This window comes from Hirundo rustica, chromosome 8 (genome assembly GCF_015227805.2).
Source record: "Hirundo rustica isolate bHirRus1 chromosome 8, bHirRus1.pri.v3, whole genome shotgun sequence".
Classification (NCBI taxonomy): Eukaryota; Metazoa; Chordata; class Aves; order Passeriformes; family Hirundinidae; genus Hirundo; species Hirundo rustica.
The window spans coordinates 32,526,012-32,667,994 of record NC_053457.1 but is presented as its reverse complement, the minus strand read 5'-3'; the positions used below and the strand labels follow the sequence as shown (position 1 = coordinate 32,667,994).

At 49.5% G+C, this 141,983-nt stretch overlaps 4 protein-coding genes across 12 annotated transcripts in view; 3 read left to right on the top strand and 1 right to left on the bottom strand.

Moving 5' to 3' along the window:
- Positions 1–49,494, top strand: part of FAM53B (family with sequence similarity 53 member B) — a 52,313-nt gene extending 2,819 nt beyond the window's left edge. Inside the window, exons 2-6 of one of the 3 annotated variants that reach the window (XM_040071053.2) lie at positions 15,861–15,971; positions 21,365–21,575; positions 24,594–24,645; positions 31,295–31,992; positions 45,612–49,494. In XM_040071053.2, coding sequence (XP_039926987.1) covers positions 21,507–21,575; positions 24,594–24,645; positions 31,295–31,992; positions 45,612–45,941 — 1,149 coding nt within the window. In that variant the 5' untranslated portion in view covers positions 15,861–15,971; positions 21,365–21,506 and the 3' untranslated portion in view covers positions 45,942–49,494. Of the gene's footprint in view, positions 1–4,755; positions 4,835–15,860; positions 15,972–21,364; positions 21,576–24,593; positions 24,646–31,294; positions 31,993–45,611 lie in introns of those variants that run through there. The other 2 variants (XM_040071054.2, XM_040071055.2) reach the window with 2 other exon arrangements.
- Positions 49,495–51,808: 2,314 nt separating this feature from the next.
- On the bottom strand, positions 51,809–123,419 carry LHPP (phospholysine phosphohistidine inorganic pyrophosphate phosphatase). Of its 7 annotated transcripts, none has more exons than XM_040071475.2 (7): positions 123,293–123,419; positions 111,489–111,676; positions 111,096–111,249; positions 108,726–108,789; positions 107,748–107,840; positions 101,816–101,907; positions 51,809–52,467 (listed from the first exon to the last, which is right to left on the bottom strand). In XM_040071475.2, exons 1-7 carry the CDS (start codon positions 123,412–123,414, stop codon positions 52,377–52,379), a joined length of 804 nt encoding a protein of 267 aa, XP_039927409.1. In that variant the 5' UTR covers positions 123,415–123,419; the 3' UTR covers positions 51,809–52,376. The 7 variants fall into 7 exon arrangements, with proteins under 7 accessions (XP_039927409.1, XP_039927414.1, XP_039927408.1 ...); XM_040071474.2 differs by lacking the exon at positions 51,809–52,467 and adding an exon at positions 83,960–84,663; XM_040071476.2 differs by lacking the exon at positions 51,809–52,467 and adding an exon at positions 96,257–96,341.
- A 3,875-nt stretch (positions 123,420–127,294) lies between these two features.
- Positions 127,295–127,765, top strand: NKX1-2 (NK1 homeobox 2; the record flags this gene model as incomplete). The annotated part of the gene is made up of 1 exon (XM_040071435.2): positions 127,295–127,765. A coding segment is annotated over one exon (471 nt), but the record flags the coding sequence as incomplete, so codon positions are not given.
- A 12,375-nt stretch (positions 127,766–140,140) lies between these two features.
- OAT (ornithine aminotransferase) overlaps positions 140,141–141,983 on the top strand; it is a 12,369-nt gene continuing 10,526 nt past the window's right edge. The window contains exon 1 of the mRNA XM_040071207.2: positions 140,141–140,273. The gene's annotated coding sequence lies outside the window, so the exon portion shown is untranslated. The remainder of the gene's footprint in view (positions 140,274–141,983) is intronic.

The window sequence follows — 141,983 nt, the reverse complement described above, 5'->3', positions numbered from 1 at the left end:
TTTCCAACCAACGTTAAAAAGGAACTTCCAGATATTTGGGTTTCTAAACCTGCTGTTTACAGCAGAGCTCATTATGGTTTGAGGGAGAAGCGCATGTCCCATCACACGGATCTCAGGTGTGATTCTCTGGAGAGCAAACAATGTTCTCTCATACAATTTGTATCAAAATCATTTCAGTTCTGCACTGGCTGTGAAATCTGTGAGCCCAAAGAGTCAAATGAATGGGCAAACGAGGGGATGGACCGAAATTCCTCACTTAGAACCACGGGGTTTGTCCCCAGGAGCGCAGGGTGAGGCCAGGTGTGCAGGGCACGGCAACCAGATTTACCTGCAAAGCTACAAGGCTGAGCTGACACAGCCTCTTTGGAGTTATTTTTATGTGAGGATGAGCTCTTGAATGGCTTTTCTGGTGCATTAGGCACAGCATGCTGCTCTTCATCGCTGACAGTGGCTTCCATGTATTTCTACATCCCAGGAATGCACTGGCAGCGCTGTAGCCATTGTGAGGGAAATCTGCCTGTGCATCTACGCTGCTGTGGTAAAGGACTGCCAAATTTGATGTTCTTTCATACCAGACAAAATCTTTAAGTGTGGTATTTAGCAACATACAGCAAAATTTTCAGCGTTTTGGCACTAGGATTGCTTCCCTGATCTTGGCATGCCGAGAGGTGGAGAGCGCGGCTTGCTGCAACAATAACCGCTTTATTTTATAGGCCCTCCAAGCATTTTAACGTACGGAATCGTCTCCTGTAAAATACGTGGAGAGCACAAAGGAAATAATTGGGCCAGGGCTTTGCAAAGCCGTCAGGAGATCTGCCTTTGAATTCCTGGTGCTTGCTGCCTTTTCTGGGATTAGAGGAGGGGGAGGCTGCCCTGCACGGCGTTACCTGCTCCGGCTGAACGGGTGGTGCGCGGCTCTATCCCGTCGTAGGCTGAGCGTGACCTAACCCTCGTGCTAGCAGCTAAATTGAGGAGCAATTAATGGCTACCAAGGGCTTTCAGTGAAAGGGGATGAGGTGTTATAGCCTCCAGACAAAGGAGGAGAAGGAGGCTGGCGCGTTTTGTTGAACACAAGTAAGGGGAAAGCCAACCTGTGGCTTGATTTCCATTTGTTAGGTAGAGCCTGAAATGAGCCCATTTCTGTATTACTGGAAATTAAGCTGAGTGCTGTCAGGCAAACCAGCTGCTGCCAGGTAACACATAAATTCTGGGTAATCACAAGTGCTGGAGAACCGGAGCTAAGAGAGCCCAGTGAGGGAACAGACACAAACCTCAGCACAGGCACTGCGGCAGCCGGGTACGCACGGACAGTGTCATGTGTCAAGTAGAGGTGAGGGGAGTGTGCATATATCAAGAAATTTTAGCCATTGATAGGGCTGAGAACCGAAATTCCAGCAGAAGGGTCTTTCACCCCAATTTTCAGTAGTAATTAGCCTCACTGGCTCAGGGCTCCTCAGCTCCATGGGTGCTGCACTGCTGCTTATGCAAGGTAGGGTGATGCTTTGGGGCATGCCTGCAGCTGCCTCAGGCTTTGTGGATGATGGACAAATAACTCTGGGCTTATCTTAAACCAGTTCAGACCCAAATGTGGCTGACAAAGTGATAAGCACGTTCAGGCTCACGGGGAAAGGCTCACACATGTATTTCGTGGCCTATTTATTTTCTCCATCAATGTTTCCATTGCTCCCAGGCTGGGGCACCCAGATCAGGTGTCACTCCCTCTGCCAAGGCAGAGGGGGAGGCAGCAAACACAAAGCTGTTGCATGTGTGCTGCAAATGGCCTGTGACATAAAAAAGGGATTTTTAAGTTTGGTGGAAATCCCATCATACGCCAAACTTAGTCAGAACTGCACTCCTCAACTCTCTGCCCAGCAATTCTTCACCTGTTTAGGGTGTCTGTGGTTCAGGTACTTTCTGACACAGAGCACGCTGATCATATTACAGAGATCTGCTCATTCCCTGGGCATGAAATATTTGTTAAAGACATGTCTGCTTGCTGTTTATTAGAATTTTGCGAATTTGAGGATTTCTCCTGAAACTGGAGGGTGGCTCTGAAGCTGGTCTCCATTTTGTGCTCCTGGAGACCTTTGGTGCAGCCAACTTGTCCCTGTGAGTACGTGGTACCCAGCACAGCTTGGGTGACTGGGACATCAGCCTGTGGCTGGGACACTGGCCCTGGGCAACCCCAGAAGGAATAGACTCATAAATAACTGGGCTGGCACAGGTGCTCAGGACAATGGTGCAGAGTCCTTGTAAAAGGAACAAACTTCTGAAATTATTGGTAACCTCGGTGCATGTGACTTGAATAGCAACACACTGGAGCAGACAGCGAAGCGTTGGAAAGGCTACATGGAAAGAAGGCTGTAACTGCAGCCAGATCCTGTGTACTGGAAGTGAAGGAAATGCTGTCTATCCACAGGGCTTAGCACTGCTTCACTGACATGTGTTAATGACTTGGACCCCAGAACCGTGGGGATCATTAGATTTTTTCCTATCCATGGTTTCCATCCCCATCAGGAAGGCTCCCAGTCAGTGGGTAGAAAAGGCACTGACATCTGAGACAAAAACGCTAATGAAATCAGCTCACAAATGAACTGAATGAATTTTCTGTCCATGAAGACTAAACCCTCTTGGCCAGTTCTTTAAAACTTGAAAGTTATTTCTTTTTTTCCACCCCCTTCTGACAAAGGGAAGAGGCACTGTCCAGAGCAAGGGCGTATGGGCGGCCAGTTATGTGAACAACATCACTGAAAATACTGTCTGTGGAAAACAGGTTTGTGCTTCGGCAACAGGCTTTCACACGTGCTGGGAATTCTCCACAGCCAGCTCATCTGTTGGGAAGTACAGAGGATGAGAGGCAGAAAATGCTGGGTTTGGAGCGAGCTGCAGAAGCAGACAGAAAACAACTTTCTGCTTGAGTCTTGGAGCCCAAGGCTGCCACGGGAATGGATTCAATTACGCTCTGAGCTTTATTGCTGAAATATTCCACTGGGAAACCATAAAAAAAAACATTTTCAGACTTGATTCCCGAAGTTCTGGAAAAGGAGTTAGCAAGTGTTTTATTGCTACCAGTCTCAACACGTGATAAGAAAAGCAAATACTGAGTGGGCTGGAGGAACATGATGCAAAAGCCCCTTCACATCATCAAACCCTTCTCCCTGTTTGTCACCCACTCAGACTGGCCACTCCCGCTTCATTTTATGTGTGCTGAGCCCGGAGCCACTTTTGTTGAGATCATGCCCTCACTGTGCTGCTGGGAGCTGCTCCCTCGTTAAGAATCTGCCCGCTGCTTCTGCTTGCTTCCCTCTTACTTCTTCACTGCATTAAATACTACCTGATAAGTCTTCCTCGACAGTAATTTGTTGTCCCGGGCTGTGCAGCAGCAGGGCAGGACACCAGGAGCACTGCTGAGTTCGCAGCCACAGCTTCTCCTGCCATTCATGCCCTTACTTGTCCCCTGCCCGTCCCTTACTTGTCCCTACACGCCATCCCCAGCGCCGTGCCCGGCCATCCAGCCGGGTGGATGAAATTCAGCCCCGGATTCATTCCTGATGACATCTGTGCTGTCTGCTCGCATATGTTTAAGATTAACGTTTGGGCTCTGTTTTGTAATGAGCCCTAAATCTTCCTTTTAGCTGTCATGTCGTTTCCTTGTTCGCTCGTTACGCTCGCTCTCGGAAGGAGCCTGCGTGCGGTGCAGCCTGCGTGGATGGGAAATGTCACTGGAGCTCGGTGCTGCTAAAGGCCTTTCCCAGGGGAAGCCAAGCAGATGTACCTCTCAGCCCTGCAGAGAACTCAGCCTCTTCCTAAACGGGCTTCCAGGGAACCGAACTGGGGCTTGGAGCAAGGGACTGGGCTGACAGGATGAGGGGGAATAGCTTCAAACTGACAGAGGGCAGGGATGGATGGGATATTGGGCAGGAATTGTTCCCAAGGAGGGTGGGCAGGCCTTGGCACACGGTGCCCAGGAAAGATGTGGCTGCTCCTGGATCCCTGGAAGTGTCCAAGGCCAAGTTGAATGGGGCTTGGAGCAGCCTGGGATAGTGGAAGGTGTCCCCGCCCATGGCAATGGTGTGGAACTACATGATCTTTAAAGGTCCTTTCCAACCCAAACCAGTCAATGATTCTACTAAAAACTGAGGAAAAATTAAGGAGCGTAATTTTTATTCATTGGTGGGTGCAGGGGCGAGTGGTGTCCATCCGTGATGTGCCAAAACTTCAGCGCTGCTTCTTGCGGGGAGCCCAGTTCTCCTGCTCCTCCTCTCCCGGGCCGGCCGTGCCACCAGGAGTCACTCTCGGCCTCCGAACGGGCCGCGGAGCCCCACGCGAGCCGCACCCGCAGCATCCCGGGCTGCGGGGCCGTGTGCGGGGCTGATGCCGCGGCAGCGCCGCCTGCGCCAGCCCGCGGCTCCCGGCGGGGCAGCGCCTCACCGCTGCCCGAACCCCGATTTTTTATTATTTTTGGACTTCCCCCCCGACACACACAGGCTGTTTCTGGCGATGTTTAACCCCGGGGATGCCCACTGGGGGCGGCAGCCCCGGGTCTCCCCCGCCTGCCCTGGCAGCGAGCGCTCCGCTGCGCGGGTCCCCGGGGCGGGCGCTCCGCAGGTGCGGGCCGGGCTCCGCCGGCGCTGGCTCCGCTCAGGAAGTGACAAGCACATTTCCTCCTCCTCCTCCTCCTCCTCCTCCTTCTCCTCCTCCTCCTCCTCCTCGCTCCCTCCCTCCGCCCGCCCCGCCCGCAGCACGGCGGCGGCGGCGGCAGCGGAGCGCGGTCGGAGCGGCGCCCACAGCCGGCCCGGCCGGGCCGCTCCGCCGCCACCGCCAGAAGCGCTCGGTAAGCGATGCCCGGAGCGCAGCGGGGCCCTGCCGGCCCGGAGGGTGCCGGAGGGGAGCGGACAAAGGGCGGCGGTGCGCCCTGCCCGGGGACGGAGCGGCTCGGAGGCGATGGGGCAGGAGGGGGGTACCCCCCGCCCGGGGATGGGGGATGTCCGCCTTTGTGCCGTCGGGTCTCAGCCCGCCCCGGGGTGAGCGGGGGGCACCGCGGAGGAGCCGCCCCGGCGGAGCGTGGAGCGGTGGGATGCGTGTCCGGAGCGGCGGGGGCAGGGGGGGGCGATGCGGGATGCTGAGCCCGACGTGCGGGCACGGGCGGCTCTCCGGAGTTTGGCGAGAGGGCAGCCAGCGCTCCGAGCCCGCTCCGAGCCCTCTGCCTTCGCCACTGGAATTATTTCCTGCCGAAGGATCAACACGTGCATTCCTTTCTCCGGGCCCAGGGGGCCGAAGCTCGGGTGCCGCCGGGCTCGGTACAAAACTCCCCGAGGCTCGGGGTCCCACGGCGGCTGCAGCCCGGGGGAGCCGTGCCCCAGCATCCCCGCAGAGATGCTCTGCGGCTCAGCCAGGGCCAGCGCACGCTTCCCAGCGTGCCGTGCCTCGGGTTTCACTCCTGGCACGCGTGGGGGGGCTCAGGGCAGCAGGAGATGGGGACAGGTCTGTCCCGGGTGGGTCTCCAGCACCCCACGCTGCTGCGACGGGTCACGGCAGCGCCTTGCTGGGTGAAGTGCCCTGGCGCTGGGGCTGTCCTAGAAAGCCTGTAAGTCTCGTTTCTCCCTTCAGTGACGTCAGGTCGATCGGGTGCTGAGGTACGTGGAGGTTTCACCTACAGCTGTAGGCAGGGATTTCACGGCTAAGGGGCTTTTCCTCAATAATTTTAATTTACTGGACGCAGAAAGAGTTTGCAGCAGCGCTGTCGCTGAGTTGTGCTGCTGCCTCTCGGTGCCGTGCGGTCTCCACAGACGCTGGTGTACCTTGGCAGCTCATCCCCTCCTTAGGAAATCCTCTGGAGTGAAAAGTAAGCGTAATTTGTTATGAAATAGGCTGATAGACGAAACTTCAGTTGGCGATTGAAACCAGATGTGCATATTTTCCTTTCGAATCCTCAAGCAATACTAAAAGTCGGTTTTGACAGGTTCAGAACTACTTGCAAATTGCAGAGGTAGCAGTGTTTTGTGATAGTCCAGTAAAAACACGGAGGGCTGTGAGCATCTCTGCCCAGTGTCGGGTATCTCCGAACACAGGAGATGCTGCTGCCATCACTAAGCCCAGATTCCCTTGGCCTGCCTCTGTCGTGGGCAGAAATATTTACCAGGGCTTGTCTGAGGGCTGGAAAAAGAAATAAAGAAACCCCAAAACTGCGTAGATAATGTTTCTAGAGAAAATATTTGGGGTGGGTCATGAAACAGATTAATTAGAGTGATAGTAACAAACCTGAATTTCAGAGCGGTTTGCTCTGTCCTTACCTCTCGTGGCTCGGCACGGGTTTGAAGTGAGCTTCTGATTTATTTTTTTCGTTTTTGAAAGTCCTGTGGAGCCTGAGGATGCTTGTGGTGGTGGGTGTGTCGCACCCAGCTCTGGCACGGCCCTGCTCAGGGGGGCAGGATTAGGGCTGGAGGCACTTTATTGGGAGAAGCACTCAGCCTCCCTGCTTCCAAAAGTGGGGGGGTGAAAAACCCAGCCAAAACAACCTGCCGTGGAATTGTTTCCTTCTCTCCACTTGAGAGGAGGGAGGGACGCGCTGCCAAGCGCAGCCACGTGGAGCACGGCCACGCGTGCCGGAGGTTTTGCTGCTGAATCCCTGCCTCCAGACTTTCTCACTTCCAGCTTCAGCCCAGAGGAGGGAGGGAAACTTCTGCGACTCCCAGCTCTGCACAGGGCCAGAGGTGTCCAGGAACCACAGTGGTTATAGAAAGCAGATGGCCTTTTGCTGGAAATGCAAAACTTTGCATAGAAAATCTGTGCAAATCACTTCAGTGGGTAATTGATTTGTGCGAGTGAGATCCAGATTTTTGTGTATGGAGATCAGGCAGACTGTGGGACAGAGCCAGCACCAGTGTAGGTTAATTTTCAGCTATGGATACCTGCATAAATGAGTACATATGTATAAATATGCACACATGCAAATAGGCACACATATACCCATATGAATCCCCAAATCTGCATTGGTTAATTATATGATTTTTTTTTTTTTTTCTTTGTAGTAGTAGTAGTAGTAGTAGTAGTAGTAGTAGTAGTAGTAGCAAAGGCTTGCTTCACTTTCAGCAAAAGTATAGGCTGAACAAGATACACAACTTCTTTGCCCAAACACCTGTATCTGTGTGCAGAACTGACACCACGGGCTGTGTCCCGATGGCTGGGGACGAGAATGAGCTTTATCCCACTTGTCTGTTTATTATTGCTGGTTGATTTCTGGTTTCTCAAATGGCAGCTGTGTGCTTTGAGACTCTTCTTCCCTTTTCCTTTCTTTCTTATAAAGCTGCATAGAACTTTTATTTGTCAGCGTGGAGGTGGTTTGCACTTGCCTTGCAAAAGCTCAGGTGGAGAAGAGGACACCCCGAGCCAAAAGGGTGATTTTGGTTTTGTCCCCTTCCCCCTCCCCTGTCACATGGTTTGCCAAATGACGTTGCTGGGAAATAGTCCCGATGAACATAAATCTGTGGCAGGGCAGACTTTGGACCAACGGGCTGGGACGGGGCGAGGTGCCAGAGATGCTCGTAGCTGTTTGGAGAGCTCAGCCTGGCGGGGTCGAGCCTCCTTCCTGCATCCCAGGGGAGGGAAAGGGCACCAGAGCCTTCGTGTCAGATTTGCACTCACCAAAACTCTCTCCTAAAGTGAAAATACCTTCAGAAACACAAGTTTTACTCCCGTGGCACGGGGGACCAGGGCAGCAGAGGAGCTGGGATGTTGCTCCTCTGCAGCTCCTCAAGCAAGCTAAGCTCTCTTCTTGGCTGACGTTTTCTGCTCCTTTCTCTCCCAAAACGGGAGGAGGAGGAAGAGGAAGCAAGCCTGCTGACTCGGAGAAACAGAACTAAAAAAACAAAGCAGGTCTGCCGAGCAGCAGAGGGCTGTGACTGCCGTGGGTGCCACGTGTGGCGGGAGCCACGGTTCCCATTGCGGGGGTCTCTGCAGGGCCGGGCAAAAAAATATTACCAAAACAACGGTCTGCTCCTCAGAGAGCTAAATATAAACTAACGGGGTGTAGAGGAGGGAATTTTCCACCCTGCTACTCCTCTGTGCCTGCCAGCCTGCCCTGTCATGGAGCCTATGGGCTGCTCCCCCTGCTCCCCTCGTGTCCCCGATCCCCAGCACGTCATGGGATGAGTGCCACCACCCTCTTCAGGGATAAGACCTTCTGTAAATTCCTTGGAATAGTCCAGGACACTGGCAGACCCGAGCCCTGGAGCTCTGGTTCTGCCCACAAGTCTCCCTACGAGCAGTGGCCGTGTTGTAGCTGTGGAAAAGGACTTCTCCAAGGTCACACTCCTTGCCAGCCTGGCTGCCAGTGACCCGGCCATTTCTGTAGAGCAGCAATGCAGAACGTGGCTCTGCTGCAGGGAACCGGAGAGAGCAGATCCACGTGTTTTTCCAAACTTTTCTGAGCTGGCTGCTTTTAGAGAGACAAAAATTCCCAAGCAAGAGCCCGTTTCTGAAACCTCGCAGGGATGGTGCACCTCAGTCCAGGCTGTGGATGCGTGGGTCTTCGGTCATCAACAGGTGGGGATTGAAAACTGAGAAGTGTGGTGGTGCAGTTAATTTCCAGCTAGAATTTCTCCTGGCTTCAGGTGGTTTATCCGTGAGTTTTGTGGCCTGTGGCGTTGGATGTGTGTGATATTGCATCTCATGCATCTGACATACGCTGTGTAGGATAAATAAGATTTGGTATGTTGGAAGTTTCTTTGAAATGCAGGGAGGAGTAAACTGCTTTAGACTGACCTGGAGGTGCAGCACCAAACCTTGTGTGAGGTGTGGCTGCTCCCAACACTGCATGCTGTGGATCCCTGCATGGATGGGTGGGAAGTACCAGGCGAGTTTGGCTCAGTAATCACTCCATTTGAGGAATATTTTAAGAACTGTTTGAGTGAGTGCAAAAAATCTGTTCTGGTGCATTGAGTTTCTGCACCTCCCCCCCTAAAAGTGTACCCAAGGGAGACTTGGTCATGGTTTTTGCTTTTAGAGGATTAAATATAGCAGCATCATTGGTGTCACTCCTCTGTAGTCCGTTTGAAGCATCCCTTGGGCTACATCATTCCCTGTATTTGTGGCTCCTGGCCATAGCTTTTGCTTTCAGCAGCCAGGGCTCAGGGCTGGCTGTGCGGTAGGTATGGGACCGTGGTGAAAGAGGAGTTTGACTTCGCGGCCGTTTCGTGCTTACAACTCCTCACGTCTCCTAAGGTTTGTAAAAAATGGGATCTGGCAAGCTTTGATCCAGCAGCTGGAAAACCTGCTCTCCCTCTCTCTGCTCCAAGCCAGCCCCCGAAAGGAAGGACCAGGAGTGCTTTGGATGGCTGAGGAGAAGCAGGGCTTGGGGAGGTGATGCAGAAGGATGTGGCTGCCGAGGTGCATCAGTGACTGGCTTTGGTCTCAGCAACTGGTCTGGACCCTCATCCTGCTCCTAAAGCCGAGGGGATGAGTTAAAGCGTGTTACTTATCTGCATTTAAGATGGTTTTTTGTTTTTCTTTACCCTATGACAACTCTTGCACGGGCTGCCTGCATCCTTCATGCTCATCTGCCCCAGTTGGACAAGCACCATCATCGCTATTCTGCTTCTGCACCAATACGAAATGTTAATTATGAGAAAAGGGAATTAATGCAGACAACTTGTCTTCTCTGCTTAGGACAGCCTGGCAGCACAGTTAGGCCAAGTGGAGCTGGACATTTCTCATTTCAAGGGATGTGGGAAAGTCACAATAGCTGTGATTTTTGTTTCTGTGCCTTAACCTTACTGAGAGCAGCCTTCTGGTGTGCTGGGCAATAGCTGTCAATGCCATGAAATTACTTCAAGTGTATATATTATTATCCCTGTTACCAAGTGCTTTGGGTTGTTTTTGTTTTTTTGGGTTTTTTTTGTCCCAGCTGCTACAAATGAATATTGTATAATATTTTTGAAAGGACAAGTTTTAATATTATGAACTAGGTGCCAAAAGCTACAATTGTGTGCCAAAGCCAAAGAGCCATTATAATTGTAAAGATACAGAAAGCATTCGAAATAGCCATTTTTGGGTTTGTGGACTCTGTGTTAACTCAGGAAAAAACAGAAAAAAAAAAAAAAAAAAGAAAAGCCCAGAGAAGCTGTGGCTGCCCCTGGATCTCTGGCCAGGTTGGACCTGGTGTGGTGGAAGGGGGTTAGAATGAGATGTTCTTTAAGGTCTCTTCCAGGCCGTTCTGTGATTATTGGACTATCAGCTGTGTCATAAATGAAACGCAGTGCCATGGATGGCACATCTCAGAGTGAAAGCACGGTGGCTGATGAAGACCTACGCTGCCAAAATGTAAATGATTCATTTAGAAACTCTCACCCACATTTTCGGTTGCGCACGGTTTGTTGTTGTTGGTAGAAATTACTTTTCCCGCGGAGGTTTCAGATGTGCGTATCTGGAACTCAACGTAAAGAAAACGTTCCAGCTGTGCAGTGTGCTGGGTTGTGGTGTCTTTGCGCTCCCCGTGCCTGTCCTGAGAACCCTGTGACACACCATGAGGGTGGCAGCTTCGGGAGGAGCTGGACGAGAGCCAGCCCAGCCTGTGGAGGAGCTGCTCTGCCAGTCCACCCCCCTGACCCCTGCACATCCCACCCTGGGGCATGGGGGCTGCTGGGCACGGGGTGCAACAGCTCGTTGGGGTGTAGGGCAGCGAGCCAGGAGAGCCCTGCTCGGGGACTGCTCTGTGGATCACCATTTTTAGTAATTTTCTGAGTTAATTCTTGCTAGAGCATGGACTCAGTGACCTTAAAAGTCTTTTTCGACCTAATGATTCTATGATTCAGTGTCTTTTAGAAAGGGCCCCCAGTGCAGGGATAAAGCTGAGAGCCCCGTGCAGTCGTTTGTGCTGCTGTAGTTTATTGCAATGGTTATTGTCTGTGTCGTTCAGGAAAAAAAAAGTGCACTTTGCCCTTGCTCTGGATCTGCATAGCTCCAGCTTCCCGCTGTGCTGAGAGGGGTCCCGGTGCTGGTCTGCTCCCTCCAAGGGACCTGCTCCGCTTCTCCTGCCCTCTCTGAGGCAGCCAGCTCATCCTCAGCAGTTGCCACTCCACATTCCCACAGTCTTCTGCTGTAGCTGTGTCTTGAAGCCCCCAGTTACTCCTGGAGACCCCTCCAGACCTTGGTCAGAGGTGGGAGGAGGCTCCAGGTGCCCGCAGAGGGCGTGGAGTGCAGAGCACGGGGGCTGTGCCATCCCTTCTCCTCCTGGACACCCCAAATTTATCCAGCCTGTGGACATACCCCTGCATGCCTGGGTGATCTACTGCACCGTGCAGGAGCCTGGGCACATGCCCCTGCCTTTGAGGTGAGTGGCTTTGAAGCACTTTTAGTTTTTTAGGGTGTATCATCTCTGTAACCAACTGCGCTGGTTGCTTCTTTCTGCATGAGCACGCTGCTCTCTGTATTTAGCACTTTGCTGCTCTCGAGTCACTTACACAGCGCTGGTTTCTCTGTTTCCATAATGACTGCTGCCAGAAATATTGCATGGACAGGGTGGCAGTGTCGTTTCTGTTGCAGCCAGAGTCACCAGGTCTGTTTGAGAAGTGCCAGTGAAGCGTTATCAGTAGCTGTGGTGCGCTTCTGTGCGCTTCAGTGGGGTGCGTTACACCAGCGCTGCCTTTCACCTGCACAAAGACTCCAGGTGAGGGGAGAGCTCTTTCCTTGTGTCGTGATTGTGATTCCTGACTCCCTGACCCTGCACTGAAACCAGAGCCCTGCTGGGCTCGAGGTCTCACCCCCCACATTTACCAGGCTGGCTTGTGCCTGTCCCCAGGGACCGTCCCTGCTGATGGCTCAGAAGACTTTTTGGCGTGATCTTATAAAATTGAAGGTATAAATTTACTTGGTGCTGTTGTTTAAGAAGGGTCTATATTTAGTGCCTGCTGTTTAACATCATCCCAGGTTACTCCTGACGAATGTGACTGTGTTGTTTTCCTTTCTGCCCAGGACAGTCATGTTTATATTGTCTATTTCTTCCTTTTTTTTGCATCCTAATGTTTCCACCATTCTTTCTGTCGTTGTCAGTGCAACTTCTTATCGTCCTTAATATTTATAAAAACCCCTCTATCTTGTTTTCTAACAGAACCTGATGTTTAAACTTGCAGTCCTCATTCATTTAAGGTGCTGGCATTACTTTAGGGACTTCACAATGGTTTACAAATTCCAGGACTCATTAATTCCTTGGCTCATTAGGGTTGCAAGCTGATACACGTTTTTTCCATGTGATGAAGGTGGACGCTTTTGCTGCCCTATTTGTCCTGGGCAATCATTCATGTTTGTGCACTGACAAAATACCTGGCGTGGTTCCCTTCCTTTGCAGCCAGGATGGGATGCAGCATTTAGGTCAGTTCTCCTCGGGATGCTGTTTCAGGAGCGGGCTTTGTGGTTCCCTCTGTCCTTTGGGCTTCCCCTTTCTGTGGCACAGGGGAATCTGATTTCCAGGAAAATCCTGATTTTCACCCATGGCATGAGAGAAAGAAGGATATATGGAGACTATCCAGAGATGGAGACCTATGGGGTGGAAAAGGCAGATTTAAAATTTCTTTTTCCCCTTTATTACTGCTTATTCAGGCTGCCATAAATGAGCTCGAGGGGCGCAGGGCAGGACTGTGTTCCTGCCAGCCCAAATAAAACCAGGGGCTGTTTGCATTTCCACTTAACTTTATTTTTTTTTTTTTTTTTACATTTTCCTCGCCTCCGAGACGGGCTGCGAAATCTGGGCTTTTATGGCTGCAAAGCTACAGCAGCGCTCATCCTGCCTTGCTCCATGGGAATCAGGGGCATCTCCAAGCACAAAACATCCCAATTCTGGGAAAACTGTCCTCTCTGGGCATTCCTTCTCCTGCTGGGCAATCCCCTGGTGGGCAACCTTGCTTTTAGGCAGCGGTACCTCGAGCTTGCTGGAGCTGTTCCCCACGGGAAGCATCTCCCTGCTGGCCCTCAGGGATGCCCTGATGGAGCCAAACCTGCAGAAGGTTTGGGCTCTACGTGCTGCTGACACCTCGCAGGAGCCCGGAGCGCGTTACAGCAACAGATTCCGTATTATTCCAGCCTCGCGAGCGTCTGCCCGCGATATTAAAGACACCAGCTAAAAGCCAAGCGCAAGCTCTCCATGAATGACTCTGTGGAAATGCTGTCGGGCACGTTTCAGTGCTGCCTTGGCTTTGACTGAGGCGGGTAAACACCGTGAGTGGGTGTTTGCTTCGACTTTTCCCTCGTAGAGAAAGACTTCCTTTGAGGGAAGGCGAAGCCTCCAGCGCTGTTCCCCATCACAGCGTCAGCCCAGTGTGCCTGTGGCAGTGCCCTCACTGCACGCCTGGGCCTCGTGGTGCCCAGCAGCAGTGGGAACCCCCCAGTTTGCTCAGGATCAGGGATGCCCCCTGCCCAGGGCTCTGCAGGGCCTGGTTTCTCCGTCTGGATGCGGCACATCCACAATTGGGATGATGCTGCAGGATCCTTGGCTGTTGTAGGCATCTCCTGCTTGTCCCACACTCTCTTTTCCTCTTGAAGCGTCCCAGAGTGACCTCCAGGGTGGCTCTGACATCAGAGATAACCTTTGCCACGGGGTGGATGGTCGCTGGCGGAGGCAGGGTGGGTGCAGCCCGTCCTCTCTTTGCCCTGCTGCACCGAGAAGAGCCCCCCCTCTTCACGTCACACATTCCCCCATCCCCACCAGAGCCATCAGACCCGGCTCCTTGGCAGCCCCTGCACGCAGGAACCGTCTTCTGGTAACAGATTGTTGTGTGTTTAATGAACCCGAGGAAAACAAGAGACGCGGAGGCTGCGGGGCGACGCGAGTTTGTGTTCAGTCTGCCAAATCCACGCGAATTCAGACAACCCACAGATGTTTGGCTGCTCCTTCCTCAAGGAGACTCATGGAAGATGCAGGGCTCGGGAATTCACGGAGACACCGAGGTGGCAGCGTGGGCAAAGGTTTCCTGGCCCCGAGGGCTCCTTCCCTCCCTCCACCGTGCCCTCCCCTTGCTGGTGTCGATGGCAACAGAGGGACAGACAGCAGGGAGAAGCGCCTTCGGGTCGCTAGGAGGGTTAGTAAAGGCTCCAGGTTCGTCTTTCAGGAGCCCAGGAGCTCTTTGAAAGCCATTTCTCAGCAGAGGAATGAACCCCCAGAGCCTCCCCAAGAGCCAGAGTACTTTGGTCTAATGCAAAGAGTGCAGGGTGTGCAGGTGACAGCAGGCACGTGTGTCACCCTGTGTGGGCACAGGCGCTGTCCACTGAAAGCATCTGGAATTCTTTCAATACTGCCTCCCGAGTTCAGGGAGATCATTTCAATTTTTGGAAGGTTCTAAGGGGTCATTCAGCTGGGCTTCACGTGAGGGCTGTGCAGTCTTATTTATCCATGAAGGGGAGGTGTTAAAAGATAATGTGGAGTCCGGCATTTGATCCATACATCCTGCTTTAAATCCAGCCATGTCCATAAGGGCTGTCAGCCTCTCCCTGTTCTCCATCTCAGCCTTGCAGAAGGGAGAAATCTGACTTACAAGCAGCATCCAAATTGGCTCTGACAGCGATGATGGCGTTGTGGGTCTTGGCAAGTGTTCCCCAATTACACAGTGAGATGTCCCAGATCCTGCTCCTGCTTCATCTGGGTGGAGTTTTAGTGGTCACCCATGAGCAGCAGCGTTACAGTCGGTGCTGCAGCGCTGGACTCTCTTTGCACCTCCAGGATTTGCTTCTCACAGGGACACTGAGAGCTCTGGAGCCAGCAAGGAAGCCTGGGCTGGCTGGGAATCCCCCTAACTGAAGGTGGGGAGACCCTGGCACAGGGTACCCAGAGAAGCTGTGGCTGTCCCATCCCTGGAGGTGTCCTAGGCCAGGTTGGACGGGGCTTGAAGCACCCTGGACACATGGAAGGTGTCCCTGCACATGGCAGGGGTTTGGAATGAGATGAGCTTTAAGGTCCTTTCCAACCCAAACCATTCAGTGACTGTAACCCCGTGAGCATTATTCTGTGCCTGTAAGCAGATGGAGGACGTTTCACAGACACAGGTATTCCGAGGGGTTCATGTGCTGTTTGAAGTTGTTAATGCTGGAGAAGTGAGTCAGTAAAAGCAGTGTGGTGGGGCCATTTACTGTCTTCAGCTCAGACATCTCGGGCTGTATATGGGAAAAGAACATAGGGAAGAAACAAGAATTGGGTTTTTGTGTCTGTTTACTAGAGCAGCATGCTCTGAGCAGTAATTAAAAGTAAACCCAGACCCTGCTGCCTTGTTCAGCATCCCGAGTTGTTGAGATTAAGCAGCCAAAGCAATTCTCAATTCAGCAATTCCTCAGCTTTTGGGAGCGTGGCCAACACTCACAGTGTCTCACAGACCACTGCAAATTCTTGTAATAAATCTCACAACTGGGGCGGCAGGGGAAACCCGCAGAAAGGTGAGATGGTTTGTTGGACCAGCAGGCTGGGCTGCTGCTGCTGCTGCTCTCCTCCAGAGACAACCCTTGGCCCAATACTTCCATGGGAATACTACTCAAAGGTAGAAGCAGCCCCTAATGAGTGGAATAGGCAATGATTATAGGTTTGCTCAAAGAAAATGTGTAATTTCTGTGGTCGTTGGGACTGGGATCATGCTGTAGGCTCTGTCTGCGTGTCCCACACTTCCAGGGATGGGGCAGCCACAGCTTCTCTGAGTAACCTGTGCCAGGGCCTGCCCACCCTCACAGGGAACAGTTTTTCCTAATATCTAATCCAAACCTACTCTCTCTCAGTTTGAAGCCATTCCCCCTCGTCCTGCCGCTTCCCACGGCTCCTCGCTCGCACCTCTCTCTTGCTGCTCGCTGTTTTGCAATGACTAATTTTGCTTTCTTCTTTTCCTTTTCAGTTGCCAGGGAGGAAAAGGCAAAGTCACTGCCAGCACCATTTCCTTCGAGCTAAAGATGTTGAGACAAAGCACCTCTGCCCCTGCCCTGTCCTTTCAGTCCTTCCGCTGCTGGTGTGTACGGGACTCATTCCCCTGCCACTCCTACTCCCTAAGAGCACGGGGGCAATAAACCTTTTACTCAAGTAGATGATGTGTAATTCTCCTTGATTCCTCTCATTCCTTTTTTGGTGAGAGCTTGCCTGCAGTTGAGGTTCACCCCAAGCAGATCTGGGTATGAGCTTGGCCTTCAAGCCCTCCCTGGAGACGGGGGTGTTTGGAGGTGTTGTTTTGGGGCTCGGAGTGCAGGGGACCCTCTGCCTTGTGTGACTTTGGTGTCAGGCTGAGGCAGTACCCAGGCACGTGGAGCGGGGGATTGGATTGAAATAACGGGGTTTTATTTGCTCAATAATTCATCTGTGGCTGTGGGCAGGACCCTGGGATGCCTGTTGTTCCTGGTAGTGAGGGTTCATCTCGGGCTCCACGTGCCAGGTTGCATGTGGCCATCCCTGGTGGCTGCACGTGGCATTTTTGGTTCCTACCGTGGCCCTGTGGTGCTGTCACAGGAGACCTCGAGCTCTTCTGGCTGTGGATTTACCAGCGTGCTGTAGATGTTGGCTCCACCCAGGCTGTCCTGCACTGGCAGGACAGGTGAGTTCTGGGCTGAGCTGGTGAGAACCTGTGCTCCTGTGTGAAGCTGTTGGTCGTAAGCACTGAGGATCTCGAAGCTGTGCTGACCTGTGGAGCCATGCTCACCTCACACACCGCTTCCCCCTTTGCTGTGTTACGTGCAGGAAAGTCCTTTGCTCACTAATTAGCGCTCAGAGTGTGTCTTTGTCTTGTTAGCCCTGGAAAAGTCTAGTCTGGATGCAAGCAGGAGGCACAGGGAGACATTTCCTTCTTCTCTTTCTTTGGCTGGTAGTCTCTGAGTACCTGGAGCGTGGGGCAGCACAAGTTTTTGCCAGGCAGGAGTTGGGCAGGAGTGGAGCTCTGTGTGAGAGCCGTGGTGTCCTGGATGGTGTCTGCCCTTCCAGCAGCTGGGGAAGATCCTGTGGAGCAGGAGGAGCTGACAGCAGGCTCAGGGTGAGATGGGCAGGGCTGCAGCCTTTCTCCTCCCAAGGCTGGGTGTCGTGGGGCAGCTCTTTGCTCTGACAGAGTCCCAGGGGACAATCCTGAAGCAGCTGCCTCCGTGGAAATGTCGTCCTTTGGAGGTCACGTGCACTGACTCGTGATCCTACTTGCTCAGGACTAGTCCATGGGGCATTTTCAGAGTGTAAAGATTTCTTCTTGGACCCTGAATGGCATCTTTCATGTTTATTGCAGGTTTTTACCCCATCAACAAACTCAGTATTCTCTAATGACATAGACTAGTGCTCAAGGAAGGGGAACACACTGCCCAGAGCTGAGCCTACTCAGCCCTGTTGCAGAAGGCAAATTATTGCCTGAGTGAGGAAATAAACCCAGACTTAGCTACATGCAAAAATGGTGGGCTGCATGGATTTTTTTTCCAAATTCATAACACAATAAATCAAGAAATTGAAGATGTATTCCTTGGCATTGTCCAAGCCCTGAGGGTGAGACAGGCTGTGCAATGAGGAGATTCCGCGTAGCCCCAAATCACTTCTAAGAAGTGGAAGGATGGGGAGAGAGGCATGATCTTTATTTTGGGTGAATATTGCCCTGTTATGCTTGCAGAAGGCCTTACACCCCACAATTTTCAGCTACAGTCACCAGTTTTGGCTGTTTCCCCAAATTCTTTGTAGCCCCCTGTAAGGTTTTGGGGGGGGGGGGATGGCCAGCTGTGCTGTGCCTGGTCCCTTCAGAGCTCTGCCTGCATGGAGAAACCAAGATGTGCATAGTGGAGGGAATTCCTGCTTCACTGGCGAGAGTGGGATGGTGGTGAAGCTCTAGAATCATGCTCAGGGTTTGGCCCAGAGGGATCAGGTTTGGTTCTCCAGACTCATGGGTCTAACCTGCACTGAATAAAGTTGCAGTGGCTCCTTGCTCAGCTGTTTCCTTCAAGCACAGCACAGGGAATGGAGCTGGGGCAGGGGTGGGGAGTGGGGTCCTGCTTGGGTCCTGGCTTCTTCACTTTGATCAGCATCAAAAATTCAGCAGGGGCAGGTGATTTATATTCGGAGAGAATCCTCTCTCTTCTGCTTGCGAGGTGTATCGGTATGCAAAGTACAGCCCCAGCTCCTCGTTCCCGTGTGCCCTTCCCACTGTAAACAGGTTTTGTGTCAGTGTGAGTGTCTGGAGATGGATTATTGAGCTGGGCAGGGGTCGAATGTCATCTGTGCAGAGGGTGGTGATCCCGCAGCAAGCGGGAATCTGTGTGATGCTGGTCCTCAGTCATTTTCACAAGGAGTATTTCTGGGGGTCAGACCACAGAATCGTGGACTTGGTAAGGTTGGAGAACACCTCTAAGATCATGGAGTCCTGCTGTTTCCCCAGCACAGGCAAGGCCAGCCCTAACCCGTGTCCCCAGGTGCCACATCCTCAGGGCTGTTAAATCCCTCCAGGGATGGGGACTCCAGGCTTGGGAACCCTTTCTGTGAGGAAGTTTTTCATAAATTGCAAAGGGGTGTGATACTGGTCACTGTTCCTGCTCCCTCCAGCCGTGGCAGAGCATCTGGCAGGCAGTTTGATGAATCTTGAGGCCTTTTCCATGCAGTTCAGTGTGGCAGGTGAGCAGGGCACGGCTGTGAGTGGTGCTTGGAGCCTGCTGTGCTGACACCAGTCATGTGTGAGACCTCCCTGCAGGGAAGGGCTCTTCATCCCCTGTGAGCAGCTCTGAGGCTGTGCTTGTGCCTTGTAGGGAGCACGTTTGTTCCTCAGGGTTTACCTTCCAAGCCCGTGGATGACAGTTGGATCATTTCACTTAATTTTTTTCCAAGCCCATCACTCCGTAGCTGTGATACTGTCTGGAAAGCAGCTCTGAGAGAAACCTCTTCCCACCTCTGCCACTGCAAAGATCACACGAGGCTTCTGCTTGGTCTGTTTTGAACCATGTAGGAAGCAGGGTTTGCTAAAATTTGGGGGGCTCTGTGCACTGGAGTTTCTCAGGGGCTTTTCATATAGCCGAGGAGATTGTGTCAATCCCAGTGGCCATGGCTCGAGTCTAAACTTAACCTTGACATCACGATGAAGATAGTTCCTTTATCAGATTGCAAACGAGGAAATACATTTCTTAAAGTAATTAATGGTCCCTGCAGAGTATCTTTTTATTAACGTGTGTGTGTGTGAAAGCCTCCAGTCTATAAATACACGGTGGTTTCCTCCTCAGCATCAGCAGGGTCCATCCTGGCTCTGCAGCTCGTGTCCCATGGCACTTGTTTGCATGGAGAGGATGTGACAGGGCAGGGCCGTGCGTCAGGAGCCCTGAGAGGCAGGATGGGGAGCCAGAGATCACGTTTCACTGGAAAGTTTCCCTTTTTATTGCAGTTTCTCCGTGGGGAATGGTTCCAAAACCCAACCAGGCAGTGAGGAAAATTGCTGATACCTGCAAGCGCGCCTCGGCCCCGACGTTGGGGGTGGTGGTGGCTGCCAGCGGTTCGCTGCGTTGCCTGTCATTAGGGCTGTGTTAATTGCAGGGGATGCAGAGGAGCAGGGAGGTGTGATGGTGTGCCAGGGCAGGGAGCCTCTGCCTGTTCTTGCTGCTGCTCCTGCCCGGGTGCGAATCCGAGTCTGCTGCTGCAGCATTAACCATCACCTTAGGGAAGGGTAATTATTCCTGAAGAGATCACACCTGGTGAGTGTGCTGAGCTGCTTTCATGCTGCTCTGAGCCCTTGTTTGATGTTTGTGCCAGTGGCCTCCCAGCACTGAGAGTTTGTCACTGCAGCAAGCAGTCCTGTCTCTGCCAGGATCAGGGAGAGCTACGGTTGTGACAGACAGGAATCACAGCATCACAGAACGGTGTGGTTCAGAGTGCACCTGAAAGAACATCTCCTTCCAACCCCTGCCATGGACACCTTCCACTGTCCCAGGCTGCTCCAAGCCCCATCCAACCTGGTCTTGGGCACTGCCAGGGATCCAGGGGCAGCCACAGCTGCTCTGGGCACCCTGTGCCAGGGCCTCAGCACCCTCAGGGAACAATTCCTGCCCCAAATCCCATCCATCCCTGCTCACAAATTATGTGTCATTTTGACACTCTGAAACGTTTGCTTCTCTATTGGACAGTTTTCATTTGGTCACTGGGTTGCCCAGAGGTCTATGATGAAGTTACCAGTAAACTGTAAATTATGAGCCCACTGACATCCCACAGAAAGCTGGAGACTGTACCAGGCACCCTCGGGAGCAGTAAATCTTCAGAAAATGTATCGATTCCCAATCTTGGCTTTGCACTCTGGATGAACTTTGTCCTCATAAAATAATAGAAGGTGATTTTTCTTTACCAGCCAGCTGGCCTTTAAATGAGCTACTCTTAACACCACTGCAAGCTCTAATCCAAGTAAACATGGACAGGATGATTTAGGAGCTGGGAAGAGCTCGGAATAAGGGTTAACACTGAGTGGAATATTTTCATCTGTTATCCCTAAATGTCACAATTCTCTTTGGATGGTACAGGATCAGTGTTTCATGCTCTCTGGAGTGTGCAAAAGGTGGTTTTGGTGGGTTTGGCATTAACTGCAAAGCAGCAGAATAGCGAAACAGGATTAGGGGAGTGATTTGGGGAAAACGCCGATTTCGGTAATCAGATTTGAGTCGCAATCTGTCTGCTTTACAAGGGAATAAGCCTGTTGGGGAGGGTGCCAGGAGGTGAGGCAGGGCTCATGGTCAGGCTGGGCAGTGCTCTGGGAGCTGGCTTGCAGTTTTTGTCCCAGGAGCCTCCTTGTTGTCCAGCCTTAGCTTTTCTTACCTAAAACTACCTAAGGAATGAGTGAAGATCCAGAGGCACGGTGTGGTCCTTAGGATTTCAGGGCAAGGAGCTGCCTCTCCTTCCTAGCAGGCAACTCCTTGCCTTGTGCTTTTCCCTAAAGGGCCCTTCATGGGCTGGGAATCATGGAGTGACTGGGCTGGGATAGGGGCATGCAGGGGATTTCACAGCCATAATGATGCTGGAGAGGCTTTTTCTGCTGGACATCTGCTCCCAGCTGGTCTGGGGACAAAGGGTTTCTGTGAGATCAACCCCGGAGCTTTAATGAGCTCCTCTTTCAAGGTCTTTTGTGTCTTCAGTATAGGGGATGAGAGTTCCCTTTTCAAATGGAGAATTCGGAGGAAACTTTATTAATTTGACTGAAATGCTTGTGTCCCTGTGGATCACCTCGTGCTCCTTGTGTGCTTCCAACAGCTCCTGTGAACGCCCCACCTCCGTGCTGATGGGGAGCAGTGTTTGAGATCCTAAAATAAGCACACCCCTCAAGCAACCCCCGTCAGGGTGTTTTTTGGGCAGCGCTTGCCCCTTGCCCATTGCATCCACCCTCCTGGGAAGCCCCCTGAAGCTGTTCCTCTCTCTCTCTTTGTGCAGGGAGCTTTCCACACCCCGAGGCTGTCCCTGCAGCCCAGCCTCTCCTGGGGGAACATGGACTGAAAGAGGAGCTTTGCCAGCCCCCAGCTGCCAGCACCCTTTGCCTGCACCCTGATGGACTCCGAGGCGGGACTGCATTACCATGGTGATGATCTTAACCAAAACTCGGGAAAACAAAGGTGCTGACTCCGTAACATGCAGGACTGAGCTGGTAAGCTTTGTGAAATCCCCGTTCCGAACTGTTTTGCTGCCAAGAGCTTTGCCGTAGCTTTGTAGGCAGGGTTTTCTTTCCTGCAGGGGTGGATCTCTAGATGGTTTGTAGCACTGGTTTCTACAAAGCTGCATTAATATCCAAGGGGCAGGTGATTAGTAAATGATTGGAGTGCTGTGGCTTTTGCATATGTGGATTTCAGTGAGCACCCGATGGGATAAACAGTGCAAAAAACAATCAAATCGATGCAGTGGATAACACAGGTGAGAAGTTGCTTCACCGACAGCGAACAGATGCTCATCATTAATAGGAGGATGAGCAAGTGGGAAGCAGGATTAAGTGGGAGATGTTGAAGGGCAGTTCTGTGGTACTTTATTTCTCCAGGAGCCTGGAGAGGTGCAAATCCACCATGCTGAATGTGCAGACAACAAGAAAAAGAACAAAGGAGGGGCGGAAAACAAATTAAAGGATGCTGTGAGGGCCGAGTATGGCTGTGGTAGGAGGAAATAAGGGGCAACACGGCTGGAGGCAGGCTCAGAGCAAACGAGGAAGAGGTGCAGGGTGCTGGAGGGGCATCAGAGCAAGGCTGGTTGTGGACATTTTCCCCTCTGTTCTCCTGGAGAGGTGGGCACGGTCTGAGAAGAAACTCTCCCGAAAGGCAGGGTGCTCTGAGAGTCTCAGATAAGAGCGTGCAGGAACACAGCAGGAAGCATCTGGCAGGATGAGCCATAAATGGGCACTCTGAACATAAAAGAAATACAGAGGCCTGAGTTTGCTGGGGATGACAAACTGTCCAGCCGGGCTCCCCAGGCAGAGGGCACAGTGTGCTGGGGTCGAAGGCAGGCTGCCCTGGCAGTGAAAGGCGGAGGAGAAGGTGAGCAAGCCAGAGGCAGTGGAAGATCCTGCCTTAAAAGGGTGAAATTTGGGAAGGATATTGATACATTAAAAAAATACCCTTGCTGTAGTGCTAGCTCCTGCTGGGAAGGCAGCACCTCCCGTGGCTGCTGCTCAGGATGGGAAGGGGGCAGCCTGAACATTCAATGCCAGCTGTGCCCTGGGAATTGTGTGGGGCAGACAAAGGGGAACTGGCTGCAGAGAGGCAGATGAGAGTAATTTCTTCTACTCCTAAGAGGAGGGCTGGGTGCTCGGGGTGTCTGATGGCAGGTGGTAGAGGTGCAGAGCTGTAACACAAAACTTTGCCCTCGCGTGTTTGCTGAGTGCTTCCCGCAGCTCTGGGGCTGGGTCAGGCGTGCAGGGACAGTCCTGGGTACACAAGGTGAATTACTGGGTTGCCTAGACTGTTAAACTGGGGCAGACAATCACAAGAAGGCTTATCCACTGTAGAAAGCAAGAGTTCTTCTGTTGACTTCATGGGGAAAGCCAAAAAGCGAAACCCGAAGGAAATAAACATCTGAGCGCTGGGGCAGCGTCACCTGCCAACAGCCAGTGGGCTCCTTTGGTTCAGCTCCCAATTTGGGACAAAGACAAAATTCTTACAAAGTGGTAATTCCACTCCATAAGGGATGTGTGTCAGACTCCCCTCCCTCCTGCCTTTGCAGACAGGGTCTGTTCTCTGGGGCTGGCACACAGATGTGCACTGGCACAGCCCCTGCCTTCTCTGGGGCTTGTCCCACCTCCACTTTGGCTGCTCCTTGGAGACAGCTGCCTGTCCTCTCTGCCTCCTGATCAATCCTGCTGATGGATCGTAAGGTGAGGCTGGGCAGATGGAGACATCCTTGCTTTGCCTAGAAAAGTGGCACCTGCTCCAAAGGTGACTGACCCTTATTTACCCTCTCCTCATCTACACCCTGTAGTTGTTTTATGCCTCTCCATCCTCAGTATTTCCAGTGTTCTGTGCATGAAGTGGGATCCTTGATTGGATTGTTCAGGTGACATCAGTGGTAAATAATTGCCATTATTATTATTGTTGTTGTCCTCATTATTCACTGGAGATGCTGGCACAGAGAAGCTGTGCCTGCTGCATCCCTGGAAGTGTCCAAGGCCAGGTTGGGTTGGGCTTGGAGCACCCTGGACACATGGAAGGTGTCCCTGCCCAGGTGGAACTGGATGGCTTTAAGGTCCTTTCCAACCCAATCCACTCTGAGATTCCGTAGTTATGTGAGCAGGCAACATGTAAAACATGGATGGGGAGGGAAGGTGTGAGTGCAGCGGCCTGGTGCCAGATAAAACACAATTATGGCAGCGCAGATGAGCGTGGGGGCCACGCTGGTGCTTCCCTCAGATGATGTAAAGTCTCAGTCAGATGGGGTGGTGTTGCCAGGATAGACACTTCAGAAGCCAGAATATGGATATTTTTAGGGATAATAAAGGAACAATTAGCATGGAAGTGTGTTTTTGCAGGCATAGCTGAAATGGCATGCAGCTGTGGATAACTTATTGATTTATTATATGTGAACCCATCCATGCTCATTTTTAGAAGTCTGATGGCGTCTCTTACGCTGTCAAGAGGAAAATTCTTGGAAAAAAGAAGACTGTGAAAAGCAACCAGGATTATTTTGTACCCATGCAGTGACATTTCCCCCTATTTTTAGTGCAAATCAGCACAATCTGAGCGCAGACTCCCCAGAACTGCTGAGGTGAGGACGCCTTGCCTTAGAAACACATTATGTGCTTTAAAAAGCTAAATAGCTGCTTTGTACCTAGATGTGGAGGCCTTAATGGGCTTGGGTGAGGTTCAAGATACCACTTTCGCTCCTTTCTTGCCCAATCCAGGATTACTACTGAGTAGCAGCTCCCATTTGAGTTTCTCCAGAGTTTTGGGTCCCGGGGATGGGGATCTCACTGCAGCTCTTCCCTGAGGTAAGGGCTGGCTGCAGGACCCTGGATCTGCAAGCTCAGGCCTCAACAAGGACTCTGCACAGCGTTTAACTAAAGTTGATTTCCTTGAGGAAAGCTGACTGGGTCTGTCCCTGCTGGGACAGGGCCACGGAGGCAGGCTGGTGTCTGGTGCCCAAGTTCAGTCTGTGAGAAGTGAATAGTTTTTCTGCTTGTTTGCAGCACACTCCAAAGATGAGTCAAGGACCCACCCTCTTCTCTTGTGGCGTGATGGGTAAGTAACAGAAACTTCTCTCCGTGTTTCCTCCACCTCCGCTCCCTCGCAGCGATGGGCGGGAGGGTGTCCCGATTTTTGGATGTCTCCAGAACCACTCCCCTGCAGGGATGGAGGGGCACCCACCCCACCACACCTGTGCCCCTCTCCTCCCCAGAGGTGGTTGTTGTGCCCTGTTGCCATTGCTGGGTGAATTGCTTATCTCCTTTCCCCTCCCCTTTGATACATCTGCTTATTTTTAGAGCAGCTCTTACAGTTGAGATTATGAACGTTTGGGGTCTGAGGTTGTGTTTGAGTATCCAGCCCAAGACTGCGGTTCCTGACTGTTTGCATGATGCAAGCAATAAATAACAGCACTATCACTAAGATGCTCTACCACCTGGCACCAAAGTGGTTGGACAGACCTCAAACAATAAGGAAAATGTCTCATTTTTGCTGTCGACAGTAACCATGATATAATATGCTTGATACCTTGTATGTCAGAGCCTGCTGTCAATTTTTATGCTGAGCAACCACCAAAATGGATGGAGGATTGGTGCCTTGGCCCACGATCCCAAAAAGCTGATCGTGCCAGGGGATGTGCTGTTGTGTTGTGCTCTTTGGCGTTCGTAGCGGGGAGCCAGTCGCCGGGTGAGGCCTCAAAACCCAATTAAAATTGTAGGTCAAGTTTGAGCCAAGCTCCTTGCTGTGAAAGCCAATCCTCCACAGACAAAGGGGCCGCCCCGCTCCCTCATGGACACAACTCTCATTAACGTTAATGAGAGCCGGGCACATGCACTGACAGGAGATGTCTCCCAAGCTCTCTGATAGCTCCAGCCACGGGGAGCGTGGGGAGATGGAGAGAATTTATGGGGTTTTTGTTCAGATGAAAATCACAAGCTTCAAAGTCAGGAAGGGAGAGAGACAGCCCGTTCCCTCTCTCCTGCCTTTCGAACATGAGTGAGGAGCAAAGAACCCAAATTCAGATGGTTTTGTCTTGCACTGTGGCACTGGCAGGCTCCTCAGCAGATACGCAGAGTCTCTGCCTAATTGAGAAGCAGCTTGTCTTTAGGAGCTTCTGCAGATCCTTCTGCGTTTTCGTAGCGCTGCTGTGCCGGTCCTCACGGCTGCCAAATTCTCCTCCTCCCGAGGGAACTGAATGTCACCTCCCTGACCCCAGCTTGCCCTGTGGTGATCTCTGTCATGCCCAGTCAAGAGGAGCCCGTCCTTCCCTCGTGAGAGGGCATTGCTTGGCTTGGGTTTCATCTCAGTTATCTTCCCTGAGCGTTCCTCTCGATGTCCCCAAATGCGGGCTACAACCACAGACTAATCCAGTATGAAAACTTGACTGGGTTTTTAAACTGCTTACTATTGAAATGCCAAACTTGGGGAATGTTTCAGGTCAAGTCCCTGTTGGTGGAAAGCACTGAGATGAATAAAGTGAAGTTTGGACTGGTAGCACAGACAACTGAAATGAATAAAGTGAAGTTTGGACTGGTTGCACGGACAACATGAGTCAAAGACTCACAGTCCTATCTATGTTGGAAGTTTGGAGGGAAGCTGGCTGATCTTTGGGGTGTTTCAGGCAAAAGAGGATCTTAGAAAAGGGTCTTTCTTGTGCCTTTGGGACGAGGGCAGCTTTGGGCAGGGAGGCAGCTTATTTCTGTTTTATTTCTTATTTTATTACTTTTGTTGAAGTGAGGCAGCAGAGGAGAGGGCAGCCCAGCCTCTGCCAGGGAGAGCATCACCCAAACCCTGGAGCTTTTCTTGTAAGGTGCTAAACACTGCAAGAATCTGAAAATAGATTATAGATTGTAACCAAACTCAGTATATCAAGTAAACATTATTAAAGACTTGATATATTGGATGATGCATGGTGAGGTCCAGTTCTCAGGGTGACCGAAGTAATCTTTTGGTTTTTAGATTTGTGAGAAATACTTCTGTCAGTGAAATCATAATATTACTAAAAAAGATTGGGTTTTATCTTTATAGAGCCCTTTGCCTGGAGGAAGATTAAAGGTGAAATGCCTAAAACTATAAATTCTACAACTACTGCTTTCCCTTCTCCTTGATGGGTCCTTGAAACACCCAGGAGTGTAAGAATTGTCCCGTTGATGGATAGTTTGGGGATTTTTTTTCTCTCCTTTTTTCCCCTTTCCTTCCCCAGCAGTTTCCATGGCAGGTCCCCAGTGACGACAGCAGTGACTGTGCTAGAAAAAGATAGCATATTAAAAAATTGTGGCATTAGGGTGGTGAGGGCCTGGCACAGAGCAGATGTGGCTGCCCCGTCCCTGGAAATGTTCAAGGCTGGATGGGGATTGGAGCAACCTGGCAGAGTGGAAGGTGTCACTGCTTGTGTTTTTTGCTACCCACCCAAAGACAGAAAAATTCTGATATAGGAAGTCAAAAGTAATAGAATCCCAGAATGGTTTGGATTGGAAGGAACATTAAAGATCATCTCACACCACTCCTGCCATGGCAGGGACACCTTCCTCTGTCCCAGGTTGTTCCAAACCCTGTCCAACCTGGCCTAGTCAGAGAAGCTCAGTAGGTGGGTGCTGACAGCCGTGACCTCCTGTTTTCTGTGTAAGCAAGAAGTTATCTCTGAGGGAAGCTGCAGGCAGGGTTTTATTGAGGCTGTGACAAGGTGCTTGCTCATGCAGGATCCCAGTCCCAGCCCTGACTGTAAAAGGGAGGAGGAGGAGAATGGCTTTGAGCCCATCGGGGACAGATCCCACACTCATCCTCTGGGAAGTTCTCTTCTCAGAGCAGCCATCATTTCCATTTTCCCTTGGAGGGCTCTCTCAGTTTGTCCCCTCTGAGTGCTGCAGCAGAGCAGGGTGAGGGGTGGGGCACACAGGTCAGCTTGTCTGTCCCTTGGCACTCTCACCTCACTCCTCCACCACATTTGGCAACACCATCGTTCCGAGCGTGCCAGGGCAGGGTTGCAGCCTTGGGCTCACTGTTGCACAGCTCTTTCTTGGAAGTGCCTTTTCACCATCCTTGGGTGACAGAGGAAAGCCAAGACCCCTGGAGAAAAGCCAGCTCATGCAATCATTAAGGTTGGAAAAGACCTTCAAGATCGTCAAGTCCAACCTTGAACCCCTTCGTGGGGGTGATGGCCCTTGAGTGCATCCTGAAAGCACCTGCCAGGCTTGTGTGCCTTCTCTTTCTGAACCAGGGTTTTCTGGAGTTTCGGGGGTTTTTTGGAAAGGCCATCAGTGTAGAGCATCTTGGTGCACATTCAAACACCCTGCAAAAGTGAGAAGAAAGAGAGAAAAAGCTGCCTGGGGAGTTCTGGTGAGGTGTAGTTGGGGCATTGACACCTCTCCAGAGGATGCCACTGAAGAGCTGGGCACGTTTCACTGCTGAGGTCGGGGATTTCCCTCCCATGTGCAGGCTGTTGGCACAAGGAGCCCACAGCCCACAGATGTGTTTAATCTCCAGAGTAGATTTTTGGGGCTGTTGTTTTCATTTCCCGTTGAAGCACAGCTCTGCCCATCGTATTTTCATCTTATTTGTGCACTAGGAAAGCTCCCTGGCATTGCCATCAGCTAATTACGACCAATAAATGTGTTCCACACTTAGAAATTATCTCCTGAACATAAACAGGGGGCAGTGGAAAATGCAGGCTGCCTTTTCCCCCGTGCACAGGGACTGTGAGACCAAAATTCCACTTGAACAACATGGGACAAAAAAAGGGAATTGGATGTGCACCTGTGCACAGACAAATGTTTGGGTTAGGTTCCAAAGAGAATTTATCTGCCAAAAAGGATAAGAAAAATTGATTGAAACCCCTAATTGCTTTACAAGTTGCCGTAATAAATTATGCATTAATGTAAATTATTTCATGGGAAAAGAACGTAGAGGAAACTTGAGCAGAAGGATCATGCATTATGTATAAAAAGGAACTGTAAAAATATTATAGCAGCACATTTGTGTCGCTGCAGTTAAAGTTGTGTCAGCGTTTTGGTTTTACACCCTTCTCTGTGGTTATGAGTGGTCATTAAAATTTACTCTGTGTCACCAGAGGAGCACGGCAGTCATTTAAAAAGCCCAGGGCCATCACTGAGCTGCAAAGTGCCTGATGTGTCCCGCAAAACCCGGAGCTCAGCCTTCAGAAACCTGGCTGCGATGCTCTGAGGATGGATCCTGCTCTCCATGGGGCAGTGCAAAGCTCTCCAGGGTGGAGTACAACACCCATCTCCCCAATTCTGGGATGTGACTTCAGCCCCCGAGCACCATGAGGGATCGTTTGGCACGGTGAAGGTTTTGTGGGAGAGCAGCTGGGTTTTGTTAAGGTGTCGCTGTTTGTTTTTGCAGTTTTAAGTCAAAATCCAGAAGTAAGACACTATTTCATCCAGGGACACTAACAGCCAAGAAGGACCTGTTTAAGCAGGGCAAGAACCCTCCAGGCTGCACTTACACCGTGCTCTGGTTGTTCCTTTGTTTTCCAGTAGGCAAAGGAGAGTTTTCCAGCCAGGCAGCTCACTTGCAGACCCAGGGGTTCTCGTGGTGGGTTTTATCCTGGAACAAATTGCTGCCTCAGGGTAAACCAGGCTGAAGTTTGTAAGAAAATGAACACATATTTACCTGCAGCAGAATTAGTGGCTCCAGTGCAATTATCATTATCAACGTGCGCAGGATGGGAATCTTAGTCTTTAAAACTTGAGCAGAAAATCAGCTGCTTTTCCCCAGTAAGGCTTTCCAGAGTTCTTTAATTATACCCTCGGCCCTTAGACTACTCCGTTTTCAATTTTTTTCAGGGCAACCTGCTTCCTGTTTGCACTGAAACCCCATTTTCTGTGCTGTCTGGTATTTTGGGACTGGTCAGTGATGGCTGGGCACTTGGAGGGGCCAGGTTGTGCCAGCTCACATTCTGCAAGGGCAAAAGCAAATAACCCCAAGCTGGGGCTGGGCATAGTGGTGCTTTTACCATTTTCTTCGCCAGCTTTGGAAGATTTATGGCTGTTTGTGCTGAAGCAGGGGTGAAAGAGGAAGGTGTCCCGTATCCTCCTCACCAAGGCCTTTTGTACAGTCTCCGGCCAGAGGATCGTGGCAGCTTGCCATGAAAAATCGGCTTCTATTTCTGTTTCTTTTGTCTGCTGACCTGACCCAAGAAATCTCTCCGCTGGCAGCATAGTACAGAGGAAAAATAATAAAGATCTAAACATAGATGGAGTTGTCTAGCGCAGATTTCTCACTTTTCATTGTGTTTATTAAAATGAAGAGAGCAACAGTTGAAATGCCGTGAGGTTATTGCGGGCAGAGCCAGGCTGTTTGTGGCTGGAGCTGTTATGGCAGCAGCTGGAGGCAGGGAGAAATGGAAAAATCGGCCAAGAGTGGTGCAAGGGGCCCCAAATCTGACCTCCTGACTTGAAACCTTAGTCAGAAGCGTTCTGCACCGTTGCATCTTCCCTACCAGGCTGGTACCTGCAGCTGCGGGCCGGGCACGGCTTTTAATTCATCCTTCAGTCGCCTGAGTGGAAATACCCAAAAAGCCCCCCAAAATATCGCACGGTTTAGATACAATCATGTGAAACTTGGCAGTGACAGCTCTCCAGCACGGCAGGCAACGACAAAAACAGGCACTGGTGAGAGTCTGCTGGCTGATGAGTTTTTTCCACTGCAGCAGCCGGTGGGGTTGTCCTGCCATGGTTTTCCTGTTGAGCGTTGAAGGTGTATCTGCAGAGAGCCCTGTCCTTTGCAGGGCAGCCCAGCCCTGAGGGTGCTTTGTTTTCCTCTTTTCCTGTCAGTGGGAAGAGTGTGGGAATGAGATCAGCCTCCTTAATCCTCTCTTCCGACGTGGCTATCGATGGGAAGCTGGGGAAGGGTCTGGGGCACAAGTTGGATAAAAACAGCTGAGAGAGCTGGAGGGGCTCAGCCTGGAGGAAAGAAGGCTCAGGGGGGACCTGTTCACTCTCCACAACTCCCTGACAGGAGGGTGTGGCCAGGTGGGGGTCTCCTTCCAGGTAAAAAAATAATAAAACAAGAGGAAACTGCACCAGGGGAGGTTTAGATTGGATTTTAGGGAACATTTCTTCATGGAAGGGTTTGTCCAGCCCTGGCACAGCTGCCCAGGGCAGTGGTGGAGTCCCCATCCCCGAAGGGATTTAAAAGCCGTGTGGATGTGGCCCTTGGGGACATGGGGCAGTGGTGGCCTTGGCAGTGCTGGAGGAATGGTTGGACTCGATGATCCAAGAGGGCTTTTCCAACCTCAGCGATTCTGTGATTCCACGTTTTTTAAATTCAGCTGTAAACTCAGGCAATTGTCAGTTATGGAGCCCAGAACAAACTGCACACATCTGAGACACGATTCAGCAGAGATAACCAATAGCCACGACATTTTACACCGCTGAATTCCCCCTAGCTAGTGCAACCTGGAACATTCAGAGGCATGTTTTTATCTTCTTCTAGCAGTTTTGCTCCTGCTGGGACTGTCACTTTGTCTTCTCTCTCCATCTACACCACACAACCCGCTTTGCTGGCAGTTCAGGCAACCATATTCCAAGAGTTAATTAATTTGTACTGGAAAACGTCCCATATGCTACTCTTTTTTGTTTATGGAGGTAGAAAGCGAGTCGCAGAATTAATTAACGCTAATGCCTGTGCGTTTGTGGGGGTTTTTTTTGGTTTTTTTTTTTTTTTGCCTTTCTCCTTTCCGAACCAGAAAATGACAGATGGAGAGATCTCAGCAGGAAATGTCCACTCCAGCTCGAGCAGCCGGGCGCCAGCATCTGGGACTGCCTGGCGGACAAGGCCGAGGAGGCCCCGCGCTGGCCCAGGGACGCGGCCGGCACCTGCTCCGTCACCAACCTGATCAAGGACCTGAGCCTCAGCGACGCCCACGGCCACCCCTGCGCCCCCCCCAGCAAGCGCCAGTGCCGCTCGCTGTCCTTCTCGGACGAGATGTCGGGCTGCGGGACCTCCTGGAGGCCCCTGGGCTCCAAGGTGTGGACGCCGGTGGAGAAGAGGCGCTGCTACAGTGGCGGCAGCGTCCAGCGCTACTCCAACGGCTTCGCCACCATGCAGAGGAGCTCCAGCTTCAGCCTGCCCGCCCGCTCCAACCCTCTCTGCACGGGCGGGCAGCCCAGGAAATCGGCTGCCGGAGGGCACGGGGTGGACAGGGTGGACATCCAGAGGTCCCTGTCCTGCTCGCACGACCGCTTCTCGTGCTCCGAGTACGGCGCGCCCTCGGCCAGCAGCACGCCGGCCTCCACGCCGGAGCTGGGCCGCCGCGCCGCCGGCCTCTCCCGCAGCCGCTCCCAGCCCTGCGTCCTCAACGACAAAAAAGTCGGGATCAAGCGGAGGAGGCCGGAGGAGGTCCAGGAGCAGCGGCCCTCGCTGGACCTCGCCAAGATGACCCAGGTAAGAGGCGGCGGGGCCGTCCCTGTGAGGGGCTCGGGCGTTCTCTGCTTTGCTCGAGAGCCTTCGGCGTCCTCCAGGGTGGGTCTGTGGCACGAGGAGTAATGTGGGTGTTATGGGGAAACACATCCTTGTGTCCAGGCGGAATAACCCCTTCCCTTCTAAATGGATTTCTTCAGCAAATCCGTGCATTTCTCTTCCACGCTGGTCTTTGCCCGCCAAGTCCGCCATGGCATCATTCCCTTCCGGCACGGGTTTTGAGTGGGAATGCGTTAAACCCCACATTTTTGAGCTCAGGGGAGAGGAGCCTTGGGCCTGCCGTGGTGAGATGAGGCAGCACCCCAAGGCACCCAGCCCCTGGCTCTGTCAGGTGCTGAATTCTTAGTGCTACAGGCTTTACTTACTCTTGGGCTCTGTAATTTTCCACTCTGGAGATGTTATCACGTTTCATTTTCAGTTGCAAACACAGAGAACAACCTCCCTCTTCGATCTGCTGCACAGAGCCAGATAACAGATCTGAAACACAAATCAGGGAGGATTTTGCCCCTTGCTCCTCTCCCTGCTGGACCAAGTGTCTGCATATTAGCAAGAGACAAAGCAAGAGGCTGCATTAAAGGACAACGTTTCCCTTCCACACTCAAAAGATTTCCTGCAGTTTTATGATTTGACATTTCCCACATCAATCATTTACAGTCACAAAGTCAATGACACCATCAGCCCAGCGTGGAATTGAGGTAATGGGGAGGTGTGAAAGCCCCAGGGCTCTCACTGTGGGAACAGGGGCACCCAGGCCACCTCCCATGGTGGGCTTAAAATTTCCCCCATGGTTTCAGTTCCATGTGGCCGCCTGCTGCGCTGCATCCCAGCGTCACCTGTGTTGGGAACGTTTGCTCTAAATGTTTTGTACTGGGGAAAAGCAAAGCCTGTCTGGTGCAAGGCATCCCCTTGTTGTCTGCAGGGAAACTGCTGGGAGAAAGTCCCCACATGGGTGAGATCCAACATTGTGTGTTGGATTTTGTGCATTTTCACCTTACGAGAACACGGTATCTTACGGTGTTCTGCGCTTGGCAACGCAGATGGTGTTTGAAGGAGTGTAGTGGTATTGGAAGAAGAAATCATCTTTTCCTCCTCCAGAGGGGTTTAGAGAATAAAAGGGGTGAAGGAGTCACATATTTGCGTGAGATCAGGCAAAAAACATGAGGATTGCTCTTGTCTTCTCATAAATCACAGCAACAACGTTTATTATGCCAAGCTTATTTTATTAGGTAATAAGCTTTATGGACAGTAAAAACCACGTACATGTGTTGTTATATTTTATTAGCCACGGGGCAGAACAGCACAACTGCCCCCAGATTCTCTCTGTACAAGCAGACAAGCATCGTTTCACTTCCCTGGAAGTGTTCAAGACCTGCTTGGATGGCCCTTCCAGCGCAGTGGAAGGTGTTCCTGTCCATGGCAGAGGGTGGAATCAGATAGGCTTTAGGGACCCTTTCAGTCCAGACCGTTCTGTGGTTCTCTGGTATGATGGACAGGGAAGGAGGAGACAGAGCCTGGACAGATCTTTGTTGCCCTCTGCGGATGTTCTGAGACAGCTTCTCCATTGCATCAGTCCAAGGGGGAAAGTTTGTTGGCTGGTTTGGAAAAAAGGGCTTGGCCAAGGAGATCCTGAGGGTCAGCAGGAGCTTCCCTTCCCCTCCAGTGGATGCTGAGCCCAGGCACATGTTTTTAATTTGGATGGCCGTGGCTTTGACATGGGTGGGTGATCCAAGGATGACAAAAAAATCTGATCACTTGGATGTCCAAAAGCAGCTCAGTCCATGTTCCTGGAAAACCCTCAGCTTGAGGAATAGTTGTGTTTTCTCTGGCTGCTGTCCTCCACATCAAAACATCTTCCAGAGTGGGAAAGCAACGCCTGAATGTCAGCGTCAATCGGTGTTGGGGGGGTTCATCCTCTGGGAGAAGCGATACCACAAGGAAAGGGTCGGAAGCTCCACACTGTGTGGCACAAGCTCTGTAGGAATGGGGAAGGGGTTGCCTGGTCTCTCTTAGTGTCACTGGACACCCCCTGTCCCAGCCCCTCCTGTCCCTCTGGCCCAGGCTGGGTGGCCGGAGCCGCTGCCGAGCGCCCGGCGGTTGCTACAACCAACAGCCAACAACAGCATCACTAAGGAACTCCCCAGTGGGATCCAGGCCAAGCAGGTCCCATGGATATTTTCAGTTTCCGGGGCAGCAAACCCAGGCAGGCTCAGGTGCCCATGGCAGCTGGTGAATCCCCAAAGCAGGGATGTGCTGCTGGGTGCGGGGCGGCAGGGCTGCAGCGGAGTGGGAAGAGAGAAAAACCCTGCAAGGGCCAGGGTTTCAGAGCTGAGGGGTTGTGGAGAGCAGTGCTGGCAGGCAGCTCTCGGCGTGGGAGGACTGGCACAGAGGGATGAGCAGGATGAGGCAAGCCATGGGGAACATTCTTGCCTTTGGTGGGGCACGGTCAAAGCCCTCCCTGGGATGGGAATGCCAGGAAAACCAAATAAATCCTCCTGGGGAATAAATGTGCTTGAGAAAACCCTGCACATTTGGACATCCCCCAGGCTGCTCTTAATGCTTCCAGCCCAGGAGACTGCAAAGTTGGGTGATTTCAGAGGAAGAGCTGAAATAATGACAAGTGTCTGTGTGGCTGCATGTGTGCTCAAATCTGGGTTTATACAGGGTAGAAACACCTCGTGTGCAGTGGGCAAAGCAAAGGGCAGCCAAAGTGTCCAGACTGGACCTTCCAGTTATCCACAAAGGATTCACTTTTCAGATGGGGAAACTGAGACATGGGGCGTTCCCTGAGTCCCTGGGTGCTAATGTTAAAGTGGGAACTGAGCTTTGAGGTGCTGGGTGCTGGATCAGCACCAGGCTCTAGCAGCAGATCGGTTAATTTTTCACTTGTGCTGGTAACCACATGTGTTTGCAGGCCTGAAACCTGGTACCATAATCAAAATAAAAATAATCTGACCTGAAAGAAATGTTTTCTTCACACCGGGAGGGATATTTAGGCCAGGCAGGAGGGGAGGGAGCTGCTCCTGGAAGCAATTACATGGCTACATAACTGGGCTAATTAAGAGAGAAATCTAAACGTTGGAGTTGGGCTGGAAGTGAAAATACTTAGGAAAATATTGCCTTTCATTCCTCAAAATCCTGGTTGTGTCTCTTCTGTCTGCAATTCCCATAGCCCAGAGAGGAAGGTGAGCCCATATCCCTCCCTTTATTATTTTCTCATGTGGCACCAAACCAGACAGGCTTCGACATTGGGCAGAAACCAAACCGTGCACATGGTTGTCATTGAAATAGCGACGATTTTTAAAAGCCACAGGCACCATGACAATCCTCCTGCTCCTTTTAAGTGCACATGAACTCTTTGCGTTGTGCCTCTTTGCCTTCAAACTGGGAGTGATTCAGGGGGGTCTCAGTCAGGTGAGAGGAGGTGTTGTTTTATTATTATTGTTTATAATAGTTATAATTATTGTTATATCATTATATTATCATTTATATCATTTATTATTATCCTGACTCTGGAGGCAAGGGAGGTGAGAAGAAGCTGGTTTCTATTCTTCACCCCATTCAAGGAGAGTTTGGGTACCTGGCTTGGCATCTCTGACCTCCTTAACACGAGGATGCAGACCATCCTCTCATTTCAGTGGAGGGTTTGAGCTTGTTTTCCAGCCTCAGCTTTTTTATTTATTCCTTCTTTCCGTGGGAAGCACAAGCCCAAGGAGGACACATCCCGCCTCCCTGATCCCAGCAGCTGTTGTGCCAGAGTGTTAATGAATCTCCTCACAGCTTTCCTTCCCAGGCACAGGGCTCTTGGCCTCACAGCCCCAGGCACTGGCTCTGTACATGATCAGAAATGGTTGGGATCAGATTTTTCCATGAACTGGGAGGTTTTCCAAAGAGCTGGTTTTTCTTTTCCTGATGCGGGTGCATCTGAAATAAATGGGAGATGAGAAGTGTGGCAAATGTGACAAGAGGTGGCCTAGACCCCACGAGTCCTTCCAGCTGGGCAGATTTTGGCAGGAATGAGTGGTTTTACCCTTTGCAAGTCACTCGGAGAAGCATCCGTGTGAATTAGGCGAGAAGATGGATTTTCCAAAATAAAATCACGCTCTGCCAGGGGTGCCGTGTGGTGGAGAGACACCCGCCGGGTTTTCCTCCCCCGTGGTGGGGTGGATTCTTCTCCAGAGGACCCTGACATGTCCCACCTCCACATCTGCTGCTTTCTGACATCCTGGTGTGAACATTTCCTTGGATCTCGGGCGGGATGTGCCGAAACCTCTGGTGGCAGCACAAACATTGGGTTTGGTGGCTGGGCTGAGTCACCGGTGGGAAGCCGAGCCGTAGGCCAGCCCTGACGTTGGTGTGTGCAGATTGCCTTCCTTCACCAGGCTCTGGGCAGCTGCAGGGGACACATGACACGTCCCTCTCACCAATGACTGCCACCCTCGGTGGGAATTTGCAGTAGTCCCCAGCTGTGGCCACGCAAGGCCTCGCTATCTCTTCCCCATTCTGCTTCCTGCCGCCTGAAATTTTGATGTGGCGGTCACTGAGAGATTTCAGTTTGTGTTAGGACGGTTCCAAACACGGCTATCCTTTTGACAGATGCGGTTTTTAAATGGATAATTTATTTTTATATATGTGTGCATGCATATATATATATATATATATATATATATATATATATATATATATATATATATAAAAGAATATGTGTAAATGTTTAAGGCTGGGTTAGATACAGCTTGGAGCAGCCTGGTATAGTGGGAAGTGTCCCTGCCCAAGTCAGAGGTTGGATAGTGATGGACTTTGAAGTTCCTTCCAACTCCAACCATTCTATTTTTCTAATTTTTAATGTATATATGCATTAGTTCAACCCAGCCGTGTTCCCTGCAGCGCAAACCCCAAACAGGAGCAGCCCTGGAGGGTGGTGCTGTAGAGTTTGAAGATACAACTTTCCATGAAAAGGAAGGCACAAATATCTCAGTGGCATGTAAGGCATGTTGCATTGCTGACAGGAATTGTCAGATGTGATGAGATACTGGTTTCTCCCAGCTGTAGGATCTGTGTACTGGTAGCAACTCAAGGCTTGGAAGCGGCTCTTGTGCCCTATTTCTGATGGCTCCTCAAGGTTTTAGTCCCTCTGTGAGCCTTCAGAGAAGCTGCAGTTTGAAGACCTGCATTTCTCCTTAACAAATACTGTACTCCTGGTCTTTTCCTCCCAAGTTTCCTCTAATACCCATTTAATTTTCTGCAAAGGTTGTACCCGTGAACACTGAGGGCTCCCAGGTACCTGTCAAAGCATTTCTCCTTTGTGGAGCTCTGTATTATGTAATGCCTTATGCAATATGTAATATGAGACAGGGAGTAACTACTCTAGGATAAATAAAGCAATTAAAATACAATATTCCTCTGCATCTCCATGGCTTATGGAGAGCCTCCTGCGGTTATGTGTCCATAAGCAGCTTTTTCCCTGTCAGGGATGGGTGGAAGAGAGGGTGCTGGCAGCAGTGGGCAGCAGCTGAGGAGGTGGTGAGGGTGAAGCCCTGGGTGTGCCTGATGAGGGTGAGTTATAGAGAGGACTTTGTGCCTGTTGTGGGAAGGGTCTGGGCACAAGGGGACCATTGACGTTGTTCCCTGGCTGCCTGGACAGACAGAGCCTTTCACAGGGTGACTTCACTGCCCTCCGAGGAGCACGTGCCCTCAGAGGATGGAGTCATCTGCAGCAGGAATCACAGGAGCATCCCCCTGAAATGAGGATGTGTGGTTCTTGTGGTTTTCAGGGTTAAAATCAGCTCCAGCCTGGGCTGGAGATCCAGAGGGTCTCCAGACACAGTGCAGTACGTAATGCTCACCATGGTTGGGAGCCTGGCCGGCCCCTCTGCCTTGTTTTCCCTTCCAAACTTAGGAATGATGGCAGTTTCCATGCACAAAGGAGTTTGTACACTCCCAGAGCTGAAGTGAGCAGCCCACCAGTTTGAAATGTTTCAGGCTGGTCTTGGCACTGAGTGGGAAGAAGTTTCCAACTGCAGGGTTGGGAGAAGTGACCTTTCCTCTCTGAGCGCCCAAGTTCTTCCTTGAGGGCTGAAAATCTCTAATTTTCATGTAAGAAGACCTTCTGTTTAGATTTTGGCACCTTTCAGGCTTGCTGGAGAGGGCAGGAGAGGTGGCAGTGATCTTGGTTGGCGTCAGCACCCACTTGAGCCGGTGACAAATATTTCCAAATGTAGTGATAGGCAAAAAACCGGAGGTTTTAAATGCCATGCGTATCCCGGGAAATAGTTTGCTATTGATGTAACTTCTGAGAGAGATTCCAGCTTCCAAGACCCAGTGTTTTTTAAATAAACAGGAATGAGAGTCTGCAAAGGTCAGTTTGTAGCTTGGTGGGAAAAAGCCTTTGGTTAAGGATCAAAAGAAACTGGCTGGTTTGAAGGTGGGAGGGACATCTTCCACTGTCCCAGGCTGCTCCAAGCCAAACCCGGCATTGGGCACTTCCAGGGGTCCAGGGGCAGCCACAGCTTCTCTGGGCGCCCTGTGCCAGGACCTGCCCACCCTCCCAGGGAACAATTCCTGCCAAAATCCCATCTAACTCTGCCCTATGGGAGTATGAAGGCATTCCCTCTTACCCTGTCACTCCCTTGTCTAAAGTCCCTCTCCAGCTCTAGTGCAGCACCTTCAGGCACAGGAAGGGGCTCCAAGGTCTCTCCCAGTTCCATCCCATTCCATCCCCTGCTCCTGGCTGTGTCTCCTGCTCTTGTCTCCACCCTCCATCCCTGCTCCCAGCTCCATCCCACCACGAGGCCCAGGGATGCAGGGCTGAGTGTTGCACCCGTTGTTCACCCTCACATGGGAGGACAGGGCTGGGAACACAAACAAAGCTTGGCAGTGTCTGTCCCAAACATGGACAAAATCCAATTGTATCCCGAGGATGCACATCTGATCCACCACGTGCTGGTTAACCCTCCCGACCCCAGGCTTGTGTGTTGTGTGACTCCAAAAAACAGCTTTAAAAAGCACAGAGAATCGCCCTTGAATGGGGTCAGCATGCTCAAAAGTGGCACTTTGGCTCAAAAAAACCCAAAAGGATTTTTTGTGATGGTTTACAGAAAACCCCCACCACTCCAGGAGCTACTGGGTTAGATAGGAGCTACTGGGAGTTACTTGGAACCACTTGCCTTGCAAAAATCTCCCAAAGCATTTCAGGAAGGCAAAGCATTTCAGGAAAGGGTGCTAAATAAATAAGTAAGTAAGTAAGTAAGTAAGTAAGTAAGTAAATAAATAAATAAATAAATAAATAAATAAGGGACCTTCATTTTTCCTTTCCAGAGAAAGATGCTCAGGGTTAGCCCGAGGTCGAGGCTGTGACAGAAAAGTGAGCTGTATTCCAAGTTTGCACTGGATTTGCAGCAGGTCTTGGTAGGTGGAGGCAGTGGGTGCAGGTGCCACACACCCTGGATTCTTGGTCACCCACAATGTGATTTTATCCCTTTGCTTGCTGGCATTCTCCTTTCAGTGCTGCTGAAAATGTGACGTGAAGTTTGGTTCTAATTTTTATAAGGTACTGCCTTATCATTTAGGCCTTGAAGTGAGAACCACAGTGGCATAACAGAAATGTTACTTCTAGGCTGGAAATTATGAAGTATGAAAATGGAATAGGGCTGAGGAGAAAAAAAGAATAATTCCGTATTAATAATGCTTCATCCTAACCTGGGATGAGTCAGATCACTGAATTTCCCCAAAGATGAGCTGCTCCAAATCCTGGAGTTTTACCATCTCCGGGGACGGGTCAGGTTCAGGTTCACCCTTTTCCACTGAAATCCATGGCATTGCAAAACCATCACTGGGAGAGCAGCCCTGCCACTGCCACTGTCCCCACTGGGCTCCTGGCAGTGCTGAGTGTGCTGGCATGAGGGGCCTGCAGTGCTCCAGGGATCTGGATCCCAAGAGGATGCAGAGGGGAAGGCAGAGGTGAAAGGCTGGGAAGGGTGACCTGTAAATAAATAAATACACAGTGATCACTAATGACCTGTCTGAGTAAATGGATTTCTCCAGCTCATAGCCAAGGGTCGGGTGTCTGGTAGGGAAAACATTTGTTCTTGGCAGGAAATGAGGGTTTCCTCCAGTTATTGTTATAATGGGAATGGGTTGGGAGGCTGTGCTGGGACTGAGTCCCCACGTGCGGGATGCTGTGCTCGGGTGGAGCCCCGGAGTGCTGTTCACTGCTCTCTGATTCCCTGCATTGCTGTGCCTGCTGTATCTCTCCATGATTTCTGGGATTCATCTCTCCAGCATCTCCCTGGGGCTCTGTAGCACCACTGTTGGGTCATGCAACAGCTTTTTCTTTTGCACTTACGAAGCCGCCCTGAACTTCCTCGCTGTCACTGAGGCAGCTACATTCTCCAAAGACAAGAGCAGAACTGTGAGTAAACCCAAATTATCTCCACAGGCAGCATCAGTACTAATGACTTAAAACCTCCTTCTTGCTTTTTTTGGTTTTGTTTGTTTAATGCTGTGGTGTGAAGTGACTTGGGAGGATGATAGATGTTTCTGAGCCTGCTCGTGAAAGCTGGTTTTCACACCAAACAGAATAAAAGCAAAATTGTCTGCTGAAACTTTGAATGCACCACATAAGCACTGGTGCCTGTTGCAAAATGAGGACTGGGGGCTGAGGAAAGGTTGTTCTTTAGTGAGTGAGAAGGGAAAATCTGGGAAGGCAGACCCTGAAAACCAGGGCAGGAATGCGGTACCCCAGGAGCAGGGCAGGGAGCCATCCCCAGTTCTGGGATGCTGCTGCAGGCACGTTCTCTAGCACCTCGGCCTGGTGAGGCTGTGGGGCTGCCTGTGAACTACTCAGCGCCTCCACAGATAAAATTTTTAAAGAAAATAGAGTAGCAGATGAGTTTGAGCTCCCTGACACGGGAACACTGCATTTAAGCCAGCTCTGCTCTGCACCAGGCACACGGGCTCCTTTTGCTTTTCACACCCCACATCACTGCCTCCTGTGTTTTCCTTCCTCAGGTATTCCAGCATTTCCTTCCCAACACTTCATCAGTCAGAGGCTCCTTCTGTGGGAGGACAGGGTCGGTGCAAGCCCCCTGCCCTTCCCCCAGAGCCCATGTCGGTATTGGGAGCCACGTGTGGCAGTGGTCACCAGTGCTCCTTGGGGCAAGGCGGGTGAGTCTCCCTCTTTTTGGGGAGGCCAAACTGCAGCAAGGGAGGTGCTGGTGAGACTGGGGCATCACTGTGCCTGGAACGTGCCAGTGCCAGTGCTGCAGCCTGGACCTGCTGGCAAAGCTGCTGAGATGCTCCTGTGTTATAAAGAGAAGAATTGGTTATTGGAGGTTCAGGATTAAGCCATGCTTGCTGCAGCTCCCTTCCATTTCCACTCACCAGGAAACCAGCCTGGGGATGGAGCTGGAGAAGATTGTGGGTGCCTTGGAGGCAGGGCGAAGCTTTGAACCCCAGTAGGGTGTGTGTGTGTGCACGGCCCAAATCACAGCAGCTGCCATAATGAAGTTCTGCAGAGCTTAAAAACCAAATCAAACCCATTTTCCAGTCTCATTTTCCAGTCTCAAGCACCTGTCCCTCCTCCTCAGCAGCACGGATGAGCGCTTTCCCTGGCACAAACGCCGGGCGGGATTTACCGCGCTGCGAACAACCAAAGCGTTTCTATAAAACGATACAAAGATAACAACTCGGGCTGAAGGTGTTTTACAGGAGATGTTTGCCTTGGAGAGGGGTTTGAACCCGAGCCAGGCAGAGAATCCCCCAATGGAGGTGACTTTGTTGGCTCGGGGGAGCTGGCAGAGGTTCATCATTCCCGCGTGGAGCTCGCTGCCCGCTTCCCCCTTCCCTTCTGGCACCGGGTTATTTTCATCTTTCTGAAGCAACTGTAGCCCAGTGTGCTAACAGGAGGTGATGACAGCTTGGGAGGTAGGGCCGGTGCTGCTGACAGCTTGTAGCGTTACACCTTTCCCGGGAAAATTGCGGCAATCACCTGGCAGGGCGGAAAAAAAATAAAAAATAAAAGAAAGTGTTTGAGCGAAAGCCGTGATCAGCGCAGGGATCATCGCAACCCTGCTAATATTTGTTCTGCTGGAGCCACCGTGTTTGCAGGGACGTGTTTCGGGGAAGAGCTCACGGCTGGTGTTTTACCACGGGAAGAGTCAGACGGAGGAATGCTGCTGAGGGATTTCTCCAGCTCGGTGTCGGGGCTCTGATGGGAACACGTGCCCAAGGGGAGGGAGGGAAAACCTGAGGAAAAGGATGGACGAGAGGGGTGGGTCGGTTCCTGCAGCCTTCCCTGGTTCTAGCCATGGTCCCTGCACAGTGTGGAGCATCATGAAAGCCTGTGGAGAAGAGAAGCAGCCTGAGCTTGGTCACCAGCGTGCAAGAAGGGCTTTGTTCTGAAACAACCCTGCAGCTTAATCCAAGTGACCAAGAATTTCTTATTTGTGCATTTTTAGATGATTTTTCAAGTGCTTCCATTAGCTAAGCCTCATTTTCTCTTTGAAGGCTCGCCCAGAGAGCTGGATTAAGGCAGCTGGGGGAAGAAAAACCAGCACCTCAAATGGTCAAAAATGTGTCCTGGTGGTCTGTAAGGGTGGTTTGGGTGTAAGATATGTTACAGACACCCACTGGGTGAAGTCAGGATGGCCAGAAACATCTCCCAAAAGCCGTCTGTGTTGGATTCCCACAGTTTCCCTGGGACCAACAGGATTTGAGGTGCCTGATGCCCCTTTTTGTCTCGTCCTCGGAGGGGCCCAGGGCTGCCTGGCCATGGGGAACAAGCACCACATTGTGCCACCCAACCTGCTCTTTTCTGACATCAACACGGGACCTGACTGCCCGGTTTTGCCAGCTCAGCACCTCAGCACGTGCTGAATTCACCCAATAAATAAAAAACGGGCAAAGAACTCTGGAAGGGCTGCAGGCAGACGCTGCATTGATGGTGGTGGCTGATCTGCCACTGCTCTACAGCCAGTCCATGGAATGCTGGCTTGGTGATCCCGTCCTGGCGGGACCCTCCTGACCCCAGCCTCTGGCAAGGTGAACTGTGGGGTTTTATGGCAGCCTGTGCCTGTGGAAACTTGCTTTCTGAGCCGTCCAACCTGCCTCAGAGGGAGAGCCTCTGCCCAGCACCCTCCGCACGTGGCCTTCCTCCACCAGCAGCTGCTGCAGCCCTGGCAGCACCGGGACCATCAGAAGGGGTTTTCCACCCTCTTGCAATTCCCTGGAATGGCTCAAGGGTTGCAGTGTGTGTGGGTTTGAGCGGGGAAAATGAGGCTGTTGGCTTGGTTGTCTTGCCAAAGTCCCATAAAATGCAAAATTTCCCTGAAAGTCAAGTTAACTTTGTGGCTGTTCCCCAAGACATGTCCGAGCTTGGAAATGCTTTTCTTTTGGAGGGGAAGAATGTGCAGTGGACCTGTTGAGTTACTCTCCTGTCTGCATCCTCCTTCATTCACCCCCACAGGAGTCCCTCGTCTCCTCTGAAGCACTGGAGAGCATCTCCCATCCTCTCAGGATGCTCTATCCCACCTGTGGCAGCCCAGCATGTCCACACCTGGGTCCCAAACCCTGGGAAGCGCCTGATCCAAGAGATGAGCTCCATTAAGAGGGAGAAAAAAAAATTACATTCCCAAAAGTGCCAGAGTTTTGTTTGTAGAAGGGATTTGCACTTCTGAGAGGGCTGTTGACTTTCGGGAGACCGAGGCTTTTCAAGTGCCTCAATCACTGTTGGAAATATGCTTGCAAATTTTGTGAAGTGCTTAGAAAATATTCCTGCTATGTCCTCGGGCCTTCTCCAGTGGTAATTACGAGTTGTCCATTAACCACAGTGTGCAGCTCTCTGCTTGAAGCTGTAGAATGCTCAGCACCCAGATGACAGAGGCACGGCTGGGATTTAAAAAAAGTATGACCAGGATGACGTGAGGGCTGGGTGCAGTTGCATAATTAAAGAACAAATGCGCTTTTTTTTTTCACAGGGCTTGGGGCTTGTGGGTTTTTGAAGGTTTCAGAGACTGAAGGCCATGAGAAATGCAGCTGTCCCCAGCTTGGGCAGTGGCCAACTCCTCCTGGGGCAGCAGGGACTTCCCTGTTTAGATAGAGCAGCCTCTGCAATGACTCTTTTTACCGTGTGCATGGGGTAGTGCAGCTCCCAGAACCTCTGAGCAATGGTCCATGGGTCCGGCTCAGCACAAAGCCCTTTGATTTGTTAAGAGCTGATTGGGGTGTGATACAGAGCCCCTGCATCTCCCTTAGGGGCTGTGTAAATGGGTGATATTGCTTCATTTACAGCCTGGGGTAAGTTATTTTGGTGGAGTTGCTCCCAGCTTACCTGGATTTGAATGAAGAAACCCTCAAGCAAACGTGCCTAATTCCCTGGGAATGCCTGTGGGGATGTTCTGGAGCAAGGTTGTGTCTCAGGCTGTGTGTTTGGTCCTGAACCGGGCCAGCCAGAGCAGATACAGGCAGCAGCCCTGTCACTGTGTCAACAATGCTCTGGTGGGCACTCAAGTTCCTCTGGCTCCCTCAGCTGCTCCTGGTGCTCCAGATCCTTCTCCAGCTCCATCCCTTTCTCTGGACACTCTCCAGCCCCTCTTTCTTGTCATGAGGGACCCAAAAACTGACCAGTAGCAGGTGAACATCTCTAGCTAGTGAGGGGCTGCCTTCCTCCCAGGTGTTTATTGAATTCCCATTCAGGCCAATCCCATGGGATGTGTCCAGGTCAAATGCCTGAGAAGTGAATGCTCCATCACACGCTGGCTTGATGAGAGGCTCCACAGGCTGCTGAGATCCTCTCAGTCTCCTCCTGCTCAGAGCACACACTCTGCCACTGGGATAGCCTCGTTGTTTCCACTGGCACTCAGTAATGAGGGTTTAATTTGCTCTTTTACAAACCAGCCTGTGCTGAAGGCATTCCCTGGCAGGTGAGCACGCTCCTGGCCAGACTGCACCCCAGGGAGGTTCTGCACGCTCTGCTCCAGAGGGTTTGGAATGCCTTCGAGCTCCTTGTCATTCTCAGAGTTTGAAACTGTTCAGAAGATGTGACAGTACATAAACTAAATCAGGTTTCTGGCTAAGGTAAGCAGGCATGGAGACTCAGGGAACAGACAAGTGTGCTCACCTGGTCTTTAGTGAGGGGAACAGCCATGAGCCACCACAGAGGAGGGTTTAGCAGGACACAAGCTCCAGCTGCTTAAAGAAAGGGCTGAAGTTTCTCTTGGCTAATAAAGGGAATTGTTGGAAATGTTCATTCATTTTTGGTGAGCCCCGCTCTGCCTTACGTGTGGAACTGGGTGGAGATGGTGATGGGACCGATCCAGAGCAGGCTGGGGGTGGTTTTGGTGCCTTTGTGCAAGGGCAGGGGCATCACAGGACCTGCCATGGATGGGGATGTGGGGGGTTTGCAGCACCTGTCCATCTCCTGGGGACCCGCTGAGTGTTCCTGCTGCTCTGCTTGTCTTCTGTTGGGCTGTGGCATCTCAGGTTTGGGGATCGGGAAGACTCCTGACTCACCTGGTGTAACTTCTATCCCAGCTTCAGCATTCCCCTTGGCCTCTACCTCAGCTGCCTCTCTCCCCTTGCCTTTGCAGAACCGCCAGACTTTCAACAGCCTCACCTGCCTCAGCAGCACGGCCGAGGACGGCTCCCAGCGGCTCCCCGGGGCCGGAGAGCAGCCATGGACCGCGGCCCCGGAGGTGATGCCGGGCAGGACCCCCGCCTGCACCCCGGTCCCGGAGCCACCACGCGCCAGGCCCGGGGACGACCGCCGGGCCAGCAGGGATGACCTGTCCTGCGAGGATGAGGAGGAGAGCGCCGCGAAGGAGGAGGACGGGGCGGCCTGGCGGAGCGCAGGGACGGGCACCGAGAGCCTCTTCCAGCTGGACGGCGAGATAGACATCGAGCAGATAGAGAACAACTGAGGAGGGAGCGGCTCTTCTGGCCCTTGGGGTCTGGGGGCTGCCAGCAGAGCCCTGGAGGGCTCCTCGTCTCCAGCGAGTTTGTGGGGTTGTGTCACTGCTCCCCTCCTGCCAGCTGGAGGGGGCGAAGCAGCTTTGCCAAAATTTCATCAGGTATTTAGAGGAATTCGTGTGCATGCGTGTGTAAATCTTGAAATTCTTTGTAACTACTGTAGCCAGAGATCAGCCAGTCGGAGGAAAGCGCCTGTCCCACGGGGAAACCAGGCACGGGGATCGCCAAAACCTCGGAATCCACGAGTAAATGGCTTTTGCCAGGATAGGGGTGGAGCTGATGAAGCTGGCCGTGCTCCCACAGGTCCCACCTGTGCTAGTTCGGAGAGGGGTGCACAAGGAGAAACCGCCACCCCTGGGGCTAGAGAAAGGGAGGGAAAAGCAGAATATTGAGATTTGCAAACCGAGCACTGGCTGGTGCCTGCCGGGGTGGCCGCGGTTCCTTTTCTGCGGCCGCATCCCACGCGGCCCCAGCACCCCCCTCGCTCCCCGTGTCCCTGGCAGTGCCGTGAGAAGGAAATCACAAGTGAAGTGTTTTGCTAAAATTTAATAATGGCAAGAGCTGGATTTTTTACTCCTTTATTTTTAGTTTTCCTTTTCCTGACGAGGAATTAAACAGATCCCTGGCCCACGCGGGGCAGCATCCGCAGCAGCGCTTGCTGGGTGCTGCATGGGGATGCTCAAAAGCCTTCCTTCCCTATTTTTTTTCTTCCCAGCCCCCTCTCTCAACTCTTTTGGGAAAAACAAAACCCTACTCAGGCTCGGTGCCACCCTCATTTGGGTTCCCAACACCCTGTTTTGAGCAGGGCTGGGATGTTTACCCATTTACCAGCAGCTGTGCCCACTTTGCTACCCAGGGCACGGCTGCCACCCTTTTATTTTTGGCTTTACTGTGAAGGGCTGCCTGCCCGAGGCACGTCGTGGAGGGGTTACTTGATAAAGTCAGCTGGCAAAAGGCTGAGAATCCAGGTAGCAGCACTGAAAGCTTTTCCTCTTCCTGTGCCTTTTTTAAGCACAGATAAAGTGGTGACCATTATGTTTGTATGATATGAATTCTCTTTGCTAAAAATAAGCTGTCCACTTGCTAACAGGTTTAGAAGGACACTTTTTTTTTCCCCCCTCCCTCTGGGTTGTTTTGGTTTGTTTTTTTTGGTTGGTTTTTTTTTTTATTATTATTATTTGTTTGTTTGTCTAAACCTCTAGGAAAGCTGTACAAATGGCTTCCAGCATCTTCTGGATTCCTTCTGCTGGTTCCTTCAAGCTCGGGGGTCACTTCCCGAGCTTTGCAAGTGCGAGAAAGGACAAAAAACATTGATACCAAGAGCAGTTGAAGACAGGACATTTTTAACAGGGTTCAGCACCCCTGCTGGCAATGCCTTGAGGGTCCATAACTCAGAAAGGCTGAGAGCTGCTGGTACAGGTTTCATTCATCATTTCTGGTTATGTTAGTGCACTTTTTTCCACAGTGGTTTGGGATGCGTGTGGCATCTCCCACCACAGTGGAACCCATCGGTTGTTAGCCCTGAGGTTTTGCTGGTGGCTGTGGCCACGTCCACTCCCTCCAGGCAAGCAGTAAAGCCCCAGATATTTGGGGAGGGGGTGACAGGGGTATCTTTTCACTTTGGGGAACCCTCCAGCTCTTTTAAGGTGTCGCTTGTTGCATCACTTAGAAGAAAATATACCCTGGGTTAATTTTTATCCCTCCTGTTGCGGCGGGTCCAGCCATGCCAGTGTTCTCCCTGGCTGCCGCCCCTCTGTCCGTGCCCCTGCAGTGGCACCCTCACAGCACAGCTCTTGGCTTTGAGTCTTCCTGATGCTCCATCCATCCATCCATCCATCCATCCATCCATCCATCCATCCATCCCTCCCCACCGCTGACACGTGCTGGTGTCGGGGCTCACAGCCCCCTCTGGCCACGGGCAGCTCCTCAGCTGAGCAACAAAGGGCAAATTCACCCCAATCCACGCCCGGCCGCCGCCGCGGAGCTCCGGCTGGGCTCTCACGTGGGCACCCCCAGGGCTGGAATTCCTAAGGGCTTCTGTTTTCTTTCCAAGGGCTGCTCCTGGTGCCATGCTAACCTCCCCAGAGTGGGAAGGTGGCCAATGGACCATGGCCCAGCTGTCCTGGACCTGGTGGCCACCGGGCCACGGCCCAGCTGTCCTGGACGTTGCCGTAGCATTCAGTTTACATTCAGCACAACCTGTTTGCCTTACTAAAAACGCTTCTCCAATGAGTCATGGCCTTATACTGGGCACGTTGGTGTAGGCACAGACTACAGTTAGCGACAGTTTTGAGGCCACGGTGGTGTTCTGTTGGGTATTTCTTGTTGGGTTTGTATGATTTCACGTACTTATTCTCAGTTTAAGAAAGCCTTACTTTTAAAGTCTCTCTCTCTCTCTCTCTCTCTCTCTGTAGAGGTAAACCATTTGTGGATTTATATATATATAAATATATATATAAATAAAGTAATTAAAAATATTAAATATAATATAGTATGTGCCTCAGATTCAGGGGACATCCTGTTGATTGTAAAGTCAGAAGTGGCGTTGCTCCCCTGGTGTCAGGAGATCCATCCCCTACGCAGTGGGAGAGCAGGGCATCCATCCCCTGGGGGTCTTGCTCTGGGTTTGTAAAGGACTTCACCTATTACACAGATGCTTTGGGAACCCCTCAAATCCCCAGCAAACTCCTGCCAGCTGCCAGAATGTGAAACTAAAGTAATATGCAGACAAGGGATGCTATTCCTTGCTAGGTAGCTAAAATAGGCTCACTGTGGTGAAGGGACTCAGTGGCTTGTCCAAGGTGTGACCCAGTCTGGGCAGCAGCTGTTTTGGAACAACACCAAAGCTGTGGCAGCAGCAATAAAGGTTCTTCATCCTGAAAAAAATAGGATTTTAACACAGAAAGTCTTAGCAGGCACACGGGAGTTTGCTGTGTGTCTTGCAGGTGTAGCTCTTTGAGCCTGTCCTATGAAAGAGTACATTAAGAAAAAAGAAACCGACGAAAAGAAGCGTTTGTAAAATAGACTGTAATTTTTCCACGTGCTAGCGTAGCCTGTTTGGCCAATAAAGTTGTGTTTCAAGTGCATTGTTTAGAGCTCCTGGCTGCCCAGGCGGACAGACTGACGTAGGATGTTCTAGGATTGTAGCAGTGCTTTGCGGCGTGTGTGGGTTCGGTGTTCAAGAAAGAAAAAGAAGAGGATGGCCAAATTAAAAAAAAAAAACAAAAAAACAAAAAACCCCACAAAACCGAAACAAAACAAAAAAATAATGGGAAGAAGAATACAAACAAAGCCTTCTGAAGCTATGACCTGTAGTAGCCAAGTCTCGCTGGCAATTGCACAAGCGCCGCGGGCCGTGCGTGTCCCGGGAGGGGCTGCCCGAGGTGTCCCCTCCGCGAGGAGGCTGCTCCCGCCCCTTCCATGACTTGATTGCACTAGAGCAGCTCAATCTCAGGAAATTGCTTGTTACTTTTACTGTGTAAATAAAGCTTCCTGGTTCAATAACCCCCGGCCCGTGTCTCGCCTGTCTGTGCTGTCCCCGTGGCCGGGCGCGTCCGTGGGGTCCGGGGACATCGCTGACCCTCGGGGTTGTGGCCCTGGGTGGAGTTTGATGGGGTTGGAGTTTGATGGAGCCCTCTCCTCTCCTCTCCTGGCTGCACCTCCTTGACATCTCTATAGGTGCCGGGAAGGGATGTCCCAAAAAATGGGTGGGGGTCAGGGAAGCTCTGGAGCAGGACCCTCCCTTGGGGTGTCTGTGCAGGAAGGGTGTCCCAGCCATGGGCTGCACAAGAAAATGGAGATTTTATGATCTTGACATGCAGACAGACACGCTGCACCCTCCCCATGGCAGGGGGACATCTCCCATGCCTCCCCCCAGCCTGTCATTTAGCTGGAACAGCCAGACATATAAACAACAAAATGCAAATTGAAGTGCCAAGCAGCACCTCCTTCTCAGTGTTTAAGGACAAACATAATATCCTGCCTCTTAAAACAAAGTCTAAACTCAAATCTTAACTCAGAGTCCACAGCAGGCCAAGGGCACGTGGGGTTATTAAGTTTTTGGGGAAACAGGGCAGTATCTCCCTGCAGCCTTTGTAACCCCAAAAAGGAAAACGGCTGCACTTCCTCCAGCAAGCAAACAGTGTAAAAAGTTTCATGACAGATGGCAGGATGTTTATCTGCCTAAACTTAATCAGATTGAAGTGATAGGCTTAGTATAATAGAACAAAAAAAAAGGAAGAATTAGGGGGATAAAAAAGAAATTCTCGGTGATCCGTCACAGCCTGAACGTTTGACCAGGGTTTACAGCATCCTTCCATGTGTGTGGATGCTGACACTACCATACACTTTGGCTGAACCACTACCCAGAGGATAAAAGATGCAAAAACAGACCAAAAAAAAAACCAAACAACCAACTGCAGGAAGGTCATTTTCCCAGATGTAGTTTATTTTATTAGAACTTAATTCCCAGCCCCCTTTCCCCTGCTGTCCCCAAGGCGTGCTATGCAGCTCCAGGGCCACTTGAAAAACAAGTGTTCCAACACTCCAGAAAGAGAGAACTTCATTTTGGTGTCTCCAGTGAGAGGGGTTGTCTTCAGCTGTTGGGACTGCTGGAATCAGAGCTGGAATCATCCTTTACCTCCTGCTTGCAGATGCAGGGAGCAGTGGCTGAATGTGGACAGTGGCCAGCACATGCTGCCCAAGAGTATGGATATATATTAAATATATGTAACACAAACATAATTACATGATTTCCATGGTCCCTTGGAGATCTGAAGCAGGTTAAAGCCCAAATAATCTTGCCCAAAGCCCAAGAGGGTACAGAGCTGCTGATATGTTAATTAAAAGGGGATTTTTGCCTCTAAAAAGTGACCCTTGCAAACACTACCATGTGTCAGTGAGGGTGGGCAGAGGACTTGATGGAACAACTCCTTATCTTTTAATTTTTTGACCCATTTTGAGCCCCTTCCGTGCTCTTGCCAGGTGCAGCATGGCCAGGTGTTACCACACACGCTGCAACAGCTGCACTGCAAAACTGACAGGAGAGAAACCGAAATCCCTGGGGAAGGGCTGCAGTGCCTGGAGGCAGGGAGCAGCTCCTTTTAGAAATCCTTATTCTGATCAGGAAAAAAAGGCAAATCTCATGCCTGTCCTGGCCCTGGATGTGCTGAGCACTCCTGGCAGCAGGGGTGGGCTGAGCTGGAGCTGAGCTGGTGAAGCAGATTCTCAGCAGGCATGTGGGGCAGGATCAGTCCCAAGGGATGTTCAGTGAGTACAGAATCCTTGAATCCCAGGATGGTTTGGGCTGGAAGGGATTCAAGCTCATCCTATTCCATCTCTGCCATGGGCAGGGACACCTTCCACTGTCCCAGGCTGCTCCCAGCCCTGTCCAGCCTGGCCTTGGACACTTCCAGGAGTGAAGCAGCCACAGCTGCTCTGGGCACCCTGTGCCAGGGCCTCCCCACCCTCACAGGGAGGAATTTATTCCCCAAATCAATCTAAACCCACCCTTTTGAAGCTGTTCCCCCTTGTTCTATCACTACATTGTGAAAAGTCCATTTTCAGCTGGAGCTGTGTCTGACTCAGCCCCACAGCTCCGTGGCACAGGGATTGCACACCCAGGATTTTAATGGGGAAGCAGGAATCCCACACCCCCTTCCCACACAGCCACGGGTGCTCACAACACCCCCCCTGCAGAGGGAAGGCGAAGACCATCAGTGCCACGGCCTTTTCCAGCTTCTCCAGGTAGGGAAAAGCATTTCAGGTCCTGTAAACATCCCTGCCAGTGCAGATCCAACTGAACACGAGGACAAAGGGGCCAGATCCAAAGGACAGGGTTTATTCCTGACAGGATGGTGCAGTTATTCCTTAATGTGTTACTGGATTCCTGTGCCCTCAGCCAGGGCTGATCCTGGCAGAACCACGGTGGGGCTGTCCCCTCCCCAGAGGTTTTGTGTCACCCAGGGACATCCCCCATCCCATCCCATCCCAGGCACCCCAAAAGGCACAGTACACGTGAGTTAAACAGGTAAATCCATCCATGAGAGGGTGCCCAGGTTCTCTGTTTCCCACCTCCAGGCTGGGTTCCCGGTGTGAGCAAAGATAAAAAGGGGGAACGGCCCCCCAGCATCACCCAGAGGAGGCTGAGGCCCCACACAGGCACCAAGGGCAGGAAATTCAAGACTTGCCAGGGGCCAGCAGGTTTGGTGTTCCCTTGGATGAGAGGTCAGCAGATCATTTTAGTATCATTATGTGAAATATTTCGGGTGCCCACTACCCTGGACCAGGCTGGGCTGGGTTCCTTAAGGTGAGATGGAGGTGGGAGAGGATGAAGGGGTTCCGTGGAGGGGCTGCATGGAGGGGTTCATCCCTGCTCCTGCTGGCATCTACAGCTGCTGGAGGATGATGTCCACGGCCTCGGCCAGGTTGTTCACGTAGGCATCGGGCTTCACCTCGGGGTGGTTTTCATCCGACGGCCTGGGAGGGGACAGAGGGGCACAGCTGGGCAAGGGCAGGATCCCAAAGAGGCCCCATGTCCCTGCTGCCCGCAGAGCCAATGGAGCACCCCCGAGCTTCACATTCCTCCCTCTTCTGTTCATTTCCCCCGTTCCTCTCTCCCACACGCCCAGGTGGATCCTATGCCCTCTGTGCAAATGAGCTCGGCAAAACTTTGCAAAGCCTCAACTGGAAGAGAATCTCCCCTTAGTTAATGAACCAGTCCAAGGCAGTGCACTGCATTTTACATGGCACTTCTTCATCCAGGCAACAGCAGCACTGGACAGGGATCACTGGAACGACACCTCACTGCAAACCTGCAACCCTACAAACTCACAAATAGTTATACTCCCACAGTTTTTATCCAGAAATGGGTAAAGAGCAATTCCCTTTCGACCTAGAGGCACAGGAAGTCTTCTCACCACTTCAGTGAAAAGGAAGGTTCTGCCAGGGTTTAATTTTGCAGGACTCCTGCAAACCCAGCAGTGGTGGCTTGCAGCACCACCAGAAGAAGGTTCAGTCTCACCCTCCACCAAGTCACCACCCCAAAGCAGAGTGACTTGAAGCCATCTTTTTGCCAATGCTTAATTAGCAGCAGTGGCCTAACGAGGCGCAGCTGCACAGTCCCATTTTGCTGATTCAGCAGCACTGCTGGTGGGGAGGGGGGCAGATGTGGGAGGCAGAAATTTTCCAAACCTCACGGCCCTCTTACGGCTCTTGGGCTGAGAAACCCAACAGCTGCTGAAGGGAAAACATATGTACTTCATACACTGAATGACCTTCCTTTGGGAAAGAGATGGGAGCCCAAATGTCCACCTCCCACCTCTCCTGCTCCCTGGGAAGGGCAAGCCTTTATTTAGCACAGCCTCCCCGTGGGGAAGATGCATTTCCCATCGGATGCAGGGGAGGCAGAGGGATGATTATTATTATTATTAATGATGTGCAGGATTTGGTGAGCACTTGTCTGTACAAGCACCAAATCATTTCTTCAGTCCCAGCGCTGAAGCTCCCCAGGGCTGTTTCCTTCCTGCTCTTTTCCCAGCCGTGCTCCTCACGTCCAAGCCCGTGAGCTCCTCACAGAGGCACGGCCTCTTCTGGAAGCCCACACTTGTGTGCTTGAGGCTTTACTTGCTGCAAAGTTTTGCTAGGAGCTAGGAAAAATGAAATATTTTTGTGTTTTCAGCTGGTGTTCATCTTTCCTTGTGTCACCTGCAAAGCCATGCCCAGCACCAGGCTCCCTGAAACAGATTCTGCATCTTATTTAAAGGGTGGATGGGTCTTCTTTTAAATATCCAAATTCTATCTTGTTACAGGGCTAGGGAGCAATGAGAATGGTTTTTAGGTTTTTCTCAACTGAAAAAGAGTTTGCTCATGGAGAAAAACCTTCACACATAAAGCAAGTAAAAATCCAGTGTGTATCCATCCCTTCAGTGGTAATTACTGCTCACTCCTGATTTAACCAAGCAGCTCTGAAGAACACAAAAATAACTTGGGGCACACAGTAAAACATCAATTTCTTGTCACTAATCCTTAATTTGAGTGGAGGACTAAATAAAGCAACGAACAAGACTTCTCTTTGCATTTTACACCCTGAATAACGTTCCTTTCCTCGATTACACATCAGGAGGAAATTTTAAGAACTGCTTGAAACGAACGCCTCTACAAGAAATTTTCAATTACACAGCACTCTTTGATCTATTAAAAGGATTTTGTGATTAATATCTGTGCTGACTACACAGAAATCCATCTGTAACTCAGCTGCTAAATGCCAGCCATCAAGGAAAAGTCCAGCACACCCTTAATGTGTCCTGTGAAAACGGTGTCTGTGTATGGATATGAACATACATGAAATAAAGTATTTTTACCCATTTGCCCAAATACCACGGGATCACAACACACTCCTGGCTCCACTCAAGCTAATATTAAAGCACAATAAATAAAGTTGTCTGAACTCAGCAGGAAAGCAGAGAGCTGGAATAAACACACTTCCCTGCTCTCCTGCCTTTTCCTAGGGCTGTGCGTGGAGCTTTTGTCCCTGTCGGTGCCACCACAATTCCTGTTTCATGTGGCCCCTTCCTTTGTCTCACAGGCATTTTGTGGCTCACAAAAACAGCCAGGGGATGGGTTTGTTCCCCCCTGTGCCTCAGAGCTGCTCTTGAAGCATCTGAGGAAAGGGAACTGCAAGCAATAATCCCCGAACTCTAGCGCCAAGAAACAAAGCCCCAAACGCAGCAAAACAACTCAGGAGCCCAAGTCTGGGTGCCAGAAGTGAGGCAAAGAGAGAGCTGTGCCATAAAACCCCTGGGCAAAGCCAAGACGCTGGAGGATGAGCCCTTATTCTGTTGTCCAGAGAAAGCAGAGAACACGGCTCTACACCAGCCTCTTCTCTGGGGAATTTGGGCTTTTTTTAAGAGAAACCAGCCACTGAGAGTTTCAAGGTGCCCTGAGGGGAAGAAGCATTCTGGAGCTCATGGCAGAACCTCCCTGGACAAGGTCACTGGATGCAGGTGGAAGTTTGAGCCAAGAGCAGATCTTGGTCTCACAGGTCCAGCTCAGCTTCTCTTTCAGCGACAGCAACCCCATGGCAACTGCAGGTCACAGAACTGACAGTGAAGGTTGCTTTTTAATGCTTTCTTCTTTCATATTCCAGAAATAAATAAATTAATTTAAAAACCCGTCTAAAAATATCTTTAATTTGCTAGGTCAGTTGAAGAAGTTAGCATTGAGCTAACTTTAGGACAGACTCCTTCCGACTTTTTTTCTCACATGGGACTCTGGTTGCAGAGAAGAGCATAAATCAAAATGACAGAAAATTATATACTGCAGCTGAACATTGAGCTGTCAGCACTCCTGGCCAGTGCCCAAACTCGCTTGTGAAAAATCAACTACAGCCTGGGAAACACTCACTTCTGAAAAGCAGGATTCCTTGGAGTGGCTGAGCACCAGGGCCTGGAAGTGCACACAATTTCCCAGCCCAGATTGGCCATGGCACTGTGAAATGTGACACTTCAGCACTGCCTTTGGTGGCCACCTTGCTGGCACACAACAGGGTCAGGGAAAGGAGTGGCTTAGCACAGGATCCCTCTGAAATGCAGGGTGGTCCTTCCTGGTCCTTATGGGGACACAGGGTGATGTTAGGAGGATGTGTTCCTCAAAAGAAAAGCCACCCAAAAGGACCAGGGCATCACAGCACATGAACAATATCAACTATTTTTAACGGGATGCTGCTCAGTGGTCTTGAGGCTCCAGTTACTCAAGTGGATCTCCATCAGATGCTCCTCAGGAGGTGAGTGAACATCCTCCTCTCCCAGGGGCCACTTATCACTGCCAGGGCTGCAACAGCTCTGTGGCCCCCGGTGCCCTGAGCCTCAGCCCATACTGAACTGCTTGGTTCAGGTCAGTGCTGAATTTGGAGACACCAAGAAGCAGCAGGGCTCTGCAATTCTAACTCTTCATTTGGGAAGAGAAGCTATCAGGGAAACTCTAGTATCTGAATTACTGCTGGTTAGAAAGTGATGGCTTCCTCCTGGTGAAGCATAAAAACAAATTGTAAGGGGCTGATTTAAAAAATCAGCCTCTGCAAGAGTAGAAAGGTTCACTTACTGTGTGGGTTGGATTTCCACTCGGATAAGTCTGTTCTGACAGGTTGGATTCCCTGCCTAGACTCAGCTACCAGGAATGGCCTTGAGTTGTTCCAACTTCTGCGCAATTTTCTGGGACGGTTCACCCAGATGGAGCTGAACATCTCTGAGGGATGAAGGGGTCTGTGCTTGGCTTGCCTGGTCCTTTCAGGAACTACTAGGAGTCTTTGAAGCAAACACAGAGGAAAGATGATAGAGACACGACCCCAAACCCACAGACTTTGAGTTAAATCTTTTGCTTCCCACTGCAGTCGAGGTTCCAGGTGCAGTCTGTGGGTTGAGCAGAGGATTGGAGGGTGCTGTCAGCCAATTCCAAGGGCACTGTCACGGGGAATCGCTGCTGGGAAGGGACCTGGACCTGCAGAACATGGAATGTGACTGGGTCCCTACGAGCTGGGAGCAAACCATCCCACCAGGAGCTAAGAGGAGATGTCTGAGCTCCAGGCCCTCCCCTCATGCTGTCCCAGGAAAACTGCACACACTGGCCAGAATGGCCTTCTTGTGCTCTTCTCCAGCAAAACAGATGGGGAACAAAAAGGGAAACAGCTGGGTTACTGCACGGGCAAAATATTTAACAGATAAAAGCCCCAGGGGAGGAAGCTGACATTGGATAGTCACGGTCACAGGGATGGGAACAGCGTCGGGATCCAGCTCAGTCTGAGACCTGCTGGAACTTGATTTGGGAGAGTGAGAGCAGGTGGGGATTGCTCGACACCTGACGGGTATCACAGGTTAAAATTAGCTCTTACACAGCCCTTCAGGAATCGGGGTAGGCTGGAAAAACACCAAGCAGGGCAAAAGGAAGGCACCAAAGTGAATTTGAAAAAGACAAATGGTGCCACACTCCAGTGCCACGGAGCTGCAGTCGTTTGGCAAACCTGACCCCAGCTCTGCTGTCCCACTGAGCTCCCCAGCAGTGCCACTTTTGTCACACAGCAGATCCCACCCCACAACTCACCCTCTGTTCGACCAAGGCATCTCTGTGTCACCATCCAGACTTCCCACCAACTCCCTGATTAAACAGCACCAACTCCTGCTCCGTAAAGTGAGATAAAAAAGCCTGGGACCATTTCTCCTGACAGCATATTCTTCAGGGGCTCTTACCATGGCTGTAAAATACGCAAGACCGGGTTTAACAAGGTTTTCTTTATAAAAAATGCACACAGACACTGTAACCTTTGCTGGTTGCTTTGGAAAGATGCAATCATTAGACTTGGTGCCATGAGTGAAACTCTCTCTCTTTTTTTTTTTTCTTTTGTGAAACATGCAATTCAATCAGTTTGGCACTGAAAACCCAGATAAATCACAGTGACTGACAGGTCCCTGATGGACAGCTGAGGGATGGTTGTAAAGCACATTTCCTGATCATAAAATAACAGAAAAAGCTGCACCAAAATCAGTAACAGCACCCAGGGCTGGAGCAGCTCCCAGAGCTCCAGGAAACCCCATACCTGGACCCTGTCATATCATGGTCAGATCCCGAGGATAGGAAGAGAGGCTTTTGTGGTTAAGAGACTGGATTTTGGAGAGCTCCAAGAAAGCAAACCTGTGTCAGAGCAAACCAGCATCCTCCACTGCTCTTCTCTTGCCTCCCAGAACTTCACACACCACTAATTGTGTTTAATTGTGACTCATTTAAATTCAAGCATCCACAAACGTGTAGAAATTACATCCAAATTGTTTGCTAACACCTGAAGGAAGTCTGTGGGCTTGAGACTTAATTGTTCCCATTCATGTTAAACGGCTGCAGTTTTAACTGAGCAGAACAAACCAGCTTAAAATCCAACACTTCTCCAGGTAATATATCTCCACACGTGGACAGTTCTAAGATTGAGGGCATGGGGAGTTATCCTTCTGCATAGTTTACCTAAAAATAAAATTAAATTAAATTGCCAAATGCTACGAATGGTTTGTGTCAGAAAGGACCATAGAGATCATCTCGTTCCATGGGCAGGGACACCTTCCATCTCCCCATCTCCAAGCCCCATCCAGCCTGGCCTTGGACACTGCCAGGGATCCAGGGGCAGCCACAGCTGCTCTGGGCACCCTGTGCCAGGGCCTCAGCACCCTCACAGCCAAAAATTCCTTCCCAAATCCCATCCATCCCTGCCCTCTGGCAGTGGGAAGCAGTTCCCTCTTAACCTGTCACTCCAGGATCTGTCCAAATCCCCTCTCCAGGTCTCCTGCATCCCTTTTAGGCACTGGAAGGTTGCCATTCCCCAGATTCCTGTTTTCCTTAATCTCAATACGCTTCTTGGGGTCAACACTTGTACTTTTCAAACACACACGTGCTGAAAATTTAATTGAAAGTGTTTAACTGGAATTCGTTAGTTTCTAATCAGTGGGCTGCATGGAGATGCTCTAACCAAAGATCTCAGCTACGCAATTCCAGAAATAACTGCTTAGAAGAGGGTGCTGAGAGCACTGGCAGGGCTGAAAGAGATGCATGAGGAGTGCTTGGTGTCCCTGCTGCATTCTGCTCCACCAGGTTTTCCACCAGGTCTTTTAAAACTGCCAAGATCTGGTGCAGGACATCACTTTGGGAGGCAAGGGATAGGCTGGAAATGGGGATTGTAACCACAGATATGAAGAGGTTCAGGGAGAGCAAGTGGGACTTTGCCAAAATGAAGAAGTGAAATGACCAGAGGTGGGAGAACAGATCAGGAGCTGGAGGCAGGCAGGAGCAAAATTCCATGGGTTTCACAGAAAAAGCTTGGGAGAGAGAGTCAGCACAAGTATTTCCCGTACTCCTCTCCACAGGCATGACTGTCACTCGTGGTGATTGCAAATTAACCCTTGAGCAGTCCCAGCTCCTGGCATTTCTTCAGGATGCAGGGCACCCTCCCCTCCGCGCGCACGGCGCTGAGGAAGCGGAGGATGGCGGCTCTTTTCCTCCACCCATCCCTATTTATTTTCTCTCTCAGGAAACCCAGCACATGTGAACATGCCAGATTAAGAGCTCCGGAGATTAAAAGTCCTGGAAGTCTGTGGAGAGGACACAGACACATCTATACAGCAAGAAACAGGCGCGGAGGAAGGCAGGATGGCGATGGGGAGACGTGATGAGAAGCGCTGCTGTCGGGACAGAGGGTACTCCTGGCTAAATGCTCTCATGTCATTACACCAGAGCATGAGATTTTATTAGTGCTGACTTCTTTCCCTTACCTCCAAAATCCCTCATGGAAAAATGCACTGGAAAGTCAAGCTGGTTTGAACAAATATTTAAACAAGCAGAGCATTGGTGTTCCGGCATCTGGGCAGCAATTTTCCTGTCAAAACTGCACAGCTCTCTCATCTTGCACAGCCAGAGCAGTTCAGCAGGGGCCAGGCATTAAAAGTGTGCATACCAGCATTATGGTGGAGGAGAGGGAGCAGCACACAGGCCTGATCTGGTTTTGGACTGGTTCCCAGCCAGCTAATCCCAAAACAGCTGCACACGTGTCCTGGGAACAGCTGGCACGGCAGGGAGAGCTGGAACATGGTGGGCACGTTATGGGGGGACACCCAGTCAGCCCCTCCTGCCTCAGGGGGCTCTGGTCCCTTCTTCTCTGCCCATAGTCCAGGTGTTTTGTGGGCTCTGAGCCGCTGTGGGCCCATCCAACCCTGAACCAGAGGTGAAGCCACCGTGGCTCAAAAGCCTGGCTCCCTGCTGGGTGATGGATGCTGGATTTGACTCCTGAGAAGACACAGGTGGAAGGTAGCTACTGCATCAGGGATTGCCCTCCTCAGCCCCATGGAAACCTCTCCAATCCATCTTACACACTGATGGAGTGCACTGCTGATATTTGTTCAATGCACTCTGTCAGGCCAACCCCAACAGCCAGAGGAAACATAAACATTAGAGAGCACAAAATGCTCCTGCTACTGCAGAGGTGAACATTCACCCTCAGTCACCTGAGGTTTCCCATCAGTCTGACCCAGACCCCTTTCACCCAGAGCTTATCTGTCCAAAAACAAGATGCTCTGCCCAAGCTGGTCACCTGAGCCTCCTGAGGAGCCTCCTGCTCAGGACAGACGGAGAGGTCACTCCAGGGGAAAAGGGGACAGCACACACACAACCACAGAATGACTCAGGTTGAGAAGGTCTCTGAGATCATTGAGTCCAACTGTTCCCCCAGCACTGCCAAGGCCACCACTGACCCATGTCCCTAAGTAACACATCTACAGGTCCTTTAAATCCCTCTAGGGATGAGGACTCCACACTGCCCTGGGCAGCTCTTTTCATGAAGAAGTTCCTGCTGATATCCACCCTGAACCTCCCCTGGCCCAGCTTGAGGCTCTTTCCTCTGTTCCTGTCCCTGTTCCCTGGGAGCAGAGCCCGACCCCCCCAGCTGTCCCCTCCTGTCAGGGACTTGTGCAGAGCCACAAGGTTCCACCTGAGCCTCCTTTTGTCCAGGCTCAGCCCTTTCCCAGCTCCCTCAGCTGCTCCTCACGGTACTCGTGCTCCAGACCCCTCACCAGCTTTCTTCCCCCTTCTTATCCACCCTGTGTTCGTCCCAGTTTCTTAGATAACAAAGTCTGGAGAGGAAATAACCTCTGGAAGAGACGATTCTTTTCCCTGCTGACTATTTAAACCAGATGACAAGCTCATGTCCCAGAGCCAGTTCTTGGACAGCCAGGGTTAGGTGTAAAAAAATCTATCTTTTCATAAAGTTTAGATGAAGTTTAGTGAGACAAATCCAAGCCGTCGTGTTCCTGCAGGCTGTGAGCACAGGGTGGGAATGAGCCACGAGTGCCAGGCATGCTGGTGTCAGGCAATGAGCCCTGGCTGGGCTGGGGGGCACTGGGGGACCAGAAGCTCTGACTGTGCATGTGGATGCACCAAGTGCTGCAGCGCAAGCACAGCACAGCTGTTTCCAATAAAAGCAAAGCCTCCCTCTCCCCCTCAAAAGTGAAACGCACATTTGCTTGTTTTCTGAGAAAATCTGAGAATTGCCCCTGCTCTGCCAAACTATCCAGCCTAACAGGGTGTTTGCAAGCACCCTGAGACTCAGCTCTGCCTGCCTGGATTAATTATTGATGACCTGCTCAGCTCTGCCAGATGACCTTACTCAATTCAGTAGAAAATAATTTTAAACGCCCCTGAGAAAGAATCTGGACATAAATATTTTCTTTGTGCATGCACACAAACAGATGTGCATCTTAAATGGAGCTGATGCATTAGCTATTAATCAGATTTAATATTACACAGGAGTGAGAGAGATTAATTTCAAGGGTTGAATGCAAAGCTCAGTGGGCTCAGACATCTTACCCTGTTAGATACTTTTAAAGACCTCAGCCTAAGAGAATATTTCATTGCTTTTCTTTAATACATCACTTACAAAATCCCTATGAAAGGTGTAAAATGAATGCTGGCTTCTACGTTTGCAAAGCATCTCATGGAGATTTAAGTCACAGAACTCTGGCAGATGCAGATTCTAGCAAAGAAAGGAGCTTTGCAGATTATAGAAGAAAGAACTCCTAATTTCAGGTTTCAAATGCTCTTTGGAGAAGTTTGACTTTAAAAGTATTAGGCCCGATTGGCACTGATAATGCAACCCTCGAGACAAGACACTCCAAGTTACAGCTTTAAAAGACTGTTTCTCACCAAAGAAGAATTTGAGCTACCCTAAGGAGAACAGTATTTGTCTCCAGATGCTGCTCACTAAATCAGCTTTAATTTTAAATGAGAATGAAACTATGAGTTATCTGTGCCACTCCCAGGAAACCCAAGCAGACAGACATGCAGCCAGTTCTCCTTCCAAAGGGCAGGAACAGCCAATTCATACACGTGTTGGGAACCAGCACCACCCTGCTCCAAAACCCTTTCTCACGTGGGAAGCCAAAAAAGCACCTACACTAGAAAACTGAGGCACAATTTGTATTTTTGTCTGCAAAAATTGTTCAGCCTGGACAAGGCAATGGCATGGGGTCTGTATGACTTCTCTTCCCAGACCAGATTCCAGATAGGAATGTTACATCCAACCTCACCCGAGGATGTCAGGAACCCACCTGCTTCTAAATGGGCTCATGCTGAACTGATATAACAAAAGAAAATACATATTTGGGCTAAACCCCAGGAGTTCTGCCTCGGCTTTGAGCCAGTGCATGATTTATGCCCTCTGGAAGGGCTCAGAGACAGCTGAGCCCACAGAACCACTCAGATAACTCAGCCCTACTCCTCAGAAACACCTGCCCCTTCTAAAGAAGAAACTTTACTAAAGTTATTCCAAATTATGGCTCATTTGCTTAAGCAACCCTGTAAATGAGATCTTCATAATCCCTTTGGAAGTTTGCATGGCCTGAATGTCTGCCTGCCTTCCCTTCCATGACCACAGTGCCAGGGAAATGAAACTTCATTTGATAGGGAGATACATTTACCAATATCTGGAAGTGTTCAAGAGGCTTGGAGCAGCCTGAGACAGTGGAAGGTGTCCCTGCCCATGGCAGGGGGTAGAACAAGATAGTTTTTAAGGTCCCTTCAAATCCAAACTATTCCACGATTCTATGAGGTGATGGAGCTATCAGGTTTGCTTTTTGCTTTGTTTCACAGGTGAAAAAACCCAGGTTTGCTGAGCTGTTGAGCAAGCAATGAAGGAAACTTTGTGCCATGTGCCTGCAGCCTCCAGGATATTGAACAGGGTCGCTGGGAAGGAAGATCCTAAATTCAGCAGAAAACCACCCAGTTCTGTAGGGACCAGCAACAGCAACCTTTCATTTCTGAACTGGCAATGAGGAGCTCAGGGGAGGCTGCCTCCCCCCTGAGGAAGGCAGGATGTCCTCTGCACGTGAGGCTGACAAAGGTGGGAAGCTGCTCAAAGGACGAGGGCACGCCGCGCTCACGGACCGCGCTGCGTCCAGGGATCTCAGGCTCCTTGGAAGCGCCGCAGGAAACGTGCACCTGGAAACACGAGTGCTGCAGGGATGGCTGCGGCCTCTTCCTCCTCCTCCTGGCTCTCCTCCACCCCTGCAGGACGCAGGAGGGAGCGCCGGGCTGGGGGAAGCCGGCGAGCGCATTTCTCAAGGTGTCAAACCACATCTAGGCTCGCGCTTGGGAACGGATGACGGAAAGCGCGCTGAACTAGCACTGTTGGCGTAGGGATGAAACCCCCGCGCTCCTGGCGCCCAGCCCTCTGCCTGGACAGGGAGAACAGGCCAAGGTTTGTACCTGCTTCCTTCCAGCTCTGAGCTCCAGCTCCTCGCACGGAGGCTGCTCGTGTGTCCCCTGCTGTGTGCTCAGTGCAGACTCAGAGCCAGCCCCCGGCTGAAGCCTTCCACGGGTTTTGTCAAGTACCGAGTCCCAGTCACGTCAACGGGGATTTTGCTGTATGCTGTCAAAGAGAAAATCCCAAATTTGCAACAGCTGAGTGATGAATACTTGGGTCTGGGCAGTGAAGCATTGGGGATGCTTGGTTTCAGTTCAGGAGTTGCACAGGTTCAGTCTGTGTCCTGTGCTAACTTGCACATCTTCCAGCATCACTTTATCTGTCAGTTCCTTCTACTTTCATAAATACAACAGTTAACAAATACTATGGCCACCTCCAAATAGCTTTTTTAAATTAGTTTTTGTGGGACTGACTGGACATCTCCCACGGCAGTTTATTGCTGGCCGTTACCACACGTGCAAACTGCAGCCTGGAACCACAAAATCATCCAGCAGGATGGGTTTGTACCACACCTGGCACACTCAGAACACCACTGCTGCCTTCAAACGCTGCCACATCCACCCTCGTAGGGCTGAGATGGTTTCTGAGTCAGACCAGAAGCCAAGGATCAGGCTGTGCAAGGTGCCCAAGCGGGCTGGGAATGAAAGGGGTGCCCAGGGGCTTCTCCACCTCCTGTGTGGCTGGCAAGGCTTCCCCATTTCCTAGGATCAGACTGAACTGGGGACATTTCTTAGCCGTGAAATCAATAAAAAAGACTTGACAGCTTTAGAACAGAGGAGGAAAAACCCCAAACAAACAAGAGCAGTGGCATGGCAACTGCTTCACCTTGGTATCTGCAGTATTTGCTTTTATTCTGAGCATTGTGGTTGAGACCAGTTTCCTCCCTTTGCATCAGCTTCAAGTGAAGACTGATCCTTTGTAGAATGAACAGCCCATAATGAACAGCCCATAATACTGGTTTTAGCTGTGCTCCTGTAACCCAACCTGGCTTAAATGAAGTTTATTTACATACCATGCTCAATACCTTTGAGAAAATCTAATACTCAAAATACTTCAAAGGTCTACTTTGTACTGGAGGTGGGACAGCCAAGACTGTGGTCTGCACATACTGCTACATTCCAAAGGCATTTCAGGGTGGAGATATTTGTCTATGGAGTTAAAAACAACCCAACAATAACCCAATCCCCTTCAAATTGCATTCAAAGCAGCACAGAGCAATCTGTGGAGGGCCGATCAATCCTCTGATGTTTTTCCTCAGTCTAAAATTAAGTAGTGGCTTGAGGGTTGTGTGCTACATATATATGAATATAATATATAAAAATATATAAAAATATATATAATATATAAAAACTCAAAGAATTTTTTTGAAACAAACCACCCAAGCCCTTGTGTGGAAAGGGCTTTACCAGATCATAAAGGGAGAGACTTCATCTTCACCAAGTAAAACATTAAAGGAAATGTTCTAACTTACAGCACTATACATTAATGCCCCGCAATGTAAAGAGTTTAATTGCCAGTTGCTTTCCCACCATAAATTACGACCTGCAGCTAATGGAAAACCTTCCTCCAGACCTATTTACGCACCTTAATCTCATTTCATACTCTCACATGGATGGAAAAAAAACAGCAGGGCAGCCTGGAGTTGTCTGAAGTCCCTGCAAATGGGAATGTCCTGAGAAAGCAATGAACATTTAAGAATACCACATGTGTTTGGTACAAGTTGCTTGAGCAGCTCATCACATATGCAATCTACTCTGCGGGTTTTATGATTGTTTATATTTGAATTTAATAATTAGCCAGTCAATGTTAAACCATGCTGCCACTCACAAACAGCTGTTTCCTCCCCAGGGAAAGGGCAAAAAATATATTATAGAACCATGGAATGGTTTGGGTTGGAAGGGACCTTAAAGACCATCCAGCTCCATCCCAGAAAAAGGGGCAAGTGGCTTGAAGGAGGAAGGAAAATTACCCATCAGAGGAATGCAGAAATGCAAGGTGACATTTGGACCTGGGTTTCACTACCCTGCATCTGGGAGATGCAAGATAGATACAAACCCAGAACAGCAAACCAGAGTCCCAACCACTTTCCCAAAGGATTAATTAAGGGATCCTCCTCCCAGCCCCCATTCAGAAAAATTCTGGCTGCAAACTAAGTAACAGCAACTGTTTACTCCATTAGAGCTCTGCAGTAAGAAAGGACAGCCTCCTACAGCTTCCCACAACTTCGGGCAAGATAAACATCTTTGTTGTAAAGCAAGAGCCTCTCCAGTTTTATTGATGGAGACAGACAGTGCCAGAGAATGGGAGCTGCCGAATCCAGCCTCTGATTAGCAATTAAGCACTTGGAGAGGGGCAAGGCACTGGGCACAGCGTCCTCCCCACTGATTCAAAGAAAAACTTCTCACATAAATTAGCCATCCCTGTGATTTTAGTGCTTGGGTACGCTCGTGACAAAGGAGCCTCATGGGGCTCTGTGCAGCCATCAGATCCAGCCTTTCCCGCCTGAAAATCTGGGGGGAGCTCCAGAGGGCTGCAGATAGACCTGTGCCCCCCTCAGCACGTGGGGACAAGCCCCAGGGAGCCTCCAGGATGCCACACTGCATCGGGCATGGTCCCTTTGGCTTGGACTGCCACCAACAGTGAGAACAGGATGGGAGACAGGCAGGGTCTGGGCAGGGTTCTGTGGAGCTCCCTGACTCCCTGCTCCAGGCCAGAGCAACCTGGGCTTGTGGAAATTGTCCCTGCCCATGGCAGGGGGTTGGAATTAGATGAGCTTTAAGGTCCCTTGCAACCCAAACTATTCTGGGATTCCCCGTGCACCACGGGCTGGGGTCCAGCCTCGTGCAGGCCTGGGAGAGCAGCACGCACCTCCACAGCAATTCCGACTTACTGTGGCGCGTGGGGGAGAGATCAGATCAGTTATTTTCTCTACAAAAGGAGTTATAGAAACTCTGAAGGCCGTTCACATCAACAGCCCAGGTCCCTCACTGAAATCTGCACAAGGAGGCTGAGCCGACGGATCCTCCCAACACGATGTGCCCAGAGAGTTTTGCAGAACTCCTCTGGCACTGCTGAGGGCTTGGCTTTCCCCCCTCCACACCTCCTTCCCCCACGAAAAGCTACAACTGCAAAGTCCTGGTCCTCGGAGGGACCGCTGTTTTTTATCAGATGGTAACAATGAGTACATCGTGAGATCATTTAATAGTTCTCATTAAATGCCTTGCTGGAGAGCAGCCCTGATTTATGGACACCACGCCGTGGGTATAAATAAAGCTGCAGTTTGCCTGTAACACAGCTGGTCAAGAAAATTAATGTTTTGTTTTCTGTAACCTTTGTACTCCCCCCTTCCTCTGCTACTATGGCAAAGCTCAAGGCGTGTAACTCGATCGCCCCGGGGAAGAGGAGACGCATCCAAGGGCTCACAGGGGCTCAGCCCTGCCTGGAGATGCAGCTTCCCAAGGGCAGCGCTGCGCTCCGGGCCCTTACACGTGGATGCACCTCCCCGTTTCAAAACAAAAACCCTCACAGGCAGCCTTGCCCCTCGTGCTGGAAGTGCTGCTGGAACAACACTATCTCGCCGAAGCGCAGGTCCAAGAAACGCTGATATATTTAGCACCGCCGCATAACTTTCCATCCTTAGAAGCCCAGTATTCCTTTTTATTCTTGTGGCCAGGGAATAGGACAAAAGCCACTCAAACCAGATGCACATCCGTCTCCAGAGGAGAGGAAATATGAGGCAGCCGTGACACAGGACAGTGGCCAGAGACATTTTTTAATGCTTATATTAACCACGGCACCTAATCCTAAGCAAACACTTCATCAGTTGCATGCTGGGTTTGGTTTGTTTTCTTTTTTTTAAAGAGCTTTTAGTCCCAGCACAAGGTGTTCACTGAGTGTGTGACTGAGCACGGGGAAAACTGCACTTCCAGGCCAGGCAGATGTTGAGGAGGCTTAGGAGAGAGTCATCTTAAACAAGCACGGGGAGCAGGGCTTTGCAATCATATGGCTTGCATCTGGAATTTACAGGCACGATAATTTTATAACCCTCTCCTTGCAGTTTCGAAGCAGTGCAACACTCTTTGCTGCTGCAGGGACAGGGCTGCAGGAAACATCGTCCTGCATCTGACAGCTCAGCGTGGCCCTGAGCCTGCAGCCCGTGCTGTAAAACAGGCAGTGGGAAGCTGGCAGAGCCAGCGGAGCGCCAATGGGCACTTGTATTACACAGGCATTAAAACATGAAGTCTTCAAATTGACCAGTTTACTTCTGCTCACAGCCAGGCCTCTTGTATCTGGTTGATTTTATATGAGTATATATGAGCTTTTCTTCATAAAAGTTGCTTTCTAGTGACTTCACGTGTTTCTGTTCTGGTCAAAACCAAGAAACCTCTTGCTCAACCAACCATTTTTCATGTGGACACAACCCATGAGGCTGCAAAATGATTGCAAGAAGAGACATTCAGGTAGGAGGACTCAAAGCACTGCGACAGCTGAGAACAAAACAATGAGAAAATCACCTCTAACCATAGCAGGAAATGTGGGAAAGATCAACTTCTTTTAAAGAGTAATATTTTTACATCTCCACAGACGCAGACCCAGCACAGTCCCAGCTGTGCGCATATTCCAGGCACTAACTGTACACGGACTCACGATCTGCCCAAAACCAAACCTCAGCTATCATCAAGCTTAGTTCAGCCACATATTTGGCCCCTAAACACGAAGAAATTAAGAGTTTTTCCTTGGGAGGCAACTCAGATTTTGGCAACCGCTATTGAGTTTCAAACATTTGAAAGTAATTGCTAATGCACAAAGAAGCTGGAATTGAGGAGAATTTTCCCCAGGTTGGAGATCAGTGCTGGTTTCCACTCCAGCAGCTATTGAAGTCAGTCAGACTCAGTCCAACATGCCCTACACAGATGTCAGCACTATCCCCAAAACACGGATACTCACAGACACATACATGCATTTGGATGTCTATTTCTCTTTAGATGGAGAAAATTTACATTCAATTACCTTCCTTTAAAATGATACATAAAGCAGGAAGACAACTTCTTTCGATAGGAAAAATTTATTGGACTAGTTTCTAGGGAGTATTTATCCGTAATATAAATTTTTGCTAGGTGATGGATTTGGATGAATCTGACCGAAAGACTCTGGCTCTTCACTCCTACTAGTTCATGTCTTGATAATTAATAAAGACTTAATTTTTTCTTGGAATTTAGTTATGTTTTGCAGAGGTCATTAACTCCAGGGTTTCTACTGAGCCACGGGGTCTCCATGGTTGGTCTTGGGCTGCTGCAGGCTCCAATCCAATTTTTCTTGCTATGAACCTTTGTTTCATTTTACTGCTCACTTTGGGTTTGTGAGAGAGGCTGGGAAGGAACAGAGGACATGGAGAACCTACTTTTGCTTCTGACACTGGTGTGTGACCTCAGGTACATCGCTTGGGTTTTTTTGGTTTCCACAGCTGAAAAATGAGAACAACAACAGCTTGATCCTTTGTGTGAGCACCTCAGAACTTCATTAGGAGAAAAACAGATACAGGAGAGTGAGGTGTTTCCAGATCCTCCAAGATTAGGCAGGGAGAAGATTCAGAATGACAGATGAATCTGTGGCCAAAAAGAGAATGGATCAGCCACAAACTTGGCTGTTTGGGATGATGCCCTGGCCAGCTGGGAGCCATAAATGGATTTTGGCATTGACTTCAAGAACTTCAGAGTTTGACCTTCTACATTGCAGGACCTCATCTGTAAACCAGAAATAGCAGGATTTCTGTCTTCCCATTCCCTTTCACCAACACGGATTCTGCAGCCCTTAAGGACAGACTGTGTCTTATCTAAGGTGTTAAACTCAGTTTTGGTAGGAACCTGGAGCAAGACTGAAGGGCAGCAAAACAACCCTGCAAGGAACACAACCCGCAATAAGAGGAAGAAGAGTGAGAGAAAATAAGGAGTTGTATGTGAGCCAGCATTCAGCCCCTCTGGGCTGAAGCAGCCACGGGATGTGGGCACAGCAATTCCAGTGATAAGTTTGTATATGAAGTGTGGGATAAAGCCCGGTCTCTCTGAGCAGCTTCCTTTGATTTCAGTGGAAATTGTTTCCTTGCAGCTGAGAGCAGGAATTGTCTCTCTGTGTGTAATGATAAAAAAGAGGGAGGAAGAGCCTTCTTAGATGATCATCATAGAAATGGTCTCGATAACACTGACACCCAGAATTCAGCTGATAAGCCCCCCTCATGATTTCTGCCAGAATAAATGTAGAAATTCAGGTTGTTGGCTTGCGTGCAAGAACGTTTGCACAAAGTTTCTCTGGAAGGTACGCAAGAAAGCAATGGCCCTGACTTCCTTCCCACGGAATCACAGGATTGTTAAGACTGGAAAAGACCGTGTGCAAACCCCTGGCCCAGCAACACATCAGGTCCTTCCCCCTGGATGAGGGGGATGGCAGCAGCTACTCCTCAGAGCAGGCACTTACAGTCACTGCCCCAAGGAAGGGAACTGCTGCCAGGAATAAAAGGTAGCCAGCCATTCCTTGCTTACTGTAAATATTTTGCAGCCAGTAATTACAGCCTGTTTCAATCCTCCACATTGGAAAAAGCTCGCTATTCCCAAGGCAGGGGCAGTCCAACTCTGACTGCTTCTTCCAACACCTCCTGATTCCTTCTGGAGTTGTTCTGGAGTTCTCCAGCCTCTAAGGGACCACGACCAGCAGTCTGTCTGTCCCTGAGGGAGGTGGCTTTGGCTTTGCCCTCAAACAGGCTGAGCCACTTCTTGCCCAAACAAGAGAATCTCAACAAACAGCCGCCTCAGGAAGGGTTAAAACGAAGCGTCCTGCTAACGCTTAAGTGTTACAAATCTTTCCAGTTAAAATAAATTATTCAGGAGATGTCAGCCTCCCATCAGCACCATATGAGCTACATTTTTAATAGCTCTGTGCACTGAACACGTTCTGTCATATCAGTGATACTGAGCTGCGAGACAAGGAAGGGGGAAATGCAAGAACGCTGGGAATGTGAAAGACGGAGCTGCTTTCTCTGAAGGGCCATGAAACACACGTCGCTCCAGGCAGAGTGGAGAGCAGTCAAACAGACAGAAATAACGCAGAAATGACTTCAGGACTCACAGCAGGAGCCTCTTCATTCTCCCTCAAAAGCACTGTCCCACCTGATGGATGATTCACCCACCACCTTCCACTGGCTTAGGTTTCATTTGTTGCGAATTAATCCACCCCATGCCTCCACCAGATTTTTCCAAACATAAGCTGGAATCAGCACCTAACCTAAACTCTCCTAACTTAACAATAAAAAGTCTCCTGCTCCATGGCTCCAGGTATAATAATAAAAGAAGGGAGCATTTCTCTTTGCCTCAGATGTTCAAATAACCACCTATCTGCCCACTGAGCCATGTACCCATTTATTTGTCCAAATCTCAATCCATGTGGCCAAACCCCTCTATCTCCCATCCTTGCTTCTGTCCCAGAAGAGGGGAAGAGGACGAGACTTCCCACAGGGAAGCTGTTTGGGGTAAGTAATCCAAGACCAGAGTTTCTTGTTCTGCTCAAGGGGAAACTGGCTGTTGAGGAATGACCCCAAATTCCCACCCTTCTTGCTTCTGAATAGGAAAACAATTTTGCCTCCAGTGCTGCAGCCTCAGCTGGTTCAGCCTTTAACTGAGTGAGCAGCCGTGATGAGCCACTGCACGGCTCTTGCAAATCAAAGGACAGGAAAGGGACAGGGATATGGGAGATCCACAGCCTGTTCCAGCAGCATTGGGAGGCACATGAAATCCCAGCTTCTGAGGAGCAAACACCGCCTGTGTCTTCTCTCTTACAAATGAGAACAGCTCCTGACACAAGCGGAGCAGCACCTCAGTAGGTCTGGTTTGCTTTCAGGCTGAACCCAGCAGGGTGAATTAAGGATGTTTTACTAACTGGTTCTCCCAAGACAGACTTAGATTAAGAGATGGCTGCTCAGGCCAGCAAGACAGCATATGGAGGATGGAAGGAAGGACCAAGGTTTGGCAGGGGTTGAGGAAAAAATGCAGCCTCTTGCTCATGGCTCAGAGGTTCCGATGAGCGCGAGGCGTGAAATCCCTCTGGATGCCCTCACACCCTCCCACCGCTCACCCGGCACCTCCCTGGGACTTGAAAGAATTCTACAAAGCACAAAAATGCTGCGGTCAGTCCTGAGTGGGCCCAATGGCTAAGCAGCCAGCAGAGAGAACCTGTACGTGCCCAGGCTGGAATGAAGAAAATCCAAATGCAAATACGCCTAAGGATCGCTCGCAGGAGTCAAGTCCCCTGGGGAGTGGCAGGATGAGCCTTTGCCAACAAACACGGTGGTTTCTGGAGTTAGGCCTGTGCCCAAAGGAGTGCTGAGTGATGCCATCGACCCACTGAAGGGCACTGAAGCCTGAAGGTACAAGTGAACTACACGCTTGGAGCAGCAACGCTCCTGGCCGTGTGAAAAAGAGAGTAACAGCCCCTGAAATAAAGCCAGAACTCCACCAATTTCCCCATTTTGATTTATGCCTGCTCCCTTCGGCTGTAAAACAGCTTAACTCCACTCACCTACGGCAGATGGGTTTCATCTGCCGTGGCTTTGTACCTCGTAAACTCGGATGCAAGGAGGTTGAGCTGGGCCTGTGGTGAGCTAGAGAATGTTTGGTAAAGGCCCATCTGCATCCTGGAGGGAATCCATCATCCAGGCTGGAGCACACAGGATACAGGAGCAGGCTGGAAGTCAGCTACTGTGTGGATGCACCAAACATTTGGTGGAACAAGGGTAACAAGAGAACAGGAAGCCTGAGCCTGCTTGCCCAGAGACAGTGATTGTAACAGTGCCTGTCCTTACAGCACACAAGACACGTTCCTGCAAGACTGGCCCATGCCACATGAGGAGGGACAGCTGGGGGAATACTTTCCTTTGGATACCTGGGATCCCATCAAGTGTGAGGTGAGCAGAGCACCAGGATGGAGGAGCAGAGCAAGGGTGGGGAGAGGCAGCTTCTGATTTTTGGGAGCAATGGTGCCCAAGGTATCAGGGAGGACAATTCCCTTCCACATCTCCTACTCACCCCATGGAAAAATAGTTTATCTAACATTCACAAAAGAAACAAGGATCTTTCCCAGAAGTACTGAGCAATGGATCAGTACCAAGATCTACCACAATGAATTAATTCTGGGCCAGATCCAGTACCCGTTACAGTTACGGTACCTCCAGCAGGAATTGTACTCCTCTAAATGGAATTTCTGGCAGGGATAAAACCGAGTCCCTGCAGAACTCATCTCCCTGAGGAAACCATATTTCTAAGTGCCCTCTGGAAAGTTGTTCCTTGTCATGTTGCTCTCCATCCCCTCCAGCAGTCCCACTCATTCCCTGGGAGGCTGAAGACAGCTCTAGGTATTTCCAGACCTGGTCTGTGTTAAGAAGTCAACCACAGTGCAGCAGCCAGAGGGGCAAAAATGCAGAGACCTTGTGAATAGCAAAGACAGACCCAACCCAGAGCAATCTGTGTCGTTTGGAGCCAGCCTGGCAGTGGCTGCATTAAGAATGCACGGACTCAAACATGGAACACGAGTTTGCTGAGAGTAATAAAGCCTGAGCAGGAAAGCTGAGGCTGTTGAGGCTCCTTCCCTCTCCTGGCAGCCTCAAAGTTCCTTCTGGTTTATGGCTTTGGGGGTGAGAACACGATCAAACAGGTGTACAGAGAGGTGAGCAAGGGTTTATCCTGCCATGTGTCCCCAGAAACTGGGTGTCAGAAATGATTGACAGCGACGGAAGCAGCAGGATTCGGGAACATCAGCAAAGCTGGGGTCACGCCCAAGCTGCTGCCTGCTCTGACCAAGCCCTGCTGTTTATTTCAACTCCTAAAATCAGTTGCTGCTAACCCCCTGAGCAGCTTCTTCAGATTCTGTGAAACACTGATCTGCTCCAAGCATCCACGTGATGGCTGTGGCAGTGGCCAGGAGTGGGGGCTGCCGAGGGCCCCCGGCTCCTCAGGAATACCCAGAGCTGGGTGACTGCTCTGCAATCCCAGGAGATTTTGGGACAAAGCCAGCCTGGGTATACCCCAGGGAGCTAACCCCAGACAAAGCTCTTCTGCTGGAGCACACAGAGGTTCAGGTCCTGCCCAGTGCACAGGGCTGCCAATGTGGGAAGGGTTAAGGTAACCACAGTCCCAGGCTTGTTTACCCCAAGCATTAGAGAGGGATAGTTTGCTGTGAACACACTGATCAATATCTCCCAGCTGCCAGTTTAATCAGGATTAAGTGAGCAGCTATTAATTCTGCTCTTTTCCAACAACATTTAGCCGCCATGTGAAAACATTTCTTCCATCACAAACAAATTAACCTTGATATCATCTATCCAGACATCTTAAAGGGACTTAAAAAAGAAAACCCCAAATCAAAATACTAACAAGAAGGGCCAAGACCAATAATCTGGCTTTAATTAGAAGTTTTCCATCTCACAGATCCATGAAGCAGCAGCAGGGGTGCTTGCTCAGAGCCAAGGTGTGCTTTCCTGGCACACGGAGCCGGGTGTTGAGACAAGGCTGGAGGGACACCTGCAAAGCCACTTTTGAAATGTTTAGAGCCCTAAAACATTGTGGAGGAGTGGGAAGCAGTAACCTGGTCCCCAAAGCCCCTTCCAGACCACTGTCAGAGCAGAGACACCTCCCTGGGATGTGGCCAGACGCAGGTGTCCCCACGGCAGGGCAGGTTTGTCTCCTGGGGCGCTGTTTTACCGCTAACAAGGCAAATCCCCAAATTCCCGGAGCGCCCAGCCCTCGCAGCAAACTGCAGGAAACGTCTGAGTGGCCCGACTGGCACGGTCTGCAGCTCACCCGCGAGCACTGGGTATTTTTATCCGTGCAAACTGCTTCTCCTCTGAAAACACATCCACCTTGGGCGAGGGGAGGCAGGCGTGCGGCCGCGCATACAAACGCGCCGCGGTAATTCAGCCTTGGGATTGATCTCCCCGGGCTAAAGATGACAGATGCTTCCAGATCCACGAACAAACGGCCACGGCACAGCCGCTCTGAAGAGCCGGCTTCTGCTGTTTTGTCTCCTTTTCCCTAAAAAGTCTCTTGTTCTCATCCGCAGGGTGACTCATGGGGGAAGAGAACGCATCTTAGGAAGAAGGGAAGCAGGACACGCAGAAGGCCAGCTCTGAGCTCTGTAAAAGCTCTTTCTCTCAGCTATTCTGCACATGGCAAAGGTACCAGAAGTTGTCTGAAAAAAAAGGATGACAGACGGGGCTGGACTTTCTTTCCAAGCTTCCTCTGAAATCACACTTGGCACAGCAGCCCCTGCCTGTTGAAAGAGCATGGGAACGTGCATGGCAAGAGCTGCTCTCAGGTTGGAGCTCTCTAGGCTTTTCTAAGCCATCTGGGCTCTGATTTAGCTTGCAAGTCTGTGAGTCCCAAATGAAAAGTCAGCTCCTAACCCAAGGGTTCAGCTCAGGGTCGACAGCTGAGGAGTGTCTGAAGAACTCACTCTTTAATCATCCTGGTTAACAGCAGTGGGGAAAGGCCTTTGCCACCGCAGAGGAAAACTCACCTGATCCTTTCCCATTCCCCAATTCCACTGCCTTATCTAACTGGAAAAATTCTGCTGTTTCCCCTCTGATGGAAAAGGAGGGAGAGACTCAGTGCAGGCAGAGCTCAGGAGCTGATGGCTTTCACAGTGCTGGGTTACACAACCCTTCAGCCAGCCAGCAGAGCAAGGCAGTGCCTGAAAGGCTGGTGCTCTCCCTGCAACCCTGAACTTGAAATCCCACCTGGATTAAGTTTCCTGCTACTATGCCCACATGAAAACCACAATGCCCAGGTGAAAACCACCATGCCCAAGTGGTGAGCAGCCTTAGATCAAGCAGCTCCAGTGCTGGCCCCATCTGATGCAAATCCTCATCCTTTATGTTACTCCAAAGCTTTGTGAGATGCAGGGACATCTGTCTCCCTCCTTCCCCAGGAGGATCCAGTGAGGTCCTCGAAGAAAGGCCAAATTTCACCACGACTCACCAGCTGGTGTCAATTCTGCCCTCCTGTAAGCCACAAGGACACATGCTTGGGGTGGGGAAGCACATCACGAGTGGTGACAAGTCTTTTCAGGGCAAACCTCAAAACTCTTTCACTGCAGAGCTCGGCTTCCTTCCGCACAAACCATCTCTGAATTGCAAAGTGACACCCAGCCCTGATTAATAGATGTGTGGCTCCGGGCCTCCACCCTCCCCACTTGTGTCAGGAACGATGCTGATATGAATTTAACTGAGGAGCTATTGTTCAGAGCAGGCCACGTTAAACCGTATTTCATCCAGGAGAGCAGAGATTGGAGGGAGGTTGGCACATGGCAGAGCAGGTTCAGATAGCACTGAAGGTCAAGCCAGCTCCACCGTGGAGGGCTGGGAGCTTTCAGTGCCAGGTAGGATGGTGGATAAAATCAAGTTCTCCAAGGACTGGGTATAATCCGGGTGACAGCCGTGACCCAGCGCTGCCTCTGGGAACGTTAAAATGAGGCTTTGCAGTGTTTCTTGAAAGATCTTAGAGAGCTTTACAAACATCAGGGAAGCAAATTTCTCGGTGCTCCCAGGGTGCAACACAAACCGCCTGGGATAACCCACCGAGGCAGGTCTGAAAGGGCCAACGACTCTTTCATTTGTTTTACTGAAAGGGAAACTGAGGCCCTGGGGGAGTCAGGCCAACGTTTCCTAATTTGAATGCCTGATGTTAGGCAACTCATCTGCATGAAAAAATAATTTATAATTTTTACTACTACTTTTTTTTTTTTTTTTTAATCAGATTAAAGTATTACAAGGTTGATCCCCTTCCAGCCAGCTTGGTTAGCTGCATTGTGTTTCAACACTAGGATTTTTCCCACAAAAACACCACCACTGTATTGCAGAAATTTGATCATAGGCCTGCACAGGCTTAAACAGAGAGCCCTGAAAATGGCAACACCAAATAAGGTTTTCCCACAAAAACAAAAATTTCCTTTGAATATTACAGCTGATAGATAAAACATCTACTTACTACTCTATAATTAAGAAATCCTCTGCAACTTTAACGCATATTGCCCTTGATCATGTGGAAGCAAAGAAGAACAAAATCATTAGAAGCTGAATTATTCTAAGAGCCTATTATCATGGTATAATCTTATTAAAGAAAAATCATGCCGGTGTAGCCTCTTACCTTCACCACTTACAGAAGAGCCATGTGGTGCAGTTCTGAGTGCACAGGAATAATAAAATTACAGTGAATTATGCGGCCTGTGTATGGCCAAAGGAGCATAATTCCATCCCTTAGAGGAGGGTTGCTGATTTTTCTCAGGGAGGCGACACCAGTACTACTCAGTTGCTGTGCATAAAGGGACCATTCATCATTATCTGTAGACAAGCAATTTTGGAGAAGATCTCGGGGCTGCCAGCGCAGAAAGGCACAGCTTGCTGCCAGCGCTGCCTTCCTCAGCTTCCACGGCCTCCCTGGCTGTGAGTGCCCAGACCTGCCCTCCCAACAGCCCAGTGGCTCCTGACACAGCCGGCCTGGGCTGTGGGAGGTGTGGAATTAGATCACCTTTAAGGTCCTTTCCAACCCAAACCATCCTGGGAAGGAGGACAGTGCCCACCGCTGCGGCTCCTCACGGCTCACGGCTCCCCCTGGAGTGGCACACAGGGCAGGGAAATCCCACCTGGATTGGGGTGATAATGGGGACAAAGGATGCCACAAGAACCCAGGCACAGCAGAAGACCAGAATAACCTGTCAGCAGATGTGGGCGAGCTGGACTGGCCCTAAGAGTTCCACTTTCCAGCAAAACACCACCACGTAAAACCGGACAGATCTCAGCTGATCCAGCCCATGAAGCCTGTACATCTCCATCCAGCTGAGCCAGATGTTTGGGGAGATGATGGGTGGCACTTGTGGGGTTTTGGGGCCAGCTGCTGTCTTTCCTAACCAAACTCTACAAAAGGACTTCAGCTGGTCCTGAGTTAGGGACACACAACATAGGACACATGAGGAGAGAGCTCTGCTCACACCTCCCTTCTTGCGTACATTGTCAAGTGTGAGAGTGTTTTAAGAGGCTGGGATTATCCTGCTCACTTAACTTTGCATAAACTTTTCAAAAACAGCATTTCATTTCACCCTTTTACTAAAAGAAACATTGGCTGGCGCTCCTGTTTCGCAGATGATCACACTTGACACTCTTGGGAACGAGGAGCTCATCTAGCCTCGTGAGGTGCCTCTTGTTCTTTGGCGTCTGCACATGTGTCCAGGTTCAGTTTATCTCAGCTAAAGTGGATTTCCTTTGTTTTATTTTTCTTTTCCTTTTTTATAACATCTAGGTTACGGATCTGTGAAAACAGCCATACGTGACTGGCTGCAGTTCTGTTAAACACTTGAAGATGTCACTCAGCTCCTCTGTTTTCAGTGCAACTCTAATGCATTTATTCTGCTTTAACAAAGCCTTAATCTTGCCCCTTCCTGAATCTTCGCAGGGTTCAGTGTTCACCATAACTCCCTGAAACAGCCATAACACCAGATAAATTTGCCTGCTCCTGCTTGGTTCTCAGCACAAATTGCAATTAGTGAGCAAGGGCTTCACTCAAAGTAATTTTTCTCCCATTGTCTGCCCCGAAGCTGGAGCGGAGCAAGAGATTGAAAGAGATTGAGTCTGGCAGCAGTGTGTTGAAGGCACATCCCTGCTGTGCTCCTTGAGGATGTGTGCTCAGAAAGCAGGAGGCTTTAGCCACGAGAGCCATGTATTATCACCCTTTGAATAGCCTGCATTGCTGTTCTCCTACAAAAACCCGGGGAAGGCTCTTTATCTGAAACCAGAACTGCATGAAAATTAGCTGGGGCTGATGAAGTAGCATCTGTGGTATCTTTTTTTTAAACCCTGCTTTACCTTTCCTCATCTCAACATGTAAATCCTGTCTCTAACAAGATTATTGGCACAGAAACCTCTGTGGCTTTTGGAGGAACACAGAGCTGGAAGTTTTCTCAGTAAATCGCATCCAGGCTGTTCAGCTGCAGCATCCTTCTACTCTCAGGGGCCTGCAAACTACCCCAGCTCTCCTCAGGGTTATATGGCCATGTTTGCATACACACAGACACAGACTCACATGCACTTGAGGCTTCTCAAAGTCCTGTCTTTATCTTGAATTAGATTGAAACACCTTAGAATCACAGAAGCATTTTTAGGTTGAAAAAGACCTCAAAGAGTCCAGCACTGCCAAACCCTCCCTGAACATCTTTTAAATCCCTCCAGGGATGCTGACCCCACCACTGCCCTGGGCAGCCTGTCCCATTCTCCTCCTTAACTTGTCTTTATTTCAGGGTGTTGAGCTGTTTGGATGTGGCCTCCCCTGGCTGCAGGTTCTCTCCTCTCTGTGCTGCCTCAGGAGTGATATTACCTCATGCTAATGAGTTCACCTTACAGCATCTTCTGTCCCTCCAGCTCCTGGCAACCTCTCTGGCACATTTTTCCTCACCCGCTGCTACTCCTCCTCTCTGCTCAGTGGGTCGGGTACCTCTCTTTGCAGAGGCGACAGCTGCAACTCAGCCCTCACTGGGCTCAAACCACAGACTCGGACATCAGGCAAGCAGGGTTGCTAAATCAACCTCCAAATTCTACTGTAAAATCTCCTCTATCAACGCAGGGCACACCCAGGCCTGCACAGTCAAGGACTTGATAAACTGAATAAACACCAGCCAGTGACTGGGTTAACAAGGCCAGTTAACCACGGCCAGATAACCTCTAAAATGAGATTAACCCGGAACTGCAAAACTCACAGCTGTCGTGCCACTGCCACGGCAGGGCTCAGCAGCTGTAGAGTGGTGTCAGAGCGGTTGGGATGATCCCAGACTTACCAGTCAGGCAGTGTCTGGGCTAGAGAGAGGTGACCAGAGTTGCCATACAACTAGTGACATGCTGCTGTGTCACAGTCTGGGGGAAGCTGTGTGGCCCAGTTACAGATGTGTCACCGGAGGTGTTGCGGCACCAAGACCAGAAGGGGTTGCACTGTCAGACTCGCTGCAAGAAGCCCCACACCTCAGTCCTGAGCTGGTGTGAGGTGCTGCTGCGTGGCTGTGCCGAGCTTGGTTTGCTCCAAGTGTGACCCAGATGAGATGTTCTGAAGACAGGAAGCTTTAGTTCAGACTGGTCTAAGTGTCACTTCACAAGCTGCGTGGTGACACCCTGACTCATAACCACACGCTCTTCCTGAGCTCACACGTTTTCCTCCCCAGCCCTGCCCTTGGGCAACTGCAGCTCTTACAGAGCCTCTTCCCAGCTCCTCACGGCCAGGAGAGCACAAGGGAGCTGCACATTCCCAGCTCTCCCTCCCCACAGATCTGTCTGTCTTTTGGGGGGAAGCCAGGTTAGAGGGCAAATCCCTTCCACCAGCTTCTGACCTGTCAGTCTGACCTGACCATACCAGGGGTACCTGGAACATTGACATCTGCTGGGCTGCTCCTCAAAAATCAAGCCCTGACACCCAATTTACAGAAATTATGCACCAGCTTGTCAGTGCTTTAATTGCCTGTGTCTCGCTGGTAGCTTTGGGATCCTGTTCTCTTTCAGAGGTGAGTTTGTATTTCCCCTGTGCCCTCCCAAGGACCTCCAGGGGTTTAGAAACAGGAAAGGTCACTGAAGACAGCTGAAGGTCACAGGTGGGAGAAAAGGGATCATAAGATATTCAAATATACTTTTTTTTGGTGGTTGGAAGCCACCAAAGCAGTGGTGGCTCAGAAGCAGTGACTTTTTGACTTTGCAAGCATGTCACCTCAGGTAGGAGCTGGCTGGAGACACCACCTACAGCAAATGGCTTTCTCCTGCCCCAGGCAGCATCCAGACAAAAATAAAGGGCTTTGTGTGTTTCGTCTTAAACAAGTGCAGAAACAGGTGCTGCCAAAAGAGTGGAAGAAATTAAGTCCTGTGCTTTCCAGGGAGAACACCCCATTTGCAATCCCTTCTTCATCTGGCATTGAAGAGTTAGATTAAAGTAGGTCAGTTCCTCTAGAGCTGCCGAGGTGAGAGGCAGAGCTGTAGCACAGCCCAGACAAGAGCTGTGAGCCCTTCCTGACCCCCTGGACTCCCGACATTTCAACTTGAGCTCTGCTTTGCTTTTCTGATCACAGCTTTCCCTGGCCACCACTGCTGTACCGACACCAAACACCTTTTCCCTGTGGCTGCTGGCAGCAAAGTGTGCTGTTTAATCTCTGTCCATCTACTGCAAGGTAACAACAACCCCCGGCTCTCCTCTTTGTGCCCAAAGCAAGGGAGTAAATGGTAGCTCTTGCTCAGCAATTAAATATGCAAAAGGTTCAGAATTACTAACTCCCCCTCTCCTCCACAGGCCACAGGGTTGGAGGGGACTGAGGAAGTCAGGATTCAGAATTGCAGGGCAAAGGAGGGGTAGCATGGAAGCAACGATCCAGATCTATGTTCCCTCTGTTTCTGAGACCACAAGAAAATCATATCTGGATGCACCCTTTGAAGTAACCTGAATTCCACTAATCTAATTAAGTGCTGCAGGCTTTAGACAACACATTAATATTTTCAACAGTTTGATCCCAAACAGCCATTAAAACTCTTTCTGATAAGTGCTAATATGTGTTACACGCTTTTGTTTTAATTAGAACAAGATCGTAATCCATACTTCAGCTAAGTTCATTACACTTAGAATCTTAATGCAATCAAAAGAGCAATCGGTCATTAGCTAAGTCCATTTTAATTAGCATTTACAGAAAACTTTTAATTGTGTGCCTGTCCTTCACAGCAGGTGAGGAGGGGACTGAGGCCTTTCTCCCTGATGATGAACCATCTCAAGCTCTGTATTTTGTGTCCCTAACTCACGACCAGCTAAACTCAGTTTGCAGAGCTTGTTCAGGACAGACAGCAGCCAGCCCCAAAACCCCAAACCCCAAACCCCACAGTGCCACCCTTTATTCCCCAAGCAGCTCAGCTGGGCTGCACAGCCTGGTGGTGGGCTGGGCTGGGCCAGTTCCATGGTGGTGTTCTGGTGGGAAGTGGAGCTGTAGGGCTGGGTCAGCTCCCCCACACCTGCTGACAGGTTGTTCTGCCCTTCTCCTGTGCTCTGTCCCCGTGTGTCCCTGTGCTCCTGACACCCCACCACGAACAAGCTGGCCCTGAGCCATCGCCCGCCCCTCGATGCACTCCCTGGCACAACTACAGAGCAAACCTTCAGAGAAACCTCTGCAGAATCTGAAATGGAAAGGAGATTGCTCAAATCGGGCTGAAAAGCAGCAGCATCCTCTCAATGCCCAGCACCCCAGCCAGGAAACGTGCTGCCTTTGCTGAAACAAGTAGATGAATTTTCCAGACTTCCCCAAAACCAATGGCCAAGCTCAGGACACATATGTATCTGGGAACAATGTGGAAACTAGACAAGGATAAATCAAACGGGAGCTGCTGTTGGACAACTTCCACCTGTTTTTTGTAGAGCACAGGCCCCTTTTATCTTTTCCCATCAGACTTTACCCCATCCCCACAGCAGGGATGGAGAGGATCCCACTCTCCCCGTCCCCACCAGCCCGCAGCTCTCTGAAAACCAGAATGCAGGATTTTGTTGCAGGACTATAAACGGCGAACTGCACAGGCCAGGAAGAATTAATTATTTATTCCTTCATTCCTCAGTGCAGGCAAAGCCAAACTCTCCCTGTCTTCTGGGACTGCATGTGAGAGCCAAGGGCTGTGGACTGATCCCTGGAGCGAAGCCCCCAGGCACTGCTGAGCGAGGTGTTTTATTGTGTAAACCTTCCTGAAACTACAAATGAGGAGGAATATGTTGGGACAGAGGGTTTGATGCCATTGCACAGCAGTATTCTGAGAGCAGAGCTGCCTGTCCCTTCTCAGCAAAATTACTAATACTGTGGTTTTTGTAGATTTCATGTGCCTGATAAATCTCTAAGTAATAAAGTGTCACCTGGAGAGGTCCCTCCTACCTCCCCTTTCACTCTTCTCAGCTTTCCAGCTCTTGTAACACCTGAACGGCCCCAGGCACTGTGATCCCTTCCTGCAAAGCACCGAGTTGGTTTTCTTTCAGCTTCATTCCTTTAATCCCCCTTCTCCCATGAGGCCTGCTCCTCAGGCTCTGCTCACTCCTTCCCAGGGAACAGGATAACCAGGAACAAAGTGACTGGCACCTTTCATCATTTTTCCTGGGAAGGAATCTTTTCCCTGGCACTGGGCAGCAGAGCTGTACATCCCACCTGGAAACCACAGTCCAGCTTCACCCTGTGAAAGGGATTTAGCTGCTGCTCTTGGAAAATTTGCCAGCATTCTGGGCTGGGTCTGTGCCTTAAAAGCCGTGTGCTAAATCTGCAATGATTCCCTCCCTCACCACTCCGCAGAGGGGATGTTTTAGGAGCAGCAATGATGGACTGCTCATCCTGGACGATGCTGTTCCCACCTGAGGTGGAGGCCAGGGGCACACCTGGAGCTCCCAGCTGGCCCTGGCCCTCGTGGGCATCATCCTGACAGCCCCAGGGGTCCACCAAGGCACCAGCACCCACTGAAATGTGCCACCAGAGTGCCAACAGCACCTTCAGCACCGCAACGGGACCACGCCACAGTAGCATCCACTGGCCCAGCTGAGCTTTCTGTTTGCCCTCAGGAGGGCTTAACCCTGTTTTCACATCTGATGCATTAAACAAATGCATTATGCACATTTGCTTTTCTCCTGGAGCTCCAGCAAAGCTCTAGGTCACACGTCTCTGTTACACAAGATTTTTGCAGTGGTCTTGCTCTGAGCACAGAACGTATCAAAAACCTGCCTGGGACAGACCAAGCATCCTGCAATTTCACAGACTTTTCCAGCAGGACCTCCAGCCACAGACACTGCCACGTGCCTGCCACGCTCTGCCTCCCTCAAACCCCACCCAACAGCCCAAATCCTGCCTACCCCAGCCTGAAAAAGCCAAAGTCACCTTGAGCAGGTGAAGACTGAAAAGTACAGCCCAAAGTATTATGTGGTATCTGTGGCCTAGTAAAGAAGGAAAGGTTTTTTTGTTTTTTTTTCCCATTTTGAACTTACAAATAGAGCAGAGGACAAACCCAGTGGGAAGAAATTCCAGCTCTTTCCTTTTAATTGAAAATAGATCCATAAAATCCTGCTAAGTCTACTGGCTAATGCAAGCACTGGGAGGCAGCTGGAATACACTTTCCAAGGGCAGGGTATGTTACAATCATTGCATTTAAAAATCACAGGGGTCTAAGCTTAAAAGCAAAAACCACACTGATGTTCCCTCCTCCTGGACTCACTACTCCTGACCTCCTTCTGCTAATGTAGGGAGCCTGATTTTGGAATGCTCCCAAAGAGATCAGAAATAATGGTGAGTCAGTGATCAAGTTTTAGAGATGTGATGTGGCAGTGATTGGAATTTCCAATGCGATGTGTCAGCTGAAGTCTGGCGGTGTGCTAGACCTGCTGGCCGTGGGAAATCCTACAGGCTGGAGTCAGGAAGAGGGATTTCTTCATGTCTGGCGGATCAATGACCTCCAGCAATGACGAGGTCTCTTCACAGTTTATTTATAAATAAAGAAAAAGGAAGATTTAATCTCCCTCCGATGCAGGGCACTGCATATGCAAATATTACACACATGAATATAAAGTAAACTAAATTCAGACAACAAAACCTGCACCTGAAGGTCTATAATTAATTTTTCAATGCATTTTTCAGGTGAGATAAGGGCTGAATGGCCAAAGGTGAGCAGAAAGCACCCAGTCCCTGCTGCTGGGGGGAAAACTGGGCACCGGGCTGGTTTGTGACATGGGACACGTCACTTAACAAGGAAACAAAAGCAAAGCAATGCACAGGTTACTTTTTATAAGGAGCTTGCTTTTTTTTTTTTACAGGAATATCTGCTCCAGAGTTGTTGGGAAATGGGACTGTGGGGAATGGAACTGTGGGAAAAGAGCCCTTGGAGATGGATCCAGCAGAGGAACGAGCTGTCTTTGATGCCATCTACTGGAATGGTGGCTCCAGGGCCTGGGACTTGCAGCTCTGCTGGAGACCACAAAATCAGGGCTTGTTCCCATGTGAAGTTGGATGCTGCAGGTGGGATCCAGCCTTGGAAAGGCTGCCAGGCCAAAGTGATGCTCTGCAGGAGCCACGGGTGCAGCAGGACTTCCAGCAGCAGAAGTTTTCAGAGGATCTCCACTCCAGGTGTCCTGGTCCTGCAAGCCCACAGATGTCCAGGAAAAACTGGCAGGGAGGCAGAGCCCAAGGAATGCTGTAAGGCTCGACCTGCAGGAGATCATGGTACCCCCAGGAGCGGAGAGGAGGGACACAGCAGCTCTCTAAAGGAGGAAGAGCTTCCTCCGTTTCCAGCTACAGCCCAGTGCAGGCACCAGACGGGAATCACACCGGGCTGCTGCCTGTGAATGACAGGAGAAGCAGGATTTGGATGGTTTGTCAGAAACCCCTGGGGTTTTCCCATGAGGATGGGCCAATCTTCATCAAGTCACTGCACAGCACCAACTAAGCCTTGCTCCTCCCCCTTGTGCCTTTCAGTGCACCAGCCCAGCTTATGACAGGAAAAGCCAGGCTCAGATCTCCGCTTATCTCACTTGTGCTGGTGCTGCTTCCCCTCTGACAGGACCAAAATCACCAGATTCTGCTTTATGCAGACAAAGAGACAACACTTGGGTGCTTTTTGAACCCTAGCTCTTTCAGAAAGATGTTAAATGCCAAATTTCACTTCCTGGCGTGATTCTTTACAGGAGGTTGTGCCTTTTCTTTAAGAACCACAGCAGGTAAGGCCAAGACTGTCCCAGGGTTGTTTTTTTCCCTGTCCCAGTAATTATGATTTGCAGATAGGAAGCTGCTGATGGTGTCCCCTTGGATGGCAGACCCAGCAATCTCAGGATAAAGGACACTTCTCCCACACTATCTCCCAAAAACAAGCTTGTCAACATAGACAGCCACGTGGCCTGGCTCCTCCATAAACCTGGCAGCTCCAGGGAGTATCAGCCCTGGCCCAGCCCTCCTGTGGCTTTACAACAGTGCTGGGCTTTTGGAAAGGTCCTCTTTCACGCTGTTGTACAAAAGATTCAGGAAGCAAAGGGAGGGAAAGAATTGGCTGCCACGGGGAAGAAGTAAAGGGTCGGTGAGCAAACTGCAAACTCGGATAAACCACGAGAAGAAACTTTTCTCCCGTCTCCTGTAGCTACAGGAAACTTCCCTGCTATTTGAAAGGACAGCTGGCCCAACCAGAGAGAGGAGAAGCCTAAACTAACAGCAGATCTTCGTAATTCCATGCTGCCAGCATCTCCAGTCCAATAAATACACAGTCCAAGCAGCTGGCCCCTGCTTTCCCGTGCCAATAGGTTGTTCTTTATCACTGTCTGCTGCTCGTGCACAGCTTGGACAAGTGGCAGAACCGAGAGTTTTCAAAGGGAATGAAAAACAAGCCTGAGAAAGTCACTTACCTGGAAATAAAAGCCCTTTAAAACAACAGGGATCGTCAGGGTCGCATTTGGGATTTGCGTGGAACCGGTGCAACCCCAAGGACAGGATCCACCTCCCCAGCCCATTGCTGGTGGGGGGCTCATTCTGCAGCATGTCACGCTCTCCTGAAGGGACATCACAGAGCACAGCATCCCTGGGAACCCAGCAGGACCCAGAGAGAGCAGGGCTGCAGAACATCACACCCAATCGCCTCCTGTGGCCTCCCAGCGCAGAGAGAAGCGTAAGAGGGAATCAAAGCATGCTTCATAAATAAAGAAACAAATAAATAAAAAACAGGAGTCTGAGGCAAAGAGATAGAGAAGGGAAAAAACTGAGGAAAATGACAGGATGAGTGAAGACTGGAGGTGTAATAAGGGGAGGGGTTGACTGAGTCAAAAAAAAAAAAAGGCGAATTTGGTGTATTCTGTTCACAGGGCCACACATAGCCCTGTTTAACAGGTTTTGCTGCCTCCAGCATTTCCTGGGCATCTGCCACGGAGATCTGGGCTGCCTCTCCATCCAAACAAATGGGATTGATTAAATCCTATCACACTCTCAAGGATTTCTACAGGCAGGCTGTTCTGTACATTTGCAACGCAGCGATCTGACCAAATTCCCCACAGAGCAATTGCCACAGAAAACTGTTGTTTTACTGCCTTGTCAATCCTCTAGGAGTTCCCTCTAAAGGCAGCAGCTCCTGGATTTACTTGGCAATCAGCCTCCTTCCCGAGGATGGCCACCTGGGACGAGTGATTCTGTCAGGGCAGCACAGACACAACGCTCCGCGCCGGGGCTGAGGGATGGGGCTGGCTCCAGCCACTCCACAGGACTCTGGAATTCTCCCTTTGGAGAACACGGGTGCACGTGAGCTGGAGCAAGCACTGCAGCTTTTTCTGTCTGTTTTTCCTTGAGTGCTGCTCTCTTGGATAAAACCTACCTGGCTCTGTGTGTGTGTGTGTGGGTTTGGCCCAGAGCACGGCCAGCGCGACGCTTCCAGCCCGGATTCCTCTCCACCTACAGAGCCCAGCGATGGCTCGGTTTGCTTTTCCTCCAAAAGTCTCCCTGCACCTTTCCCAAGAGCTTGCAGAACAGCCACACTGCCCAGCTGAAGTCAGGAAGGTGAGCACAGCCTGTCCCTGAAGCACTGGGGGTTCTCAGAAGAGCCTGGCTTTTCCTGGGAAGCGATGCCTGCGAGGTGTCCCCACTCCATCCCGAAGGGACTGAGAGGGACCAGCTCAGCCATCAGCAAGGGGACTGCCTCCTCAGGAGGTGCCCTGGGAAAGGAGGGCAGAAGGGCACAATGCCAGCAGCAGAGAGGACTGAGGGAAGCTTTTGATTTTCCTGGTTTTCCCAGAGCCACACAGAGATTTCTGCTCCCAGGAGAAGGGTATAGGAAGTTCAAGAGCAGGTAGCCAATGTTAGTCTAGGAGGAAGCTGGAGCTGCTGGCACCGATGTTGTGCCCCTTACACCCTCCTTGAACCCAGCAGGAACAGCCCACGCTGGGGCTGGGACAGAGAATTCCATCAAGACCCCTCAACAACCAGGATTTGGGCAGTTCCCTAAAATCCCCACCTTGAGTCAGCTGCAGCCAGGCAGGGACAGTCACTGGGACAACATCAGGGACCTGGGCTGCAGAAACTGGGAGCTGCAAACCTGTTTATCCATTCCCATCAGCTCCAGTGGCTCCCTGCAATCCAGGAAGCATCTGGCTGAATGGAACAACACTCTGCATTATTACTATTATTATTATTCAACCTGGGTAAGGTTTAAATGTTCACATGGCAAACTCCACTGCTTCCTTTCAATCGTCCTTTCCTCCTGGTGACAGGCTGTGCTTTGGCAGGGACAAAGCTCCGGGGAATGGCCACACAAGGGTGTGGGAGGAGGCTGCCAAAAGCAGCACTTTGGAGCTAAATGATGCTCACTGCAGCTGGAACTGAGGGTCCCAAGCACTGGTGGAAGGTAAGAAAGTTACTCCATCACACCTTCCTCAACCATCCTGTGTAATATCTCCTATAATGCACTTCCCAAAACCTGCCAAGAGCAACTTCTAAGACACACCATGTTTACATGAAAATCCTCTCCCAAGACACAGCACGAATATTGCCACAGCATTTTGCAGCTGAAAACAATCCCAGGTCAGGATTTCAAGAGCGCCCTTGCCTCTTGTGACTGTGGGGTGTGATGCTTTAAAAGTAAAAAAGAAGCCAGGAAGAACATTTGGGAGGTGCAAGATATCTTCCAGCTCGTCAGGAGTGATGGAAAGGCTCCCACTGCCTTCAGACAGGGAGGGACCAGACCTGCTCCTCTCTCCAGCCTGGCTGCCACGTACAGATGGCATCACCCCCTGGGCCCCAGCTGCTGCACAGCTGGCAGCACGAGCCACAGCCACTGCCACGTCCCTCACTGGCACCATTTCTGCCAAGGCTGCAGCAGGAAACCTGCGAGATAAAAAGACCTCAGGAAGTCGCTTTGGTTTCCTAACCCTTGGAGCTGCTGTTGGCTCCCAGGATCAGCAATCTGCCCACAGGAGGGTTAAATGTGGAACACTGAGGGATTTGCTCTGCCCTGTACAAAGGGAGGTTCACTTTTTGCTGCTGCCCTACCATTTTCCCAAGGATGCAAGGATTCCTTGCTTTGTCACGCTCAAGCTAACTGTTTTGTAACTCCCAGGTGATGAAGCACTGATGTTCCCTCATAAACCAGCAGTCCCACAGCATCCAACAGCTCACCCAAACTTTGCAGGACTCGGATGCCTGCAGAAATGTGAGCCAGGCACCAAGGGATGGCAGCACAGGAGCTGGGAGCATGGGACTGTGAAGATGCTGTGTTGCTTTTTACCTTCTTTTCTGCCAGAGTCAGGATTAAATGCTTGAGAGGTGCAGTTTGTGTTCAGACTCAGATGTTTATTCATTCTTACCTATGTTACAGTCTCACAAACAGTGAGTTCTGCAGCACTCCTAGCTAACAAAGTAAAAATGGCTCTCTCTTTATCTCTTTACCAGGCTTTTTAAGGATAAATTGTCCAATTGAGAAATGACACCTATCTTTTGGGTAATTACAAAAGAGACGTCAAAGTACATAAAAAGCGGCTGTGAATATAGAAATCAACAAATTCACATCATGTAATCAATATATCAGCACTAATCACCTAAGAAATTTGAGATAACACCTTTCTAAACTATTATGCACTCATGACCTTGATATAAAACACAAAAAACCACTGAAACATCTTACAACCAGTAACAGCCACGATGTGAAATTGGTACTGACTCTTCTGTGCTGCTTTGACAACAAGGACACTGAAGCCTCCTGATACACCCCCAACCCTTCCTGCCTCCCTGATTGCCTGTCCCATCTGAGCTGGTGCCTTCCCAGTGACAACACAGCAATACTGGTGACAATACTGGTGACAAAGCCCCCTCTGTGTGCTCCCATGGAAGGTGCAGCAGGAAGAAGCCTCCAGCCTGAGCTAACTGTGCATTCCACTTTCAACACTGGCCAGTTTCTGACAGTGGTTTAGGAAAATGTGAGAGATTTTACATTACAATTCGTGCCCCGAAGGAAAAATGCCTTTTGTATTTTATTAGGGAGAATTTGTCTTGAAGCACGAAGACCTAAAGTGCTACCTTGGACTAAACCCCTGACTCCGAGGGAGGCAAAGGAAATTTTCCTTCTGTCTTCTTTGGACAATGACTTTTATTTCTCAGGGTTTGTTTTTTGGGGTTTTGTGAGTGCTTGCAAAAACTCTAAATTCCCAAACTGCTTGAGAGCTGAACAGGAAATCAAGACTCTGTGTTTCAGCTCCTGCTGCACTGGAAAGACACTGACTTCTGTGGTAAGAAAAGAGTAAATATTCAGCCAAAAGGCAGCACAGCTCCCAAAGCCACAAATACAGACAGGCCTAAAGGTTATGAACGTATTACAAAAAATACCAGAAACAATTATTAAAACCCAGCCCAGGCATTTTCCTCTACTATTAAATGATGGCAGAAATGACACTTCCAGTCCAGAGCTCTGCTCCTTTACCTGCCCCTTCACAGATTCTGGACAACCTCTGTTCTTTAACAAAGCCTGCTTTGTCCCAAAGGGATTTTCTTTCCCTCTTGTGCTGCTACTCCTGCATCTAGAGGTTTTCAGTTTTGCTAAGACTCAGAGAGGGACCGGTGATACCCATGGCTTGGCACAGGGTAACTGCTCTCCAAATATTTGATAACCTGACCTTCCCTGCATGGGGAATTTCTGAATACATCTTGCTTTTCCTTACAGAGAACCATGGAACAGTTTGGGTTGGAAAGGACTTTAAAAACCAGTTCCAATCCCAGACACCAGCAGGGACACCTTCCACGAGTCCAGGTTGCTCCAAACCCTATTCAGCCTGGTCTTGGATACTTCCAGGGATGGGGGAAACATGCAGAAAAACAAAACAAAACAAAACAAAACAACAACAAAAAAAAAAAACAAACAAAAAAACCCCCAAATATTCAGGAAAGAAAAAACATGCAGAAATAAAAAAAAAATCAGGAAAGAAAAATCAGAAAATGGGCAGGTCCTGAAAAGGGGAAGGAAGGAGCTTTGCTCCCTTCCCAACAGGGAACTTTCCCTCCCCACCCACAGGTGAAGCTGGCCAGGTCCTCCTCACCTGGAGGCAGAGCCCAGTGGAAGGAGAATGTTTTGAGTGACCCCAGCTGACGTTTGGCCTGTGCCTCCCCTGTGCTCCCATCTGCACCCCCAGTTCCCACACAGTGAAAATCACCAGAGCAGCCCACGGGCCAGGCAGATGAACTCCCGAGCGTTCAGATCCCCAGACTGCACCTCCATAAATCTGTGGGATCCCTGCCCTAGGAAAGGGTCCAGGGTGTTAAACAAAGAGACAATAAATTGCAGAGGATTTGGTAAAATTAGGCTTGCCGTTACTTTTCCATTCCAAGAAGACTAATCTTGGTTATAATTATCCCAGCTACATCCAGGCTTTTCAAGAGCTCATACACTGACAAATGAAGCGTTCACTCTCACAAATGCCTCTCCTTCCCCTGATGGATGCAATGTGTTCCAGATGGATGGAGAAACCTTTTTTTTTTTTTCCCCTTTTACACTTGCTAAGCTATTTCCAGGCATCCAGAGCACCACAGGTGTAAATCAGCAGAGCTCTTCCCTTTTACTCCACTCCTTAGAGCAGCTGAGGATCCAGCTCCTTATTTCTAACCTTAAAACCACAGATTGCACATAGGTGACAGCCCCATAAATGAGTGAGGTAAGAAAAAACCCCACCAGACAAACACAAAAGGCTTTAATTACACAAATCACTTTGGGCCTGCCAGCCCCTGCAAAAAGCCTATTTAATTAGGCTGATTGAAATGCAGACAGGTTTTGGTTTTTTTTTTTAATTTTCCCTTTCCATTGAGGTCTTTGTACCCACTTTGTATGAACAGGAGCCGGCCTCCACATCCTCAGCCAAAACCTCTCACTCCTCTCCCAGGAGCCAGAACACGGGGAAGAGCCACCTCAGCAGAGGCTCTGTGAGCCCCCAGAGGAGATCAGCAGCTCTGAGTGAGGCACTGATGGAGACAGAGATGCTTTTGTGATGAGAAAGGTCAGTGCTGCCCCGCAGAGGAGCGGATCGTCCCTCAGCCCTGCCACGCTGCTCCTCTGCGATTCCCAGGCTTTCCTCAGGGCACTGGGATTTTCTGAGTGCCTGCCCAGGGCCAGCTGGGAGTCCATCTGCAGCAGGGCTGAGCCCACACCATGCCCCTGAGGCGCTCACGAGTGGCATTTCCAACATATGTTTGCACAAAATGCTTGAGTCCTCTCAAACTGAGCACGTGAGCACCCAGCCCCGTGGCCAGTGCCAGCTTTAGGCTGTGCCTCTTGGCCCTGTGTGCACAGGGAAGGATTTCAAAGCTCTTCCCCAGAAATAAATGCACTAATGTTTGTGTTTAACGACCAAAAAGACATGGCAGAAAAATACAGACGGCTGGAGAGGGGAAAATGTTGCTGGAGTGTGCGATAGGGAGATGAGGATTCAGCGTAGGGAAGGGGATGCAAGTGTTCCATCAAGCACTGCTCCTCAGAGTGAATGCACAATATGGCTCCATTCATGCTGTAATGGTATTTTAATATGCAGTATTTTTATCTGAATGTTATTTGACAGCTTGTGCTACGTGCAGCAGCACTGGCCAGCGCCGTGTGTCTGCCAGCGCCTCTGGCCATTGTCTCACAATCCCAGATCCCACTCCCTCCTAACGACCCCCATCGCCCTTAAAACCACGGGACAGACATCTAGGGATGTGTTTTCAAAGAGCTCTAAAAGCTTATGCACATGAAAATACAGCTTTGTACAAAACTACTGTGTCATGAAGCTCAGGGGCTGTTGAGCACGGAGTGATCAGTCATGCCAAAAACTGCAGGAAGGGACTTTTCAAAGCAGAAGTCCGTTTGCTTGGGTAAAAGGCAACTCTCCACCTTCTCCACATAGTTTAAGGATGACCAGGAAGTCCAGTGTTTGCTAGAACATCTCAACCAGCAAGGAAAAATAAAAGTGCTCCATCTGCAAGAATGAGAGCAGGCTCCTGCAGTGTGTGCTCACTGTCAGCTCCACTAACGCCCTGTGAAACGAAGGGTCTGTGCTGGGGCTGCAGCAGGACTGGCATTCACTCCTGCAGTACCAGATTGGTCCCAGCTGCTCTGGTTCAGGCCCCTGCCACTCACCCAGCTGCTCCAGTCAGGCTGTACCTCATGAGGAGTGCCAGGGATCAAAAGCTAAGAGGTTTCACAGCCTGGCTGCAAGGAGAGATTTGTCCCTGGGTCAGGGAGGCTTCTGGCTTTCATGCAGAGAAAGGGTAAATCATGGACAAAGTGTTCAAGCTCCTGCCTGGGCCATGTACGTGATGCTGGCATGGGAAGTGAATTCCTGACCCTGCCTGGGCTATCATCTGCCTGCCACAGGCTCAGCCAAAGCCAAGGCAGCACCTTTGCAACTGCAGCCACGTCATTTCGCAGCACACAACCAGAAATATCCCCGTGCTTACTCAGACAAATCCTACCCAAAGGCTGACAAAGTGAGAAGCAGCTCATCTGTGCCTGTTGCTGTCTACAAAGCAGCTTGCCTGCAGGAGAAGTTTCACTGCTGTGATCAGCTAAAGGTACTAAAACCCCAAGAAGGAAGGGCTGGCACGCCTGAAGCCTGTTCTCAGTCTCTCACCAATAAATTGGTTTCCTATCAGATGTCTACGTTGACATGGTGAAACTCTTTCCCTCTCTGCATTATCAGAGCTGGGTGAAAATGCCCAGCAGCACAGGTGGAATCAGCTCTTGACACAGTGTTTACACAGCAGCAGCAGCTTCTTCGGCTGCACTGGGGACCCAGAGACCAAACAGTGCCCACGGTTGTGCCCCAGGCATCCTCGCTGTAACAGCATTATAAATACATAATGAAGATTTAAAAGGCAGAAGGAAAACAGATAAAGGAGACTCCTCATGTGACACTCATCTTTCATGATCTGAAAAGAGCTACAGATTTCAGCACGTGCTCATCAGCACTGAGGGAAAGGTGTCCTCGTTAGAGGATGAGCACAGGAGCTGCCTGGCAGCATCCAGGGGGAAAAGATGTCAAGTTTCAGAGGAAAGCTGCCACCACATTTTATACACGCTGTCACTTTTAGAGAAGAAAAAGCAGCTCAGCACAGAAGCATGAGGAACTGTGCTCAAGCACGGAACTACAACAGCAAGGTCACCCATGCCACATGAACACAGATTTTGGATCAAATCCCTGAGGGTTAGCCTAGGAAAAGCTGCTTCAGTATCAGAGAGCCGAAACCAGGGGAGTCACTCAGTCCCTGGCCATCTCAGATGCTTCCACCTCGAGCAGTATCCAGGCCCTTGCAAGTTCAAGTCATGCAGACTCAAACCACAGCTCTGGGCAACATCACCAGATACCACTGGGTGGGTTCACAGACAGCACAGTAACTTTTAGCACACTTCAAAGGAAAGGAAAATGTCATCTTTACAGGACAGACTCAGCCTGAATGGGACCTTACCATCCATCCTCGAGTTGTGCACAGACAACACTCCCAAAACTCCTGTCCAACGTGCAGCTCCAATCCTGTTCCTCCCCCTTCAGGTCCTTCCTTCCCCATTCCCTCTCTGCCCTGATTCATGGCCACAGCCAACGTGCTGCTTGATTATCTGCTGACACACGCATTTAGCACTTCTCCATGGAAAGAAACCAGTTTGGAAGCTTTTCCAACTTCCCCTCTGGATGATGTCACCTTGGGTGGGTGCCAGGCTGGGTTTCAAGTGAAAATCCTTCACTTCAGGGTCAGACATCCTCCTATTTTTAGGCCTGAACTCAGTGTTGTGCAGCCAGCAGCTGAGCTGGACAGTTCTTGTTATTCCAGGAGTCTGCTGGCCGTGTCCTGCCCCACAGAGCCCTCTGGAAATTCACACAGAAAGAGAAATGTGTCCCCTCCGGTCTGCACTGGGAATGGGGATGGAGAAGGCTGCAGCCTGTGAGCTCCCACCCACCCCCCTGGCTCTGACAGCTCCATCACCCCACCCTGCCTGCCCAAATTCTTGTTAGTGCCACTGCCCCACGTCCTCAGGTGCCACATCCACACGGCTCTTAAATCCCTCCAGGGATGGGCACTCCACCATGACTGCCCTGGGCAGCTGTGCCAGGGCTGGACAAACCTTTTTATGCAGAAATTTTCCCTAATATCCAAACTAAGCCTGCCCTGGCACAGCTGGAGGCCGTTTCCTCTTGCCCTGTTCCTACCTGGGAGAAGGGACTGACACACACCTAGCTGCACCCTCCTTTCAAGCAGTTTTAGAGTAAGAAGATCCCCCTGAGCTGAGCCCCCCAAGCTGCTCCTCATCAGACTTCTTGTGCTAATTTCCCTAATTGCAATACCTGCTCAGCCATTGCCTGTGTTGTGCTTTGGCCACGTCAGCCAGTGACGCGTCCCTGCGCCCATGGAGCAGGTAAGGAAGGAAAAGCTTTTGAGATGAGCTGCAGATCCACACAGAGAGCAGCCAGGCTCTCCCTCTGCTCCTCAGAGACACACATCCCTGCTTTTTAGGGAGTTCAAAGGCTCTGTGGGATGCAGACCCCACACAGCAGCACCAACCCTGCACGCTGAATGAGCTCATCCCAGCAGGGCTGAGGTGTAACCATACCCGCTGCTGACAGCGACTGGAAACCACAGACAAGTGAGAATTGTGAAGCTTTTGGGGCAAAGTGTGAACGTGAGTCACATCCCAGGCCAGCTGCAGGCTGTCTGCACCCAGCCAGGAGCAGGGGCAGTGCTGGGGAGCTGCCCTGCACCCAAAGCCCTCCTGTCACCCTGTGCCCATGCTCCTGCTGCGGCACTCACGCTCGCCCAGCCTGCAGCAGCCCCAAAGCTGGCACTGCTGGGTGCTTTATTTTTAACTCTGGGTGAGTCTCATCACGCCTCCCAAAGGGGATGGAACCCAGCCAGCAGCAGTTCCTGTGTCTTGGGGCTGTTCCCTTGTCCTGAGCAGGCTGGCAGCCCTTGTGCCCCAACAAAACCTCTCTGCACAACCTCTGCAGCTGCTGGAACCACAGAATGGTTTGGGTTGGAAAGGACCTTAAAGCCCATCCAGTTCCACCTTCCACTGTCCCAGCTTGCTCCAAGCCCTGTCCCACCTGACCCTGGACAATTCCAGGGATGGAAGGCAGCCACTCTGGGTTTGTTGGTTGAACCAACAACAACAAAACGTCACTGGCTAAGCCTGCAGGGATCCTCCAGCATCCCTGGGCACACAGAACAGCATGCAAACAGGAATGCTCAGGTGTTCTGTGCTTGCAGGGTGCCAGCACAAGGCACTGTTCTGGCACTGCTGCTCCCGAGCATGTTTACAGCACAAGCAAGGGCCCAAGCCAGATTGAATTTCAGATATTGAAGCATTTGTTTCATGGGAGTTACATCAGCAGCTGACCTGGCCTGTCTCTTGTTTGCTTCTCTCTGCCTTTGACAACAACAATGCCTTGGTTTTATCAGTCAGAACAGTCTCTCTGAGAGGACCCCAAGCACCTAAGGGCCTGGAGGATATTCAGCTACAGGAGAAAGAGAAGAGAAACCTGTGCTTTTTCTAAAAAAAAGAAAATCTCCAGTGAAACCCAAATTGTGCAGCTGTCCCAGCTGTGCCCTTTCTACAGAACATTTCAGCACTCTCATCTGCATTTTCACGGAAATAAAGCGGTTTTCCATCGGTAGGGAATTCATCCAAAGGCCAGACCAGCCGACACAGCTCGGTGTTCTGCAAAGGACAAGCGTTGAGAAAGGCTGCTTCCCTGGGGAATGCTCACTGCAGCCTCGTGCAGGAGCTGAGAAAAGTCCATCAGGGATAAACAACATGCGAGGATCATCTCCTGGGCTGGGCTGCTCCTGGGTGCTGTGCAGATGAACACGCCCTGTGGAAAACCCTGAGCTGCCACCACCAAGGAACTGTGTATCTGCAGGGAGCAGGGAAAAGCAAACCTTTGGACAAGCAGCTGCCAAGGGCTCTGCTGCTGCTCAGGCAGGGCAGGAGCGCACGTGGCCGTGGAGGGAGGGTGGCTGCCAGCCCAGGCTGGGAGAGCACGTCCTGCCAAGACATCCAGGCACCAGAGCAAAAGGGAATGAAAGAAGAAAGGCCATTAGCTTTGGATGCTGTCAGAGAGGGCCTGGAAGTGGTGTAGCTCCATGCATCAAGAGCAGCTGAGGCACGTGTCCCCCCAGGGTCCTGCTGCCCCTGGCTTTGGGTAGCGGACACTGGCACCAGCTCCTCCTCTTCCAGCCCTTTATCAGCTTCAGAAGAGGAGAAATGGAAACCTGAGCTGTCTCTGCTGCTGCATGAGCTGGCTGGATGTGAGGCAAGAGGGGAAGCAGAACTGCAGCCGATGTGGTCACTGCCACCCTGCTTTGCAAAGAGCACGCTGCCTCCCTGCCCAAGTGCTGCAGGTGAGAGCAGCGATTGCAGTGGGAAAAGTCAGTCCCTGGACAGGCAGGGAGCAGAACTGACAGACTCCTGAGTAATACTGCTTTCCTCACTCACCTGATCCATTCCTCCTTCATTTATCCTACTCTCACTGCAGATTGGTCTCTTTTCTGATACTCAGACTAATTTTTATTTTAGAACAGCACGGCTGTGTCCTGAGCACACACTGCTCCCTCGAGGTTTCTTATGCTACCAATAAATAAATTACCTGCTAATAAACCCCCCTCAAACTCACACTTCTCTTTTTAGATGAAGATAATTAAATTTATACATGAGTTACTAATTTGTGTGACTGGACACTGGAATATACTGGGAAGATGGAAGGCTGTGGTCAGATGTGCACGCTAAGGCACTGCAGGATTTACTCTGAGCTTCCTCTACAAAGCTGATTCAAATATTATGGTAACCAATTTGTGGTCAAGAAATTGATAGAAACATGTGAAGATCCTCTCACAGACAGAGCAAATCATAATTTGAATATACAGTAAAGGGTGACAGGGATTTGGGACTGCCTGCAATCAGCTATCACAGGCAACTCGCTGACACTAGCTCTAATAAACATTGTTAAAGACATTAACCAACACGAATTATAATTCAACTTTTCACAGTGCAAAGATGGGTTGGAACTCTTTCCATTTAATACTAGAAACAGGCTAAATTATCAGGCTGTGAGGCCCTAAGAATGCCTCTGGTTGTGTTTGCACAAAGAATGCCTCTCCCTGCTCATTCTCATTGCACACTGCCAGTACCCAGGAGATGGGAAAGAACTCATAAAATTCTTCATCTTGGCTGGGTTGGTAACACAGGCAGCAAGAAAGGGAGGGTGGAGGGATGCTCCTTCTCTGCAGAGCAGCAAGAGGTGACTGCTTCTTCACAGAAGTTGTCATGAGTTTTCACTGAATTACACAGTGACAGCAGTGAACCTGTTTTTCCCAGTCCTAAAAGCAGCCTAAAAGACTTCTCTGTCCCAAGTTTTGTCTTGGTCACCTCTTGATTTCTCCCCTGGCAAGTCAATGAACTACAAATTCTGTGTGTTTTCTTTAATCAGGCAAGAGGAACAGATCACAAGCCACTTTATTAAGGAAGTCAGGGTAATTATCCTCAGAGGATAATTAAAAAGCAGGGATACATGAAGTAACTTGACCCAGTTCTCCTGGAGAACAGTGGCAGAGCTGGCAGGAGATGGCAGCTCCCACGAGCCTCCATCCTTTTATCCCCCATCCCTGGAGAATCCCTGATGTCAGTAATGAGGCAGCTCAGGGATGTTGACTCTGATGTCAGCATCAGCCATGGCCAAGAGATAAATCCCTAATCAAAGGAAGGAAACCCCAGGAAACCTGAGAGGGGATGAATCCCCACTGCCACATCCCAAAGCCAGCCCAGAGCTCACAGGTGAGCAGGGGCACCACTGCCACCAACATTCCTGGCTACTGCCGCACACCAGCAATGGAAAATTCATTACTTACAAACCAAGGCCTGTAAATAACAACGAGGAGAAGGGGAGAAGCAATTCCTACCCCCTGCCAAGATCCAACTGCAATCTGACACACCTGGAACTGTCTCCAGAGGTACAGGGAGACACTTGGAAAAGCCTCAAAGTCATTCTTCTCTCTGCTCTAACTTGCAGGCTGCAAGGAGGAACGAGGATATTACAGAGCATTGCAGAATCAATAGTTCTAGTGGGAATCATTGGTTTGATGTCAAGGCCAATTAGCTGCAAGTGGAATTAGCACATACCCCGAGTGGGAAGACAAGAACGTGTTCTTCCCTAGATGGGAAAGATGTTGGCCAGGTGTGCACAGAAACTCTGGAACTGGCATCACATTTCCCAACGCTGACAAATCCCACAGACCTCAGGAGCCTGCAGCAATGGCCTGATCTGTCCTGGACACAGGACAAACTGAGACAGGAGAAACCTGCAGCTCAGACTGACCCTTTGCATCTGGAATTTACACCAAGGAAAGGCCAGACTTGGCCAACAACTCTTCACCCTGTGTCAGCTCACCCCAACACACCAATCTTATCCCCTTACCTTCCCACTTTTGCCCTGACTTGTGCCAGCAGTTTTATTCCATGTTGCAGATAGGATTTATAGCGTTTCTTGGACTAATCTGTGCCATGCCTCCTTTGGCTACTGAGAAAGAGCTCAACACTTGAGATCGAGGAAGAACGGGCAAAGTCTGTCATATTAAAGGAAATAAGCTGCAGAGATTTTAATTAACATTAAAGATCCGAGAGAAAGGAGCCAACTTGCAGGACTCCAGGCAAGGTGGTGCAAAACTGAATGTTTTTGCAGCAGCTTAATCCACATTTTGAATCTCATGCTGGGAGCAGCCAGCAGTGGAGAAGACTTTGCAGAGGTCAGGAGGGTGAGAGCTCGGGGAGGAGGCAACCCCAGGGCACATCCCTGCATAACCTGGGTGGGCACTGCAAGGGCAGCAGACCTGAAAAACCACAGAACTGTGGAATCACAGAGTATCCTGAGCTGGAAGTGACTCACAGGGATCATCAGCCCAGCCCCTGGCCCTGCACAGACCCCAACAATCCCACCCTGGGCATCCCTGGGAGCTTTGTCCAAACCCTCCTGGAGCTCTGGCAGCCTCGGGGCCGGGCCCATTCCCTGGGGAGCCTCGGCAGTGCCAGCACCCTCTGGGGGAAGAACCTTTCCCTAGAATGTTCATGTAAACTGCACTGAGCCCTGAAAGCAGCAGAGCTGCCCCTTGTGCACTGCAGGTGACAATGCCAGCTGGGGAGGAAGGAGTAGAGACAACACTTCCAGCCCAAAGCATTCAGTGTTCTGTCACTGAAACCTGAGGCAGTCCCACCACACCAGCACTCCACCCACACCTGCAGCAAAACCCTGGCACCTTTGTGCTTCGAAAGACTTTTGGACAAACAGCCCTGGATGGTGGGGAAGGCCCAGGCTGTGGCTGACGGATGTGCACGAGCCAACGATGCCATCCAGAGGTACTCGGGTGCAGCACAGAACTCTGTGTCATCAAAGGCTGAAGGGAAAGACAGGGCCTTTGTGTATCTCACAGATCAGATTTTAAACTAACCCCACCACCAGATGATTACATTTTATTTATTTGTAATTTATCCTGCCCATCGCTTGTTTATTTTCTGCCTCTCCTCACTGTGCGCCTTGATTTTGTAAGTATACTAAATAAGTCGTTCTTAAAAATATGGATACACCTCTGACCTCTCCTGGCAAACTGGAGTTATTTCAATTTACTCCCAGTTGCTGACAGCAGGCCTGGCATGACCTGGGGAACTGAGAGAGGCACTCATCTGTATTTCACTGCCCTGCAATAGTGCCTGAGCTGAGAAAACACCAACCACGCACTGCAACAGGAAACACGACCTTTGTTCCCCAGCTAGAACAACTGGAGACTCCCTTTCAGCTGTGAAATCATCACTCAAACCTGATACAAGAAAATGCTTTTCCAGCATGTGATTATACATATTTATGTGTGTTTGTGCACACAGAGTTCATGTCAGCTGTCTGAACAGTGGGGATGCAACATCACCTGGGGCATGTCTTGTGACAGGCAAAGTTTGATCTCTCAAACAGGAGAGATCTGGTCAGTAGCAAAGACCTAATTCACCTCTGCATGCAAACATACCTTTTTCACTGGCACCTGTATCTGTGTGGCAACAAAACGTGGATTTGCAAAGTGATCCCATTAATATCAGAATAAAATCAACCACTGAATCCTTATTTTCTCCGTTAGGAACCTAATGGGATTAGAATCATAGAAAGTCCTGAGTTGGGAGGGACCTACATGGATCAGCAATTCCAGTTCCTGGGACTACAAAGATTACAGACAAATAATCCCAAAGCATAAACAGTATACTTACTTTTTTAATCTCTGGGATTTCCCAAGCTTTATTCAGATACATATCTGATTTTCAGAAGTACTATCTTAGAATTATAGAAGATACAATACACTTGTACCTGACTTTTTTTCCTCAGAAACCATCACTTATTGATCCATTAGAATTAAGGCAGAGGGTATTATTTTTTCACCTTACACAAAATAAAAATGAAAACTGAGGAACAGATTGTCTTGAAAATGGACAAAATAACTTTTCAGACAGCTTATGGCAAGCATGATTTTCATGTGCTGTATCCCTCTCCAAAGGAGCATCCCTCTTTTGCAGCCTCAATATTTGAAAGCGAAGAGAAAACTGTGAAAATACAAATGACATCAGATGACAAGGGATGTGACTGAACCACACCACAAGGAGGAATGGTTCTGGGTAGGAGGAGATGGTTAAAACAAGATTTGGAGCGTTGGGATGAGAATGCCAAATGCAGGGACAGATCTCTGCACTGCATTTGGAGTCACCTTGGGCTGACCTCAAACCCAACCTGGCCCAGGCACCTGCTCAGCACCGGGTCATGTCCTGTTCAGAGGTGCACTCAGGGCCCCCCTCAGCAGCTGGATTTGTGACAGCTCAGTGAGAGCACAGGGTCACAGGGACACCTGCAAAAGGAGGGGTTTGTGCAGGGCCACTTGGAGCCATGAGTGACCCTGCACGGTCCTGAACTCAGGGAAGGTGAGAGCTGGAGGAGCAGCTCCCCTGTTTCAGACACCTCGGTGCTGAATGTGTGTCTGGAGGGAAGGGCAGACATATGGAGCCCTTCCTAAAGCTGTGAGAGATGACCCACAGGGATGGCTGAGTCAACAGTCTAATTTTATAATCCTAACCCTGCCAGGGGTTTCAGACACGTCTTACATCAAGTGTACAACATTTTCATGCAGCAGTAGGAAAAAAAAATAAGCAAACCCCAGGAAATACATCAGTTCTACGTGCTGAGATGAAAAAAAAAAATACAGCAGGCATTTAGCAGGAAGTATTTCTTCAAAAGATCAAAGACACTCTGTCCTCCCCTTCCTGCTACTTTCACACAGCGTTTTCCTAAAAGAAAATACCACCATCCACCCAAGTCTGCACTGGGAGGTGCTGGGGCAGACAACAAATGCAAGCCTGCATTGACACCAAGGGGAAAGGAGGTGAAAAAGGCATGGAAAGAAGCCCTGGCTCGGATGTGGGTGTGCAGGGTGTGCACTGACCTGTACTTGCCCGTCCGCACCTGCAGCGCTCTCATCCCGCACTGCTGGGCTCCCCCGACATCATTCACGATGTCATCCCCGATCATGATGGCCTGTCAGGGCAGTGAAATACAGGAAAAGTTCATTTCTGCCATTTGTCAGCCTCCCCTGACATAACAAACAGCTTGATTTGAGGTCTAGTGCCGCCATCGGACAAATTAAACAAGATAATATTGTCGTCGTATTGATTAAAAGTCATCCTACCTCGAGGGTAATTCATGCCATGCACTCCAGCAATGCACTGGCACAGCACACACCTCTACAATCTGTAATCAATCACAGAAATCAAAGGGATTTGGGGCACAGCTGAAAGAAAACGCTGAGTTTTATGAAGTCAGGCCTCTTCTGTTCCTAACCATCCGCTCCTGCTACGCTCCAAGCAGCTTAAATTAAGCTTAACTTCTTAAATCTGGTGTTCTACAGGCTGGTCAAAAGCTTAAGCTCGTAATCGCTGAAGAGCCTGATCCCAACCTGTTCTCAGGTTGATACAGAAATTTGGGAAATCACTGTAAAATGGAATTCATTCATTTTTGCACAGTATGACACGATGTGTACAGGCCTGGCACCATTTGTGTTACCATCAGTTTAAGCATATACCAATATTAATCAACAAAAGTCAGTAGGTTGCCAAAAAAGTAACTGGTTTGTGCTAAGTTTTGTCTGGTGTTTGATAAAAAGAGTGCACAGAGCACCTTCCTGCCTCTGTTCAAAACATTTATTAGATCAGAGTGTATCAACCATGTGTTGACAATCACATCTACAAAATTTCAAGTGCTCATCATCCTGCACATTACTAATATTTATTCTATTCTTCAAATTTAAAACGATTGGGGGATGCCATTTTATAGTTTCGACAAAACCCAGTATATACACAAAACAGTAATTTTCCATTAATGATCAAAAACCCCACCAAAATCAGCTTTACACCTCCCAAAGGTATTCTGGATTATTCTGCAGAGAACAGAGACAGCACCTAAAACCAGGGAAGCAGAAAGTCTGTAATGTGGTTTATCAATCAGATTTTTTCACCTTTTGTATTAAAGTTGAATTTTGTTTAATACAGAGTTAGCTGCATCTTTAACCACTTCATCTTCATCTTTTAAATCAGCCTTTTGCTTCATAAATTTAACTGCCTGGCTTTCACAACCATGGTACCTTCCAACTCCAGACATTCCTGCCTGAATTTCCATCCACTTCCCAGCTCTGTTTTGCTTGAGAAAGGATGAAAATACTAAACCTCCAGAGCTATTTTTATGAACTATCTAATGGCAACAGGGTCTTCTCCCACATAATTGCATGTAAAGGAAATCTCAGGGTATACCTAAATTTTCTGAGCGTATTTATAAACCAAACTGAGCTACAAATGTGTAGATTTGGGACAGCTTCTCCTGTAGATAATTCACCTTTCTTTAGTACTCTTCCAGACCAGCAATTCAGCACAAAATGGGGAGAAAATGATGGATTAGATTTGAATAATTAGTAAATAAAGCATGTAAATGTGGATAAGGAAAAGAGAGTAATCCCACTGTTGGATGCAGAGCTGCATCATAACACCATCCCCAGCCAACCACCATCACCAACTCCCCCCAAGCTGCTCCAGGATATTTAATCATTCTCAACCACTGGCTTTAAGAGCTTTCAATTCCTTTTTCTTACAAAGTTCCTCCCAACACCTCCGTGGGGATGACAGAGAACAGACCTGCACCGCCCTTGCTCAGCCCAAATCCTGATATTCAGGATGTAAAGACAACTTCAGTCCGGAGTCCTAAAAACCCTAAAAACAATTTTCTGTGACAAAAAAAAAAAAAAAAAAAAAAAAAAAAAAAAAAAAAAAAAAAAAAAAAAAAAAAAAAGGCAGCCCACCAAGCACTTTCCTGCTCACCAGGGCTGTGTTTTACCCCATCCAGGGAAGTTTTCCTGCAAGACTCTGGCAGCTCTGGAAGTGCAGCTGCAGCTGAGCAGCGATGCCTGTCCAGGCCAGCTTGTGGCACACGCATACAAAAATGTGCTCCAGCCCCCAGGGATTTCACAGATTTACTATCGGTGAAGGGCAATAATCACTAAAGGAGGAGCAATTATTCCCAAATCATTTAGGATTTAAAAAATCATTGGCAAGAAGATAGAGGTCAAAAGGTGCGCTGTCAAGGGAAATAAAAAAAACTCTACCTGTCAAACCTGGGTTTAACTTCCTCTCTGACTGCAATATGGTAAGAAGGGAGGGAAAGATATAAAACTGAAAGGTCACACACCCACTGAAGGCAGGAATTAGAAGATCTCCATTTGTGTTCACATTTTACGCTGGGATCACGCCATTAATCTGTTCAATCCTTCTGCAAAAGTTGCTATTTTTTAGATTGGCCACAAATTAACTAAAAAGAAGTGGGGAAAAATTGCAGTGAGTCTCTCTGGGTTTTAAAACAAATCCTCAAAGCACGAGGATGGGTGTAATTTCTATTTCCCTAAGATGATGAGAGGCAGTGTGTGGCTGTACACAAGTGCCAAAGCTGAAGGAAAACACTGCTCTCAAAGGGTTCAGAGACCTCCAGGAATTTGGGGTGGAAAGGCAAAACATAATCCCCACAGTCAGCAATGCCACTGGTGCTGCCTGTGCCACAAACCCTGAGCTGAATGCAGGTGAGCAGCTAAAATTAATAAATCTTCAGTGATGCTGGTGGGGTGGTGAGTGGGAATCTCAGGCGGACTTGGCCTGCAAACAGAGCTTCAGCATTCATTAACTGATCACAGAAGAATGATCAGAAAAGGAATTACAGAGTAAGGGAATGAAGGAGGCAGAAGGATGAGAATACTCTGATTTACCCAGCCCTGCTCGTGCTGTGTTCACCAGGGTGAGCTCAGATGGGGGATTTCAGAGGCTGGAGCCTATGCAGGATGCAAAGAGAGATCCACAGAAGGCAGTGTGCTAACTCCACCAGAATATTTAGCACAGAAGATGCTTCTAGAGTCAGACATATTTATACCTAAACAGATTTTCTGCTATAAATTCAACAACCTTAACCAAATTAAAGAAATAAACCTTATACACCCAAACCTTGATGTATTAAATCCCTTTACACAAGAAATACAACACATTTACTTTTCTCCCTGTTCTCCTTCCCCCAAGGAATAATATCCCAGCCTTCAGGATCCCACATTACTGTTAATTTTGTTTCTATCTTAGCACTCCAAAGGTGTGGGGGTCAGACAGTTCTCACTAAGCTTTCAGCTGGACTGAAGCTTGAAACTCCCCTTGGCCACTTTTATTTCAGGATGGAAGGTCTTGCCCTGGTGTGGTGAGCAAGGGGGGGATGCTGGCCCAGGAGCAGGTCCCCTGTGCCACCCCTGGGTGACTTCTCTCTGCTCTCATGCACCACTAACTCCCACCTGAGGCTTGCAGGTGGCAGGAATGGGAATTGCCTAACTACCAGTAGTTTATGGACTCCAGCACGACCTGCCATAACTCCCATTAAAGCGGGGTAATTTGCTACAGAGAGAACTTTTTATGATTATATAAAACTACCAGAACCTTAACATTATTTAGGTTTTATTGTAAAGCTGTAAAAATCATCCACTGTTACAGCTGCCTTAAAACACATGAATTAGGCATTTCAGTAACCTTTAAGATGTGTTATTCTTTGTCATAGCACTGAATTGTAAGATAGGTCTGGTTACCTCTAAGAGGTTTAAATTTCCAATCTATTAAAGTAATACTGGCAATCTGTTATTTCTAGGCCATTGAGGAAAGGTTAAAATGAAAATTGGACTTCAGGGAGTTCCTCTTATTCTAAGTGCAGGCTGAAAACATCTCAGCAGCAGAAGGCAGAGTCGGGGTCTCAGTAAGAAGCAGTTATCAAGGGAAACGACTGGTGATAACTTTATTGATTAAAGCAGCTTGAGGAATTTCAGAATTGCCACTGTCTCAAATTACTGTGGTGAGACAGCTTTATTAAAAAGGTATTTTTCATTAAAAGCCAAGTGAAAGAAAATTGTAGTATGTTTTCAAAAGCACAGCTCATCTAAAATGGTTTAACGATGGTATGGATTAAATGCATTCCGCAGGTGGAATAAATTACTGGAATAAACATTTTGTAAAAGCAAAGGCAAGTAAAACCAGCCCCTGTCATGTCACTACAAATGCAGAGTTCCTTCAGGAGACAGATTAAAATGTAATGCAGTGTATTACTGAAGTGACTACAGTGAGGTTTTAACCTGAAAACACTGAGGTTTTATTACTGTGTACCACGAGCTAAACCAACCTGCAAATCCCTCCCCAAAAGTGCATTGAAGTCACAAGGTCAAGCACTCAAAAGTCAGGGAAAGATGTCAGAATTCAGGCAGTTTGCTCGTTTGGAATTTGTTCCTCTCACACATGTGTGAATCATGAGCCAGGCTTTAACTCCAGCAGTGAGGATTATTTTTTCCATGCTGGAAAGCAAGGAGTGACTGGTGCCATTATCCAGTGGTGTCTGCTGTACTCCTCCTTGGTGAGGCACACACTCCCCTCATCTCCAACCTCTCTAAATATAAAACATTACACCTACAGACCAGACATATCACCACAGCAGACTGATGGCATTTAACGCTAGAAACTATTTGTAAAAGAAAAGCCAGAACTCTGACAAAATATAAAGTCAGGCACGAGTAGCAGACATGGCAAACAGCAGAGAGTGAGTAAATAATCTCTGCTGGGGACTCTCCCTGCTTTTCTGCACCCAAAACCAATACTCCTGAAGCTGATGGGAACCACTCACCAGGGCTCACCCTACGGGACCATCCTTGCCAGCCTGGTGATGCCTTAAATCAGGTTTGTTTCCTAGATTTAGAGACAAGAGCTCTGCACCTGGGATATTGCTGGGAAGATATGGACAGAGTGAAGGGAGTACAGAAAAAAGCAGGGGGACAGAACTAAACCACACAGTTTCAGTAAAAAAATAACTCCTGCAATGATAACAAGCCTAGAGATAATTGGATGGAGGAAATGTCCAGGAAGGCAAGCAGTTATTTTGGTTGTATTAACTAGAGTAGAAATAGAAATAAGGAGATGCAGTTCAAAAGGAAAATTTCCTGCTAAATCTCAGGAAAAGCTGCCTTCCCACAGGACCCACAGGGCTGAACACCACCCCCAGGGTGCTGACAGTTGTTTGCCTCTCTGAAAACTCCTGTGGACAAAACATTAATAACTGTGGAGCAGGGAACATTCCTGCATGGGGAAGGAGATGGATTAGATGGCCCACCAGGTCTTTTCCATCTCCCCACTCGATAATAAAGCAAAACCCAAGCACAGGCTGAATTACAGGGCCATAATTTCATCTCCAGGCTCCAGGGACCTACAAGCCACCCCAAACTTTGCTCCTGTTGTTTATAATGTCACCCAAACCCCTCTGATGGAATTATTGTGCTGTAATTCACTGCTGTTTGTGAGGCTTCTCATACTCATCCTTATGTCCTGTGTGACAGAACAGCAAATCAATAAAGAGGAGATAGGAACAACTACAGAGAGGGGGAAAATGGGCTGTGCTGAGGAAGCACAGCACATTCAGCATGTTTCTGGAAAGCCAGAAATACAGGAGAAGGTTTTGGGGTCAGTCAGCACTCCTTATTTACCAAAATTATAAAATATTTCACTCCTGCCTTTCCCTTTTACTAAAAAAAACCCAAAATCAGTGTGACAGCACAGGAAATAAATGACATTTTGGGATCAGTTCCATCCCGCTGCAGCCTCCAGTCTCCAAGCCAGGCATTAGGGCACCTCTTCTGCCTCTGCCAGGCATTGAGTCCTGCTCACATTCTCCTTCAGCCTCTTTTGTAACTTTTCAAAGCTATAGCAAAGCAGGAAAAAAGCAGCAGTGGGCACAAATATCTGGCACAGCCTGTGGTCACGGCACCTCAACCTTACCTGCTCTGGTGGAATTCCCAGTTCTGCCAGGGCTGACTCAAAAAAACTTTTTGCTGGTTTCCCCACCACCTCAGCCTGGATATCACAAGCATACTGGGGAAAAAAAAAAAGAGAGAAACACAAAAAATGCTGATTGGAAAAGGATTTGTTCAACTCCATAACTGCAGTTATAAAACCTTTGTGGTTATTGATTTTTGCCCTTAAATAACACAATGGATTAGCAGGTGAAGGTGAATATCAGAGAACTTGGATAAGAGAAGTTTTTTTAAAGTTCTCTGGCGGGAGAGAAAATGCTCTTGAAACACCTCAAGGTACAAATCTTTCACATTCTCAATCACTGAATAATCTTCAAACTCAGTTCCAGTTCTGCTCATTTGGAGTATAGAAACATAAAAAATATCCTCTATATAAAACTACCCAAAGTACTGGAAGGCTTTAAAAGATAGAGAGGATTTCTTCAACCATCTGGCATAATTTTAATGATTCACATGAAAAATCGAGTTTCAAACCCAGGTTTTGAAAAGTTACATTTGAAAAAAAGATGATTTTAGAAGTTACACTTTCCTGCAATTAAATATCGGTGCTATGCTGAAAAAAAATTGTCTCTTGTTTGTTCCTAGACAAATAAAAGCCTAACAGATAACAGGCACTTTCAGGTTTTCCTGGGTATCTTGCTCACAATATCCCACTTTATTCTTGTCTGGCTCCTCCCTCCAAGGGCCTCACTTGCAATAAAGGCACCACAACAGAAAAAGTTCACAGCTTAAGTAAAACAAATTTAAACAAAAAAACGAACAAAGGCAGAAAAGAAATGAATCCACTTATCTTCAGAATGCAGCAAATGAGTTTCAGTGTGTGGAAACTCCCTCCACCAAGGTGAGTAATTACAGAAGATGAGCCATATTTATCCCAGTTACATATTTATCCCTTTTAACAAGGTGCACAGGGCAAGTAAGCAGAATTCCAGCTATAAAATACCTCTAATGCCTTCATATATGCTCCAACATCAAGTTTCAGACCATCGGTTTCTTTATAGTAGCGTCTGGAAATGAAAGCGATAAAGTTCCCATGAAATGAAAACGCTGGCACTCAAAGACAAAGAAACCACGTTTTATTATTTCTGGGCCTTTATGGATGTCCATATGGCTGCATAAAAAGTCAAGCAATCAGAAAATCCCGGGCCTTGGTTTAACACCAGGAGTTAAAGGACAGGCTCAGGGCCGTGCAGTGCTCAGAGAAAGGATCATGGATGCCCATCTGGGAACAACTTCCCTGGTTCAAAGGGATTTCAGCGTGCTTAGAGCAGGATGGACTGGGCTGTGTATCACTGCACACTGACAGAGAGCCCTGGCAGGTGAAAGATGAGGGCTGGCCCCAAGCAGCAGCTGTGACCCCTCAGTGCATCTGCAAGGAGACCCCAGACAGGACCATCATTGCTGTCTCAGCCTCCCACAGCAGCAAACCCTGCTCATCAAGACTAAAAAAGCTAAATTTTGTTCCTTCTAAAAATGCTCCCACTGCCACGAAGCTCATGGAATCACAAGGTGTCTTTGGAGAGTCTTCCTGGACCAGCAATTCACATTCACGCAGGTCCTCCAAGCTCTGGGCAGAGCAGAGACAGGTTTCTATGTGACAGGAGAAAAGGTAGGGTGAGCAGTCAGCTAAGATTTTATGCCTTATCCTTCTGCCATTTTCGATTATTCAGTATAGCCTTCCTTTAAAATGACCACTTGACCTTTGCTAGAACAGCCATTAACCTTCTATAGTCTGGCGTAAACAGCTTAATTTTCTGACAGTGGCATGACAGAAGAAATTACAAAGCCAATTCCCACTCTCAGCCCAAAACAGATGCTAAATGTAAATCACTCCATTTCCAGGAGCAGGGAAGTTCTGCTTCAGTAACTCTGACACTTTTGTTTTCCATGGGATGAACTAAAACTTTGACCAAAACCGACCTGCTGGCCCGAGGCAGGAACCTTGCTAAGGTCCACTCAGCTGGGCTGGGTCTGCAGGTTAAAAATGAAGCTGGGTTTTGTATAAGGCCCTTCACATCAAAGAGGCTTCTTCAGTCAGGAGAAGAGTTCTTACAATTTATAATCTTCCTCTTTCGAGTCAGAGAAGTCGCCACAGAACTTGTATTCACATTACCTCAATGATCAGCCGTTAAAAAGCAACATGCTCTTGGTGAAAACTGAGCTCTGAATATCCCCAAAAATCTTTGCTTTTAAACAAAAAGGGCGTATTTTTAATATTTCAAAGAAGCAACAAAAAAAGAGCTGTTTCTATCAATGAATGACCAAATAAATACTTTTATACGCACAGGGTACAAAGCATTTTTGCACAGCTCCTAAGCAAAGGTTGATTCCATATTTAATTTTGAAATATGGTATCACATAACACAAAATTTAATGGTTTTATGTACATTAGCCATTCTGCTGTGGGCTCAACATTTTCTCCTTATCCTTCTGAGAAACAGCAAGGATTTTTCACCCCTGTTGGAGGATTCGAGCGTGAGTGTCAGGTAAGGCAACGCAATGAATTTAACTCCTTCCCACTGATAAGTTCTCCCCAGCTGGATCAATAACCCACAAACTAAGAAGGGTTTTCGTGCCCATTACAGTCTATTGAACCACTGAGCAAAGTTGTCACTGCACTTTCCTCAAGACAAACATGCACAGTCTCTTTTAAACCCATGCATCACACAACAGATAACAACAACTCGTTGGGATTTGTCACTATTCAGCACAGGAATTAATAATGTGCTGTTTAAAATCTCAGAATACATGTAAATTAATTATCTTCAGGAAATTTTCAAACTCCCTGACTGGATTTTTTCCTGTGTGTGAGAAAGCAGGAGGTCAAAAGTTACCCTTAATGGGCAGAGAATAATTAAAAACGGTGTCTGACGTTAAAACTACCAAAACAATTGATCTGCCACTTCAAAAGCACCAAACTGCATCACAAATCTACGCCAACAGCTCTTTACCCAACCGTGGCCTGTGGAAATTTTGAGTTTCTTTCACTATGAAAAATCATTTATATTCAGTTCAGAGAGGAACATCTGTCTACAGCAGCAGTTAAACCAACAGTTCTCACCTCTGAGGTACTAAATACTCACTTGGGGGTCACACACATCAAAATCCAAACTCTCCATGATGCCTATGAGATTTTGGAGCTCTCTCAAAGCACCAAAAGTCCTCTTCATTGATCAGATCAGGCTCTCAGCCCAGGCACACAGATTAAAAACTGAAAAGTTGAGACTGGGAGTGCACACACTTATTTCTGGCCTCTAGTAAAGATATCACTTAAAAATGCAGAGACTTGAGGAAAAACCAGAGCTGAACTCACCCTTTCCCAAGGGAGATCAAAACAGGCTTCTCCATCCCAATCAGAAGTCGGAAAGCCTCATTAAGGTTTGCATAGGTGAAGTTTTCTGCTGCATCTCCAAGAACCACACAGTTTGGGTTTGTCTTATCGATCTCAGCAAATTCAGGCACAAGATCTACAGAAGGAGGGACAAAACCCAGAAGATCACAAATCCCTCACCATTCCAGATCCCACAGACGCGACGGCGCTTCCCCAAGACTCGGAAATTACATGCTTTACCCACGACAACGGGTGAAAAAAACAAATAAATCTCCATCTGAATCAAGGGCTCATCAGACACCCACTCATCTGCCCTAAAACAAAGAGGAAAGCAGAGCGTTTCCCCCGCTCCCCGTGTCCCCAGGGCTGTCGCACCGTGGTGCACCAGCAGGTGCGGCCTCAGGCCGCGCTCCCTCAGGAGGCGGCAGGCGGCCGGCGCCGGCGCCGTCACTTCGGCCTCCGAGACGTCGAAGCCCATGGCCCGCAGCTTCCTCACAAAGTTCTCCCGGGTGGCTTGGGTCTCGTTGGTGCAGAGCTGCAGCTTCAGCCCAGAGGCCTTGATCCTGCGGAGGGAAGGCAGCGGAGGGGTTAGCTAGGTGAAGAGAACGAGACCGGAGCGCCGGCTCTGCTGCGAAGGTGAGGATGATATTCCAAACCAGGAGCAGGATCCTTGGCCGTGACCGGATGCACCTGAAATCCTGACTCCGACTGCAGCTACCAGTTAGTTCAATGATGTTTTACCAACACTGGGGTGGATCCAGTCACATTTATCATTAAACCTCTCATAAAACACCCGTGCTGATACTTGGTGGATAATCCCGAAAAATCCTGCACTTTAACTGACTCATTAATAAATGTTTACAGGTAAATGGATTCTCAGGGGAAGAAAACACGGCCACGAGTGTCCAGAGCCAAGGACATGGCTGCTGTGGATTGGTACTCTGCAGAAGTCGTGTTGTTGCCCCATTCCCAAAGTGTCCAAGGCCAGGTTGGACAGGGCTTGGAGCAGCCTGGGATGGTGGAAGGTCCCTGCCCATGGCAGGGGTGGGATGGGCTCTTTACTGTCCCCTCCAGCCCAAACCATTCTGTGGCTCTGGGAATCCCCTGCAAGCCCTCCGCCTCTGAGCAGCTTTCTTTCCTAAGCTGGTGACCTGCTGTGGATGTCCCCAAAAAGCCTCTTCCCCAAGGATGAGCTGTCAGCTGTCTGGAGACCCAATGTATTTCAAAGTGGCCACAGAAAATGGGAAGCACTGTTAATGGACCACAATTTAAAAAAAACCCCAAAACATTTGCCTAAGGGAGGGTCACTTAGCTCCTCTAATATGTGAAAATCCTAACTTGTGTCGGTTTTCATGTGAATTTGGGCATAATTATCTTTGAGGACCTGAGCACATGTAGATTCAGATACTTAGGTAAGTCTGGAACCAGGCTTATAAATTCTAATAAAAATAATATGACTCTTCTTTGTATTAAAATGAAAAAGGACATTTCTGTCAAGGAAGTCCCTGCACTGATTCTCAAGACAACAAAAGATGCTGGGTCCATTTTGTAGGGAAGATGATCTCAATTGGTTGGTGCAAACACCAAAGCCACCTCCAGACAACAGATCTGACGATGAACTTTCCATCAAAGGATTCTTGGAAATCTGGTCCTGACTCAGAGAGCCCCTTCTGCTCATCAAAACTGCAACCAATGTCTCCTTTAATAATGCTGGTGATTCATTTCTTTCTTATTATTTGTCTTTCCTAATCATAGATATGTGAATTATCAATTACACTTAGTGGTTAATTGCCCTTCATAAAGATAGCTTTTCTCTTTTAAATTAGGCAGTTAATATATTGTAACTAATAGCATCCACTTGTACATTATAAATATATCTTCATTGATTGGAGCACCGAATGTGAGATTCACTCTCAAGTTAATGAAGCAATTGAGTGAAGAAGTGCAGGGTGTACCCAGGGAATAATTATTGTTAATGAATTATGATGTGACCTTCTCAGAACAATGAACAATTGGTGTGACAGTGGGATGACAATATTCCACATCTGTTATTCGAGACACAGTTTCAGCTGGAGTTAAAAAGCAAAGCAGTGTAATTTGGATACACAACAAACTTTAACAGAGTGTGCCGTGGTTAAAAAAAAAAAAAATGCTCTAAATGCAAAGCCTCCCTGCACACTCTTGGCAGGGGGGGGGGGGAAATCCCATGAATCACAACTGCCTGGAAGCAGACATTTGTTGAATTAGAATCTGCTTTTTCTCTTCCTAAAGGTCAACATAATGAATCCAGGGACACCACCAACCACAGACCTGCAGAGACAAACCAGCACCCTCACAGGGTGAAAGCACAGATTCAGTTTTCCTGCACTACTAACTTCTCTCTCAGCATTTTGGATGAAAACCAGAATGACACTTCTGAAAGGACTGAGCAAAGCAGGGGGAGTCTGGACACATCCCAGACTGCTTCATGCCTTCGTGGCCACCAGCAGTTACCACCCCAACAAATGAGCTCAGGAAATGCTTAGGATCAGGTCTACAAACAGTTAGGCCAAGCTGGACAAAAAAAATGGGAGTCCTCTGGTGACACATGAAAAAGACTTTTAAAAATATCCTGGAACTCCAAATGAAACAAAAATCCACAAAACTCTAGAGAAGATTTATTTCTACAAAAATACCTTTCCAATGAGAAGTCACCTTTCCCTTCCCAATTAGCATCTCTGAAAAGACCCCTGTAAACTCTGCCAAATCCTGCACAGAACAGCCACACTCACCTGTACATTCAGTATCACTGGGGTGAATCCATCCCTGGATGCTCAGCACAGGGAGGACGAGCAGAGCCTGCAGGCCAGCTAACAACTGTTAACTCAGAGCTTAAATAATTACAGAGACCTTTTACCAACAGCTCTGCATGGGGGAAAACCTGGCTCCAATCACATTTACAGCAAAACTCTGATTGTTTCCCTGGTCTGGCAAGTTTTGCATGTGGAGAGACTAACAGAAATGGCTTGAAGGTCTGTGTCTCACAGGTGTGATGCTTTGCTCCATGAGTTCACAGGGAAACCTCCAGCCTCTGAACTGACCCCACTGCTCACGCTCCCAGCAAAGCAAGGCAAGGCACTGCAATTTCCACTGCTGGCAGGTGTGGGGTGTCAGGAGAAGAATAAAAAGCAAGACTTGTAATGTGATGTCTTGTAAGATAAAGAGCAGGGGATTAGGTACCTGCAAGTGCAGAAGAATGAAGCGGCAGGAGATGAAATACACGACACCAGTTTTATCGAGATCTCCAGCCTATTACAGATTTATCAGCAGGTCCATTACAGAAGCACAGGCACACCCAGGACACCCAGTCAATCAGGCCTGCAGCTGACTTCCACACATCGTGGCCGTGATAAAGATCCCACTCAAACTCCATGAGCACTGGGAAAATCGATCCCGATCAGAGCACAAGGCGAGCACAAGGACAGGCAGCACTGCTCTCCATGCTGCAGGGACATCCCAAGGCTGCCTCTCCCTCCCTGTTTGGGGCCATCAGCAGGCTCAGCATCAGACAAATCCATCCAATTTCCAACATCACTGCTCACACCACTCCTAATGCCCAAGAGCAGGAGCAGGGGAGCTTCACCCAAGTGAGGCGGAGCAGCTTCTGACCTTACAGGGTGTGAAAAATGCCAAACTGAGCAAAAGTGGCCAAAGGAACAGGTCAGGGCCCTTCTTGGAGGGGATGACAGAACAGAGATGGCAGCAGGGAGCAGATGGAAAGGCCACTGTCCCCTCCAGCTGTGTGTCACACAGGCTGTGCTGCCAGTGCCTGCCCTGCCAGGGAGCTGCCACAGCACACAGGCACTGAAGGAAAAAGCCACAAAAACACCTTCCAAGCCCCAAATTAAAGGCGGACAGATGAGCACTGAGCTCCCACACCAGCCTTACCAGAGGAGGGATTTAAGCCCACTCCAGATCCAAACAATCACTGGGTCACCCAAACGATCCCAAAATCTACACCTGGGGCACCCACCTGGCTCCGGGCATGCCATGAGCACCTGCCCAGGGGGGAAGTGGATGTGAGCACCTGCCCAGGGGGGAAGTGGATGTGAGGGGTTTAATTTCAGCCCTGAGCTGCCCCCGACGCCTCGGCGGCTCTGTGAACTGACCTTTACCTCGTTCTGCTGGAGCAGGACACGGGGCTGAGTGACAATGTCCCACAATGCAATTACCATGCGTCAGATGAGCCGGTCCCTTACAAATCACCTCGAACTTTACACATCTGCTGGCTGTCAGCATCTGCCAGGCTCACTCACCCGAAAATAATGAAAAAAACTCTCATTATTGCTCCATAACAGGTAAAGTGTTAGGACAATTATTGGACATCCTCGCTGACCTTGTGCAGACTTAGCCAACTGCCCTTGCCAACCTTTATGGGCAGCCTTTGGGCACATAAAACACAAAACCTGTTCTTTCAGATGATGTAAAGGTTGTGACACCCGTAGGAAAAGCAATGGTCCTGGGATCAGGACTGGGAATCATCAAACTCGAATTCACATTATCCTGCACATAGCTGAAGCAACTAAGGAAAAGGTATAAGGGTAAACTTCAGATTTCCCATTTTTTTCCCCCACTGTCTTTTGCAGTTAAGTATTTTTTCCTAAGACAGGAATAGGAGGAAAATCCAGCCCACAGCCAGAGGTCCTGTGCAGATGGGCAGCGGGGCAGAAAATCCTTCTGAAGCAACAAACCTGAGCTTGGAGACCGTCCAGCATCAACTTCAAAGGGGTTTGGGAATGTGCTACATGAGATTTCCAGAATTGGCTTTTTATCCTGCTCTTGGTTTTTCAGAGCACCTTGGTTGGGGTTTTTTTGTTGTTTTTTTTTGTTTTGTTTTTAAATGTAAAAGAAAGCACTCTGAGCACTTTTGCTATTTGACTCTTTTGCATCAGTGGATAAATACGAGTGTGCTTCGGTGCAAACCTCTCAGCACTGTGATACCTTGTCTGAAACACAGGGAGTCAACAGCACCTGCAAGCAAACCACAAAGGAAAAGCAGGACCTGTGCAGCAACACCATCCTCCCACCTGGGCAGGGCTAAGGCTAGTGCCCTCTGCCAGGGCCAGGCTGCTGATGCTCCAGCTAAAACCTCTCCTGATCTTGCAGGATTCTCCCAGAAGCCCCCTGGGAGCACCACACACAGCTGAAGATCCAAAAGGGTTTTGTGGCTCAGAGCAATAACCCCTTCCGGGATCCAGCTGTGGAAATGCCTGCTGGGAGGAGAGCACATTTGCTCTGCTTAAGAAGTGTATTTTTGGCAAAAATGCGCTGTATTTTTTCTGCAGATCTGTATTCCTGCCATTCCAGCAGCTATTTCAGCTTCTGCAATAACAACAGGCAAAGCTGTTAACTTCAGAAGCCTGAAGGAGGCCGTAAGTGCCTTTGTCCATCCTTACATGACACAAGCCCCTCCTAATTCCATGGAAACACTGAATTCCCTGGTGTTTAACCTGGTGGGTTCACAATGGAATGGAATCGATGGAACCAGAGGACTGTGGATAAAACTCCAGGACTTTCCTTCTCTATCCCAGCCCCCAAAACTTCCTGTTCCTCTGGTTTCTGCCATCACAGCACATCCAATCTGCTCCTATCTTGCTGTCCCATCTCTGATGCCTCTTCTGTCCCCTGACCTCCTGGTGTTTCCCTTCACCGATGTCCTGGCACTGGTCCTGAGTACAGCCAGGCTTATTAAAACCTGGTTCTCTGGTGATCCAACTTTGTGCTCCACGTAGCAAGGCTGCCCTGACAAATCCTTACACACAGCACTTTTTGGCCCCAGTCCCTCTTGCATTCCTGTGCCCAAAACTCATCTCTACATCTGCTATCTCCCGAGCACAATTTTCTCTCCAGCCCCATATGGCTCACCTCTTTCTCTCTAAATATAGAAGGGGATAATTTGGAGGCAATAAAAAGGAGGGATTGCAAAAGGGATTAAAAAAAAAATAGGAGGGCATTACCTTTGCACACGAATAAAAGCAGGTTAGGCACACATGAAGGAGCCACAAGAAGAGGCCAGTGTTACTTAAGGGTGGGTAAGGGTGACATAAGGAAGGATACAGTTATATAAGTAAAGACTCTGGAAACACCACTTTGAGGCAGTGTTTGACAGTAAAAGCTGAAAAAGAAATCACTAAATTGTAGCTCAAAACAAACTTTAAAAACCCACCGACGCCTTTATTGAGGTATTTTGATAGTTTGGAATTTTTTCAGAGGTAGAAAGAAATCCTGGAAGTTTCACACTAAAACAAACAAAAAGTCCATCTTGTCCTGAATTCTCTACAAAGGCCATTGAATACAGCTGGATACCAGAATTAATGCACAAATTATCCAACACCATAAATCAGAGACCACCTCCCTGAACAGCAGGGAAGACAACAGATTTGTAGGCAACAATATGCCACAACAGCAAAATCTAGAATTCAGTATTTAATAAAAATAACATGTACTTCTGAAGGGAATCTGCAGAAAGGAAGCAAAAAGCAGGATATAAGAAAAAAAAAAAATCTCTGGTCCATTAAGTTCAGTAACAAAATGCATTTAAGGCTGCAGATTACCAAATCAGCTTAATGTATCACACTTAAAAGACTTTAACCACACTGCAAGTGGTTCAATAAGTAAACTCTGGCAGTCCTTAAATAGCTGGTAAGTCTCCACTTTGGGAGCTGTCAAGAAAAAAAAAATCAGATCTTTGGGGATTCAGTTAGCATGAACAGGTCTGGGATATATTTATTCGCATTAAGCAAAATATTTTTATGGACAACATAAAATGTGAATTATACACCGATAGCTTTTATTCTGTGCAAAAATGGGGCTACATGATCTTTAAGGGTGCCTCCAGCCCAAACTGTTCTGTGATTCTACAAAGCTGCTAATTATTCCATTAAAAATTAATTCAAAAACAAGTTATCTTTGACAGGGTTGAATTCTCACTTTGCAACCAAACAGCACCTGTTTGTAAAGAAGGAATTCTATTTCTGAGACCCTAAAGGTTAATGAGATGTAAACTCCAAAAATTCAAGCACTTACTCACTCAATTTGTGCAGACAGAAGGTGAGCACCCACAACTTCAGGGATGCAGGGATTCAGTCAAATAAATAATGAACGCTGCTGATTAGGAAAGCAAATATAGGTTAGGAACACCCACAGCTCTCAGGGAGCTGAGACCACAGCTCATGTTCCAGACTGGAGTGCAGCTGAGACAGCTCTGCCCACAATTCCTGATCAATTCCTGGATCCTCTTCTGGCTCTGCCAGGGAAAAGCTACATGGCAATACAGAAGTGCTTCAATTTGTTGTGTGTCTGCTGCTCCAGGAGGGCAGCGACACCTGGGTCACTGCGTTTCTCTGGGTAGAAAGTGCAAAGAGAGTCAAGTACCAAAACAGATTAGCAGATATTTACACAAGGGTCTGTATGCTTTACTTCAAAGTCTCTTTCCAGGAGGAACAACTTTTCTATCAAATGTCCCGAAGGCACAGCGAGCCTTGGAACTCTGAACATCTGCACAGCCCGTGCTAAGCCACCTTATCTGCTGTGACAACAAAGATTTCCCACTCCTCACGGCACACACACTTCCAAAAGGCTCCTTTGTGAGCTCCCAACTCCTCCGAACCCCCACACCCTGAATCGTTTTACAATCCCAGTTCCGCTTGTTCTCCTCACAATCTTCTTCTTGTTAGACTCTCCAGGTATTTTATTTTATTTTCGCAGGACTGCCCAGCTGCTCCCCAGCCTCCCTGCTCCCCAGATTTCCGCTGCCCTTTTCAAGGGCTCTGTGGAAAGCTGTGCTAACAGATGCACCGCCCCGGCCCAACAACAGGATGTTGTAAACGTCCAGCCACCGTGTGCTTTTCATATGGATATGCTAATGGACACGCTATCAGCACACAGCTGTAAATGCAAATGCCAGAGCACAGGCTGAGCATCTTTTATGGGTGTTTAACCACCTTCTGTCTTGTAAGGGAGCAGCTCCCTGCTATTTGCGAGATAAAAAGCGGCTAGCTCACCTCGTGTCAATGCTGTGTAAATCGATTAAGACAAGAACAGCACGGCACTGAGGCTCTGTTAGGGCCGGCTCCAGGAGAAGCCTTTAAGTCACCGATGGCCATTCTGATCTGCTCCAAAGCATCTGCCAGTGAACTGCACATGCTGGGAAGAGGTGGGTGGGGTTTATGTAACTTTCTCAAAGTGACAGTGATACGCCGCAGTGAGTTAAACAATCAAGAAACATTATCCCTCTAAAACTTAAAAGCTTTAAAGGGATAAATTAGCTTATCGAGCCACTTTTGGCTTTTCTAGCCATCCACTGCTCTAATATCCCCACCTGAAGATACCAACAACAGCCCCTGGAGAATTTAGAGACATTCCTGGCTCCAGGGGTTAAGCCAGGGGTGCCAACAGCCTTTGGCACACGAGTGCCTGGCTGCCACAGTCTGGATGAGTAACAAGGATCCAGATTCACCTTATCCCTCGGCAGGCTCTGCTCACCAAACATTCCTGTGGTTCATCTGCTAGGCCTCCAACCCCCTCTCCCAGTGCACACTGAATCCTTCAATATTTCACAGGGAAGATTTATCAGGGCTGCAGGCACATCAGCAATAAACAAAGCATTCCCAGCTGTTACACTCGGTGTTTCACCACAGGCGATACCAACTACTGATGCCTGGCTCAGGAGGGTCTCTACAGCACTGGGAGGTTACTAAGTGTCACCTTGCTCAGGGTGTTCCAGCGTCCATCAGCTTCTCTGGCCGCGTTTCTGCTCCACCTGACTGTACTGTTGGCTAAAGAGCTAAAAACAAACAAACAAGAGGGTAAGCACCCTTCTAAAGCTGTCACAAATAGAAACCAGCCCAAATTCTGCTGGCAGAAATCATGCTGCTGCTCTTGCAAACGCTAACTCACATAACTGCACAGCAGAATTCGGCTGAAAACAAGAGAAATAATGCAGCAAATGTGGTTGTAGGAGGTCAGGACAGCTTCAGTCACATGAAACCAATGACAAATCACTATGTTTACCTATCATTTTTACTGGAGTGTACTATATGTTGTTACACTAAGTTAATTGCTGTAATGGGGGAGATGAAGTAGCAATACAGTCTGAAAAGAACAGGCCAGCTGTCCTGTTGTAAGAGTCCTTATCCGTACTCTGAGTTATCAAAATGGTATTTAAGGTTTCTGCTGGACATATACAAGCACTGAAAGATGTTAGACAGCTCCTTTAGCAGAGGACCACGGCAATTTGAATTAGTTATAAGGTTCCTTGCTATCTGAAATTATGGCCCTTTAATTGATTTTTAAAAAGGAATTAATTAAAAAAAGAGCTCCTTTTGGCTTTGATCCATCTGCTTGAAACCACCCATCTGTACAGTGACGCAGACACAAATATTAATGACCAACTGGCAATAGGATAATGAGTCAATAAAGGGTTTAAATGGTGTGAGCCAGAACAATTACGAACCTAATAGGCAGATAAATAAGGCTACTTGACTTTACCCAAGGAAAATTATTATTATTCACCACTTACATTGAATGACCTGCACAAAGTGGTTCGGTGGGGTTTTTTCTCCTTCCTGGCACTTTTCCATTCTGCTGTTCCCAGTTCCCACAGGCATGACCGCTGCTTCTCCACTGCTCACCAAATCCTGCCCAAACAAGATCAGCTTTCCTTGCATCCCAGAGCCTTTTGCTGGACTGCACTTCCAGACTCTCCTCAAACAGCCCTGCAGCCCTTGCAGACAGGCCAGATTAGCTGCCAAGGGCTTCCTGTGCCTAACAGGCACAAAGGGCTTAGGCATTCCCAGGACTTCCAGAGAAAACACATAATTTCCTACATTTAGCCCAAGGCCAGAATTCTACTTTTGTTTCATCAGCACACTTCTGACGTTACTGTGAGTTAGACTGCAGTTTACGTTGCCTCTATGCAGGAGGTTTCAGCAAATGCAGTGACAAAGGTTATTAAATAACAGCCTGCAACCCAAGAGAAAATGAAGTTTAAAATCTAGGAGCAAAAAGAAAAAAAAAACAGTGTCAAAAGCATCTGGTGAACCACAATACCCATATTATTGAATATGTCCTGTTTTTTTAAGGAATGATCTGATCTCTGGCAGTATCTATGCAGTTGTTATTATTTATGCTTGGTTTCGCTGTACCTGGAGGCCTTGGCTACGATCTGGGCTGTCCGAGGCTGTGCTCTGCACATGCACAATCCCCTGAAAGAGCCTCAGGATTTCAATAGAAGCAACTTCTCCCTCTGCTTAGTGTCACTGAATTCCCAGGGAATGCTGCTCTGGCACCAGCAGCTTCTCCCAGCCAGGTGAGCACCACAGACCAGCCAAGAGCCTCAATAAGCCTTTAACTTACTTCAGATATTGCTCTCTGACAGAACTGGGAACTCTGATCCATCTGATAATATCTTCTGTACATCCTATATGTGTTTCAAGAAATATGAACAAAGAGAATTATGAAAAAAAAAAAAAATAAAAAGAAGAGCAAGCAGCAAAGAGTTCTGTTATTACCACTTCATTTGGATCTTCTCCAGTTCTGCCTGTCCACGGGCGTTCCACCAGCATTTAGGCATGCATTTAACTAACCTCATATGATCAATTTTACTGAATTCAACATTTCTTCCTGCACTCATCCCAAGTGTATCTGTACTGAGTGGCCCCAGAGGACAGAAGCTGCAGAAGTGCTCACCAAAAAGTTCTGTCAAGTGTTTCACGGGGATTCAGAATTTGGACATTTAAAACATTTCAAGGTGGGTACATGCAGCAGCACAGAATAGTTTGGTCTGGAAGGAACACTAAAGTTCCAATCCCCTAAAATGGGCAGGGACACCTTCCACTATCCCAGGTTGCTCCAAGCCCCATCCAGCACTTGCCAGGTGAAACAGACTGGGATTTTCCACCGTGGGTGAGTGAAACATCACAGAGAGCCAAAATGCTCTTCAGAAATTCACAACCAAGACAATAAATATTTGTCTTTAAACAAAGTTATCGCTGTGGCCACTCCCCCCGGTCCCATCCTGCTCCTCTGGTCAAGCAGGGCCAATACAGACACACAGGCAAGTCAACCTAATTAATTAAAATTAGTTAAGTTAAAGTTACTCAGCTCGTGTTAACTGGACAGCATCACGCAGCTAAAAGTGAAGGATTTCCCTACCTATGGGCACTGGGAGTAACTCCCCAAGACCACACTTTGCTTTTGAGTCACTTCCAAGCTGGGCAATCATTAACCCCAGCAGAGTCACTCTCCATTTCTGGGCTGCAAGTTCCCTGCAAGAAGCTCCAGCTAATCTGACAGCAAAGTTAATCAATTTACAGAAACACCAGTGTGAGCAATGTTTTAAAAATTATTGCCAGGGGATAGTGGTAGCATCACCCCGGTTTTTCTGAGTTTCTTAAAGCTTTCTGATTGTTCATAAGATGGAGTCAGTCTCTTTAGCTTCTGTACAATATTAGGAGCAGTCTTCCCTTTTTTCCCACACATGTAACATAAACAAATCCTTTGTTTTTCATTCCCTGTCCTTTGTTTGCATATTTCTAACCTGAAAATAATTGTAACTGACAACTGGTCTGGCCATTCGGCTGGGAGGTGATAACCCTAGAAGCCAATCCACAACCAGACCCACAAATGTATAAAAAGTAAGAAATAAACAGGCAGAGAAGCTCTCAGCCTTGGGCTCTCTCTGAGAAGCAGCTCTGCCCTGCAAATCTCTTGTCTCCGTGCGTTTCCTTTGCGTGTTGCGATCACAGCGGTAGATCTCCTTGGAAGGTAGATCTACCTACGCACTGCCAGCAGCTGCTGATGCTTTACGTTTTAGCTTTCAGGTTTTTCAGATCCTGTGCCGCCTCGGGGCGCGGTTCTGAGCCTCACATGAAGGCATCACCGCCACACGTGCAGTGACAACAGCAAACGCGGAACCACGCGGGACGCGCCCGCCGCGCCGCCCCGGCCTCCTCTCCCCATCAGCCCGGGCTCTCTCCGCTTCAGAAATCCACAAAACCACCCAGCCAACCCCAAAACCACCCAGCCGACCCCAAAACCTCCCGTTTCGCGTGCGGGGCTGCCGCAGCGCAGCGGGGGCCGGGGTCAAAGCACCTCCTTTGTGCGGCGCGGACCCTCCACCCACCCACCCACACACCCACCTGCGCACGGCCTCGGCCGAGCCGGCGATGGGGACGCCGCCGTCGGCGCCGCTGTCGTAGAGAACCCCGCTGACATCGAGCAGCAGCCCCCGCACGGCCCGGGCCCAGCCGCAGCCCGCCATAGCGGCGCCCCGCCGCCGGCGCTGCCGGGAAATGCAGTCCCGGCCCCCGCTCCGCCCCGGGCCCGCCCCGCCGCACCGCCCGGCCCGGCCCGGCCCGGCCCGCGGGGAGCGGCCCAGCAGCCGCGGCTGCCCCGGCCCGGCCCGGCCCGCGGGGAGCGGCCCAGCAGCCGCGGCTGCCCCGGCCCGGCCCGGCCCGGCCCGCGGGGAGCGGCCCAGCAGCCGCGGCTGCCCCGGCCCGGCCCGGCCCGCGGGGAGCGGCCCAGCAGCCGCGGCTGCCGCGGCCCTGCCGGCGTTCGAGGCCGGGCTGCGAGTGGAGCGGCGTGCCCTAGAGAGCGGCGTCCCCGTCCACGGGAGTGGGGTGAAATTGTGTGATTTGTGTCGTCCCTTCCGACCCGAAGCGTTCTGTGATTCAGGCGGCGAGCAAAAAGAAAAGCCAACCCCACTGACTCGTCGTTTTACGATCGCAGATGAGATGTTATCAGCCGTATTCCAGCTTTATAAATAGTGTTGTTTTCTCGCAAATATCGTCTCGTCGCTAATGCCATCAATAGCGCGACTCCCAGAATGTATAAGGGGCTGTGGTGGAATTATAGTCCGTTTTGTTTTAAGGAAATCAGAGGAGCCTTGGCAGCATTGATTTGCATCGCTGCTCCTGGAATAGCCTCTGGCTTCTCCCTAAAGATAGTATCTAAACTGTGAAATTCATGAAATAGACTCAGAAACGGATCAGGTTATTTAAAACAACATTACTAATGGCACAATATCTCAGCTGTCTGCGGCGATAGCGAACATTGTCTTGGATAGTGTTATCAGTCCAGGACACCCGCTATGAATATTGATCCACAGCTTGTTACAGCCATCACTTGCCGTCAGGACAGGTCAGGGTTGAAACCCACCTAGCATCAAAGCAATTTAAAGACAGCACTTGGGCTGAATTTTAATGCCTGAGCTGGGAAACGGACCAACTTCAGAGTGCTGGAACTAATCCGCGAGTATGTGCCTTTCCACACGCATGTATGTTTGTAGGTTGTTGTGCATATACGTGTGAAACTGATGATATTTGAAAACGCCTCGTAGTTCACAGGTTAATTTCAATGCTGCAATCTACATTCTCAGCTCCTGCAGACGAAACAACTTGTAACAGAAGTATTTGTAGTCTCACATATACCAGATTTTTTTTTCCCCCCCAGTTCACCACCTCACACATCCCCAAAACCAAGATTTAGCCACCTGTAGCTTGTGGGTGCGAACTCCTCAGGTGTGAGCTCCCTTCTCTTCCACATTCTTGTGGTGTTCTACCCCAGAGGCCCACGCCAAATGGGTTCTTGGATAATTAACAGTGTTACTTTTAATCACATCCCCATCACGCATAATCATCCCACGTTCTTGCTCTCCCCTTATCTTAAGGCCTATGCCAAGAATTATTCACGAGCCCAATTCTGCTGAGGCTGAGATAGCTCTGAAGAGGAGGAGGAGGAGGAGGGCTGTGCTCTGCATCTCTCCATAGGAATAGCAGCAGGTGGAGCAGCGGATTCCTACTGAGGGCTGCCATCCCTGGCTGAAGGGTGCCTTTCTCCATCTATCTGATGATTTGTGGCACCAACAAATGCTGAAATGCCAAGGAGAGGGAAAAGCGTCCCCCTGAACAGATCCAGGTGTGCAGAAATACACTGCAAGTGAGTTTTCAATAAGCAGGACTGGCTAGGAGTGGTCATGGGGCTGGTGCAGAGTGGGGAGGCTTGGCCTGCTGTCACCTACCCTGTCCCAGTTATAGGGGTGAACAGACAACAAAGTGTTTTCGCCCAAGACAAAGGAGGGTTGTTTAGGGGGTTGATCAGATGGTAGGAGCTGCTCCAGCACAGGCAGGCCTCAGTTTCCTTGCCTACTAACTGAGAATAGTGTGAACACCACGGGAGAGTTGCAGGAGTGGCCCAGAGTCTGAACTACACTGTTCCCAAGCTTCTCCCAAACTAAAAGCTGCTCCTTTCTCCCTGAGGACCAGGCAGTAGCTTCACATCTCAAGCAGCGGCTGCTGGCACAAGTCAGCTTGGATCCTGCCCAGCGCAGGAGAGGGATGCGGGAGCCATCCCTCCTCTCTGGGTCCCTGTGAACACGAGGCTCACCCCGCTGCACCCGCACTGACCGGGAGAGCTGCAGGTGGCTCAGCGGCGAGCGAGGGGACAGGTGCAGCCGGCGGCTCTCGGGGCCCCGGGCGGACACCAGCTGCCGTCGGGCTGCCGGGCGCAGCCGCATGCCTGCCCCGCGGCGGTGCGGGGGGCTCCTGGCCGCCCCCTGCCCACCTCTCTGCACGTCTCCCCGCCCAACCCGGGGCAGGTAACGGGAAAGCCCCGTCGCCGAGAGGCTGGGATGGAGGGAGGCGCCCGCTGCGCCCCCGCGGAGCCAGCGCGGCGGGGAGGGGGCGCGGGGGCGGCGTGCCAATGGCTGCGCTGCCCCCTCCTCTGCCCCCACCCCGCCGCCGGCCCCTCCGCCTCCCCGGCCGAGACTCCTCTCCTCCCCGCCGCTCACTCCGCGCCGCCAGCGCCGAGCGTGCGGCTCGGGAGCGGCCCGGCTCCGCGCTGGGAGCCGGCAGGTCTCCGGCAAGCGCGGAGGGTGGGGTGGGATGCCGGAATGCCCGGACCGCGGGGCCAAGGCGGCCCCCATCCATCATAAAATCTCCTTCTCCATCTTAGACATCCTGGATCCTCAGAAATTCAGCAGAAGACGCGAACCGGCCTCGGGGAGCTGGGGCAGCTCCCCCCGCTCGGGAGAGCGGGAGAAAAGTTTGGGAAGAGTTGAAGTAGGAAAGGACGCTGCTGCTCCCGGCAGCGGGAGGAATAAACTAGAGGCACATGGTAGGAACGCGCTCGAGTTTCTCCGGCCGGCGCTGGCGGGGCGCGCAGGTGGAGGCAGACGGGGACCCTCGGCCCCGCGCCCGGCGGGACGCGCTCCCCGCGCCGGGTCCCCCAGGAGCGAGGGAAGGGGTGGGGGGCTGGAACCGGATTTCAAGTCTCGATGATGCAAAAGGGAAAAGTTCTCGATATCCGTGTGCCCTGCCCGGCTCCCGGCGTGCGGAGCATCCTCTGCCGCTCAAGAGGGAGGGCGCACACCAGGACGCGCCGCCGCCCCGTCCCGGCGCCGGACGGGCCGCGGCTCTTACGGAGGCACCGCACCGGTTCTTTTCCCCCAGCAAGGGCGGCCTCCGGGGGCTCCTTTCCCCGGGGCGGCAGCGGTCGGATGCCTCGGCCCGCGGGACGGCCGGCTGGGTAATTGCTCAGCCCGTCCCCACCGGAGGATGCCTTAGCTCCCGGTGATCGATATCCTATTACCGACTCCCGCCTATCTCCTGCCCGCAGCTTGCAGGTGCCCACTTCAAACCTCCTTCCCCCGGCCTGATCCTAATATTGTTCGATTAAAACTTACCTTTAATAGATGACATCTATCGATCTGGCCCTCGCAAATCTGAAACTCCATTAGCGCAGGGATGGGGAGGGGGGGGAGGGGATTTATTTCGTTTCAGAAGGGGACTTTAATAACTTCTTTTTTAATTGGTAAGAAATCCATATCGACGGCTCCCCCCCTCCCCGCCGCGGATGCGGTGGCACAGTGGGGGATGCGGGGAGGGAGGGGATCTCGCACGACGGGCGGAATTTTTCTCCCCTTTATCGTATTTTTAATGATTGCCCTTACGTTGGGGAGAGGGAGGGATGTCGGAGCAGTAGCGCGGGGGTTCGGAGGGGGGACGGGAGGAGGGTGCGCTGTCCCCTGACGAGCCTCGCCATCTCACCTAGATGCGCACGCCCCGGCGGAAAGCGGCGCCGAGGACGCGGGGCAGGAGCGCGACGAGGAGGATCCGAGCGGGGACGGGAGCGGGACCGAGAGCCCGCCCGGGCCGGAGGAGCCGGGCTCGCCGCGGAGCGCCCGGCGGCGGCGGGCGGAGCCGGGCTGCGGGAAGCCGCGGAGAGCGCGCACCGCCTTCACCTACGAGCAGCTGGTGGCCCTGGAGAACAAGTTCCGAGCCACGCGGTACCTGTCGGTCTGCGAGCGCCTCAGCCTGGCGCTGTCCCTCAGCCTCACCGAGACGCAGGTGAAGATCTGGTTCCAGAACCGCCGCACCAAGTGGAAGAAGCAGCACCCGGGCGCCGACGGGGCGGCCCCCGCGGCATCCCCGGCGGCGGGCGGCGGCAGCCCCAGCCCGCCGGGCCCCGCAGCTCTGCCCTTCCAGACTTTCCCTTCCTACGCCGCCGCCAACGTGCTGGTGCCGCCGGCCTCCCCCTTCCCGCTGGGCGCCGGCCCCTTCGCACCCTTCCTGGGCCCCGCGTACCTCGGCCCCTTCTACGCCCCGCACCTCTGAGGCGGCAGGGCCGGGGCGGCCCCCGGGAGCCAGGAGCGACCCTCAGCCCTTCTGACCCAGCGGGGAACACCGTCGTCGCTTCTGCTGCTTGCGCGGCCATTTGAAGCGTAAGAAAGTTGATTTTTCCTAGGCGTCACGGCAGCGTGCTTAACTTTGACACACAGAGAAAAAAAAAAAAAAAAAAAAACCAAAAAACAACCCACTGTAACCACCGGATTTTATTAGCACCTTTGAGATGTAATTATAGGTGTTGGAGATGGGAAAAGTAACCTTCTTTACACATGCCTGACACGAATTCCCCGCAGATTCTTCTCCAAGTTCATTGTTAAGATGCTCCTCGTTGCTGCTCGGCTTGCCAGCACACGTCTGAAGCCTGGAGGGCTCGGGAGCTGCGGCACTCGTTAGCACTGCTGTGATCCTGATGCTGATGAGGGTGCAGGCGGCCGTGTCGAATCCCAGGGATGCTCGTCAGCGAAGATGTCCCCAGGCTCTGACGGTGCTCGTGGGACTCTGCTGAGCCCTGTTTGACCCACGTTTCTTCATCGTTTGAGAACTGCCAGACGCGTTCTTGACACCCTACCTGGAGGAGAGCTTTGTTTGGGAAGGTGCAGGAAAAAAGCAGCTCCGTGTCATCGGGAGACAAGAAGGAAACCTGCCTGGTCAGTGGGAAAGTGTTCAATGCTGCTCATGTCCACGGCCTCTCTGCCTTTCTCTGCAGTTCATTCCCAGTGACTTCACTGGTTTTGGATAAGAAATCTAAAGATCATTCTTTTCACAGAGAACAGTTGTTCTTGTAATAACACAGCATTAGTGTCAAATGAGGCAGAAAAGAAAACATAAATCAGAGAAAATGATTACATTATTCATTTCTTTTAAAATGGGGCATTTGTGGTAGAAAGTAAGTAAAACACAGAATTTCCAGCATGCTGAGACCTATTTTCCATAACAGAGAAACACATGATTTTTCTGTTTTTGCTTTTTGGCGCATTTGTTAGAAGGAAAATCACATTTCATCTTCATCCTTACAAGCACCGGAATGAAAAGGAATTTTAGCTGGGGGCTCATCTGTCCCTGAACGGACGGGAAGTAATCGGTTTAAAAAAAATCTGTCTCATGCAGTTTTACAAATTATCACAACACAGTATTCCAGACTGTATCCTCACTGTCTCTGACAATGCTTTAAAGTACACACTGGCTTTCCAACCAAAAAAACTTAGCTCATAAATCCTATCTAGCTCTTGTGTCGGTCTAAATAAAAAGGGTTTTTAAGTTATTCCCTGTTTAATTGTTTTTAATTGTACTTGGATGAAGCACTGTCTGCTTTGTGGACTATTTGCCCACCTGTTGCAGATTTGATGGTCCCTGTGTTGGATGTCAGTGACAGAAGGTGACACCTCATCTCCTGCAGGCTGGCTGTGAGGAGATGGGCGATGGGACAACCCTCTCCCAAAAATCACCCTCGTGACTTCCAGCTTTGCAGGGATCGAGGGTGTGAGAGCCACAAGCCTGAGCCAGCTGAAATGACCTGAGGGTTTCTTCCCACAGCGAGAGGAGGAACCCGGTGTCCTCTCAGTGATTTGCAGAGCTATTAACAGAACACAAAGTTCACCTCAGGTCACGGGTTACGAAGTCATGGCCGCTGTATGAATGCGCTTACTTGGCGGTTAATTAAAGTAACTTTTTAACCCTAATTTAAGTTAGAGTTACAAAAGATGGGGTCATTTCAGCTGCTTGGGGTGCATCCAGAGGTGCCTTCCTTTCTGGACAGGCAGTCATCAGTCCCAAGAGCCTGAGCCACAAGGTCCCACCACTGCCGCTGACACACTGTGTGTCTACTTCTGGCCACTCATGGGCAGTTAAGAGCTCAAGCCCTGCAGGGAGGGAAAGGCATTCCCGCAGGCTGGTCTAGCCCATTTTCTCTGCCTCAAGTTAGGACTAACTAGACCTAAACCCTCTTGACTATTCACGGCCTCCTACTTACGATTGTCATCACTGTCCATGCAAAAAACAAGTCTTGCTATCACCTTGCTGTCACTCTAAGAGGTTCCCAGAGCATGACAGGGTTGGTTACCCACAGTGTACCCAGGTCCCTGGTAAAAGACAGGCTTGTGCCCTGGTATGGTCACATGGTTACTTCTTTTCCTTGAGAAGTGTAAATCACAGCAAAAAAAAAAAAAAAAAAAAACACCCTAGGAATTGTTACAAGTCAAAATAAATAGTAAAAACTGTCTCTTCCTTCAAGATGTGGTTTTTGCTGTTCATAAACCTTTCAAGGTTCTGCTTTGCCAGCAATTTTACCCTTGCCAAAACTATATTAACTTTAGAGGAAATATTGATTCCTGTGCAAGATGCCCTAGCCTTTCTTTTTTCCTACCACTCTATGAAGTCACTTGTAGTCCAGATTCCCAAAAGAAGTTTTACAGGTACTTCCAGAGAATACAGCAGTCAAGGTCCCAGCTTTGCACGCCTTTGCACCTCTGCAGGGCACTGGGAGGGGGACACACATTAATGGGAATGCAGATTTTGTGGCTCTGATCCCAGGCCACCGAATTTTCCTGGCTAAATTCTTCCAAGCCCTTTGGACAGACCCTTCCCTCCCCACTTTGTTGAGTGGGGGCTGCTTGGGTGGGTGATTCTCGTCAAGGATGTGGTGACTGTACACTTATTCCAGCCGAGGTTCCAAGCAGTCCTGGAAACAGCAATTGCAAACTTCGTGTTACTCAGATGAGGCCATTTGCACCGGTAACACTTCCAGAAATGCCCCACTGAGTATCCATTAGCTCTAACGATTCTAAATAAAGATTTGTGCAATATTTTCAGGCACAGACAGAAATTGACTTTACTCACAGCTGAATATAGATGTTAAAGGGAATCACAAGTAAGTCTTATGTGTAAAAAGCAAAAAATGCATCTATATTAAATTAAAAGAGCTTTGAATTCAAACACTCCAGAGAGAACAGGAAAGGCTGGAACCTCCCTCACTGAGGGGTGATCTAGGGGTGGCATCTCTGCCCATGGCAGGGAGTTGGAACTTGGTGATCTTTAAGACCCCTTCCAACCCCAAAAATTCTGTGATTCAGCACCTGACAGTATCTGCAGTGAGCAGGCAGCAGCAGCTGGATGTCAAACTGCCCAAACTGCTGCCAATTCTGAGCCCAAGAGGCACAAAATCACTTTGGAAACAGAATTCATTTAACCTGATAATGAAACAAGTACAAGGAGGCACACTGTGACATAACAGTCAGGGAAATGTTAGAAATGCCAATTTAACCAGACTTTCAGATCTATACTTAAAAACAAAAATATCCACAACAATTCATGCAGTTGAATTTGCAAAGTTGGAAGAATACAATGAAAAATTAAATACATGGAGGAACAAAAGATAAAATGTATTTATTGTCATGTCAGTGACCAAACACTTTTTCTTGAAGGAAATCAATGTGACTTGTTGTGTAATGCATGACTGGAAAATTAAACTAAAGTCTAGTTCCTTCCTAGCAATCTCCCTCTTATTCTCTCTCTCATTATTATTAGAACATGTGTAATAACATTTGTGCTACCTACACACAGGCTCTGGAGGTGAGAACAGACTCCCCTGTTTTCCACCTGCGGATTTCTCCTCACTGAGATCAAGCAGGACCATGGAGAGAGCCAGAGATGACCCAAGACAAGGAACAGAGCGAGCTCAGAAGTCTCCTACTCTCCCTGCTTCTGGCAGAACAGTTCCTTCAGGAGAGATGTGGCCACTGATTTTTGTGGTCACTGTGGAGCGTGTGAGTCTCACCTCCCGGTGGCAGCAGAGCTTGAGAGGTACATGGCAGTGTTCTCTGGTGACTCAGGAATGAATGAGAAATGTTGCTGTGGTCCAAAATACCTCTCAGAAATGGGAGCAAAGTCTGATTTTCAGCAGCTTTACAACTCACAGACGAGACGTCTAGTGAAATATTTAGTGGGTGAGATCCTCCTGAAGAAAAGTTGATAATAATGTTCTTGCATCACTAGGCCTGGACACTGTTTTTGACCCTGTACCGGCTGAAGTCACCTTGATCTTTACAGAGCTTTGCTGTCACAGCAAACTCATGTTGTGGGCTCCACTTCTGGTACTGCACTCAGTAAGAGTTTCTGGGAAGATAATGATGTGTACAACTAATTTATGAGCTGCTTGTTACAGGTTTTCCTTGTCCTCTTAGCTGGCATCTTTACCATGTTGTTCACAGGAACTGTTCTGTGGTAGCGGTGATTCATAGAGCCTGTAGCAACACTACCACTGCTTTCTACTGTAGCTCAAGTATTTAACTCCATTTCTCTTAGATTTTCCCCTTCTGAAGAGTCCCCAAGCTGGTTTCTTTCTCAAGCTGATCATCGCTTTTTCTGTGTTCTTTCTAATGCCACAGGAAAAATGCAATTAAAAATGGGGTTTAGGCAACACTGCAAAGGGATTTTAGCTGTGTTCAAGATCTGTGCTTTTCCACTGAGCAGCCTCTGACAGACTGAAAACACTTTGAGTAATGCCAGATCTATGTACAAGATCAATACGAATAAAAGTTTTCTCTTTTCTACACATGCTGATTTATTATAGTAGCCTTGATCATAAACAACTGCTATTATTTAAAGAAAGATGCCTTAAACATTCATTAAAGAAAAAAAGAGAATATATGAAATTACATCAATTTTTCAAAACCTTCAAAGGTGCCAGGTTTAGTATCTGTGGGTCTTTAAGAACCTGACACAACAAACTGAGAGTCGGGTGAGTTGAAACCTTGTCCTCTCAGGTGGGGTCAGTTCTGTGATGATGTCCCAACATCCGATACCTCCCGTGGTGTTTGTGGGCAGCACTTGGACTGACAGCTTTCCTTATCATCCAGCCCCTTGCATGGAATTACCCTGCAAAGCACAAGCACCAGTGAATTCAAGATTTGCTGCATTTCACTGAAATTGCTCCAGAAGAGCGACTGATAAATCTTAGAAGAGTTTTGGTGGGAAAGGACCTTAAAGACCATCTAATTCCAACTCCCCCGTCATGGGCAGGGAGCTCTGATAGACAAGGTGCAGAGAGCAAAGAATGAATTAAATTCTTTGCCAGTTTATTTGTCCCTTCTAAGGAACAGGCACTTGATCGTTTCAGAATAGGCAATTTCTTTAAAGGCCCTTCTGAAGATTCCTTCCTTTTGGCAGTATGCTTCCCACATTTCCATATTTCCATATCTCAAGGCGTGTGATTTTTGAAAATATTTACGATGAGAAAAAATTGTCTTGGAACAATGGATTGAAAGCAAATTCCCTTGTCCTAAGATGTATCAAGGAAACCTTGAATTTTCTGAATTATCTAATATTCTAGGAAAAAAAAAATCTAAGGACCATTTAAAGTCCTGACTGGGGAAGCGCAGGAAGTGCCAGCACATCCGGGGGTAATGACAAGTGACAGGCGATGCCATAGGTCACCTTGCTGGTCTTTCACCCCAGTGATGCCCAGTTAAAGCCTGACCTGGTGCATTATGTAACCCGAGCACTGTCTGACCGCAGCAGCCCTGAGGTCAGAGCTGAGTGCTCACCATTTAGCAAGGTTGGCAATCCTGGTGGCAGCAACGTCAAACTCTGCAACAGCAGGGCCGGTGGGGACGTGTCATGCTGGAATTTTGAGAAGTTTCCCAGCTCCTGAGATAAAGCATATCCAGATGTTCAGTGCTCCATCCTGAGATTAACCAAATTGACAAGGTATTTATTCTTATTACCCAGTTAGAAGTATTTATGTTCGTTTTCTGCGGGCTCTCAGAGCTGCCATCTGGGTCAGATTTTCAAAATCAGGAGAGCATGTAAAGGAGTTTTGCCAGAAATCACTGTCCTGATAAAATCCAAGAATGAAGATTGGAAGTTAGGAAGAACCAGGTCCTCAGGATCTAGATCAAAATACATTTGTTCAAGGAAGGAGCAAGGTCACGTCCAAGGCACTTGAAAGCCTGAAATTTAAACCAAGTCTCACTTCAATTTTTTTTGGAATTTATTTTAGCATTTGTGAGTTTTATGCTATAAAAATACCAGTTATAAAGCTCTTTTAATCTGTCTTGGGAAAGCGAAAAAAAATATTGTTTTTCCCAAGCTCTCTCCAATTTGTGTCTTTTTGCTAGTATGGTTCCAAGGAATGTGATGCTCACCAGAAATGTGTGTAAAAAGGCTCATTAAATTAACTAGAAGTCCGAGAAATGAAAGAGCTTATAATTCACCTTTAGGTTTCACACAGAAATAAAATGTCTCACCTCATTTGTGGAAGGCTCTGGATGTGGGTATTGTTGAGCTGCAGAGGAAAATAACAGTGTAAGTTCAAACATGGGGGGGAACAAAGCCTGAGAGAAGACAGCAATTTAAATTCCTTTGATTCTGTAATTCAGTTATCCACGCTGTCATCTAACAGAGTATCATGGAAATCTTTGTAAAATAAGCCAACATACAAATCAGGGAGGATAAGTATGAACTGTAGCTCAGGGCTGATACTGCAAAAGGAAAATCAGCTCTAAGGGTTGTTTGTGCTGCTTTAAGCTCGGTTAACTAACACTCATCCAATAAAACAGCATTATTTTGAGGGGGCTGTGCTATGCTTTGCAAAACTATCTCAAAAGATATGAGCTGAAAGAGAAGTCTCTAAGTGGACTTGAGAGGTAGATCTGCTTTGCATGTATTACAATTCACTGCTGCACTGTTCTGACACACTGCACTGTGAAATATTCTAGCTGTGCTGCAGAAAAGGCTAAGGTTTCTCATCCTGCAAGATATGTCTTAATGTAGAGTTCTACTGTCAGTAAATAACCAGAATAACACAATCATGGGCCATGGAAAGCCATTTTTCTATATAAGGCACTATGAACAATCCAATAATCTTACCCTGTGCCTAAGAGCATTGTCCAAATGCTCCTGAGCTCTGTCACGCTGGGGGCTCTGCCCCAGGGAGCCTCTTCAGGGCCTGACCTCCCTCTGGGGTGAAAAAGGTGAAAACCTTTTCCTGATATCCAGTGTAAACCTCCCCTGCCACAGCCCCAGCCGGTCCCTTGTTCCTGTCCCTGGTTGCAGAGCAGGGTTCAGTGCTGCTTGTCCTCTGCCCGTCACGAGGAAGCTGTGGGCTGCTATGGGGTCTCCCCTCAGTCTCCTCTCCTCCAGACTGAACAAACCAAGTGACCTCAGCTGCCACTTGTAGGGTTTCCCATCCACACCCTTCACCATCCTCACAGCTTCCTTTGGTCACTTTGCAGTAGCTTTATATCCTTCATTGTCTGACTGAAGGTTGAGCTCCCCAGGGCAATGTTGAGTATGAGGTTTGCCTTCAAACCTGCCTTTGGCTCAGAAAGGTGCCTATTTTTCATTTTTGCTGAATGATAGCAGAGTTTCAACAGGAGCAGAAAGGTTGAAGCCTATCCTTGTGTCTTTGCTATGGATGGGAAGAGAGGTGGGAGCGTCCTCGTGCCAGCTCTGTAGATGTGTGCTGGTTGTAGGTGATGATGGACTTGCACCTTGAGCCTCCTGGCTCGGGTGAACTCCACACCCAGCCCGTGCTCTGAGGTGAGGAACGCCATTGAAGAATTGAATGCTGGTGCCATGGGGCAAAACATCAGCTCTTGAGGAATGCGGGATGTTTCCTGCAGCATTCCTAAGACAGTGTTAAACTCGAGTGAGGGTCCTGGAATCCTGCCTTGGCACCGGTGCTCGAGCTGCTCCCACGAGCAGCATGTGAATCCCTGGCAGACGCTGAGCTTGTGCAGCCAAACCAACACACAATTCCCTGTTATCCACTCCACCTCTAAATGCAATTCCTCAGTCTCTTCACATGCCTAATTCCCAATGGCTTCAATGAGCATTCCTGCCAGAGACAGAGCTGTGGAATTACTTCTAACAACTGGCATGACTTAACTTGTTCCTTCTTATAACTTTATGGCTTACTTACATGTCAAATTCTATTTTCTGGATTAGATGAATGAATATAATAACCCTCTTTCTTCAAGTAGGTCAGAGTTTCCCTCTTTTCTGCAGGGCAAATTACTGTAAAATGTGAACATTTCATGGATTCCCTTTTCCATATTTTGGTTCCTGTCATGTGGAGTCTTTTAGGTATCTACAGGTAACTAAATAGTACACGTTAAGCTTCTGCTTTCCCTTTTTTATTCACATATAATACTTCATCTAGCTGAGAGCAAATCCTCCAAGATGTAAAATAATAGCCGCTACTGTGCACAACGTGAATGGTTTAAAATTCCAACTTGACAGTGTTTAAAGAAGAAAAGTGGACATTTTCTGTGTCTTGATAATAAATACCAAAAACAAAGGAGGAAAGAAAGTGAGCCATGATACCGATCCTAGGTAAAACAGAGCTTTGAAGGCAGTTTCTCTAAGGTCTTGATTAACCAGATTCCAGTTTGAAAGTTACTTTATATTTATAACTTCTAATCTCAGAAACAGTTCATATCAGCTTTAAAAAATACATTTACATATAGTAGCTGTGCATTCCACATTATGTCTGTATTTCTTCTTTCAGACCTCACAGAATCCAAAAGCAAACAAGCCTTTTCTTGCTTGAGGGCTGCTTGTTTGTTTATCTGTTTGTTTTTGAATCTCTGCCTTCCAGACAGGAATCTGCTGTTTTCCTGCATGTCTGGCTTCTGAAACCACCTCTCGGGGCAGTTTGCCTCCAGCTCCATGAGGCAGAGCTGAACCCAGGATTCAGCACTTCAAATGATCTTGGTTGCCTTTACTTGGCATTCTTTACATTTTCAGATGTGTACTTCCCTTCTATGATAGGTGCTGCTTAATCCTTTGGACAAGTTCTGTTCTTTCGATACTTTTCTGCTTATTGTGAAAAGAACATGATTGGATAAATCTAAACCAATTTGGAGGAGAGCTTAAGAACAAGAGCATTTAAAGGCAGGTAAAAGGCAGCTCTTGAGTTGAGTCTATAAAGGATGGAAGGGACAAAGCTCCCAGCATGTTATTTTTGTGGCTAAATAGGTAGAAGGCATCATTAGCATGACCTGAGGTAATAGGTCAGTGATCTGCCATGCTAATGAAATGTCAAGGTAAAAAACAATCTACCCTTAAACCAACATTTCTTACCTGGGGAAGTCCCACTGATCTCATGGATTGCAAATCCTGGACTGTGTCCTATGAGGCTTCTTAAGAAATGTGACTATGCAACAAACAAAACTATGTGATTTTTTTTTATTACAACAGAGATTGTAGAATCATGGTTTGGACTGGAAGGGACTTTAAAGATCATTCAGCTCCAAACTCTGCTGCCATGGGCAGGGACAACAACTTCCATTACCCCAGGCTGCTCCAAGCCCAATCCTAGCTGACCTTGGACACTTCCAGGGATCCAGGGGCAGCTATCTGGGCAGTTTCTCTGGGCAACCTGTGCCAGGGCCCCACCACCCTCATAGGGAGGAATTTCTTCCTAATATCCAATCTAGACCCACTCTCTGGCACTGGGAAGCTATTCCCTCGTCCTGTCACTCCAGGCCCTTGTCCAAAGTCTCTCCTTATCTTTCTTGTCAGCTCCCCTCAGGTACTGGAAGGCCTCAGTTAGGTCACCCTCAGTTAGTTGTTGGATGGACAATCCAAATTCTCCCAGCCTTTCCTCATAGCGGAGCTGCTGCATCCCTCTGACTAACTCAGTGGCCTCCTCTGGACTTGTTTCAGCAGGTTCTTGTCCTTCCCATGCTGGGGACCCAAAGGTGGATGCAGAACTCCAGGTGGGATCTCACCAGAGTGGAGTAGAGAGACAGAATGAACCGGGACAATGTGTAATACTCAAAGCAGAGAGCTCATTGCTAATTCTCAGTGCTAAAATTTTAGGCTTTTCACAAAAAAAAATCATAACTTCAACTAGAAATAAAGGGGTTTCAATAGCTCCTAGATAATAACCGCCTCTGGACTTAAGGAACCGGGCACAGTACAACTGTGTATTCATTCAGCAGTCATGACTCTGAAATGTATTTTGCAATTTAGCACCTAAGGCAAAACCTTTTGGTGCTTTAGGAACTCATCTTTGGCAGCAGATGCAGGGCACTGTTTGCTGGCAGAACTGGGCTAGTAGGAGACACAAACATATTAGCAAATTGAGCCTAACTCTCTGTGTGTTTATAAAGAGCTCAACATCGTCTGTTCTCCTCCCAGCCCTCGCTGCATCAAGCTGACTGCACATTGGGAAAATTTTCTCCGAGGGCGTTGTTCTCCAAAGGCATAAGCGGTGCTGCTCCCTGACATCCAAGGTTTGAGCAATTTGGTTAGAAGATATGATAAGGTTCAGGAATAGTTTCAAATGGCTTGCTTTAGTGAGGGGAAGCTACGCAAATTCTCTGTGTGTCAGCTAGGATATGTGGGTTTTTTGGGAAGAAATAAATTCTTTTCTAGCATTGATAAATTTGTCAGGGTGATTTATGGACAAAAAGCACGAGGCACCCAGAAGCTGCCACTGCTAAGACTGAGGGTTTCTTTGTTGTTGTTTGTCTGGGTTTTTTTGTTTGTTTGTTTGTTTTGGGTTTTTTTTGTTTGTTTGTTTGTTTGCTTTCCTTTTGGGTTGGTTTTTTGTTGCTCTTCCTAGTGATGTGGATACGATATATTGTCTGCTTTCTTCTGTACTCTGCTCTTGTGAGATCCCACCTGGAGTGCTGGAGCAAGCCCAGAGGAGGGCACAGCAATGATTACAAGGATGGAACACCTCTCCTATGAGAATCGGAGAGAGAATTTGAATTGCGCAGCCTGGAGAAGAGAAGGCTTCTGTGGGACCTCAGAACTCCTTCCAGTGCCTAAAGGAGCTCCAAGAGAGCTGGGGAGGGACTTGGAACGGGGACAGGGAGTGACAGGACACAGGGAATGGCTCCCACTGCCAGAAGGCAGGGATGGATGGAATATTGGGAAGGAATTGTTCCCTTTGAGGGTGGCAGGCCCTGGCACTGGGTGCCCAGAGAAGCTGTGGCTGCTCCTGGATCCCTGGAAGTGTCCAGGTTGGCCACTGGGGCTTGGAGCAGCCTGGGATAGTGGAAGGTGTCCCTGCCCACGGCAGCAGATGAAACTGGATGAGTTCTAAGGTCCTTTCCAACCCAAACCAGTCTATGATTTTTTTGGATAAAACCAGAATGCATTTATGAAACACACCTCACAGTTCCCTTTAAACGTTCAGATCTTCTGGTTACAACATGCTGTCCAGGTGTAAATTAGCCCGGGGAAAGGTCAGGGTGCCGATGGCTCGCCCCAGCCTGTCCGTGCTCACCTGCTGGTCCCAGCTCAAAGCTCCTGCTCAGAGCACACCGGGCCCTCCTGGATCTCATTCCCCGCACATTCCCTCCCTCTCTGCCAGGGCAGCCGAGCCTGGCGTTCGGGGTTCCATCAACGCCCTTCCATGCGGAGAAGGGCAGGGCACGGGTACGCTGAATGGACCGTGACGGACTGGGGAGAGATTGGGGCGTGTAGGCACAAACACCTGGCACGGGAGCTCCGTGAGGAATTCCTCTGCAAAATTAGTTGAATCCCTGGCTGTTATTTTGAATTATTTTCCGTCATTTAGCCGTATATTAAAAGATCGGGAAAAAGCTCATGCACATCTTTTAGGAAAAGTCAGGGCTGAACGCGCACGGAACACTTGTCATAACAACCCTGAGGAACCTGCAGCCGCCAGCGGAGTTACCACCACCATCCCACACACGTCCCATTCCCAGGAATGTTTTCCCAGTTCCTTTTTTTTTTTTTTTTTTTTTGTCAATGCTCGCCCTTTTCTACAGTGACTTCCTCGAGGGCTCAAGCGCGGCTGAGCAGCGACAGCGGCGGGAGGGCTCTGAGGCGGAGCCGGGGGATTCATCCCTCCAGGGTGTGGGGAGTTTTGTGGCTACAAATTTCATTCCCATTTAATACGGCAGAGGAGAGCCGAACCCCCAGGGGGTGCCGATGTGAGGGATGGGGGAAGGCAGTGAGGGAAAGGGGAACGGAGCCCTCTCTCTGAGGGCCGGGGGTGCCGGTGTGAGGGATGGGGAAGGCGGTGATGGAAAGGGGAACGGAGCACTCTCTCCGAGGGCCGGGGGTGCCGGTGTGAGGGATGGGGGAAGGCGGAGATGGAAAGGGGGTCCGGAGCACTCGCTCTGAGAGCCGGGGGTGCCGGTGTGAGGGATGCGGAAGGCGGTGATGGAAAGGCGAACGGAGCACACGCTCCGAGGGCCGGGGGGAATCTGGCGGACGCGGCCCCGGGCACCGCCCCTGAGGGACGCGATGGGCGGGACCCTGGCTCGCGCCCTCCCGCCAATGGGGAGCTCTAGCGCCAAGGGGTGGTGGCACAGCGCGTGGGCGGTGGCTGCCAATCATCCCCGACAACCAATCGGCGGGTGCGATTGCGGTGACGTCACCTGGGAGGGGCGGGGCGAGGAGCGGTGACAGTGGCCCGCGGCCGCATCCGCCTCTTATCCGCGGGCCCCGGCACCGGCAGCACCTCCGGCACCGGCAGCACCTCCGGCACCTCTAGCACCTCCAGCAGCACCAGGTACGGCCCGTCCGGCCCTCGGGGGCCATTCCTGCCTCTCTCCGGGCCACCGTGCCTCGGTTCCGTCCCGCCGCAGCCGGCGCTGTCGGCAAGGCCCCGGGAGCGCTGTCGCTGTGCGGGGAGCGGGGGAGGTGATAGCCTGTCCCCTCCTCTGTGACTGTGTCAGCCCCGCTCGGCGATGCCACATCCTTGCCTCTGCAGTGTCTTTGACCGTGGCCTTGGCGGGGAGATGGCGAGGGTCTGGTGTTTCACCACTGGGGTTTTTTTGGTTTGTTTGGTTTTTTTTTTTTTATTTTTTTTTTTTTTTATTTTTTTTTTCTGGAGGAAAGAAGGCTCAAAGGGAACCTTATTCCTTTCTACAACTCCCTGAAAGGAGACTGTAGGGATCGGGCTCTTCTCCTGGGTAACAAGTGACAGGACGAGAGGAAACGGGCTCAAGCTGTGCCAGGGGAGGTTCAGGTTGGACATCAGGAGGAAATTCTTCACTCAAAGGGTCATTTGACATTGGCAGAGTGGTGGTGGAGTCCCCATCCCTGCAGGTGTCCAAGGAAGGACTGGATGTGGCACTCAGTGCTCTGGGCTGGGGACAAGGTGGGGATTGGGCACAAGGCTGGACTCGGTGATCTCAGAGGTCTTCTCCAGCCTCAGTGATTCTGTGATCCTGCAATTCTTGTCTGCCAGCCCAAGCCCAGAGCTGTTCCTGCTGGGGTCTGCAGAGGTAGCTTGGCATGGCCACACTGATGTCGCCCCTGCTTGTCCCCTTGAGGGTTCACCCCTTTGACTCAGCTGGTAGAGGCTGCAGTGTGGCACAGAATCCTCTCTGCTCTAGCAACATTAATCTGAATGTTTTCATGTGTTTGACAATATCCCCCATTTACCTTGGGGTGTTTTTCAGTGTCAGGTGCATAAAACCATTCAATTTACGTGTGCAGTCTGCAGACTCCTGTCTGGATGATCTTGCTCAACAGCTGAGCAAAGCTGTTCAAGTGTTTTACAGCTGTGTTTTGAGTGGTTTTTCTATTCTGATGCAAGACCTCTTCCAGTTGGTGTAATTCCCTGGCTTCTGATTCCTGTAATGCCTGCTGCAGTGCATGATCGTATTTCTCACAGTTGGTAATGAGTTTATTTCATTTTGTTTGCTTGGGGGTTTTTTCCTTATTATGCTCCTTCTCTTTCATGAAATTTCTGTTCACCTTGTGTTGCTTATCATCAACCCCAAATTTTCCCCCTCCTTTCAACTCCAGATTCATCTGTAATTCTCAGCTTTACTCAGCTCTTCTCCATGTAATCTTCCACACCTTGGCTAAAGTGATGTGGCCTCACTAACACAGTTTGCAGGGCAATTCCCTTCATGGAGGAAAAAGCCCTTTTAAAAAAAATGATTCAGATTTTCTAATACGCAAGAAGTAAAAAAAGAACCTCAAATGGGGGATCTGTGATCCTTCATGCAGAGAGGTACCTCTGATACAGGGCAGATAAGAGTTTAACTTCTTTGTACCTTTCATTTCAGGAATGTCTGGAAAATCTCCAAAATATAGAAGCTTGTGATAGGATTAGCTGCTCTGCCATGGAGGTGTGCCAGGGGCCAGGATGTCACAGACCAGTTACATTTTAGGGGTTGAGCAGGTTGAAATTTTGAGTCATCAAAATTTTTTCTTGCATAGAGAAGTATTTGTCTTTTTTGTTTGCGAAATCCTTGGGTAACAATCT

Coding starts and splice junctions, on each gene's coding strand:
- LHPP (XM_040071474.2), bottom strand. CDS start 123,414: ATGGCGGGCTGCGGCTGGGCCCGGGCCGTGCGGGGGCTGCTGCTCGAT. Junction 108,790..111,095: donor TTGATCTCCCTTGGGAAAGG/GTGAGTTCAGCT, acceptor TTTCATTTCCAG/ACGCTACTATAAAGAAACCG. Junction 107,841..108,725: donor CATATATGAAGGCATTAGAG/GTATTTTATAGC, acceptor TTTTTTCCCCAG/TATGCTTGTGATATCCAGGC.